The sequence below is a fragment of the Carettochelys insculpta genome, chromosome 7 (assembly GCF_033958435.1).
Source record: "Carettochelys insculpta isolate YL-2023 chromosome 7, ASM3395843v1, whole genome shotgun sequence".
Taxonomy (NCBI): Eukaryota; Metazoa; Chordata; order Testudines; family Carettochelyidae; genus Carettochelys; species Carettochelys insculpta.
In genome coordinates, this window is record NC_134143.1 from 72,646,000 (window position 1) to 72,775,007 (window position 129,008).

Consider the following 129,008-nt stretch of genomic DNA (forward strand, 5'->3'; position numbering starts at 1 on the left):
TCAGCTTTGGAGTCAGCAGCTGGAGCAATTAGCCAGAGCTGCAGCTAGTTAGGGTCCAGCTAGGGCTATCTAAATGGAGGGCTTCTTGACAGGAGGAGAGGTGAGAGGACTTGTACTTTAGCAGTGCAGCAGGAGGGACTTCGCTGCCGGGGACGCTACAGAGGCTTGTTAACACTGAGCAGGGCTTGGGGAAAGACAGGCAGAGCTTGGAGGAGCTCTAGCCAGGTAAGCCCCAGGAGGCAGGGATGAGCAGTCATTTCTGACCGCAGGTTGCCCCTGGGGTAAGGAGCTACATGATAACTGGCAGTGGGTCACTCTGGCAAGGTGGTTATTGGAGCTTGGGGTTCCCTAGGAGATGAGGCCCCCGCAGTGGGGCAGAGTGGCAGGACAGTACCCTGAGAGAAGGGCACTGTGGTCTGGGAGGGAGTGAGGTGTTGATTTAAGGTGGTGGAGAACAAACAGATCACAGTGGGCAAGATGCTGGCCAGAAGAAGGCATCCTGGAGGCTGGAAGATCTAGGTCCCTGAGAAACCAACAGGCAGTGCTGCGGAGGTGAGGCACACTGTGTTAATCATGTCATCGTCTGTGTTGTCAGAAAGGGCTCAGGGTGCAAGGGAGCTGGCAAACCCCTGCCATCTGCAAACACGGATATTGGTTTCTTTTTGAATCCATGTTAAAGGAGCCAGTGGTTTGGCAAGCAGAAGGCTGAGCTCACTCTGCTGTTGCTGGAAATTCCCAGAACCATGGTGAGCAGTGTAACAACAGCAAGAAAGTCCTGTTGGTTGCAAAATTGTTGTGTAACCCACACACCTACTGGATGTGGTTCAGTTTCCCATGTCGTGGCATTTGGACCACTTACAGAAAGAATGAGTCTCCTTGATATCCTCAACTCAGAGCCAGCTGCCTTTTAGCTCCAACTATAGAGGCTCCTGTACTGAGGTCCGAAGTTCTGTTCCCATTGGAGGTGGTTACAATTGCGCTACTTATCATTTAGATGGAGCGTTCCACGTCCTTTGGCTTGCAAGGACAAATGGATGTTTATACGACACGCTGAGGAGCGTATGAGTCAGGTGAGGAAGAGCCAAACTGCACCCATCAAGTTATCTCATGAACATGGGTAGCGTTGCATAACAGCAAGAACATGTTTTAAAACACCACCAAAGTGTTGCCACTCTGTGGAAGCTTACCCGGCTATTTTCTCACAGCCACTGCTGGTCCTCTCGCCTGGGTGGAGGTTGCTGGGACAAGTGACAGAGCCAGTGGTGAGTTACTAATGCCACGCCTGCACTGTAAAATGATGTCACCCCAATTGAAGTGGGCCTGCAGCCTCGGCCCTTATGAAATCGTTTGTGTGTGCACACTTGGCTTCTCGTGTCGGGTGTGTGTGCCCTCAGCCGGGATGCTTGTCTTGATAGGATTGTCAATGTGGGATGGTTCCTGAGGGCCAACAACGGTTGATGTAAGCAACACAATGTCTACCCTGGCTCTATCAGGGCTGCTGACAGAATAGCTGGGCCACATCGCAAGAAGGAGTGGAGCCTCAGCGAGAAGGGGTGAGGCTGGAGATTGGCCACTCCCAGCCCAGCCTGCGCTTTCCAGAGTTGCACAGGTGATTTAAAGGCCCAGGACTCTGGCTACTGCTGTGGTAGTGGTGGTAGCACCTAGAAGCCCCGGGCCCTTTTAAACCTCCGTGCCCTGCGGCAATGGTCTCTATTGCTTTCCTGCCCTCCTGCCACACAGGTAACCATGGACAACACATCAACCTAATTACACTGACTGTGATTCTACAGAGCCTGGGGAGGTGGTGTTACTAAAATCGACTTATGTTTGCCAGGACCAAATTTAAGTGAAGACATTTCTGCCGACTGATCAATGTAAAGTAGCTCATGTTGACCTTCCTGTGTGGTGCATACCTGGCCTGTGCAATTTCTGATTAATATGTACAGGGTGGAATTCTCTGGCTTGGTAATTTGGGAACGTGCAAGATTTTTTAAATGCAGCCTTAAGATGCAGGGGTTTGCCACGGAGGCCTGACGTTTCAGCCAGCTCTCTGATTCAAAAAGGGAAAGCTAAGCAGGCGTCATGGGAAGCACTTAACCGCTCTTTTAAAGCCACAGTCCTGCGTGCTGATTCCCACGGAGTCCGACCACTGCCTTTCCTGGAGAATGGAGCTTTGAGAATAAAGACACAGGCCCGCCTTTTTAAGGGGTGAATTTCTCTGACTGATTTCCCAAAATCAGTGAGGCACAGAAGTGTTGCTAGTCACCTGTTCTTACAGGGTCTTTCCTTCAGCAACACGTCAGGACTGAAGGAAAGGAGACTGCTTTATGACCTTCCAGTGCAGGAAACCATCTGCTAAAGGAGGATTTACCACAAACATGAGTGGTTTGCTTAACCACAACTATTTTTTTTTCCTGCATTGGGGACATGAGAAGCTTTTCTGATCTCCACTGGTGTTAAGTTTTCCGATGGATGAAATGCAGAGCAATTTTGCAGTCTGAATGGTTCTTTCAGCGCAAGGAAAAGAGAGACTCAATATAAAATCTGTCTGCGAGAGGCCACCTCTGTATGTACAAGATAGGGACACCTTTCTGGCATCCCAAATTTGGGACCAGCCCGCCCAATATGGGACGGAGGTCACCCTAAGCAGACCTGACAGTGCTCATGCCACTGAACCATATTTGCCACTGCGCTCCATGCAGCTGCCTTTCCCTTGGTCACTTGTCACCTTGGGTTTCTTTCTGGAGGTTGGATACCGGAGCTTGTATGTTCAGAGGTGGCCTCTTGCAGACAGATTGTATATTGTCTCTCTTTCTTGAGCTGAAAGAACCATTCAGACTGCAGAATTGCTCTGCATTTCATCCATAGGACAACATAATACCACACACACACACACACTCTCTCTCTCTCTCTCTCTTTCTCTCTGCAGGACAGAAGCCCCTAGCTCCACCACAAGGCAGAAGCTGTGGAATCTTTAGCTTCCCACCTCCAGTCTGATAGGCAGAGAATGGAAGGGGTAGGGTGGGGGACGGACTGGGCAGCTCAGTGAGCTGCACCGTAAGTGTAAAAGAGCCCCATGAGGCTCGTGAGATGCAGTTTGGCCACTCCAACATAAAACATCCCTAGCTAAAAAAGTGAATGAGGAAAAGTTATTCACTTGTTCCCATAACACAAGGGCTAGCGGTCACCAACTGAAATTAATGGGTAGCAGGTTTAAAACTAGCAAAAGGAAGTTCTTCTTCGTGCAGCACGTGGTAGGCCTGTAGAACTCCTGGCCAGAGGAGGTTATGAAGACCATGACTTTAACAGGGTTCAAAAAGGACAAAACAGTCATCATGTAGCACTTTAAAGACTAACAAAATGATTTATTAGTCTTTAAAGTGCTACATGACGGCTGTTTTGTTCTGTTAGAATACAGACTAACAAGGCTACCTCTCTGTTAGGGTTCAAAAAACTAGATAAATCCATGGAGGTTACGTCCATCAATGGCTATTACCCCAGATGGGTAGGAATGGTGTCCCAGTCTCTGTTTGTCACAGGCTGGAAATGGATGACAGGAGAGGGATCACTTTGATGGTTACCTCTTTTGTTCATTCCCTCTAGGGCATCTGGCATTAGTCTCTGTCATAAGACAGGATACTGGGCTGGATGGACCTGTGGTCTGACCCCGTCTGGCTATTCTTTTGTTCTAAAGGGCCTGGTCCGTGCAGACATGGGGTGATTGTCCATTTGTAAGCAAGCAGTTCAATAGCTCTCAGTTGCAATAGATTACAGAAAGGGAGGGGAGGAAAACCACAAGGCTGAATAATGCATCGCAAGCTACTTGCACTGGGCAAGTTTCAGATGAATCCCCTCCATGACCCAAGGCAAGTTACAGGAATGCCTTCACTTTGCCTCAATAGATCTTGCTGCGATAAAAGTGCTGTTGCCCTTGGCTCATTGTTCTGAAGCCTCGGGTAGGTTTAGTCATTACATAGCTATCCGAGTCACTGGTCTGTAGGATGTACATCAGATTTTCAATTCCAGAAGGTTTCCATTACAAGGCAGAAATTTGCTCAGCTACTGAAAGCTGCACTTTTTAGCAGAACTGAGAACGGGATGAGTGTAGTGCAAGAGTAATCAGGGGAACAGTCAGCAGATTAGTCCATTTACTGAATCCAGTTCATTTACAAGAAACGGCAAGGTGAGGCCACATGCTAACAGCTAACCTGTCCCCTGCCCGTAGACCTTACTTTGAACGTTACGTTCTACTGGGTTTCCTGGAACCTTTCATTTTAGGAAGGACACATTACTACAGAAAAACTGAAGAACTCCTCTGAAGAAGTGGGTCTTACCCACAAAAGCTCATGACCTAATACCTTTGTTAGTCTTTAAGATGGTACCAGGCTGCATTTTATTACAGAACAATGAAAACCCTAGGCCTTGTCCAACCAACCAATCTCATGGGTCACAGTGCTAAATCCTTCTCTTTCACTGGACACTTTGATGATACGGACAGGTTATACAGCATGCATCAGACCGTGACCTTGACCATTTAATTATCCTGGCAAAAGCTCAAGCTTTGAATGAGTTTGGTGGGCTCAAAAAAGCACACTTGAGTTGACAAGAGCACATTGACTTTTGTGTGTGTTTCAAAAGAACCACGACCTTCCCCTCTCCTCCACCCAGTGTCTGGTAGTGAAGATGTTCTGAGGCACAGCAGCAAATGTGATGGGAAGAATTTACTGGAGGGAAGGTTGGTGCATGGTTCACTGTGAACTAAAGTTCTATTTAAAGAAGGATTAAAGGTGGTTGGGTGCTTTACACACTTCTCCTCGCCTCTGCAATGCCCTAGGTGCAAAGGTGCACCAAGCTCTGGGGCCCTTCAAAATCATGCCCAAATAACCACTGAGGAAATTTCAGGTGACAGACCCTGATCACATGACACTTCCTTCTTCCACCAGCTGATAAGGAACAGTAATTACCACCACAGCAGGTATTCAGGGTTAATGTATGTGAAGCCAACAGCAGGGATTACACCGGAGACTACTAGAGCGGTGGCTCTCAGCTTTTGCAGACTTCTGTTTGCCTTCCAGGAATCGCATTAGTCTTGTATATCCCAGCTTTCGCCTTACTTAAGAATGACTTGCTTAAAAAACAACAAGAAGTCCTGTGGCAGCTCGTAGACTAACAGATATTTTAGAGCGTAAGCTTTTGTGGGCACAGACCCGCTGCATCAGATGCATCTGACGAAGCAGGTCTGTGCCCACGAAAGCTATGCTCCAAAATATCTGTTAGTCTACAGAGGTGCCACAGGACTTCTTGTTATTTTTGAAGACACAGACTAACACGACCACCTCTCTGTATGTCTCTTTTTTAAGCAAGTATCAAACACCAAAAGTCCCCTGACCCATGATTACTGAAAAATTGCTGAAGTTCTCATTTTAACCACATCATTTCAAAATAAACCTATTGGAATGTATATATCGTTCTTACGTTTCGGTGTATCGTATATAGAGCAGTATAAAAAGTCAATGTATGGAACTTTAGTTTGATTTGTACAGACTTCACTAGTGCTTTTTCCATAACCTGTTGGAAGTGGGTCTGTCCCACGAAAGCTCATCACCAATAAATCATTTTGTTAGTCTTTAAACTGCTACATGCCTGCTGATTTGTTCTGTTGTAAAAGTAGGCAACTATCTGGATAAGTTCATATATCTCCCAGGAAGACCTCTGAGTACCCTTGAGGTACATGTACCCCTGGTTAAGAACCACTGCTCTAGGGCTCATTATATGCATCCCTAGGCGCTGACAAGAGGCAGCTATAGCAGACCAGGCCCATATGGGAGTGGGGTGCAAACGGACTGCAAGTGTAAGAAGCAATGGGAGGCAATGCCTCCCCTGGGTCTTAGTGCTCAATCTCTCCCCTTTTTCTGTATTCTGACACTTCCTGAAGGCTCACACAACAGCAGCTTACGGACACATGACTCAGTGAAAACCATTGCAGCTTGTCAGACCTATTAGCGTAACACAGAACCTGTGAAAGCGCCATTAAGTGGTAATTAAAATCAAGAGAGGACAGTGGGGGTGACTAGGCCACACACTCAGAAAACCACCATTCAGCGTAGTCTGTCAAGCCCTCACATGGAACCCGCAAGGGAAAGGTAAAAGAGGAAGACCTCGGACGATATGAAGATCTACTGTGACTGAAGGACAGCAACCGTGGTACTCCTGGAATCAGTTTTGTCCCGAGAGAGAGTGAAGTGGAGGAGCCTTGTAGATGACCAGTCCTCTACTCGGATGACAAGGGTTTAAGTCAAGTGAGTCGTAAGCACATAACAGGCATGCGCCAAGTGTGAATTGACTGACAAAATCCGTTGTGTATTATGTCCACAGTACCTTGGTTTAAAATTTGCTTTAAATAGTTAGTTAGTTTGTGGTCGAAGCTTCTAAAATCATGTCTCTAAAAAACCCTTTCATGAATATTTAGGGGAACAATCTGACTGTTCAGTTTTAGGCTTAGATACCTGAGTCATCAGACAGTTTTTTTTTTTTTAATAAATTATTCCAATGACCACCCTGATCTAAAATTAGTGGCCAGGTAAGATAACCCAGCCCCGGGGTCACCCCCTGCTCCCTCCACACAACATACCCCAACCCCCGTTCCCAGCTCCCTATCGCCCACCCCAACACCCTGCCCTGAGCCTCTCATGAACCCAGCTGCCTTGCACTGGGCCCCTTGCGTGCCCCAACCCTCACTCCTAAAGCCCGGACATCCCCAGCACCCTACTCCAACTTCTGCACCCTCACACACTGCAGCCCTCTGCCCCAGGACCTTCACATACCCGAACGCTGATACTGGTACCTCCACCCCCCTAGCACCCTGCCCTAGCTTCTGTCCCCACTACACTCTCCAACCTCTTACCCTGAGCACCTCACATACCCCAGCACTGACTCCTACATCCCCACTTCACCCACCTACTGCCCTGAGCCGCCCACAATTCATCCTGTAGTTTTTTGGAGTATTTCTAATGGACTCCTAGGTTTGTTTAGCATCTTAAAGCTGAGCTGTGTGTGGATAAGACACATTTTGCTGTGGTCACTAGCTTGAGTCGTGAGCAAGGGTGATAAGAGTAGTGTTCGTTTTCTTGTTATTTGATTTCGTATTAAATAATCATAAGCATTGCTCCTTGTTAATCATCCCTTACTAGATGTTGTCTTCCACACCTATGAGCTGTTCACAATATCTGTCTCTGGGGTTTTTGTTCTTATTGGTGGTGCACATCAACACACTACCTCACTATGGGTATTGCATAGAAGAAATCTGAATCCACCCAGAAGAAAATTCAACCCGTCCAGTGATGGAAAATCTTAGCGGGAACACTGCTCTTCCGCCTGCATGCTGTCAGGAGAGCCTCAGTGCAGGCACAGGGCAGGATGCAGCTAGGAGAGCACCGGGTGCATGGTAGCCAGGACTCTGGCATGCAGGGCGGATAGGAGGGGGGCTAGTGGTAGGGCAGCTGAGGCCCCTGTGCATGGGCATGGCCACTGGCAGCCGGGATGCTGGGGCAGAGGGGCAGGGCCAGGCTGGCTGGAGGTGGGGGCAGGGCAAGCTGGACATGAGAGGCAGTGAATGAGGTGGTATTGAGGTCACAGACTGTGGAATGACCGATGCTATGGAAGTATTTGCATGCTGTCGGGAGAGAGGTCTCCTGGAACGTGGTATTTCTCTGCTTCTGAGCTTGGAGTGTTCCAGCTCTGTAGCTTGTAACTTTCTTCTCCCAAGCTCCTTGGTGAGGCCAAGGTTTATAGCAAGAATTCTCTCCTCACATTTCACTAACCACAGAGCCTCCTAGGGGCTGCCTTGAGCTTCAGTCCCAACAAAGAGCCAAGAAGCTGTCATCTGGCGTAGGTGTAGCCGTTTATCCCAGGAGATTAGCTAGACAAGGGGGGTGTAGTGAAATATCTTTGTGGGGGAAACTGGGTCCAAGATATTACATCACCCCTCTTGAGTAAAGGCAGTTGTAGCCTACCCCACTGCAGTTGCATCAGGCTCCCACTGCATGGAGCAGTTGCTTTTGTGCAATGACATGGTGGCAGACACTCAGGATCACCCTCTGGTTTGGACACCAGGATGCTGGAGCGCCGGCCATGGAACAGTCAGGAGCAGGCTGAAGCCGCCTGCGTGTTCTTGGAGCTGTGCTAGGCCCTGTTTAAATAAAGAGAGGTTTATGAAAAAGGACATTAACAGGAGGGTCGTGAGAAAGACGCGAGAAGTCATTCTGCTCTGCTCAGTGCTGGTTAGGCCTCAGCTGGAGTACTGTGTCCAGTTCTGGACACCACATTTCAAGGGGGATGTGGATAGGGTGACCACATTGCCCTATGACAAATATGGAACACTGGTCTCTGGGGATGTGGGGCTGCTGTCGTATCAGGGCTCCTCAGTGATGGGGGCTGCTGCCCCACAGTGAGGCACTGGGGATGGGGGCTCTGCAGCCTACCAATAATGGTGACTGGAGGATGGGGGGTCCGCAACCTTCTGGTGCGGGGGTTGAGGAGAAGAGGGGCTTCACAGCCTCCTGGGGCAGGGCAGGGAACGTGGCAGCATCCTCACAGCAGGGGTCCCTGGCAGCAGGAACTGCCTCCTCTAGGCATGGGGTACCAGGGAACGAGGCAGCTGTCCTGTGGAGAAGCTTGGCAGTAGTGCCAGGAAATGGTGAAGCTGCCCCACAGAGGAGCTCCTCTGCAGCAGGAGCTGCTGCCCTGAGGTGCAGGGCACCAGGAAACAGGGCAGCCACCCCATGGCAGCAGAGGCTGCTATCCCAAGACATCAGGGCAGGGATGGTCTAGAAGATGGTATTTGGTCCTGCTGAGAGGGCAGGGGCTGGACTCGATGACCTCTTGGGGTCCCTTCCCATTCTAGTGTTCTAAATTTCTGTGACGGCACTCTCTGGCGTGTGTGTTCAGAGAGCTAAGCGAAAAGGAAACCAGGCCATCAAAATACCGTATATTGTAGGCAGCACTGCCAACCCCGAAGTCTTACAAACAAATCAAGGGATTTAAAAACAAGCGATCAAAACAACAAAACTCGCAAGAACCCAGAGTTTGTCTTCTGGATCTTAAACCTTTACGACAGGGGTGTGTAAACTTTTTAGCCTGAGGGCCACATCAGCTTCAGAAATTGTACGGAGGACTGGGTAGGTAAGGTCAGGGGAGGCTGCACATCCCCAAATAGCCAGGTGGGGTCAAAACCCCACCCCTTAACTACCCAACCCCACCCTGCTCCCTCCCGACCATCCCTTGGGAATCCCCTAGACAAACTCCCCTGGGTCCCTGCCCCCTGACTCTCACCTAGGATCCTCTCACCTCCTAGCCAACTTCTTCTGCAACTTGCCCTCAACTGCACCCCTGAGACCCCACCACCACCCAGCCCAGCAGGACAGGTGGCGCTGCCCAGTCAGAGCTGGAGCTGGCTGTGCAGCAAACATGGAACCTAGGCACAAGGGGGAGCTGAGGCTGCATGGGACGGGGGACAAAATGGGTGGGTCTGGACAGAAGGGTCCAGTGGGCTGGTAGTGGCCTGCGATCTGTTTGTCCCCTCTGCTTTAGGGGGGTCAAATTTTCCAGCTCCTCTCAGCAAACAGGAGGAACAGACTCTTAAAGGGGCTATTGAAATCCTCATGTAATCGCTTGTCCTCAGGAACTGAGGTTTTGAGCAAACAATAAAAAAGAAAACACAAAACCGAATACCCATCACAAGAATTAGTGGTGCTGCTTAGGCAATGACACTTTGAACTCGGAGCCAGAACAGATGTTCAGACTTCACCTTTTCCACTTATCGCTGTTTATATTTCTTTGTACCATGCAGCCCGTACCACTAAACTATATATTATGTCCACACGTTAAGAAACACATTCAAACTCATTAATGCCTTCAGCAGACCTTTGCGCTGCTTTGGAATCTCTTGTCTCTTGTGAAGGGGTAGAGATAGATATGCGATCCAAGGCTTTGGTTCACATCCCCAGATACTGATGATGTTCAGTGCTGAGTTGTGGGGCCGGGGCATCTCTCAAGAATTAGGAATTCTGAGCCTTGCTAGGAGAACAGCTTTGAAAATATAGAGCAGCAATTCATGCCGCACTGAAGCAGCCACTGAGACCGGTGCCATGTTCTACACCACCCTCTTGTGGCTAAATCATGTTGCAGCAACTGGCATTTATTTTGTGGTAGAATAGGTACAAAAGTCTGCTTTCATCCATGATATATAGTAACAGACAGGTAGCCGTGCTAGTCTGTATCTTCAGAAAACAAAAAAGCAGTCATGTAGTACTTTAAAGACTAACAAAATAATTTCTTAGGTGATGAGCTTTTGTGGAGAAGACCCACTTCTTCAGATCTGGAAATAGTGCTGAAATGATATGTAACTGTTGAAATTCATGGAGCTAAACCACTGGTGAATTAGACCAACTATGTCTATGTGATAATTTATTCAGTGCCTTTCCTCCCCAAAAGGGAGCCAGTATGCTTCAGAGACACCACCACTGAAAGGCAGCAGCTTTTAGACTAGACAGTGGAAAGCAACTCCGAATCTGCTTGTTAGAAAACATATCCTTCTAAGGGTACATCTACACTTACCGGAAGATTGACCTCCATTGTGTCCATCTTCTAGGGCTCAATTTAGCATGCCTAGCGGGGTCAAGCTAAATCAAATCCTCAGGGGTCCACCATCAACCCTGGTACTCCTGGCTATCACGAGGAGGGGAGAGTTTCTCCTGTTCACCTCCTGCTGTAGTGATGCCAGGAAAAAAATCAGTTTAGGATATGTTGACTGTAGCTACACAATTCACATAGCTAGAGTTGTGTACCTGATATTGATTTTTTCCCTATAGTGTAGACCTGGCCTTAGATTATGAGCAATGTGTCTCAGTGGTTTACGACCAGGATTCATGACCAAATTTGGTCCACTGCTTGGATCATTACTTTCCCCAGTTTGGGCTGGGTACTGATGGGGAGTGTGATGTGTTCGCTGATTCATGCCCCCTGTAATATTTCAAGGGGTTCTGGGCCAAGCCAAGAGAACCTCTCCTGGGCAAATTGCTTAAAACTGGACCACTTACAGCCCAGGCTGGAGTCCCCTTCTCAATAAGGCAAACTAAGCCAGCTACAGAAGTACCTCTGCTGCCTGTCTGGCTAGCCAGAACTTATACAAACAAACCCACAGATTCTCCAGCTGCTCCTAAATCCCAAACCAGTAACCCTCCTTACTCAGGTGAGAGGTTATGAAAACATATTTCACCAATTGCACACAGCTTCCTCCAGGCCCCAAAGGGGCTAGCCACATTCCAGGTCAATATATACTTAGATCTTACCCCAAACAGCACACTGTGCCAATCCTTTAGCCTCTAAAATCCAAAAGCTTATTAATAAAGACAGACTAGGATGAGAGACAAACATTGTTACAGTGGTACATTACATACATCTATTAAAGCTGTTGATACAGGGTACAGCTGATGGTATAAGCTGCTATTCTTGAGAGCCTCCAAAAACACATCCTCTGAGGGATGGGCCTCACAGTCCCCACAGACTTAGTTCATGAGGACTGAAGAACAACATGGTCGTTGCCAGGAACATCATTATAGACTTGCCAGGTGGAGAAAAACCCTTTCTTCTTCAGGTAGGCAATGGAGGATCACTTGATCAGGTTGCCTGCTGTGGCATTCTGCCATTGGCCACATCCCAGATGACAAGTCTCAATCAATTTCCAGATGTGGATTTGAAGTCTGGGCCTCTGTTCCTTTGTTCAGCCCATGTCGCCTTACTGGGCAGGTGATCACACTTTCCATTGTGAATCCTTAGCTCTAAAACATTTCTAATGCAGGTATAGAGCCAACGTCTACAATTTTACATACAAACGTGACACAAATATGCAACTAGCATAAACAAATTCAGTGTATCACCAGAGATACCTCATTTGGCCCACCTGGCACAAGATTTGGAGCAAACAATACAGTGATTACAGAAAGGGTTTTCATATTTAATTTAAAAATCCAGTAATGTCAACCCTGACTCCCGAAAGCATGTGTTGAAAGGAGGGAAAAGAGGAGAAAAATGTGATAAAGATCTCAGCATTAAATCCATAGTTGTGAAAAGAAAAAAAAAAGCCACAGGTTTCATAGAATCACAGAACACTAGGACTGGAAGGGACCTCGAGAGGCCATCGAGTCCAGCCCCCTGCCCCAATGGCAGGACCAATTACTATCTAAACCATCCCTGACAGACATCTATCTAGCCTGTTCTTAATAATCTCCAGCGATGGAGATTCCACAACCTACCTTGGCAATTTATTCCACTGTTTGACCGCCCTGACAGTTAGGAACTTTTTCCTAATGTCCAACCTAAACCTCCCTTGCTGCAGTTTAAGCCCATTACCTCTTGTTCTATCCTCAGAGGCCAAGAAGAACAAGTTCTCTCCTCCCTCCTTATGACTCCCTTTTAGATACCTGAAAACTGCTATCATGTCTCCCCTCAATCTTCTCTCTTCCAAACTAAACAAGCCCAATTCTTTCAACCTTTTTTCATAGGTCACATTTTCTAGACCTTTAATCATTCTTGTCGCTCTTTTCTGGACCCTCTCTAGTTTCTCCGCATCTTTTTTGAACTGCGGTGCCCAGAACTGGACAAAATACTCCAGCTGAGGTCTACCCAGTGCAGAGTAGAGCGGAAGAATGGCTTCTCCTGTCTTGTTCACAACATACCTGTTAATGTCTCCCAGAATCATGTTTGCTTTTTTTGCAACAGCACCACACTGTTGACTCATATTTAGCTTGTGGTCCATTATAATCCCTAGATCCCTTTCTGCTGTAGTCGTTCCTAGACAGTCTCTCCCCGCTCTGTATGTGTGAAACTGATTGTTCCTTCCCAAGTGGAGCACTTTGCATTTGTCCTTATTAAACTTCATCCTGTTTATCTCAGACCATTTCTCCAATTTCTCCAGATCATTTTGAATTATGACCCTATCCTCCAAACCAGTTGCAACCCCTCCCAACTTGGTATCATCTGCAAACTTAATAAGCGTACTTTCTGTGCCAATATCTAAATCATTGATGAAGACATTGAACAGAACCGGTCCTAACACAGACCCCTGCGGAACCCCACTTGTTATACTTTTCCAGCAGGATTGAGAACCATTAAGAACTACTCTCTGGGTACAGTTATCCAGCCAGTTACGCACCCACCTTATAGTAGCCTCATCTAAATTGCATTTGCCTAGTTTTGTGATAATATCATGAGAGACCATATCAAATGCTTTACTAAAGTCTAGGTATACCACATCCACCGCTTCTCCCCTGTCCACAAGGCTCGTTATCCTATCAAAGAAAGCTATCAGATTAGTTTGACAAGATTTATTCTTTACAAACCCATGCTGGCTGTTTCCTATTACCTTACCACCTTCCAAGTGCTTGCAGATGATTTCTTTAACTACCTGCTCCATTATCTTTCCTGGCACTGAAGTTAAGCTGACTGGCCTGTAGTTTCCTGGGTTATTCTTATTCCCCTTTTTATAGATGGGCACTATATTTGCCCTTTTTCGGTCTTCTGGAATCTCTCCTGTCTCCCATGATTTTCCAAAGATGATAGATAAAGGCTCAGATACCTCCTCTATCAGCTCCTTGAGTATTCTAGGCTACGTCTACACGTGCACCCAACTTCGAAATAGCTTATTTCGATGTTGCGACATCGAAATAGGCTATTTCGATGAATAACGTCTACACGTCCTCCAGGGCTGGCAACGTCGATGTTCAACTTCGACGTTGCTCAGCCCAACATCGAAATAGGCACAGCGAGGGAACGTCTACACGCCAAAGTAGCACACATCGAAATAAGGGAGCCAGGCACAGCTGCAGACAGGGTCACGGGGCGGACTCAACAGCAAGTCGCTCCCTTAAAGGGCCCCTCCCAGACACACTTTCATTAAACAGTGCAAGATACACAGAGCCAACAACTAGTTGCAGACCCTGTATATGCAGCACGGACCCCCAGCTGCAGCAGCAGCAGCCAGAAGCCCTGGGCTAAGGGCTGCTGCCCACGGTGACCACAGAGCCCCGCAAGGGCTGGAGAGAGAGTATCTCTCAACCCCCCAGCTGATGGCCGCCATGGAGGACCCCGCTATTTTGATGTTGCGGGACGCGGATCGTCTACACGTCCCTACTTCGATGTTGAACGTCGAAGTAGGGCGCTATTCCCATCCGCTCATGGGGTTAGCGACTTCGACGTCTCGCCGCCTAACGTCGATTTCAACTTCGAAATAGCGCCCAACACGTGTAGACGTGACGGGCGCTATTTCGAAGTTACTGCCGCTACTTCGAAGTAGCGTGCACGTGTAGACGCAGCCCTAGGGTGCATTTCATCAGGCCCTGGTGACTTGCAGACATCTAATTTTCCTAAGTGATTTTTAACTTGTTCTTTTTTTATTTCAACTTCTAACGCTACCCCTTTCCCACTAGCATTCACTATGTTGGGCATTCCTTCAGACTTCTCAGTGAAGACTGAAACAAAGAAGTCATTAAGCATCTCTGCCATTTCCAAGTTCCCTGTTACTGTTTCTCCCTCCTCACTGAGCAATGGCCCTACCCTGTCCCTGGTCTTCCTCTTGTTTCTAATATTGTTATAAAAAGCCTTCTTGTTTCCCTTTATGCCTGTAGCTGGTTTGAGCTCATTTTGTGCCTTAGCCTTTCTAATCTTTCTCCTGCATTCTTGTGTTGTTTGCCTATATTCATCCTTTGTCATTTTTCCTTGTTTCCATTTTTTATACGATTCCTTTTTTATTTTGAGATCATGCAAGATCTCCTGGTTAAGCCAAGGTGGTTTTTTCCCATATTTTCTATCTTTCCTACACAGTGGGATAGCTTGCTTTTGGGCCCTTAATAATGTCCCTTTGAAAAACTGCCAACTCTCCTCAGCTGTTTTTCCCCTCAGTTTTGCTTCCCATGGGACCTTACCTACCAGCTCTCTGAGTTTACCAAAATCTGCCCTCCCAAAATCCATTATCTCTATTTTGCTGTTTTCTATTCTACCCTTCCTTAGGATTGTGAACTCTGTGATTTCATGATCACTTTCACCCAAGCTGCCTTCCACCTTCAAGTTCTCTACCAATTCCTCCCTATTTGTTAAAATCAAATCTAGAACAGCTTCCCCCCGTTAGCTTTTTCAACCTTTTGGAATAAAAAATTGTCTCCAATACAATCCAAGAACTTACTGGAGAGTCTGTGCCTCGCTGTATTAGTTTCCCAACATATACCTGTATAGTTGAAGTCCCCCATCACCACCAAATCTGGGGCCCTGCTTGACTTTGTTAGTTGTTTTAAAAAAGCCTCACCCACCTCTTCCACCTGGCTAGGCAGCCTGTAGTAGACGCCTAGCAGGCCATCACCCTTGTTTTTTACCCCTCTTAGTCTAACCCAGAGACTCTCAACACGTCCATCTCCTACGTCCATCTCCACCTCAGTCCAAGTGTGCAAATTTTTAACATATAAGGCAACACCTCCCCCCTTTCTTCCCTGTCTATCCTTCCTAAGCAGGCTGTACCCTTCAGTACCAACATTCCAATCATGTATTATCCCACCAAGTTTCTGTGATGCCAACGATGTCATGGTTATATTTATTTATTAGCACTTCCAGTTCTTCCTGCTTATTACCCATACTTCTTGCATTTCTATATAGGCATCTAAGATATCGATTTGATCTTGCCTCCCTGTTTTGCCCGGACCCTCTTTTTAGTTTGACATTGTTGCTCACGCTGCCTCCCATTTCTGACCCATCACCCAGGTTTCCATGTTCTCCACTTACCTGTGGGCTTTGCTCCCCTGCCCCTGTCGAACCTAGTTTTAAGCCCTCCTCACTAGGTTAGCCAGTCTGTGTCCAAATACGGTCTTTCCCCTCCTTGAAAGGTGAACACCATCTCTGCCTAGCAGTCCTTCCCGGAAAAGGATCCCGTGGTCAAGGAAGCCAAAGCCAGGCATTCACCTCTAGGATGCATCTGTTTCTGCCTGGGCCCCTACCACTGACAGACAGGATAGAGGAGTGTACCACCTGCGCCCCAAACTCCTTCACCCTTGCCCCCAGAGTCCTGAAGTCACTCTTGACCTGCTCAGCATCATACCTGACAGTATCATTAGTGCCCACATGGATGAGAAGCATGGGATAGTAGTCAGAGGGCCTGATAATCCTCGAGAACGCCTCCGTAATGTCTCGGATACGGGCCTCAGGCAGGCAGCATGCCTCCTGAGATGAAATGTCAGGGCGACAGATGGGCGCCTCCATCCCCCTCAGAAGAGAGTCCCCAACCACCACTACTCTATGTTTCCTTCTCGCAGTGGTGGCAGCTGACTTCCCAGCCTTGTGGGTACGAGGCTTCTCCTCTGCTGTATGGGGCAATTCTTTGTCTCCTGTATCAAGTACAGCATAACGGTTTCCTAGTACCACAGTGGGAGGGTTCTGAGCAGGGGTGGAACACTGCCTACTGCCAGAAGTAACAAGCTGCTGGTGTCTACCCTGATCTCTCTCCTCCTCCACCAGTGGTTTATCAGCTGTCCTGTGTACTGGGACAGTTACCTCAGCTGTCTCCACATGAATACTATCCAGGACCTGCTCATGGAGTTGGATACTCCTCAACCTGGCCACCTCCTCCTGCAGCTCCTCCACCTGTCGCCTGAGAGATTCCACCAGCAGGCACCTTTCACACTGGATGGTCCCCCCAGCTTGGATATCAGTGAGTGGGTATTGCAGGCTACAGTCCCTGCAAAGCCACACCAGGATCTGGGTAGAGACATCCATGGTCGGGCAGTCTGTCTGGCTACAGGCACAGGTGGAGGAGACAGCAGTAGTGGTGGCACAGGTGTTGCGGGTCTTCCTCACCATGGTAGGCCTCCCTCTGTCCAACTCCCTCTTAAACTCCCCTGTCTGCAGCTCCCCGTCTGCTTCGCTCCCCTGGTCGCCCTTGCCTCTGGCTTTTAAAGCCTCTTGGCCTGGGTCAGACCCTCCCCCTGTGAGTCACACAGGGGAAGGCCAATCAAGGGAACAAAGGTCAGGCAGGCAGTCCCAGCTGCCACTGAAAATGAAACTGAAATTGACCCACCTGAAATCAAAATGTCAGGTCAAATTCAAACAGAGTCAGGCCGTGTCTACACGTGCACGCTACTTCGAAGTAGCGGCGCCAACTTCGAAATAGCGCCCGTCACGGCTACACGTGTTGGGCGCTATTTCGAAGTTGAAATCAACGTTAGGCGGCGAGACGTCGAAGTCGCTAACCCCATCAGGGGATGGGAATAGCGCCCTACTTCAAAGTTGAACATCGAAGTAGGGACCGTGTAGCCGATCCGCATCCCGCAACATCGAAATAGCGGGGTCTGCCATGGCGGCCATCAGCTGAGGGGTTGAGAGATGCTCTCTCTCCAGCCCCTGTGGGGCTCTATGGTCACCGTGGGCAGCAGCCCTTAGCCCAGGGCTTCTGGCTGCTGATGTGGCAGCTGGGGATCCATGCTGCATGCACAGGGTCTGCAACCAGTTGTCGGCTCTGTGTATCTTGTGTTGTTTAGTGCAACTGTGTCTGGGAGGGGCCCTTTAAGGGAGCGGCTTGCTGTTGAGTCCGCCCTGTGACCCTGTCTGCAGCTGTTCCTGGCACCCTTATTTCGATGTGTGCTACTTTGGCGTGTAGATGTTCCCTCGCAGCGCCTATTTCGATGTGGTGCTGCCCAACGTCGAAGTTGAACGTCGACGTTGCCAGCCCTGGAGGACATGTGGACGTTATTCATCGAAATAGACTATTTCGATGTAGCGTGCACATGTAGATGTAGCCTCAAACAGTTAAGCACACTCACTCACCCCAAAAGCCTGCGCTCTCACCTGGTAGCTTCTGCAGCAGCAGGATCACTTGCTCTCCCTCTTAAACTCCCCTGTCTGCAGCTCCCTGTCCGTGATACAGGCCTCCTATGAAACACAAATGACATGATTGTAGCAGGATGAAGGACTGAATGAAAATTTGCCTAGATGTAAATGTGAAACTCCAGGGAGTCTTGTTATTTAAACTAGAGACTTAGCCCACAGTTCCTGCATGTCCTTCAGTTTCCTCCGCAAGGATTCTCCGTCGTGCTGTTTGAATGAGAGATTTCCTGCTGCTGTACAACTCCTGCATTGTATCAGAGAGAAAACTCAGGCTATGTTTACAGTAGCCTGGAAGACCAACCCACTCAGGGTCAGTCTTCTGGGGTTCGAGTTCACATGTCTAGTAGAGACGTGAAATTCACCTCTCGGGGTTTGCAGTTGACCCCCGTACTCCTCAGGAGACATGAGGAATAAGGGACGTTGATGGGAGAAACTCCTGTCGACCTTGTTCAGTAGGGACAGCCAAGTAAGCTGAGTGCAGGTATGTTGCTTCTAGCTACGCAACTGCCACAGCTAGAATTGCGTATGTGCAGTCAACTTACTTTGCCTAGTGTAGACTCAGCCTAAGTAACTAACAAGGGAGGAATTTAAGGTTTCCTGTGTACTAGTCCACTTGTGCAACTAGGTCTAAAAAGTGTCAGTGTAGAGTTATGCTGTTTATTAGACCAGAAGTGGTAATGATTGCAATAGTTAAAATATGCATAATGTAAACAAAAAACGAGCAGCCCTGCTTAAGTTTACCCATAAATAAAGTGAACAAAGTGGGGGAGCACAAGGCCACCTAGCTACATCCCCAGAAGATAGTGGAAAAGGAAAGAAGTATGAGCTATTTAGGAGAAGAGAATTTCAGTCACTATCACATAATGAATACATGGAAGGAAAACAAAAGGAAAGAGTTTTTGGTCATTTTTGCTCAATATTTAAAGCAGACCTGGATCAGATACATGATTTTCTTACTAGGAAAAAACAAAACAAAACAAAAACCCAACAACTTTAATCTACAGAAAACAAGATCTACAGCTCTAGTGGGTATCTTAGGCTTGCAATCAGTAAAACAAATATATTTACTATGGTCAATATGGTTCATGTAACTCCACAAATTAATAAAATAAGCCCTAAACTGGTTTCATTTCTTAAAGTCATGACAGAGTAGTATGAGGAGTAGACATGATCATCACAGCTCCTACTGGTTTCCAGCCAATAGGAGCTGAGAGATTTTGCTGGGGAGGTGGGCAACACATGAAGTTCTCCCACTTCTGCAAAGCAGAGAACCACAGGGGAGGGCTATGGGCTGGATTAAAGGCTTGGCAGGCTGGATCCAGCCCAGGGGCCATATCTTGCCCATTCCTGACCTAGCTACATTGCCCGGGGCTGTGAAAAAAATAGCGCACTTGGGAATCCTGTAGCCTGGGCTGATTTACTTGAAGAGGGGGAAAGAAAATAAAAGTGTCTTAAACCTATTCAGACAAATTTTGGTAGGTGGTCATCTCAGATTTAACTGCTTGGCATGGTATAGAACTCGGGTCTAAAGTAGAAGGAAAAAAAGCTTCCATTTTCTTACCCTTGGAGATTCCCCTTATTGAGGTATCTTAAAGGAAACAAACATATCAGGGGACATAAGGAACCTGCAAACAGTATAGCTGAGAAGGCTCTCTTGGCTATGCTCCTTTGCTGAATTGTCTCTGCACCAAAAAGAGCGCAAGACCCTCCCATTTAAAAATCCTTTGGTATAGATCAGCTGGAAGATACTATTCCTGTAGCACACTACTCTTGATGAGTTGGTTCCTTTAGGATACTGATGGAAAAGCACCATCTTGTCAATGACCAATACCACTTCCTGCAGCAGCTAGGTGTTCTTTTAAGGGCTCCTCCTCAGTAAACACACAGTCTGACTGTACTTGCTTAGGCTATGGAATCTTACTGGAATACAGCATAAGAAGCCAGGGCTGTAGGTTTCAAGAAAATGCTTTTCTAGAATGTGTTCTGACCTGCCATTCAGCTGACTAATCTTATGAAAATTAAAGGCAAAAGCGTAGCCTGGTATATTATGCATGAATCATGCTGCGGTATGAGATGAGGAATTTTACCTGTTTGTGGTGCACTGTCCCATCTGTCAAATAGGAGAGGGCCGCTAAGCAGGGATGCAATTCACCTTTTGAGGAATGGGAAGGATGTATTTGGATTGAGACTGGCTAAACTAGTGAGGAGGTCTTTAAACTAGGTTCAATGGGGACAGGTAACCAAAGCTCACAGGTGAATAAAAAACCTGGAGACCTGGGAGTTGGGTTGGAAATGGGAGGGATCATGGGTTGTTACAGCAGAGGAAAAAAGAGGGACGAGACAGAACTGAAGGGCAAAAGCAAATCGGTATCTTAGATGTCAATATTCAAATGCAAGAAGCATGGGTAATAAGCAGGAAGAACCTGAAATCATAATAAACAAACACAACTGTGATATAGTTGATATCACAGAAACTTGGGGGGATAATACACATGATTGGAATATTGGCATAAAAGGGTATGACTTACTCAGGAAGAATATGCATGGTAAACAGAGAGAAGGTGTTGCCTTATATATCAAAAATGTGCATCCCTGGACTGAGGTGGAGATGGATGCAGGAGACAGACACATTGAGAGTCTCTGGGTTAAGTTAAAAGGGACAAAAACACTAGGGTGATATTGTGATGGGGGTCTACTACAGACCACCTAGCCAGGTAGAAGAGGGGATGAGGCTTTCTCTGAGCAATTAACAAAAATATCCAAAACACAGGACTTGTTGGTGAAGGGGGACTTCAGCTATCCAGACATACGTTGGGAAACTAACACGGTGAGATGCAGAATATCCAGAAAGTTTATGGACTGTGTGGATGGCAATTTTTTATTTCAGAAGGTGGAAAAAGCTTCTGGGGAAAGCAGTTCTAGATCTGGATTTTAACAAATAGGGAGGAACTCACTGAGAATTTGAAAGTGGAAGGTAGCTTGGGAAAAAGTGACTTTGACATCCTAGAGTTCACGATTCCAAGCAATAGTGAAAGGAAGAGCAGCAAAATAGAGACAATGGATTTCAGAAAAGCAAATTTTGGTAAACTCAAAGAACTGGTAGGTAAGCTCACATGAGAAGCAAGATTAACAGAAAAAACAACTGAGAAGAGCTGGCAGTTTTTCAAAGGGACATTATTAAGGGCCCAAAAGCAAACCATACTGCTGCATAGGAAAGCTAGAAAGTGTGGTAAAAGACCGCCTTGGCATAGCCAGGAGATCTTGCATGATCTCAAAATCAAAAAGGAGTCATATAAAAAGTGGAAAGTAGGAGAAATTCCTAAAGATGTATATAAGCAAACAATGCGTGTCTGCAGGGGCAAGTTTTGAAATGTCAAGGCACAGAATGAGCTCAAATTAGCTAGAGACATGAAGGGTAACAAGAAGTCATTCTACAAATATATTAGAAGCAAGAGGAAGAACAAGGACAGGGTAGGCCCACTACTCAGTGAGGATGGAGAAACAATATCAGGAAACTTGGAAATGGCAGAGGTGCTTAATGACATCTTTGTTTTGATCTTCACCCAGAAGGCTGATGCAGAAATGCCAAACATAATGCATGCTAGTGGGAAGGGGGTAGGTTTAGAGGATAAAATACATAAAGAACAAGTTAAAAACTACTCAGAAAAATTAGATGTCTTCGGGTCACCAGGGCCTGATGAAATGCATCCTAGAAAACTTAAGGGGCTGATAGAGGAGGTTTCTGAGCTGTTAGCTATCATCTTTGAAAGGTCCTGGAAGTGGGGAGAGATTCCAGAAGACTGGAAAAGGGCAAACACTGTGCCTATCTATAAAAAGGGAAAAAAGAATAACCCAGAAAACTACAGACCAGTCATTTTAACTTCTGTGCTGGGAAAGATAATGGAGCAAATAATTAAGGAATTCATCTGCAAACACCTGGATGAAAATAAGGTGATAGGGAACAGCCAGCATGAATTTGTAAAGAACAAATCATGCCAGACCAAACTGATAGCATTTTTTGACAGGATAACAAGTCTTGTGGATAAGGAAGAGGCAGTGGATGTGGTATACCTAGACTTTAGTGAGGCATTTGACATGCTTTCACATGATCTTCTTATCAATTAACTAAACAAATACAACTTAGATGGGGCCACTATAAGGTGGGTGCATAACTGTCTGGATAACCATTCTCAGAGAGTAGTTACTAATGGTTCACAGTCACGCTGGAAGGCATAACAAATGGGGTTCTCCAGGGATCTGTTATGCGACCAGTTCTATTCAATATCTTCATCAACAATTTAGGTATTGGCATAGACAGTACACATATTAAGTTTGCAGATGATACCAAGCTGGGAGGGGTTGCAACTACTTTGAAGGATACACTCATAATTCAGAATGCTCTGGACAAATTGGAGACAAAGTGGAAAGTGATCTGAGGTAAACAGGAAGAAGTTTAATAAGCACAAATGCAAAGTACTCCACTTAGGAAGAAACAATGAACTTCATACATATAAAATGAGAAGCGATTGTCTAGGAAGGAGTACTGCGGAAAGGGACTTAGGGGTCACAGTGGACAAAAAGCTAAATATGAATCAACAGTGTGAGACTGTTGCCAAAAAAGTGTTAGGGTAAATTTGTTTAATATGAAATTTTAAAATGGCTGCCAGTAAGGACTCCATTTTGTTTAAGATGACTCAGCAATTTTCTTCAAAAGAAAAGGCTGGAAGAAAAGGTGGGAAATCCAGGGTCAGGTGACCTAGGGTCCCCCTGTTCATTGATTATATAAGAAGGTAGCGCCATCCATCTTGGTCTCTCACTCTCCCCTGACACATTGTGATTGGATTGTTGTGATGTCAGAGGACAGTGAGATTCGAGACTAAATATACACATGCGCTCTACTTGGCATTGAGGGGTGTACATTGGTCCATTCTTTGAATAAGTTCAGTTGTGTTATACAAGAAGTTATAGACTTACCTGCACACAGGAATCATTTCTTATAGGCATACACCACGCAGGACGACGTGTCAAATATTGAAGCACTGAAGAAAGAAGAGAAGAAGGCAGAAGAAAGAAGGAAGGAGCAGGAAGACATCATATACTCGTCCATAGATCAGCTTGGCATCCCACTTAAAAACCTACCTGATCTAAAGCATGGTGTGAGAGACTTTGGGTGGGGTCAGTCTGTGTAAATTCTTGTATATAGATATATGTTTATTTCATTATTTTTTTTGACAACCGGATTGATAGTTAAGTTTACAGTATTGTTATGTTAGGGAGGTTAACTGAATTAAATAAATAGTTAGATAGTTGTACCTTACCCAGTGTTCAGTAAGCGCTGATAGATGCCCCAGGGGGTTGAGTTTTAAAATCAATTAATTACCAATTAACTGTTTCCTGTGTTGCCTCCTTCTTAAGGTGGCACAGTGGCAGTTCGTGCCCGGTATGCAACGCTGGCCCAATAACACACCGAGAGTGGAAGAAGAATCTTTATATGGCATGCCAAGTAAGGTGCAGGGGGATCTCTCCTCAAAGCCTGCACACCTTGCAACAAGCAGTGAGCAATACTTATACCTCTCTCCTCCTTTGTTCACCCCCTCCCAACAAACCAGGGGAGAGTTTCTCATAATTCCCTTATCCACTCCCCCAGATCAAACTGAATTCTTACTGATCTTATGCCATTCCACTCTGGTAATTCCCTATTGAGCAGGAGGTCAAGTACCAATAGATTATTAACAAAAAGTAAATTACAGGAAGGTAGAGTTATTCGGTCGTATAGAACATGAACAGGATCTCATTAACAAAACAATACTGAAAATTAAGGAGGATTCACTAACAATGCTAAATTCAATATTGAACCTTATGAGAACATCAATAAGCATTCATTTACAAAACAATGTCTCTATAGCCGTGTCTACACGTGCACGCTACTTCGAAGTAGCGGCACTAACTTCGAAATAGCGCCTGTCACGGCTACACGCGCCGGGCGCTATTTCGAAGTTAACTTCGACGTTAGGCGGTGAGACGTCGAAGTCGCTAACCCCATGAGGGGATAGGAATAGCGCCCTACTTCGACGTTCAACGTCGAAGGGACCGTGTAGTCGTTGCGCGTCCCGCAACTTCGAAATAGCGGGGTCCGCCATGGCGACCATCAGCTGAGGGGTTGAGAGACGCTCTCTCTCCAGCCCCTGCGGGGCTCTATGGTCACCGTGGGCAGCAGCCCTTAGCCCAGGGCTTCTGGCTGCTGCTGCGGCAGCTGGGGATCCATGCTGCAGGCACAGGGTCTGCAACCAGTTGTCAGCTCTGTGTATTTTGTGTCGTTTAGTGCAAGTGTGTCTGGGAGGGGCCCTTTAAGGGAGCGGCTTGCTGTTGAGTCCGCCCTGTGACCCTGTCTGCAGCTGTGCCTGGCACCCTTATTTCGATGTGTGCTACTTTGGCATGTAGACGTTCCCTCGCAGCGCCTATTTCGATGTGGTGCCGCGCAACGTCGAAGTTGAACATCGACGTTGCCAGCCCTGGAGGACATGTAGACGTTACTCATTGAAATAGCCTATTTCGATGTAGGCTTCACGTGTAGACGTAGCCTATGAGATCAGAATATAATAACGTTTCCCGTGCCAACACCTGAGAACAAAAGCGAACATGATACTGGGATGTATTAACAGGAGTATTGTGAGCAAGACATGGGAAATCATTCTTCGGCTCTACTCAGCGCTCATTAGGCTTCAGTTGTAGTATAGTATCCAGTTCTGGGCACCGCATTTCAAGAAAGATATGGAGAAATTGGAGAAGGTCCAGAGGAGAGCAACAAGAATGATTAAAAGGTCTAGAGAACATGAGCTATGAAGGAAGACTGAAAGAACTGGGCTTGTTTAGTTCAGAAAAGAGAAGATTTAGAGGGGACATGATAATGGTTTTCAAGTACCTCAAAAAGGGTTATAAGGACGGGGGAGAAAAATTATTCTTCTTGGCCTTTGAGGATAGGACAAGGAGCAATGGGCTTAAACTGCAGCAAGGGAGGTTTAGATTAGATATTAGGAAAAACTTCCTAACTGTCAGGGTGGTTAAACAGTGGAATAAGTTACCTAGGGAAGTTGTGGAATCTCCATCCCTGGAGATATTTAAGAGTAGGTTAGACACCTATTGGGGATGATCTAGATGGTGTTTGGTTCTGTCAAGAGGGCAGGGAACTGGACTCGATGACCTCTTGAGGTCCCTTCCAGTTCTAGTGTTCTGTGATTCTATGAGAGGAAAACAGAACCACAAAAGTAAAGACCCTGCTGAAACAAAATGGATTATGAAGTCTGCAGAATAGACAAGGACTCAAATACTCATGAGTTTTCACCTTTGTTCAAAAGGAGGTGCTGAAATCAGAGCTTCAAACAGTTTTAAGTATGTTCGGGACTTAGAAAAGCAGAAGACACAGGAGTTGACAATAAAAATGGTTGTCACAAAGTCATAAAAATCCAACAGAATATTTTATGTGGTTGAGGGACTTCACTGTGGAACACTGACCATACATGATACACAGAATTTAACAAGAGATTAGAGTGAGAGATTTGTGAGTTAGAGTTCATATTCAAATTTGACACATTAACATGTTGTATGACCAGAGACATGAATTACTTCACTCATTACAAGGCCTGCTTCTCTTCCTTTGATGCTCAGATAGGACAATTAACATACCCTTGCCCCCTTCATTCAATCCTATTTGATTTGTCAGTTTTTATTGCAATTTTTTTTTTTTTGGTCTTCTGTACTTATAAACGTCAGTCTGTATTGGAAATGAAATTGATCTGATGAAGTGGGTCTGTCCCACAATAGCTCATCACCAAATAAATCATTTTGTTAGGCATAAATGATGCTGACAGTTTATCATCCATGGTGTGCAGGTAACAAAGTACCTCTTTAATTCTGTCGACTATTTGAGAGAGAATTAAGAGAAGAAGGGACCATTAGATCATTTAGTCTGAACTCCTCTGTAAAGCACACTGTAGGATTTAACTCAGTTATCCCCTACGTCAAAGCCAACAATTGTGTTTGGTGAAAGAATATCCGGTTTTGATCTGAAAACCCCCAGAGACGGAAAATTTACCACTTCCTTCTCAAAGTTTCCTTATTTCTAATTTGAACTTGTCTGGTTTCAGCTGCCAATTATTGGCCCTTGTTCTGCTTTTCTTGGCTCAGACAAAGAACCCTTTCATAGTATTTTTTTCCCTGCGTAGGTATTAGTGTCCCACAGTCAAGTAACTGCTTCTTCTTCTTTTTAAAGTGAATGCACTGAGCTCCCTAAGTCTCTCAAAACAAGGCTTTATTTCCACTCTTCTGATTAGTCTTATGTCAAGCTAGAGGAACATCCCAAAATGATCTACTGCTTTGTTTTTTACAGTGCCAAGCAAAATGAGGCCTTTCTTATTTGGTCCCCTTGCACTTTATAGTAAACATAATTCTTCAAAATAAAATAAAGGTGCTGAGGTTGCAGCTTGCTGAGGAAATTGATACGATGAGTTGAACAAACACCTTTCAGTGACTGGCAAGAAAACAGTTTACATTTTTGCCTTCTGAATGTTCATAGCTAGCTGTCTACCTGAAAATAAAACGTTTTATAAAGGAACAAAGACTGATGACTTAAAACATGTTCTATAAACTATGTAAGATGCAACAAGAAGTGGTTTCTTAAAACACAACATTTTAGAATCTGAGGTACACATACAGAGAAAAGTGTGTAATTGGACTTCAAAATGCTAAATAATTAGAGTTGAGATGTTCCTACATTGTCAGTGCACTATATTGAAAAAAATTGTTAAAAGTATTCTTCTTGTACATGAACACTCTGCTTTTAAAAGCTCTGTATGCATTTTAGTCAGTCCCTCAAATGTACAAGTGCAGTAAGGCAGAAAGTATAATGTGCATTTTGCCATTTAATAGCCAGGTTCAGGGCCTCCTGACTCAGACCACAGCAAAAGCAACATTCCCCTTGTGGTGGCAGCCTGCTGTGTGCTCCATAACAAATGTCCAAACAAGCGAGAAAATTTCATGCCAGGCTGGGAGACTGAGGCAGATCAACTGGCCAGTAATTATGAGCAGCCAAACACCAGGGGAGGGCACAGGGAGGGACACTGCTAACCAGGGAGGCTTTGAGAAACAGCTTTATTAATGGCCACACAGCAACATGATGGTTATGTCTGTGGCTCTTAAGCAGGTGCCCTCTGTATGATGTGTGCTGGTCTGGAAATCCTCTAAACCCCTGCTGCCTTCCACCCCCTGTTACAACACAAGCAATAAAGAGTCTGTGTTTGTAAGCTTAATCATTTTTATTCAGAAGGCAGTAAAGGAGTTCATGGCAGAGGCTTCACGGGTGGGTAAACAAGGGCAGCGGTGTTCTGCCATCACCGGTGAGGGAATGTCAGCCTTCTGCTTTGAGAGACATCCCTGGGAGTTGAATGCAAGGCTGCCCTTGACTCGCCCCCCTCCCCCTGCACGCTTGGGTACCGATGAGTGGAAGGGTACTGAACATGGTGAGGAGGGCATGTGGTTCAGCATGGGTTGCAGTGGGCCTCTGTGCTCCTGTACAAGTACCTCAGGAACTCCGCTGCACCATCAGCTTCATCATCTCCTCCTGGGTCTGGACTTCACGTTCTCTGAGTGCTCTCCTATCTTCCCGATCCACCCTTCTCTCCTCTAGCGTGGTTCTCCACCTTCCATTTAACTGCGGCCAGTACATGCAGGCAGCTCACATGTGCTCTAGGAAACATATCTTTCTGTGTTTGTTTTCTCCTTTGAATCTGTGCTAGTCTAGCAGCTGGTGGAAAGGGGGCAGGGTGGGTTAACGAGCCCACTGCTGAGCACACTGTAACAAAACATAAGCGTAGGCCAGACATTAGCAAGATAGGTATTACAACAGAGTTTCATGAAAGAGCCTCTGTGGAAAACAATAGGGACATGTTATGCACAGGGACAAATTTTGGCTGGTAAGCATCCTCTGTGCAGCAGGTACTACACAGAGATGTTGATGGACCTGCATGACTTGATTCACTTCCACTCTCGGTAAAACACAGATTGAGGCACGCTCTCAAGTGCATGACTGCAAAAGCAGTTTCTGCATCTGTGCACACTGCAAGTTAGGGGAGGGGAGAATTGTGCTTTCAAGGTTGTGCCAGTGGCAAGCACCACATGCTTCCCCTCCCAACTTTTCTGGGGCATTGAGTTTCCCTTCCCACACAAGTCCGGGGAAAGGAATGGAACGGGGGGCAAGCCTGGTTGGATGGCATGTGCTATCGAGGGCAGTGGGCCTCTTGTGGTCACCACAAGCTTCCCCAACTCAGCCTTGTCTGAGACAGTGAGTTTTCCTTCCCCCAGGAGCCCAGAGAAGGGAACAGATGTGGGTGGCCCAGGCATGGTGGAGCAACTTGTGCTATCATAGCTTAATTCAGCTTCCCTTGCTTCCTCTAGGTTGCAAAGAGAGTTACCAGACTGCTTAGAATAACAACTATTGATAAGGAAGGGATGCTGACAATGTGGGGAGAAAGCTGGTCAGTATGCTGCACTGCTCAGTGGTGTAATGACACCAGATTACTTCCTGCTGGTTTGGTGTGGAAAGGTATCATATTGTGGACATCAGAATAACGCAGTCCTTCCCAGAAACCTCGAGAGAAGGATTAAAGAGTATTTGTCTGAGAGCTTCGGAGATGTGCAGGGGGAGAATTGGTGCTTCATTCCCAGACATGATAACAAGTGTTCCTGAGGGGCCTGGGCTATGTAGGTACAGCGCCCATTACAGATCATGCCCAATTCCCTTAACCAACTTGTAACATAATTAAAAATGAGAACTCACTGAAGGTGCCATTCCCACCATCAGAGTCCGGCTGCAAAGTGTCCTGGGAGCAGCGGATGAGATCCAAAGTTACAAAAATTTCCTGGTTATCAGTGAGACCAGCTGCTCTGTTCACCTGCTGACCATTGTTGCCATCCTCCTCTTCCCTACTGTTGCTAGAGACTGCCAGAGGAATCTCTTGGGAGGTATCCATGGAGTCTTTGGGAAACTGCGGTTGGGTTCCTTCCTAGAATCCCATGCAGCTGCTCATAGAAACAGCATGTTTGTGGCAATGACCCAGATGGTCCATTTGATTCCTTGGTCTTCTGGTATGCCTGCCTGATCCTTTTTCCACCATACCCTGTGAAATTTTGGCATAGATGTCTGTGTTTCCTTTGCTGCTTCATAGTTCTTGCAGCACAGCTTCATTCTCCCCAGCCCCCCGGTAATGATTATTATATGAAGATACACATCTCATAGAGCTGGAAGGAACCGCAGGAGGTTATTGAGTCCAGTCCCCTGCCCTCTTGGCAGGATCAACACCATCCCCTTCCCCCCATTTGCCCCAAATCCCTAAATGGCCTCCTCAAGGACTGAGCTTACAACCCTGGGTTTATCAGGCCAATGCTCAAACCACTGAGTTATCCCTCCCCATATGAGGTCCTGGATCTCTTACACACTCCATGCTGTTCCTCATCTACAACACTGGAAATTAATGGCCAGATATGCTGTTGAGGTGTGCTGCTGAGGTATGTAGCTTGCTCTGCTTGCCTTACTGGCCAAACAGGAAATAAAATTCAAACTCTGCTGGGCCATTTCGTGCACACCTGGAGAGAAGAGGACCTGAAAGCGGTGGCCAGAGAAGTCATACTGGACCACTGCAGGACACTTCCAGTGAGCCAAGAATGTCAAATGTCACAGTCTTCCATCTGCACTACCCTAAAGTCAACCATGCAAAGTCAATTCTGGCATTACTTCTTGTGAAAAGTAGGAGCACAAAAGTCAGTCTTAGGAATTCCTAAAGTCAGTGGAACAGACCACGTAGTATACACTGATTGCTTAGAAAATTAGTGTAGACCAGGCCTCAGTAGTTGATCATTAGTTTTACATAAGCAACAAAGAAAGCATTGCAGAAATCCTCTAATAACCCCTTACTGCAACTTTATGTGTGTCTTAAAAGATCACTCCCGCAGAAACTGATGTGAGATTCTGACAAGAGTGGAAGCGTGGAAGACAAAGAGGCCCAGGCCACAAGTAACCAGTGCAAAATAACACATGTAAAAACAATTACAAAGATGAAATTCAGTATTGGGCACTACAGTTCTCTCCATTCTGCTCACTGGTAAAGGGTTGAATACAGTGAGAATATAGGGGAGACAGAAGGTAAATTCCAATTGGACTAGCTTGTGTATTATACTAACACACTATATACCAACTGTTTTCATATAGTAGTGGTTGTATTGTTGGCTGTAGTCAGTTATTTTGGATATATACATATTGCACAACTTGCTGGGTTTTATTACAGCTACTACAAGAGTAACTTGATCATGGTTTCTGAATCCACTCGGTAAAATCCATACAATGAAGTTCAGGTTTTATTTCACTTGTATGTTAAAGGAACTCTATAGTTATGTATTGGATGAATTAAAGATACAATACAGTCATTAAATGCCTCATAGGCTTTCAGAATTTTTTGCATCTTGTTTTAGCAATAAGCATTTATAGGCTACTATTCTACCTAAAGACACACTGGACTTTCTGTTTAGTTATTTCAAACTCAGTTCAGTGGCATCTGTCCATAGGCAAACTTTGCCATGTAAGTTCATTATATGATAGTTACATAATACTTTCATATATGCTTACTGTTATCCTTTTGCACTCAGTACCAGTATCCATTTTGAAGTTCATTTATTTCCAGTATTACAGCTTGATCTGTTGTACATCACATTTTTTTAAATATACAGACTCCAAGATATTTTTTGAGTATCAGAGATTTCTCCTTAACATGTTTAGCTACTGTATTTTGCTTTCATATTTCTTTGCAGTGTGTGAAAACTGATAGGCTTTTGCAAAACATGGCAATTAAAAGCAATCCTGAATCTACATCCTTAATGCTGGACACCTTTGTGTTGCAATTGCTTCAATATTCACTGCAAATAAATCTGGTCATTGCTGTTTAGGTGTTCTTATATCTTTGTTTTAATTGTCTTTTTTAATTAAATGTATTTCTGTTTTCATCATGTATTGCTAATATTTTCAGTAGGGAAATATGGTTTTCATAGCTCTGCAAATATCCTGTTAGTACAGTTAGTTTCTTGCAACGATGTTTTAACTTTACTTATGTATTTGTCACATAACCTAGTTTCTAGTCTACATGATCAAATAATGTCTTATTTTACTTCAGTTTATTACACAGATTTTGTCTGCATCAACAGTCCAAATCCTCTGAGCTGTGGAAGAGAAATGCCCAAAAATCTTTAATAATCTGGGCCAATGTGCCTTTTCCCAGTGAAATCCTTTCATGGTTGAGTGTTCTTAAATATTTTGAATGAATGTCTAGCTGTCCTCCTCCACGTTCCCAATGAACTGTATTGTAGATCTCATGTTTCTAGGCCTTCTGCATGTAAGAGTACGGATGCTTTCATGTCATACCTCTGCAACTTCTCTTCAATATCACTATTCTTCCAGGGAAAAATGGAATTATTGCAATCAGTTCCTCTAATACCCTGCCAGGTTCCCTTGTAGATTGCAGGAGCTGTGTGACTTTATTGGCTTCACTTTTGCCATAAGTCACTTTTTTTCAGATATCACATAAAAATGTCAAACACATACTAGGATGAGAGTGATCTTTCTTTCTTGGCTCAAGTTATGTTATATGGTTATATTCCTCACACAGCAAAGAATATCCACAAACTTCAGGGGTGACCATTTTACTTACTGAAGAGGCCTATGGAGTGTCAGTGATAGCTACCTTTGCCCCTGCATGCAATGTTTCAGGAATTCTCTGTGGAAGACCACTGATTTTCTGTTCCTTTGTCTTTTTTAATTAGCTGTTTCCATCTCAGACCTAAACATTTGGTGAGTTTCTTGGGCCTCTTCTAGTCACCAAAACTATCTACTCATATTTTCAGTATGGTTCCCTTGAAAAGGCAGGTGGTAATTTTTAGGTGCCTGATCTCTGTCTTGATTTATGATTGTTTTGGTGTTGTGGTGCACATCAAAACGAGCTGTGGGTGAATAGGCTTATTAATGATACAATCTTTGGAGTAAAAGAATATGATTTAAAAGCAAATATTCCCATTCACTTGGAAATTCAAAATAGCATTGGCTCGTATTCTTGCTTTTTTAAGTTCAAAATACATTTGGAGAAGAGCTTTGGGTTAATGGCTGAAGGGGGAGAAAGAGTGCCAGAGTGGGGAGGGTTGGTAAATAGCATGCAGGACTAACAAAGGTTACTCCTTGCCAATGGCAGATGTCTTAACTATCTCTGTGCTGCGGGTTCCATAAAGGCAGACGAAGGCAACATCTCACTTCTATAAATGGAGTTTCAGAATAAACAGGCTTCACTCTATTTTGAAATTGAAAACAAACAGAAACTGTCCAGGAAACTGAGGTTTTTCTTCTTTCTTTGTGATTTCTCAGACAGCTCTAATATGTCACACAGGAGTAGATGTGTTAGTTTGTAGTTTCACAAATAAGCAGTCATGTGGAACCTTATATACTCACAAATTTATTTATAGGAGTTCCCCATGAAAGCTCATTACCTAATAAATAATTTTTTTAGTATTTAAGGTGGTACAGAGCTGCTTGTTATTTGAGAAGCTCTAATACTGGGAATTTCAAATTCATAATCTTTTAATGTGGTATTATTTTAGGGTTATTTAATTTTTTTTTTAAATGATTTGGTGGAAAGAAGTGCATTAATTTAATTCAGTTTTTACTTCATGATTGCAATACAGCTATACTTTCTAGAGTCTGAAACACATTTCCTCCCAGATTGGCAATGGTGTTTTGATTTCTCTTTGTTTTGACTTTTTCCATGGGAGTATTTTTCCTTTCTCAAAATCAGGAATTTTAAATCAGTTTTATTTAAAAACCATACATTTTAAGAAATTAGATTTAAAAAACTTGTAGGATTGTAACCAATCCATTCTAGATGTTAAGGTCCTGGGGCAAAATCTAGATCTTCCCTATTATTTATGTGTATTTTGAGTAGTTCATTTGGGGCTTCCTTGTGGAATATTAAACAGAAAAATAGCAGCTTGGTTTTGCTGAGTAACAAAAGCATGAGTCATTCTGGAGACAGAAATGAAACTTATTACGAAGATAAGCTTATGTTACATAACATGTATAATATGGCAGGTGCCACTCTAAAATCTGTATAGTTTTCTGGGAATTTAACTTTCTCTGTTTTTGACCCTTTGGTTCTTTGGGAAGCAAAATGTAGAAATACATAGTTTAAGACTGAACCATCAGAAGATATAGAAAACATTAATGTAAAGAGAAAGCAAGAGGATTGGACGATAAGTTTTAAACCCACCTAGCATTTATAATGCAAAATCTTATAAGGTAAGCTTCTTTTAATTCTTTTGTTTAATCCAGGGGAAAAGAGTGAAAAAGTTCAGAAATATCTACAATAAGCTAACCAATACAGTGTTGTGGTTGGAAGAGAATGGTGGAAACATGAGACTTCTCGTTCTCTAATAAAAAGTAATATTCTGGATGATATTAATAGCTACTATAATTAAAATAGAAATTAATTCACTTAAAGAGGACTAGCAAATATTGTAGTAACTACTATTTATGTCTGTATCTGTGCCTCTAAATAGTGGTGCCTACATTCTTAGGGTCAAAAGTGCTGTTATGAAGCCATGTTAAAAGGCGTACATCTCTATTGTTTGTAGCTCTCCTACTGAAAATACTTGACTCATACCATCTTAGACAAATGTTTTCTCTCTTCATGACCCCCTCCCACACTTGCTGCCACGCCTATCTTCTCTTTTCATTACTATGATTCAAGTACTTGCCATAAGATACTACATATCTAGTCAGTTCAATAAACAATTGCTCCTTTTTGAATTTTTCTTCCAATGCCTATATGACTAACATGACAGCATAACCTTCTGAGGCCATTAACCTCTTCTTGAATCTATACAGCCTTTGCAAAACTGCATTTCTTTCTCTGCAGTTTTCTTCAAACAGATTGACGCACTTTACATCTGGCTTTGGCTATTTATTTGATAAATTATTTACATACTGTCTCCAAATCAGCTCCATTGTCAGCTCTATTGTCAGTTGTTCAAGGTTAAGAATCCTAAACTGAAAGGAAATGGCAATCTTCATATTATAAATTGGAGCACTCACAGCCCCTCAAGAGAATTGCACAAATAATTCCTAATACATCCGATCAAAACCTTGTGCAGGAAGCTTTTTATAAACATTTAATTAAAAATGAATGGCACACAAGATGATTTACATCAGCATGTGAGGCAGGAGCTGAGCCCTGACCTCCCTCCCAGTGCAGCCAGGAGCCTGTTCAAAGCCTGTGGATTAACAGCCGACAGTGCTATGTTACCACACACCACCACAAAGGTAAAGCTCTGCATCTTAATTTATTAATGAAGCTGTTCAAGTAGGGCCATTAGTGACTTTAAAAAGTATCCCCAGCACTTGGACAGTATATGGAGGTCAAAAGGTCAGATTTTGGCATTCCACCTCAGAAAGCTTGCTGACCTTTGGGCTAGACCATCTTTGTGAGGTGTTTCTCTGACCTGCTCTATAAAATATCCAAATGTGGAGATTCTTCAATCTATCACGGGAATTTATTCCAGTGCTTAACCACCATGACAGTTAGAAAGTTTTCCCTAATGTCAAATCTAAATCTCCCTTGATACAATTTAAGCATTGGCCCATCCTCAGAGGTTAAGGAGAATAATTTATCTCCTTCCTCCTCCTGTTCCTTACAACCCTTTAGGTACTTGAAAGCTGCCATCATGTCCCCTTTGAGTCCTCTCTTTTCCAGACTAAACTGATCCAGTTCTTTCAATCTCCACTCATAGGCCATGTCTTCTAGACCTTTATTCATTCTTGTTACTCTTCTCTGGACCTCCAGTTTGTTCACATCTTTCCTACAATGGGGTTCCTAGTATTCTAAGGGAAGCCGAATCAGCACAATGTGAGCAGAATTACTTCTTGTGTCTTGCTTACAACACTCTGCTAATTGTGATGGATCCCTCAACTGTCCCTAAAGGGTCCTTCACTTCCAGGCAACTCCTTGTGGGCCTCAGAGACTCAGGGAGGCCCCCTTCATTGCCCTGGGACTTCCCAAAGGCAAAGGTCTCCCTTTATCAAACCATTTTCATCATAGGCCAGTCTGAATTTGGGGTGGAGGAGGATCCCTTCACCTGCCTCAAACTGCTCCTGCTTTACCCCAGCTGACCAGCCCTACCAGGGGAAGTGGTGGTGGTGAGGAGTCCAGTCCTACCTGCTACCCTGGATTCCAGCCCAGGGACCCTAGGCAAAGGGGGAGCTAGTGGAACTTTTTGCCCCTGCCCCACAAGAGCTCTCTTTTCCTGGACCTCTTTGCCCACCACTACCTTCTGGGATCTTCCCAGCTATGCTGTGCTCAGGTCGGGTTGGGTCTAGACCACACCCCTCTCCCTTCTGCTGGCCTTTTACAGAAAGCCTGAAGGCCTTTCTTGGTCCCAGGTGCTTCATTACAGCCTGATGCTGACTGACCCTTGATGAGCCCCAGATGCCTAAGCCGCTTGCAGGACTGCGCTCTCTGGGGTCTTACAAGAGGAACAAAACATGGTTCCTCCAGGGCTCAAAATGTCCCCCTCCCCCAAGCACCTGTCAGCTGCAGGCTGTGATCTGCCACATAATACAGCCTAGATTGATGTTTGCTTTTTTTTTTTGCAACAGATTCACACATTTGACTCATATTTGACTTGCGCTTCACAATGCTCCCTAAATCTCTTACTATAATAACAAGTAGTCTTGTAGCACCTTAAAAACTAAAACATGCATCAGGTCATCATGAGCTTTTGTGGGTAAGACCCACTTCCTCAGTTGAAGAGTACACACTTAGGCTGGGTCTACCCTTGCATTCCTCTTTTGAAAGAGGTATGCAAATGAGGTAAATTGAAAATGCAAATAAGATACAAATCTGCATGACACCTCATTTGCATATTCTTATTTCAAAATAGCTTCTTTCAAAAGAAGAAAACCAGCGTATACGGTGCTCTTTCAAAAGTAAATCCCATCTTTGAAAAAATCCTTCTTCTGTTTTTTTTATGGGAAGGATTCTTTTGAAGATGGGGTTTACTTTCAAAAGAGCAGTGTCTACACTACTTTTCTTCCTTTGAAAGAAGCTATTTTGAAATAATATGCAAATGAGGTTTCAGCTATGCAAATCTGTACCTCATTTGCATACCTCTTTCAAAAGAGGAATGGAAGTGTAGACTTAGGATCCAGGATTCCTACAAGAGAAGCTGGGGGCTGGGAGGGGGAGGGGGGAGAAGGAAAAAAAGGGAAGAGGGCCAAACAGTGACTCAGCTCGCTCTCGCTGTGTGTGTGGGTGGGTGTGTTAAAACTTCCTAAACAGTCATCTCCCATTTTGTATGTGTGAAACTGACTGTTCCTTCCTAAGTGGAGTACTCGGTATTTCTCCTTGTTGAATTTAATCCTTATGTACCGCAGACCATTTCTCCAGAAAAGGATTATGACCTTGAAGTTGATTGAAAATTTTGTGGGAAGCCAGTATAGAAGGCGTAGAACAGATACGATGAGCTTGCTGCAGGCTGTTACTGAAGAGATGAGTTGCAAATTCTGAACTAGCTGGAGTTTATTAAGAGCTAAAGGCTTCATGCCCAGCTACACAGCATCGCTGTACTCCCACAAAAAAATGACGAAAAGCATGAAAGATAGGCCAAGTCTCTATCCTTGGATTGGGAAGTAGTCTCTCTTAGCCAACCAGCAATGATGGAAAGCATTATTTGCAGAAGTTGCTGCGTGTGAGCTAAGTGTTGGAAAGTATCTAAGAGTGCTTCCAAACTACATTCTCAATTGACCGCTTGTAGGTATATATTCTCAAGCAAAGGCGAGTGCACACTGCACCTGCAAATTCTTCAAGACAGAAAAGCTTCCAGTGGTAGAACCTGAGCTGGAGCTAGCTGAGAACCACCTGAACAGAGCTTGGACCACGTGACAACCTCTGGATTAGGATACACCCCTTGCACAGAAAGCCACTGTTTGCTTCAGGCGAGGGTAACCTAGGAGGAAAGCCTGGTTCAGCAGCTGGCTGTTCCCCTGGGAGGAAGGAGAGCTGGTTTGCATCCAGCTTTGTTCTAGGCTTGCAGTGCAACCTGGGCCAAGTCACTTACCCCATTTTCCATCCCTGAAAGAGGGCGGAGAGCACTTTGCTGCTTCCGAGGGTGTTATGGCATTGTGAGGCTAAACGCTCTCAGGACTCAGGGAATGGGACACCCACAACTACCATGAACAGGCACGTGGGGGGAGGGTGGCTTTGCTGCCTCTATTTACAGCAGGGGGGAGTCGGTCCACCCTGGGGTTAAACACCGTTTACCACAGGACCCTTGTGTGCAGCAAGGCCCCACCCTGCTACAGCACTGGTCTAACCCTGCTTCAGGACCTACATCCCGGTTGGAGGCCCATGGGCGGGGGTGAGGGAGGAAGCTGGGCATAGGACAGAGCCGGCTAGGGGCGTTGACTGCCCCCCCCCCGCTGGAAAGGACAGGAGTCTGGGCAGCCATTATAGGGCCCCAGCAGCCACCGAGCAGGCGGAGAGCTCAAAATCTCCTCAGGCGAGAAGCCGCACGCGCCCAGGCTGCGTCGCGCGCGCGTAATAAAGGGAAGCAAGGGCGCGAGGCTTTCCCGCCTTCCCTGCACGCGCCGCGCACGGACCAATGGGAGAGGGCCCCTGCTTCTCTCCGTGCTTGCGGAGGCGCAGCGTCTCTTGCGCCGGAGCGCGCCTCTCCCCCGCCCTTGAAGCCTGCCAGCCAATCAGAGGCACGCTGGTTGCGCGGCCGGCCGGGAGGCTGCGCAGCCAATGGGAGAGTTGGCGCTGCGCCGACGCAGCCAATCGGCGGGCCGCGCGCGGGAGAGGCCGGCGTTCGGAGGGCGGGACGAGGCGCGGCTGTGGGGGAGGGCGCAGGCGCCTCCCTGCTTGCCTCTCGGTGACGGGACCGAGCCCTCCGCGCAGCCGGAGCCATGACCCGGCACCTCGGCCCCGGTTCCCCCGCCGGGCCCGGCCGCCAGGGCGCCCGAGACTGCAGGTACCGGCGGGCAGGGGCTTGGCTCGGGGACGGGAGGCAGGTGTCAGGGCGTGTCCGGGCCTGAGCCCGCCCGGCGGGGGGTGGCAACCCGGGGAGACCGCAGCGCCCCCGTCGGGTCCCGCCTCGCTCCCCAGGGAGCCCCCAGCGCCCCTCGCCTCAGGACAGACTGCACCGCCCCTGGGGGGGGGGTCCTGCACGCCCGCCTTCGGGGAGCCCCCAGTGCCCCGCGGAGGTGGGGGGCCCCGTCCCGCCCCGCCCCCCATCGGGGGAGACTGCGGAACCCCAATGCTGCTGCTGCTGCTGCTTCTCACCATGGGCAGGTGCCCAGCTCGGGACAGTAACGGTCTGCCGCTCTCCCAGGTGCTCCCCAGCTGAGAGACCGCCAAAGCAGCCAGCTGCCTTCTGGGCTTGGTTTGGCCTTCTGGAGGTGCGGGGCACTTCTGGCTGGGGTGTGTGTGTTGTGGTTGGACTGGCCTCTCTGAAGCTCTGGGTTGTGGCTCATGCAGTTCCCGTGTTCAGGTGGGGGCTGGTGCTGCTTTTGTTTTTCTCACGGGCAGCCGAAGAGTTGATAATATCCTGTTGCTTGGTAGCAAGTGCTGACGGCAAGTTGATCTGTCCGCTCTTCTGAGGGTTGTAGGTGATGGGCTAGCCCTTTCTTTACTTTTATGTGGTGCCAGTGGGTCTGATGACACTAGGGCTACCTCTACACTGCAGCGATAATTTGAAAGATCTTCCCGGAGCAGCTCTTCCGAAAATACTTCTTTCGAAAAAAGCGTGTCCACACACAAGTAGATCTAAAGATCAATGTGCTCTTTCGATGAAGAGCATCCACAAAGCCCCTGCTCTTTCAAGACAATGGGCCTGGGTTCAAAAACATCTGGTGCCATGAGGACCCTTTTGGAAGAAGGGCCCACAGAGCATCTACAAATGCTTCCTCCCCCCCCCCCCCCCAAATTAATCTTTTGGAAAAAGGTGCTCTTCCTCTCATCTGGGATAGGAAGAGGGCTGCTGGAAAAAATGCTGCATTCTTTCAATTTCAGAATGAAAGAGCGCGTTTTATGTGCAGACATTTTGCGGATTCTTTCGGAAAAGGCCCCTTTTTTTCGTAGAACGTGCTAGTATAGACACAGCCTAGGTGCCTGAATCGTAGCCTGGCAACTCAGGCAGACTGGAGAGCAGTTTGAAAACAGTGGCTGACCCAAAAAGCACTACTTCAGGAAGTCCTGCTCAGTTCTGCATGTTCTGAGATGTAGCCTCTGCATGCCTGGAATCCTGCCAAAGTGTGCAGAGGATGCATATATCAACATGTTTTGAATCTAGCAAGAAATGTGGCCAATCCAGAGGACTGGTCTTAACAGCTCAGCTCAAAAGCTGTTTATTTTTAACTCTAGTTGGCCTGCTGCAGGTATGACTAATACAAGCTTGTGTTATTGAAATCAAACCAACGTCTGAGGGAGGCACTAAATGAAAACAGTTTATACTAGCTGGGTGCATTTGCCGAGCTGCCTGTGCGACTTACAGCAGTTTGGTGTGGTACTCTATTCCCCTCTGGTTACCAATCCTTGCTAGAGATTAATGCTTTAGTTAAGAGTCCTGTGGCTTTGGGCTCATGCAGGAGAGGCTCATGAATTAAGCTGCAGAGGTCCCAGGTTCAATATCCTGCTTTCCTTGCTGCAGTTGATAACCGGGTTCTTAAGTCAGCGGAATTCTCCTGTATGACTTGGTCAGCTCCATCCCAAATTTTCTGTATGTGACAGGTATTTTTCTCCTACATGATGGAGCAAGCTCCAGTCTGTGTGTTCATCAGCACCTTAATTTGCTCTTCTCTTTCCTTCATTTTAATATTACCTATTCTGGAGGGGAAATAGATGTGGCACCATTTTCCTCTTTGTATGACTTCCTGTTTGGGGAAAGTGAAACTGATCTTTGCAACTTTTTCTCTTAGACATTTTCAGATGAAAGTGATTATTTTGTAAACGTACTGTGGCCAATTTGCATCTTGTTACTTTGTAGACTTTGAAAAGACTGTGAGGAGATGTTAAATGTTAAAAAGTTCCCAGAATACAAAGAAAGTCATCTCTTTTATAGATGTATTAAATTGAAAATGTTCCCTTGTGACAAAGACAGATATGTTGTGTACCCTGCTCCGATTTTGTGGGGTTGTGCTTTGTCCGATGGACTAGAAATGTTGGTGCTAATTTCTTTAATGGTTAAACATGGGTCTGACTGGTTCTGAATAAAATGGGTAAAGACTTGTTCTTAGGGTGTAAAACAGATTCGTTTCAGTGGTTAAAAAGGCCTTGATAGAAGGTTTTATTAAAAATGGGCTTGTACCTTTATTTCCTGTTTTATGAGAGAGGAAGATTTGAAAGTGTTACAGTATTTTACTTTTTTAAGTGAAGGATTTTGTTTATGCTGCTTGTCTTAATATCAGGAATGTCAAGTAAGATTATCCCAGTTGTGTGAGAGTTCTCCACAAGAGACCTTTTTGGTGGTCTCAGATGTATTTAGTAAAGGCTTACTTTCCCCTGGAAAATACAGTGAAGTAGGTATTGACAAACATTTTAAAGTCTTGACTGAAAATCTTTCCTCTCTCAATTATTTACTTACATTCTTTTAATTGTTATGACACTGCCACTTCATTAGTTCTTCAGTTCTCCATCTTCCAGAGCTAATGATTTTCACATTTTTTGTTAAGAGAAGGCAAAAAAGCACGTCTTTCCCCAAATAGATAAAAATCCTATTCCACCTTCTTGATTTTTACCACCCCCCCCGCCAATGGAAATATTTGTCTTTGTCGTCTTTGCATTTATCTGAAGTATTTAATATGCTCCATTCTCTGAGAGAGGATATTAGTTTTGAGTGGTTGTTGACTTTATTAATAGGACAATTACTATAATATGTGTGTGCTGTAGTTGCATTAATGTGAGCTGGGGTAGCTTGGTGGTTAGAGCATTGGCCTTGTAAACTCAAGGTTGTGAGCTCAGTCCTTGAGGGGAGCAAGTTAGGTTTAAAAAAAAAATCTGTCTGGGATGGTGTTAGGTCCTGCCCTGAGGGCAGGGGATTGGACTCTCACTGTCCCTTCCAGTTCTGTGGTATATCCTTATTTCCTGTAGGCGTGTGCTTAAGTCCCTGATTTTAAGGCTTTTGGTGGACTTTCAGAAGTAGTGCTAACTGTCCTTTCTGGGTCAGAGCTAGAGTGCTTTGTCAGGTGTCCAGTGCTAATTTCAAAAAAACAAAAATTCAGACATGGCCTGTCCACCCCATACTCCCAAGCCATCAGTTTAATTTGCAAAGGTATAACAAAGGCCCTACCAGATTCACAGCCGTGCCAAGTCACGTCGCAGACTGTGAATCTGACCTTTGTGTGCTTTTATCCTTTTCTGTACAGATTTCATGGTGGAGGGAGGAGAGACCAGCATTTCTTAAATTGGGGTTCTTGACCAAAAAGAGAGTTGCAGGGAGTTCACAGGGGTATTTTAAGAGAGTTACGGTACCCTTATTTCTGCTCTGCTTTCAGATCAGGGCAACAGCAGAGCATGGTGGTTGTTACGCTGGCCAAGTGTTATGCTCTGAAGGCAGCACCTTCCCAGCAATAGTGCAGAAGTAAGGGTGGCAATACCATATCTATGTCACCCTTAGTTGTGTTCTGCTGCTTTCCATGCTGGGTATTTGGAGAGTGACAGCTGGTAATTAAGGTTCCAACTCTGCAGAGGACAGTGTAGAAATAAGAGTGGCAATTCCATACCATGATGGCTATCGCTCGTTGTGGATCCTCAAGTGACTGGTAAGGCCTAGCCTTGAACTACGAGATCTGTTACAGTGAGAACAGATGTTTCCAAGTATGGCAGGAGGCTGTTGACCATGATTGAAAGCCAGTTCCTCCTTCCTTCTGCTCCTTTTGGCCTCCCCAGCTTGTTGGTGGGTAAGTTCAAAATGCAGTGGACTGTCATGTACTACTTCTCTCCATTTTTAGTAATCGTGAGCAAACTTACTGTGGTACTCATGAGTCCTTGAAAGTTCACTATGATGTGCCCAGGCACTTTGAGTCCTAAACTATTTTTGGAAATAAGAACTAATTTAATGCTCTTAACTCCAGTCACCTGCTGGTATATACAGAACATATATGTAGGACTTTCAGTGAAGAAATGGCTTTCTCACTTGAGTAGTTTTTCATTCAAATCCCTTACCAGAAGGCGTATTGTTTGGTACACATGGGCTATTATAGATGGCGCATTTTAGTAACTGTTGCTGACTTCTGCCTCTAGGGATTTTCCCCACATGTACCCTGGTGGCACCAAAGGCCATGGAAGAGCCAGACCAGTCTACAAAAGGTGATTTGAGGTTGAAATAATTGTACTAGTTTTAACTTTGTAGCTTGCATTTGGAAATGTGTCCTGAATACTTGAGTGCAACTTAATCCAGTACTGTAAGTGCTGCAGGTAGTGAGTCCTGTAATTAAGGTTGCTCTATACTTCCCATTATAACACCATTTTCACTTGCTTATATTTCTTAGATTTCAGTTGTTTGGGCTGAAATTTTACATCCTGGGATTCCCAGCAGGTGAACTTCTATTGTTTGAAAGTTTCCACGTAAACAGCTGAGCCATTTCTGGGGATGAGATGGAGTACAACAGCTCAATCCCATTCTAACAAATTCTTTATGTGAATTTTTTAGCGTTTAACACCTCTGTGTTTTGCAGCAGGACTTGAGATTTCTTAGGTGATTGGTGTTGGTATCAAGAACGTAACTTCTGCTATGCCTATGGAAAAACTGCTCTAAGTTAGGAGCCTTTAATTATAAAAAAGATAAACTGTGCAGTGTCATAATGACTGGGTAGTTTGCCAAGTGCGCGGGTTGCAGAACTTCAAGACATCTAGGTAAACTTATGTGCAGTGCAGGAAGAGAGGCCAGTGTTTGGGGGGGGGGGTTACGAATTAGATAGCAGTGATGTAGGGAAAGGTGTAAGAGAGAGCCTTAGAGTGAAATTTAGACTGTCATGTAAGAGATTAAAGGGAGGATCTCTCCATGGTTGCATTCTCCAAAATGCTTCCAGTTTCACACATGGGGCAAAGTAGGTAGGTAGAACTGCATGGTCTCAATATGTGGATGAGGCTACTATTGTGTTGGAAGAAAGCATTTAGATTTATTAGGAATTGGAGAATCTTTTGAGAAAGGAGATGTCTATAGAGGAAGGAGGAGCTTCACCTCAATCAAAATGGGAACTGGACTGCTGCCATGTTATAGAGGAGGTTTTTAAGCTGAAGTTTTTGGGAAAGCTGGTAGGTGTAGAAGGGCATGTGGCTCAGACAGACACCCCCCTAGTCCAGGTGTTCTTACACTTCAGTGCATTACAACCCCCTTCTGTGGGGAAAAACAGATGCAACCTGGAAGGTGTGGGGTGGAGCCTGGCGTGCTGGGACTCAGGCTTTGACTTCAGTCCCATGCAATGCGGCCTGGCTTTGGGTTTGTCCTGGGCTCATACAAGTCTGGTGCCCGCCCTGGCAACCACATTAAAATATGGTCCTGAGCTCCAGTTTGAGAACCACTGCCTCAGTGTAAAGGGCCCGCTGAAGGAGCAATTAGAGAGAGAGGAGGAGAACCAGAATAGGGAAGAGTTACAAAAGCCAAGGGAGGACAAGATTTCAGGAAGAACACAGTTGCTGGTCAGTGGGATTGGAGTACTGGTTCTGAGGTTTGGCGAAGAATAGATCATTAGAGACTTTGCATTAGTTTCGTTGGGGTGCAAAGGGTGGGAATACACTCCATGATCTCCACACAAACACCCAGTCCTGGGTGCACAGCAGCAGGCCCTAACCTCTGACTTCAGCTGTGCATTTCTCAGCTCTGACAATGTAGCAGTGTGTACTGACCCATGGCTTTGTCCATTCAGGGTCTATGTCACTCTTCATCACCTGGCGCACCACTGCCTTCCCCAGCCCCTCTTTCACTGCCGTTGGTCACCACTATGCCACCCACTCCCCGACTTCTCCTGTTAGGGCTTAATTTGTCCTGGAACTTGCTAAGGAAAAAGTGACGTTAGCAAGCAGGCATATATCTCTGTTCACAGTAGACTTGCTAGCTAGCTGGGAGGAGGCTGTGGCAAGTGGTCTGTTTGTTATTTTCAGTTATCGCAGCTACCCAGCTAGCTACTAAGTGTGCTGTGAAAAGTGATATTAATGAACATACAACTATCGCTTTTCAAGACATTAGGTTTATTATTGAGTCTGGAAAAGCAATCTTAAGCCCTGTATAAATTAATTGCTATGGTTTAAATGTGGATCTTTATTTGTGTATTTTTTTTCGAAAGTTAATTATATGTTTTAGGATAAAATGTCTGGCACCAGCAAGAACTGTGGCCACACTCTGAGGCCGCCCATCAAAATTTGTTGCAAGAACCGCCATGTTAAGGGCAGGTCTATGCTTAAAATGCTGCAATGGCAGCGCTTAAATGAAGATGCTTCCACACCAACAGGAGAGCTTCTCTGGTCAGCTTGATTAATTCATCTTCACGAGAGGTGGTGGCTATATTTATAGGAAAAGCTCTCCTGCTGTCTGCTCTGGCAGAGACTAGTAGTAGTAGTAGTAGTAGTAGGCATCCTTCAGTCTGCTTGGTAAAACTACATTGCTCAAGGGTGAGGGGTTTTTCATAGCCTTGCATGACATAGCTATGCTGATATAAGTGGAGGGTAGACTTTCCCTAAGAGTGATATTGTTGTGTGCGGTATGTAACAACCAGTGTTTCACCGATAAACCATACTTTACAAGCACTCTTTGGCTTCCTGTTCTGATGGGTATTTTGGGTGAGTCCTATGCTAGTTCCAAATTGAGGCCTTGTTGGGCTGGGTGATCTGTAAAGACAGGTTGAGAGAGAGTCCCTGTTCCAGCAGATTACAACTATTCAAGTAGATAAGTGAAAGGGGTAGGATGTGAAATAAAGACAAAGGTGGTGTTGACTTGCTGAAGATCTCACAGGTCACTATCAGGTTTAGGATAGGAACACAAATCTCCTAAATTTAGTCCATTGATTTATTCATTAGCCCACACTGCATCTTGTTTTACTATCATATTTTTTCCTAGTTAGTTGCTGAAATTGCTGATTGATTAAAGGATTTAATCCTTGATTAGGATAGATAATCTTGCTCGCAAGCCCTCTTTGCCCCTTTGAGAGGATCCAGAAGATAGAGCCAACTTACTTGTGTAGGTTTTCACAAGTTCTCAATTGTCACCATTTAAATGGATGGGTGTTTGGGGAGCCAGAGTATCTCACTTCTGTCACTGCATTGCCTTTGAGTTTTACATCATCTCAGTAGTATTAATATATGGAGATACACATCTCATAGAACTGGAAGAGACCTTGTGAGGTCATTGAGTCCAGTCCCCTCCCCTCTTGGCAGGACCAAGCACCATCTCTTTTTTTTAATCTACTTGCCCCAAATGGCCCCCTCAAGAGTTGAGCTCACAACCCTGGGTTTAGCAGGTCAATACTCAAACCACTGAGCTATCCTTCCCCCTGGGGGAGGTGTTTCTGCTTCCATACTTTGAGCTGGGGGCTTGGAAAAGGACTTCCCAGCTGCAGACGGAGGCTGGTCTGGCAGCTGCATGCAGATGGAGCAAACGGGCAGGGGACTGCTCCAACCCCTGTCGTTTAACTGGTTAATCATTAACATCCGTAGTAGTTACACCAGCATACATCTGTAGTGTAAACTTGTCAAATCTACACACCAGGTGGAGCATATTGTGAGTAGATGATACATATCAAGGGACCATTCAAGGTGAAGCAGCCTGTTAACACTCCTCCAGTCATAGGGAGGAAAGGAAGGGGAAGGGATGTTAGCAGTGTTTCTTGTAAGGCGAGTGCTTGGGCAGCTACTCAGGAGTGACCAAATCTCCTCAGTTAGCTTTGAAAGCATCACCCTTTAAAAGTCACCACTAAGTACTTTATTTATAGTTTTTTATGCCATTTGTAGTGGGAAAAGGAGTTGTCATTGTGGGAGCACGAGCACCTGGTGGCCGGGCCTCACTCGCAAGGCAGAATGACCATACACTCCATCCTGGAACGCTACCATATAACGGCAGGGTGGTCTGAAACCAGGCCAGGAAAAAGAAATCAGAAAGTTAAAAGTAGTTGGAGAGTCCCAAAGAAAAACATCCTGACAAGTAGATAGGAAGTTCCCAAAGAGAACCTCTGGGACAAGTAGCTGGAAGCCCCCCAAAGGAACATCCTGGTTGTGCAATATCAGAAGGTCCCAGATGGGAGGTTCGGAAATTTACCAAGGACAGAGGAAATCTCATAACATGTTCTGACAGGCCGGGAGAATAGAAAGTCCAAATTGGATGACAAACGCTTTAATTGGCCAGGTATTGAACCCCCAAGTAAGAAACTGTATAAAAGGTGATCTAGCAGGGACAAGGGTGTGGGCTCCTGGACACCAGTCCAGACAGCAGACCCTGGCCTGATCACCCGGACGTCATCACCACGAAAGGTCCCAACCAAGCGTGTGTCTGACTTCAAGGTCCGTTGTAACATAGTTGTTGGTAAGATGTGGGAGCATTGGATGTTTTGGTAAGTCACATGTAATTGTATATAGCTATATGTGACCTAGGCTGCGTCTACACGTGCACGCTACTTCGAAGTAGCGGCAGTAACTTCGAAATAGCGCCCGTCACGTCTACACGTGTTGGGCGCTATTTCGAAGTTGAAATCGACGTTAGGCGGCGAGACGTCGAAGTCGCTAACCCCATGAGGGGATGGGAATAGCGCCCTACTTCGACGTTCAACATCGAAGTAGGGACGTGTAGACGATCCGCGTCCCGCAACATCGAAATAGCGGGGTCCTCCATGGCGGCCATCAGCTCGGGGGTTGAGAGATACTCTCTCTCCAGCCCTTGCGGGGCTCTGTGGTCACCGTGGGCAGCAGCCCTTAGCCCAGGGCTTCTGGCTGCTGCTGCTGCAGCTGGGGGTCCGTGCTGCATATACAGGGTCTGCAACTAGTTGTTGGCTCTGTGTATCTTGCACTGTTTAATGAAAGTGTGTCTGGGAGGGGCCCTTTAAGGGAGCGACTTGCTGTTGAGTCCGCCCCGTGACCCTGTCTGCAGCTGTGCCTGGCTCCCTTATTTCGATGTGTGCTACTTTGCCGTGTAGACGTTCCCTCGCTGTGCCTATTTCGATGTTGGGCTGAGCAACGTCGAAGTTGAACATCGACGTTGCCAGCCCTGGAGGACGTGTAGACGTTATTCATCAACATCGAAATAAGCTATTTCGAAGTTGGGTGCACGTGTAGACGTAGCCCTAGTGTTTAGCCTATGCTAAATAAATAAATATATCTAAGACAAGTGTTAAGTAGTTGTAGTTACGAACAGATGAATCAGTCATTATCGGTAAATACCACTAGCTGGACTAGCTGGGGCTGTATAGAGAATTATTGGGACTTAGGACAGCCATAGGGCATTGTGGTGTTCACAATCAGAGTGTTATTGTTCCTGCTACTCATAATACTGTGGAAACCCAGGTTATAAAGTGGGTACACTGTATCGCGTATTGCTGCTATACTATATAAGGCTGCCATAGAGGTGGGGTGGTTGGTCCCGGGCCATCCACCCCCGCCCCCCCCCCCCCCGCATTGTATCAACCCCCATGTGCACCCACAGGACCCGAAATAGGTTGGCACATCGTCAGTCATCTATTTCTTGTTGCAGGGCTCTATACGCGGCTGAACACTATTGAAACTTTAACTTTTGACTCTTAAAATTTTTCTGTAGCAAGTGGGTAAAATTTTACAGAATTTGTTTTATCTGTATTCCTTACAGTAGTATTGCTATGAAGAAAATGATATATTTAGGCTTTAATACTTCTGTTTCCTTTACAAAAATCAGGCAAGACACTTAAGACCCCTCACCCCTCCTCCTTCAGTTCATGTATTTGATTGGTCGGTTTTTATTGCAATTTTTTTTTTCGACTTCTGTACTATATATCTGAGTCTGGACTGGAAGTCTATAGATCTGAAGAAATGTCTGTCCCAGGAGAGCTCATCACCTAATAAATCATTTTGTTAGTCTTTAAAGTGCTACATGATTGCTGTTTTTGTTTTTTTACAGAAATCAGTCTATTACAGATTTCTTCAAACCAGCTCCGAAACAAGGTAAGATTATTTTTATCAAAGATCTTTCATACGTGAATTTTCCTAAATTATACAAGTGCAGAAATCCAGCTAAACTTATTTTCGGTTGTGAAATTTATTTACAGAAGATGTAAGCTGTACAACCTGATATATAATAAATGTTCCTGATCAAAAAGGTCTGCTGTAATCCTGAATGAATTGTACCAGGGTGGTAATGGAAAGTTCCAAATTTATTTTCCGTTGACCTTGATTAAGATAAATTGTGGATAGTAACCCAAGCTGTAGCACAACTTATCATTTTTATATTTTCCCCATGAAAATGCTGTTGCATTATTTCAAGTGAATGTTGTGTTACTTAATAGAAGTTTGTGCGGTAAGAGTAAGATGGAATCTGTGGATATGTCTAATGCTATGCAAAAAAGTGTGTTCTTCGGGTATTCATGTGCATTCCAATCAGGTGTTTGTGCTAGAGATGTAAATACCAATTAAAACTGTTAACCAGTTAAACAATTAAAATGCATGGAATCATAAAATACTGGAATGGACTTCGGAAGGTCATTAAGTCCATCCCCCTGCCCTCACTGTATTGGTCAGCTGTCATGGACTGGTACAGAGCTGGTTCTGCCAGGGCTATGATCCTGCCACCTTTGTGTGACAGGTCCTGCCTGTCAGGTACCTCCGGGGTCCTGATCCAGGCCGGCCAGCTGCGGCTGGCTGTCCGTTGGGGTTTGGAAAGGTCCAGTTATCTGGGTACCTATAAGTTGACCTTTTACATCCCTGGTTTGTGCATTCACATGCAAGTTATTCAAAAGATTTTTCCTCTGTTAGCCATAGGTGTTGGCCTTGGCATACACTGAAGTTCCACCTTCATGGTGCCCCTGCTCCTTCTTAGTGCCAGTGACCATTAGCTGGAATTCCCTATACTCTTGTTTGGAAATGCAGCGGTTTCATATATATTTCTGCTTTTCCTGGATCTGGTCACACAATACGTGGGTTGTGTACATCACCTGTCCCTTGAGTCTTTGTCTCACAGTGTGGAAGCTCCCTGGCTGAACCCCTTGAAGTTCGCTTGTTCATATCAGGTTAGACAGGTCCTCGTGGGCAGTAGGAAACCCTCTATGGGAGGCATTTACCTTGCGAAGTGCAGTGATTTTCATTTTGGTCCACTCAGCATAATTTGCCCATCGATACCTGTGATTTTTAGACCATCTCTTCCACTGTAAACAACGGTTTTCAATCTCTTCTATTAGAGTTCAGTTAGCTGCCATCTCAGCTTTCAATCTGTGGGCACAAAGCCATTCTTTGTTCAGGACCCTCTGGCCAGCAATTTTCTACAGGGCCCAGGTGGACTTTAGTTTCAGGTCCAAAAGCTGGTCCCTCCCCAGGATTTCAGCCTAGTCCTGTCTAAACTCATGGAGCCACCATTTGAGCCACTTGTCACATGTTCAATGCTTTGCCTGTCCTTCCTGGTAGCTATAACTTACCCCAGTAAGATATCCGAGTTCCGGGCTGTCACTATGGAGCCCTCTGTATTGTTTTCTATAAGGACAAAGTGCAGTTCCAGCCTCATCCAGCATTCCTACAGAAAAGTCTTCCAATGCCACAAGAAGCAGGATGTCATTTTCCTGTGTTTTTTTTCCTGAACCGCCTTCTAACTGTGAGCAGAGCACTGGCCTTTGTGTTGACAGAACAAAACCATTTGGAAGGTTGTCCCTCCTGTTCAGTGAAGTTGCTGATAAAGTGAAGGGACAGCCTATATCATTTCAGCACATTTCATCTTGTGTAGTATCCTGCATCAAAGGGCGTTGCAGCTTAGCTAGGATACCTCCACCACTACTCTTGGTGCATTCTACCAGGGTGCAAGTTTTATCAGCAGCTTCCTTGGCTTAGATTCCCACTTAAGAAATTGGCAGAGTAGCAACGTGGTCCACTGTCTACACGTTTGCAATCCACTCTGCAATCACCCATTGAGCTAGGGATGATGTAGCCTTCAGGAGAGCAGTGCTCCATTCAGTGCAAAGCTCTGACCCTACTCTCTGAGCTCTGGCTTGGGAATCACCTGATTGGAACGCACACAAACACTAGAAGAAATGAACAGTTACTCAGGTTTTCCTAACTGTTTTTCCAGGTGTGGTGTTCCTGTCTATTCCAAGACCCATCCTCCTGCCCTTTTGACAGAGTAGCCACCAAGAAGGAACTGGCTGGTGGGTGAGGGTCAGTGGGGTGCTGTATTGGGCACCATGGAAGTGTGACTCTAGGGGTTCACCCACGCTGACTCTAGGGGAAAAATCTTCTGATTAAAATGCATGCAGGTGCACAAAGACCTGATTGGAATGGACATGACCAACATGTCTCGAAGAACAGCAGTTGTGAGAGCATGAGTAACTGTTCTTTCTTAATTGGGGTTAGTTAACTAACTTAGAAGTAAAGAGGCACCAACTGAGTTTTTCACTTGTTAGCAGGTTAGAGGCTCTAAGGTTGAGTCTAGATTTCCGAGAACTGTTGGCAAGAGATACGCAAATTGTGTACTACGTTTGCATATTTCTTGCCAACAGCTATGTCCGGAGAGACTCTCCCAACATTTGGCCCATCCACATGGAGCCAAATGTCTGTCATGGAACGAGGAAGAGAGGGATGTCGGCAGAACGCTCTTGCTGTGGCAGACTTCTGCTGAAAGGCCTGCAGTTTCCAGATAGAAGCCTGCAGTTCAGACGTAGCCTAAGGGAGTGTGGCATTGAACTTGAGCTGCTAATTCAAATTAGTTTTAACTCGGGTTAGTGGCTTGATTTCAACCCCATGTTCCCCACAAAGGCTTTTAACTTAAACAGAGTTAAAAGCTGAGTTGCTGTGCCTTCGTTACTGTATTAACTAGGGCTGCCTAACTCATGTTAGCTAACCTGCACTAAGGATGCTCCCTTTCTGAAGTGTGTAGACGTGCTTTTGTTCTTTGACTGTAGGTTTGCATTGTTACTTCATATTTCATTTCTCTTGATAAGAGGGGTGACTAAATTAAATTTTTTTTATTTTTGTATCTCTTTAAATTTGGCTGTAAAGACCGAATTGTATTGTGTTCTCCAGACAAAAGAAATGTAAAAAATGGGGATGTTGGACTCTCAGTCATATGCACAGAACGATATGAAAAGAAAATATCTTCTCAGAAGAAAACAAAAAGGGAAACAATTCCAGTCCAACCAGCAAACAGGAGCCCTGTAATCGACAGCTTTTTGAGAGGAGCTAACAGAGAGAAGGACAGTCCAAATGTTTTGGAGAACAATAGAACATGCCTGGCACCAAGTACAAAGTATCCAAAAGTTGTGGTTCGAAAACTCCTTATGTCTGCATGCCCTCCAAACTATCCTGTGAGAGAGGACAAGACTAGTAGTACAAGAGAACCTGGGAGGAACGAGAAGTGTCAAACTAAGCCAAGAACACCGTTGTTTTATGAAAATGGTAGGGAACAGCGTGTTGAACATATGGATTTAGAGGAGGCCAGTTCACATCCCAGTAAATGGGTTTCGGCATCAGAAGCGGACGTTCTAAACTATGCCAGAAGTCATGGTAATGTGAGCAATAAACCTTTGTGCCAAAAAACAGGACATTCCACAAAGCTCCAGCACAGCCCCATTCAGTCACAATTTCGGTTACCGCCGGAAACTTACTTAAGAGGTGGAGAGCAGAAGCAACAAAGAACAGAACAACCTAAACTGCAGCCCTTCAGCCCAATAAAGGTCTTCTCAAGAACAGAAACATCAAACCAGGTATGTCAGCAAGGGCCAAACCTCTGACCAATATTTCAGGTCAATGTGATTACATAAAGAAGAACTGCGCAATACTGGCTTTTGCCCTTTTGTAATTTTTATGCAGAACGTTATTTCTGACCTAAGCTAAGAATAGATACAAATCAGTTTATCAAACTTTAAAAGCCGCCATTTCAAAACAGAGGACCTCCTGAGTCTGGTATAAAGCCAGTCTCATAATTTGTCATCTTAAGTCATAATCATTGAGCAATAGGTAGGGACGTGGGTTCTCCACCCAGCAGCAGGGGTCTGTTTTCATTGTCATGTTTCAATGTAAACTTGATGCTTCAATGGAAATCGTAGTCCTCTTCTCATTGGTAACCTTAAAGGTGAAGGCAGATGTGTTGTTTTCCTACATCATTACAAGTATGCAAAAAAAGTAGTATAAAGTGGAGTGTATTTATGGAACTGGATTTCTTTTTTACAGCTTGTGTTTTAATAAGGTAGTTTGAGATAAAGCAGTGATCCTTGATTCCTGCATGCCACTTTTTAAGCATTTACAGCTTTACACTCAAGGCATCAGTTCTAAAACTCTGAGCTAGGAATCTAAGTTGGTCATGGCCCTGTTTTTAATAGGGTTAACAGAGCTGGTGTTAGACTTGCTCCCACCTTTGGCTTCAACTTCCATCCTGGGAAGCAGGACTCAGGTTACAGTCCTCCTGCCCAGACCTGAAGCTCTCAGGCTTTGCAACCCTCCCATCTCCTCCTCCAGGATAGCAGGGCTTATACAAGCTCATGCTTTGCTCCTCCCCCACCTTGTGGGATTGTATAGTATTTTTTGTTGTCAGAAGGGGTTCAGAGTGCAATGAAGTTTGAGAACCCCTAAGCTAAGGCATGAGACTTGTTGATGTGAACCTTAAAGCCAAGAGAAACAAAAATCAGTTTTTAAATGAATGGAAATGGCATTGGTATTTTTTTTTCTGAAATGGAATATGGTATTTATTTTACCAATTTGGCAAGTCCTGTGTAATGTGGAGCTCAAACAAGTAACCTTTTTTACCTTTGTCATCTTATTAACAGGGCAATGGATGTGTCGTAAGAAAAAGATCAAGCTCTGCTTCATGGGAGACTGCTTCAGGTAGAACCAGTGCTGATGATGTTGCATTAGTTGGAGTAATCAGGTTACCTCATTTTAATGATAGGCATTTATTAATGGCTAGATTCCTTTTGGAGTTTGAATGCTACTTGTTTGTGCATGAAGATGAATCAAGACTCACAATTTCATAGAAGCTTATCAGTAACAAAAGGTACATCTATACTAGGAAATTAGGTCAAATTTAAGGTTGCTATTTTTGTAGCGCCCGATTTTGTAAAATTGAGGGTGCCTGTCCACACTTGCATGTGAAGTCGATGGAGTGTGCTTCGACTTTGCCAGCAATGCACTGTGAATATCAGTCGCACAGTTCCTGCTGCCCCCTTGCATTGTGGGTTAAGCTCACAGCACCTGATGGGACAAAGTGGGTGGTTCTGGGGGCACGTTGTCAGTCTCCCACGGTGCACTTCTCTTTCCTTTGAAAAGCAGTGGCAAAATGTTTTTGTGCTCTTGCTTTACTGGGTATCTATCTGTGCAAACACCATAGCAAGGCTAGCCTGGAACCTGTCCAGCTTCAAACTGTTGCAGAAGGTATTGTGAGCACTTCACACATCGTGCTGTGGTATGTGTAGAGCTAAGCAGCCTTCAGAGCAATGAAGATTCTGAGGAGGGCACGGACTTAAAAGAATGTGAAACACTGGTGAGGAGGAACAGGGAGATGCTTCCTGTACTTGATGCTTTGTACACTGAGTGTACAAACTGAGTGATTGGGCAGCAAAATGGCAAATGAAATTTAATGTGGGTAAGTGTAAGGTAATGCATGTTGGAAAAAATAACCCAAATTACACGTACTACATGATGGGGTCAAATTTAGCTACGACAGATCAGGAAAGGGATCTTGGAGTTATAGTGGATAGTTCTCTGAAGACATCCATGCAGTGTGCAGCGGCAGTTAGTAAGGCAAATAGGATGTTAGGAATTATTAAAAAAGGGATCGATAATAAGACAAAAGAGATCATACTTCCCCTATATAAAACTATGGTACGCCCACATCTCGAGTACTGTGTGCAGATGTGGTCTCCTCACCTCAAAAAAGATATATTGGCATTAGAAAAGGTTCAGAAAAGGGCGACTAAGATGATTAGGGGCTTGGAAAGGGTCCCATATGGGGAGAGGCTAGAGAGACTGGGACTTTTCAGTTTGGAAAAAAGGCGATTGAGGGGCGATATGATAGAGGTATATAAAATCATGAATGGTGTGGAGAAAGTGAATATAGAAAAATTATTTACCTTTTCCCATAATACAAGAACTAGGGGACACCAAATGAAATTGATGGGTAGTAGGTTCAAAACTAATAAAAGGAAATTTTTCTTCACACAGCGGACAGTCAACCTGTGGAACTCCTTGCCCGAGGAGGCTGTGAAGGCCAGGACTCTATTAGGGTTTAAAAAAGAGCTTGATAAATTTTTGCAGGTTAGGTCCATAAATGGCTATTAGCCAGGGATAAAGTATGGTGCCCTAGCCTTCATAACAAGGGCAGGAGATGGATGGCAGGAGATAAATCACTTGATCATTGTCTTCTGTTCTCCTTCTCTGGGGCACCTGGCATTGGCCACCGTCGGCAGATGGGATGCTGGGCTCGATGGACCTTTGGTCTGACCCAGTATGGCCATTCTTATGTTCTTATGTACACAGTGGACCACCAGTTCTGGTGCCTTGAAACAAGCTCAGACTGGTGGGACTGCATTGTTCTGCAAGTGTAGGATGATTAGCAGTGGCTACAAAACTTAGGTATGCATGAGGCCACTTCTGTAGAGCTTTGCAAATTGCTTTCCCCTGCCCTGAAGCACTCCAGTACCAAAATGAGACCTGCTCTGCCAGTTTAGAAGCAAGTAGCAATAGCTCTGTGGAAGCTTGCAGCGTCAGCCTGCAATGGGTCAGTGGGAAATCAATTCAGAGTGGGCAGATCTATAGTGGGGGGATGGTGTGATCCAGATAGGCAAGGCAGTCGGTACCCTTTTGCTATGAAAAACAGTGACTCTGGGAAATATGCAGGACCTAGTTGGTGGTTTTGCCATGATGAGGTTTCCTAACTGCAGTAGGGCGACTGATGGAATGCGAGTCTCTATATTGGCACCAGATCGCCTTGCCGCAGAATACGCAAACAGCAACGGGAACTTCTTCATGGTGTTGTAGGCATTGTTGGATTAGAAGAGTCGTTTTGCCAACAACAGTGTGGGATGGTTGGGAAAGGTGCATGCATGTTTAGGAACTCTGGTGTGTTGAGAGAGCTGCAGAATTGAACTTTCTTCGCAAGCCATAAAATCACTGCTGGAGACAAGTAACAGAGAGAAAGCCGTGCTTGTCTATACACTATCAAAACAAAAGAGCAGTCAAGTAGCACTTTAAAGACTAACAAAATAATTTATTAGGTGAGCTTTCGTGGGACAGATCCACTTCTTCAGACCATAGCCAGACCAGAGCAGACTCAATATTTAAGGCACAGAGAACCAAAAATCGTAATCAAGGTGGACAAATCAGAAACAAAAGTATCAAGGTGAGCAAATCAGAGAGCAGAGGGGCAGAAATGGAAGAGTGAGTCAAGAATTAAATGAATCTAAGTATGCAAACAAGCCCCTGTAATGACCCAGAAAATTCCCATCCTGGTTCAAACCACATGTTAATGTGTTGAATTTGAATATACAAGAGAGTTCAGCAGCCTCTTTTTCAAGAGTTGTGAAAATTCGTCTTCAGTAAGACGCAAACTTTTAAGTTATTAACAGAATGGCCCACTCCATTAAAATGCTGGCTGACTGGTTTGTGGATCAGGAGTGTTTTTATGTCTGTTTTGTGCCCATTAACTCTGTCTAAGAGGGTTTGAAGTCTGTCAGTATACAAAGGATCTGGGTATTGTTGGCACATGATGGCAGAGATGATGTTAGTTGAGGAACATGAGAATGTGCCCATGATTCTGTGAATAACCTGGTTAGGTCCAGTGATAGTATCTCCAGAACAGATACGTGGACAAAACTGGCAGCAGGCTTTGTTGCAAGGAAGAGTTCCAGGACTGGTGTTCCTGCGGTATAGACTGTGGTTGTGGGTGAGAATCCTCATAAGGTTGGGAGGTTGTCCATAGGAGAGAATGGGCCTGTCACCCAGGCCTTCTGGAGCATGGCATCGTGATTAAGGGTAGGTTGTAGGTCTTTAATAATTTGTTTCAGTGGTTTGAGTTGGGGGCTGTAGGTGATGACCAGTGGCGTTCTGTTCTTAGCTGGAGACAAGAAGGTGCCAGTAGTGATCCTAGGAGATCTAGGTTTCCTCTTGCTCCGTTTGCTCATGAAGCCATGCACAGGCAACCTGGACTGCGGTAAGGAGCAGTTCAGCAACCAACTGAGTAGTGCTGAATGGTGGTAGAATGTGCGTTTGGCCATTTAAAAGCCAGGTTCAGGATCCACTTGACTCAGCCCTCAGTGAAAGCAATGTTCCCCTCATGGTGGCAGTCTGCTGTGTGCTTCATAACTTACATGCAAAGGAGGGGGAAAATTTTCATGCCGGGCTGGCAGGCTGAGGCAGATCACCTGGCCATTAATTGTGAGCAGCCAGACACCAGGGCACTAAGGAGAGCACAGCGAGTGGCACTGCTAATCAGGGAGGCTTTGAGAAACATCTTTATGAATGACCAGATGTAACATGACAGTCATGTCTGTTGCTCTTCAGGAGGTGCCTCCTGTATGATATGCACTGGCCTGGAAATCCTGGAAATCTCTCCCCGTACACCAGTGCAACAGAAACAGTAAAGACACTGTTTTTGTGAGCTTAATCATTTTTATTGAGGGGGCAGTAAAGGACTTCGTGGCAGGAGCCTTCGGTGTGGGTACGCAAGGGCAAGAGGCTTTCCCCGTCAGAGGTGGGGGAACGTTAGCCTTCTGCTCTGAGAATCATCCCTGGGAGTGGAATGCAAGACTGCTCTTGACTTCTCTCCTGCCCCGCTTCCGCATTTTGGGGTGCTCGTAAGGGGAGGGTGGGGAATAGAGCAAACCCCCAGTGTGCACCAATTTTCAGTTTGCGCTTAACTTACATTAATGCGAGTTAAGTGCAAATCAAAAGTGCTCCAGCCCCCCAGCTGGGGGAACCCAGTGGGCAGACAGCTGCTGCACTGGGGCGTCTTGCCTGCTTCCCCTAGCTAGGGGGAGCCGTGGAGAAACCACACGTGGTTCCTGCCAGTGGTGGGCAGCCGGGAGCCAGGCTGCCGCTTGGTTCCCAGTTTCCCCTGGCTTGCGGGACCTGGGAAACTGACCAGCATAATGCTGGTTAGTTTCCTGGGTCCTGCTTATGGTGGGAAGATGGGAACCAGGTGGCAGCCTGGTTCCTGGCTCCCCTGTGCTGATGGGCCTCAGGAAACTGACCAGCCATGTGCTGGTCAGTTTCCTGGGTCCCACAAGCAGCTGAGGGAGGGGAACCAGGCTGCTTCCTGGTTCGCACTCCCCACCACTTTGGGAGCCAGGAACTAGGCTCCCCAGCTTATGCAAAATGTAAGTTATGTGGGGGTTGCGAGAAAAGCAAACCCTGCGTAACTCCGTGGTCTACTGTATGGTGAAGAGAGTACGTGGTTCATCATGGGCTTACAGTGGGTCTCTGGGCTGTTGTACCAGGCACATCAGGAGTTCTGTTTGCTGCCTTGTCATCTGTCTCATCTCCTCCTGGATCCAGACTTCATCCTCTCTGCACACCCACCTGTCTTCCCTATCCGCCTCCTCTCCTGCATCATGGTTCTCCTCCATGCATTTAACTGTGCCCTCTCTGTGCAGGCATTTTTCATACGTTCTGGGAACATATCTTCCTGTGATTGTTTTCATAGAAGAATCTCTATGGTGCAAAATAGGGATGTGCAAGGACAGATTTTGGCTTTTGAGAGTCCTCTGTGTAGCAGGTAATACACAGAGATGTTAAGGGACCTGACTGACTCAGTTGGCTTCCAGTCACTTTAAGGTACAGATTTAGAACCACAGGCTTCAAAGCATTCCCGAGAGTCTGTGGCAGTGGTGATCACCACATATTTCTCCTCCCTGCTTTGCTTGGACCTTGAGCCTTTCCCTTCCCCCAGGGAAAGGCTGGTGGGGGAGAAAACAGGCATGGCCATGTGGCTTGCACTATCAGGGTTGTGTGGCTCTCATGGTTGTGACGTGCTCACCTCCTCCACAATTGGCTGAGACAGTGAAAATTTCCCTTCCCCGAGGAGCCCAGGGAGTGGGTGCTCTAGGCATGGCATAGCAGCTTGTGCTATCGTAATAGCTTAATGCTACTGCACCTTGCAAAGAGAATAACAAACATTGATAAGGAACAGATACTGACCGAATGTGGACAGAAAGCTGGTCTGAATGCTGCATCGCTCTGTGGTGCAGTGGCGTCAGATTACTTACTGGTGGCTTGATGAAGAAATGTGCCCTATCAGGGAGGTTGGAAAAAAGCAGGACTCCATAAAAACCTCCAAAGAATTAGAGCACCTGTCTGAGAGCTTTATGGAGGGAGGATCAGAGCTCCATCCCCAGACATGTTAACAAGTTGTTCTAGGGGCTCCAGGCTGTGTATATACAGGGCCTGCCACAGGTCACCTAATTGGCTTAACATGCTTGTAGCATAATTAAAAGTGAGAAATCACCAGAGGTTCTTCCTCGAGTGTCCCTGTGGGTGCTCCACGATAGGTGTCGGGCTCGCCCCGGTGCCGCAGGTCGGATCTTTCCAGCAGTTTCTGCCGGACCGCACATGCGCCGGCGCGCGCCGCTCCCTTGCGCACTCCCAGCCACGTGCGCGATCCAGTCCCCGCCAGTTCCTCTTTAACCGCCATCGGCTGCAGACAGAATCTGCTCAGGCTACAGCCAGAGTTAGCGTATTTAATGTTTTTAAAGTGTTTAGAGTTTCTTTTTCAGTCTTTTAGCTTAAGTTAGCTTGTTGTTGTTTTCAAAAAAAAGAAAAAAAAGAAGAGAGAGTAAAAAGTAAAGTTTTACAGCCTTAGTAGCAAGCGGAGCAGCGGAGGCCCGGGGATGTAAGGCCATTAGGCCTCCTGCTGCGGCAGGCTGAGTCCGAGAGGGGAACAGGCACAGAGAAGGTGCTAAGTACCCTATTAACAACTCAAAGACTCACCACAAGGTCCTCTTCAGGATTCAAAAAGTGTGAGTCATGTTGCAAAGAGATGCCGGCCTCCGATGGGCACAGTCAGTGCATTAGGTGCCTCGGGGAATCTCATGTCACCCAGAAATGCTCCTTCTGCGCAAAGCTCACAGCCAGAGCAAGGAAGGACAGAGAGGTGCGGCTGAAAATGCTGCTCTTTGACAAGGCCCTCCAGCCAGATGCGCCGGAGCGGCCTCAGCAGGAGGGACCCGTAGGGGCCCATAAAAGGAAAGCTGCTTCCCTAACCCCATCAGCGCAAAAATGGAGGAAGCTTTCACCAGCCCGATCCCTGCTGGCAGCCACAGCAAGCGGGATGGGTGGAGTGCATAGCCCCCAGCCGCAGTCACAGCTGAGTGGTGGCGGCGCGGAGACGCACGTGGCAGAGGCTGATCCTCCGATAATCAAACAGCCGCCCCGCACCGCGGGCAGGACGGCAGCCAGGCAAGCGCCGGAACCGGCGGCACCACAGCTAGCAACACCGACCCCCAGGTAACCGGCGGTGCAGAGCTCGCAGGCACGCGGCCTGCAGGTACCGGGGGAGGCCACCCGCGTGGCACCGCAGCGGAGCGTGCCGAGCGCGGCTCAGACAGCGGGGCCGAGATCCCCGACGCGGAAAGGGGCGGAGCCAGCCCCACAGGGGAGGGGAAAGGCAGCACAGAAAACCCGGCACCGCAGCCCTTCTCCAGACAGGGCTGCAGGGCTACTCGCTCTAAGCCCTCCACTTATGCTGCGGACTCCAACGAGGTGGCAGGGGTCACCTCCAGTATACCATGGCTCGGACCACCATCACCCTTCCTGGGCTTCACCATGGCTCGGACCACCATCACCCTTCCTGGGCTTTGAACCCCTGGAGTACTGCCACAAATCAGTCTCTCCATTATCTCAATCACCCAGACGATCTCGCTCCCCCAGACGCAGGGTTATGCGCCTCCAGAGTGGTCCAGGTCTCCATCTCCGGAACAGTGCCCGTGTTGCCATGGTCGCCCCTATCACGCGGGGCATAGACACCATAGGCATACTCCCAGGGACAGATCCCCCCAGACGGTTCAATATCCCCGAGGGCAATCGCGGACGGGGACGGAAACGCAGATATCTCAGGGGGAGTTGATTCTGGAACCACGAGATTTTCCCTCGCAAGTATCTAGCGAGAGGATGTACCACCGTCAACAGGACCCAGAGGGGTCCAGAGAGGATTACCCTAGCGGTTCCTCGCTATCTTCCCCTGATGAGGCCACGGCCCCAGGGGATGTCCATCCTCCGGACGATCTCAAACAGTTCCAAGAGCTGTTTAAAAGGGTGGCCCTCACGCAAGGCATCCAAACAGCAGAGGTGCAGGAGAAACACCATAAGCTCCTTAAAAACCTGAGACCTCCGGCCTCTTCCAAAATAGCTATTCCGCTTGATAAAGCAATCATGGAGTCCGCCACCACAATATGGCAGACCCCTGCGTCCACTCCACCTATAAACAAGAGAGCGGATAAGAAGTACTTCGTCCCGGCAAAGGGCATGGGGTTCCTGTTCAGCCACCCGCAACCAAATTCTCTGGTGGTGGAATTGTCTCAACAGAGGTCGAAAACTTCTCAGTACAAGACGGGGAACAGACAAAGATGCCAAGAAATTAGAGTTGTTCAGCAGAAAGGTCTACTCCTCCTCTACCCTACTGTTGAGAATGGCGAATTACGCAGCGCATCTAGCGAACCATAATTTCGACAACTACTCCAGGCTGACTTCCCTCATGGACTCGCTTCCAGAAGACAAGAAGCCAGTGCTCAAGGCCATTGTGCAGGAAGGCTACGCAGCCTCGAGGACAGGAGTTCAGATCGCCCTAGACGTAGCGGATACGGCAGCATGCTCAACAGCTACAGCAGTGGTCATGTGCAGGGAGTCCTGGCTCCAGACATCGGGTATCCCGAGGGATCTGCAGGCGAAGATCGTTGATCTCCCGTTTGACACGCAGAAGCTGTTTGCTGAATCAACCGACTCGGTCCTTCATTCCAGTAAAGACTCAAGAGCTACTCTCAGGACCTTGGGGATTTACACCCCTCCACACAGAAAGAAAAAGTATTACCCCCAACAAAGACGATACCAGTAACAACCACAGCGTCCCCAGTACCACAGGGGCTACGAGCAAGGGTGACATCGACATCAACAGAACCAGCAATACAGAACTCCCAGGCGACGTTCCCAACAGAGCCGTGCGTCCTCGGGGCAGGGCCAAAGGCCACAAGTTTGACACACAGATCGAGGGCTGCACTATCACTACCATCGCGCAATGTCATCCGAAGCTACTATTCCACCATCGCTTCCGACCATTCTACGACCAGTGGCAAAAGATCACCACAGACAAATGGGTACTGGAGATCATAGCCACGGGTTACGTGATTCCCTTCCAGTCGCTCCCACCGCCACGACCTCCACCCAGACCCCACCTAAAGGACGCCTCCCACGAAGTGAGACTCAAGCAGGAGGTAGACCATCTTATGCTTATAGGGGCAGTGGAAAGAGTGCCAGAGCAACTCCGAGGGAAAGGGTTCTACTCAAGATACTTCCTCACAGAGAAAAAGACAGGAGGCTGGAGGCCCATCCTAGATCTTCAAGGCCTCAACCGGTACTTGCGCAAGCAACGCTTTCGGATGATCACAGTCGCCTCTATACTTACGGCACTGGACGATGGAGATTGGTTTGCAGCCCTCGACTTACAAGACGCGTATTTCCACATAACTACTCACCCGGCTCAGAGGCGTTTTCTCCGGTTTATGGTAGGCAAAGAACATTTTCAGTACAAGGTTCTGCTGTTCGGCCTCTCCTCGGCCCCCAGAGTCTTCACCAAGACCTTGGCAGTGGTGTCAGCCTGCCTGCACAGACAGGGGGTGTTTATATTCCCATATCTGGATGACTGCCTACTGAAAGGGGCCTCAAAGGAGGAGGTACTTCGTGTGATACATGTCACAGCAGACACGTTCTCTTCGCTGGGCCTGGTCACCAATCTGGCAAAATCAAAGACAGACCCCGCACAGGACATAGAGTTCATAGGGGCACGTATAAATTCCATCACAGCAAGGGTTTATCTACCAGATGCCCGCTTTCGCGCCATTGGTTCCCTCGCGCAAGTCATCACCTTCAGCCCTACGGTGCCGGTTCTGACGTGCTTACAGCTGCTGGGCCACATGGCAGCAGCAACGTTTGTGGTGCAGAATGCCCGATTGCATATGTGCAGCATGCAGCGCTGGCTGGCGAGCGTCTACAAACCGGCAGCACACACTGTCCACAGGGTGGTATCGCCCATGACAGAGGTGCGCAGATCCCTGCAATGGTGGGTGAACCCCAAGAACATGCTAACAGGGGTGCCCTTTCACCAACCACAAATATCTGTTTTTCTCACTACCAACGCCTCCCACATAGGGTGGGGAGCACACATGGGCGAAAAGGTGACGCAAGGACTGTGGTCTTCCACGGAACAGTCACTGCACATAAATATACTGGAGCTCAGAGCAGTGTTCAACGCCTGCAAACACTTTTGAGACCATATACAAGGCAAAGTAGTTGGGATCAGTACAGACAATCCCTCCACCATGTTTTATATAAATCGGCACGGAGGAGCTCGGTCCTGTGCCTTATGTGCGAAAGCAGTCCGATTGTGGAACTGGTGCATCGCCAACAATATAACCTGGAAAGCCTCGTATTTATCAGGCGCTCACAATGTGAAGGCAGACCAGCTGAGCAGGCGCTTCACACTCACACACGAGTGGCAGATCCGTTCTGATCTGCTACGACCGATTTTTCACACATGGGGATTTCCCCAGATAGACCTGTTTGCCACTCAACACAACAAGAAGTGCCCACAATACTGCTCCAGGGCAGGACTGGGACGGGGGTCCCTGGGGGACGCATTCGCGATCTCGTGGAGGGGCCCCCTGCTCTACGCATTTCCTCCCACAGTGCTTATCCACAAAGTCTTGCAGAAAGCCAGGAGAGAGAGAGCCTGAATGATCCTAGTAGTCCCAACGTGGGATCGACAGCAATGTTTCCCCTTACACCTGCGCATGTCAGACCGTCCACCGATGCCCCTCCCCGTGGCGCCGGATCTGCTCACGCAAGCCCAGGGGTCCATAGTGCATCCACACCCCCGAGGCCTGCGACTGTAAGCATGGTTAATCCATGGCTCAGCTCCCTAGAGAGCACGTGTACAGAGGGAGTGCAACAAGTCCTAGAAAGTAGCAGGAGGACTTCCACCAGGAAGACCTATAAGCAAAAATGGACTTGATTCACTGCATGGTGTTCTACCAAACAGCTAGCCCCCCTTGCTGTGCCTATACCTGTAATACTAGAGTATTTACTGGACCTCAGGAAAGGTGGACTCTCCCTATCCTCGTTGAAGGTCCACCTTGCCGCTATATCGGCTTTCAGACATGAAGAAGAAGGGCACACGGTGTTTACCCATCCTATGGTTACCAGGTTCCTCAAAGGGCTGGTAAACCTATACCCCCCTCGGAAACCGCTTCCACCTTCGTGGAGCTTGGGCCTGGTGCTTAATGCGCTAACGGGACCAGTGTTTGAACCGTTAGCCACGGTTTCCCTCCGTCTCCTTACGATAAAGACGACCTTCCTTCTTGCAATCACGTTAGCTCGCAGGGCGAGCGAGCTTGCGCCAGTTATGGCAACGCCACCCTGCACAGTATTTTCCAAGGAGGCGGTAACCTTACGGCTGCATCCAGCCTTTGTTCCCAAAGTTTCTTCAGAGTTTCATATTAACGAACCTATGGTTTTACCCTCGTTTTATCCAAAGCCTCATAACTCCAACAAAGAGGCGCCCCTACACCTCCTGGACGTAAGGAGGGCGCTGGCTTTCTATATAGACAGGACTAAGTCCTTCCGGAAAACGGATAGACTCCTAGTCTCTCTCGCTCCCAAATCAAAAGGAGAAGGTCTCTCTTCGCAGAGAATCTTGAAGCACATCGTATCCTGCATAAAAATGTGCTACGAACTTAGACTCCTTTACTGGCCCCGCCTAGGGCTCACTCCACTAGGGCGGTGGCGGCATCAACAGCTTTTTTCAAGGGCATTGCGCTAAAAGATATTTGCAGAGCGGCGACCTGGTCATCCTATGACACCTTCGCCAAGCATTATGCCCTTCACAGGGTATTCCAAGAGGATACCCGTCTCTCGACAGCGGTCCTCTTGGGGACAAGCTGCACATAAACCAATTACCCACCTCCTATCTTGGATTACTGCTGTGTAGTCACCTATTGTGGAGCACCCACGGGGACACTCGAGGAAGAAAGAGAAGTTACTCACCGTAGTAACGATGGTTCTTCGAGATGTGTCCCTGTGGGTGCTCCACCACCCGCCCATCCTCCCCACTTCGGATCTCTGTTTAGTATTTTTCAGGAGCATCCGAGGCAGTTGGTCAAGGAACTGGCAGGGACCGGATCGCGCACGTGGCCGGGAGCGCGCAAGGGAGCGGCGCGCACCGGCGCATGCGCGGTCCAGCAGAAACTTCTGGAAAGATCCGACCTGCAGCGCCAGGGCGAGCCCGACACCTATCGTGGAGCACCCACGGGGACACATCTTGAAGAACCATCGTTACTACGGTGAGTAACTTCTCTTACCCTGCCTACCATCAGCTTTCAGCTGCGAAACGTCCTGGGAAGTGGGGGTGAGATCCAAAGTTTAAAAAAAAGTCCTGGCTGTCGGTAAGATCAGCTCCTCTGATCGCCTGCTGACTGTTGTTATTGTCCTCTTCTTCAGCCTCTCTGTGTCTTCCTTGATATTTCCAGAAGCTGCATGAGGGCTTTCTTGGGAGGTATTCATGGACCGTTCGGGGACAGTGGTTTGGTCCCCCCCCTAGAATCCCAGGCAGTTGCTCATAGAAGCATCATGTTTGTGGTGATGACCCAGAGCATCTATTGCTTCTTTTGTCTTCTGGTAAAACTGCTTAAGCACCTTCATTTTCATGCGGCACTGCTGTGTGTCCCTGCTGTGTCCTTTTTCCACCAGGCCCTGTGAGATCTTGGCATAGATTACTGTTTGTTTCTGCTTTGTAATTCTGCCAGCACAGCTTCATTCCCCCATACAGCAATGAGGTCCTGGATCTTCTGCACACTCCATGCTGGAGCTCAGCTGACCCTGTGGATTCATGGCCAGATGTTCTGTTGAGGTGTGCTGCCTGCTCTGCTCGCCCTGCTGACCAAACAGGAAAGGGAATTCAGATTTTCCTGGGCCATTTTCTGCACAGCTGGAGAGCAGTGGAGCTGAAAGTGGTGGCTAGAGTGGTCACATGGGGACACTTGGACACCTTTTAAGACCTAAGAACATCCTATTTCACAACACTCCATCTGCACTATAAAGTTGACCATGCAAGGTGGATTTTGGCAATATTCATTGTGGAAAAGCAGGAATACAAAAGTCAATCTTAGGGTCTTTGATATTCAGTGAAATGGACTCTGTAATGTGGACTGATTTCTTAAAAAATCAGCTCAAGTTAACAAAATTCTACTTAATCTTTTAGTGTAGACCAGGTCTAAGAAACTGAACTTGAAACTGTACCACAAATATTATGTGTTTGGTTTTTTTTTAAAGTAATTTCAGTTCATCAAACCTAACTGTTTCAGCCTGATAGCCATGGTTTGGTGTGTTGTGGCAAAGTTGAACAATGACTTGGAGCTTCTGAAAATATTAAAATACAGTAAATAATTGGTGCTGTGGCAATGTCAGTCTCAGGACCTTAGAGAGTCAAGGGCTGCTCGTAAACTCAAAAGTTTGTTTCTCTCTGACAGAAGTTGGTCCAATTAAAAATATTCTCTAACCCGCCTTGTGTTTCTCTGGTATATAATTAAATCAGGCTATAATGTTGTAGAAACACCTGTTATGAGTTTGCTATAAAAGATTTAAGTGTGAATAAGTATGGGAGACACAATTCAAGACTAATTTGGAAATTCTGCCTTTTTGTTTTGCAAGTTTTGTTTTTTGTGTGTATTGGGGTATGTGGGGTTAAATAAAGATTGGGGCAAAAGCTGTATGTCAATAGGGGGACAGCAGGAACAGGCATGTCTGTTGATTTTTAGGTGTGTTTGGTTAACCGTTCCCTGTAAGCCTAGACAGATAAGCCACAGCTTTACCAAGAATGGAACTTTCAGTGAATGCTCCTGTGTTCAAAATATGTTGTTTTCTTTCCCCTTTCGCCTTCCAATCTGCTTAATGAATGTATTCAAGGTCATAGCTCCTGTTAGCTGCGGACAGAGAGTTTGCACTTTAAAAACCACATACTGCAGCCAAAAGGCTGTCTCTCTGTTACTATTCATCTCTAAAAATGGTTTTACTTGAATATATTGCTTTCCTTTTAAACCAAAAAATTATGCTATTCAGTATATAGATGTTGCATAAACTGATTTTAAAAAGATGATTAAACCAAATCAGGAAAACTAAAGTAGCTCCATTCAAATCAGTGGAATTATTTTGAGTTTTCATTAGTGTTAATAAGAGCAGACTTTGGTTTACTTTGCGCATAGGTCACTACAAGTAATGTTCTTTTGTTTTTGCTTTCTTAAAGTCATACTTGCTGTAGCCTACAAGAATGTCAGCCTATATTATTTATCTTATTCTTGTTTCATGACCTTGTATATATCTTTTACTGTTTCCATCTACCTTTCACTTTTTCCTTTTTAGCAATGATAGTGATAACACTAATAGCAATAATAATCCCCTAGAGAGATCATGCTCTGTAAGACATTAGCTTTAGCTAGGTAGGTGTGGGCAACTGGAAATTTCCAGACAGAGACAGATGGGGGAAGCGCATCTGCGTTCCCAGACTTTAGCAAGTAGATGACATTCTTACCTTGTGTGGTGTTGAAAGGTACCAAGATGTTATCGGCCCATCAGGTCAACCAGCCTGGTAATTGCACAGGGAAGAAAGGTCACCAAGGGCTGTTAAATAGTATCTTTTGGTTTCTTTCCCCACAAATGCCCGTTTCTTCTGAGATCTCAATAAGTTATCTTCTTTCTACCAGTACTAGTCTTTCTCTAAAATTTTAAAAACATCAAGAAGTCCTGTGGCACCTTGTAGACTTAACAGATATTTTGGAGCATAAGCTTTCGCGGGCAAAGACCCGCTTTGTCAGACGCATGAGTGGGGGCGGGGGGCGGGTTACAGAGGAGAATTTAAAGAGGGAATCTCAGTAAAGGGGAGGGCCAGAGCTGACAAGGCCTGTTCAGTCAAGGTGGATGTGGCCCATTATTGGCAGTTAATGTGGAGTTGTGAACATCAAGAGAGGAGGAATCAAGTCAGTTCAGTGGGGGAAGGGGGGATGTGGCCCATTGTCAATTGCTAATGTGGAGGAGTGAACATCAAAAGTGGAGAAACTGCTTTTGTAATGGGCTAACCACTCCCACCCAGTCTCTGTTCAGTCCTTGGTTGATGTAGTCAAATTTGCAAGTGAATTGCAGCTTTGAAATTTCTCTTTGCGGTTTATTTTTGAATTTTTTTTTCTTTTAGGCCTGCTACTTTTTAATCTGTTACTGAGTGTTCGGGGAGATTGAAGTGTTCTCCTACAGGTTTTTGTATGTTGTTGTTCCTGATGTCTGATTTATGTCCATTTATTCTTTTACGTAGAGACTGTCCAGTTTGGCCAATGTAAATTGCAGTGGGACATTGCTGGCATGTCCCCCCGACTGAACTGACTCAATTCCTCCTCCACATTAACTGCCGATAATGGGCCACATTCACCCTGATTGAATAGACCTTGTCAGCTCTGGCCCTTCCCTTTACTGAGACTCCCTCTTTAAATCCTCCTCTGAAACCCCCACCACCCCACTCATGCATCTGACAAAGCAGGTCTCTGCCCATGAAAGCTTACACTCCAAAATATGTTAGTCTATAATGTGCCACAGGACTTCTTGTTGTTTTTGAAGATACAGACTCCCTTGGCTACCTCTCTGATCTAAATTTTTAAAGTTTCCTCTGTTCTCTCTCTCAGCTCTCTTCACCAAAGGAGTGAGGCTGGTTCTTCGGCTCCTTGAGTCCATCAGGAGTGTGAATATGGTGTTATTCTGGATACAGTTGTAATCCTATTCTGTTTTTATGTTACTAATCAAGGTGAATTAATCTGTATGTAACCACTATCTCAGATAGTTATTTGTAAACCCCATGAAGTGTAATAAATCCTGTGTTGCTAATACATCGTTTGTAGTGTTCACGTGATTGCTGCAGGTCCTGCAATCTACCTCCATATAAGAGCTCTTTTAGCTCCTCCTAGGGGTGGTTTGTGGTATAGGGCAAACCTAGAGGTTTTTAGATCAGATTTTTTGAGCCATTACCAAAAATCAGTCCTACCCAAATTCCTGACTCCTGGTCAACAATTACCTACAAAGTGAACACTACAAAATTAATGTACAGTTAACAGTGTGAAGTATTATGTCTGTTTGCTAAATATCAAAATATAGAAAAATTCACAGTGTGTGTTAGACCATTAGTATGCAGAGGAACAGTGCATGTGTCCAGCTCCCTGTGTCTCAGGTGATTTCAAACTCGGCTTTGGAAGAAGACACCCTTGGGCCTTTTTTCTAAGTTGTAGGATAGCGTCTTCTAACACCTCCCCTCGCACCAGGTCTGAGGTAAAAATGAGTAAATTAGAAATTTGGAAATAAACCCGGACCAAGATCCTTTAACCAAAAGGGGCTGGGATCTGTTGTGTGTGTTTGCTGTCATGCTTTTAATTGATTTTGTTTTGTTTGTTTTTTTCAGAAGCCAGGATGTAAATAAATAAGTTTTTGAAATAAACTACTTCAGACTTAGGCATTTTCCTCTATTCTCAGTCTGGACTACTGTACAGGGAGGTCTAGGTTGGATAGAAGGGAAAATATTGTATTAGGAGGGTGGTGAAGCACCAGAGTGGGATACCTAGAGTGGTGGTGGAATCTCCATCTCTAAAGGTTTTTAAGTCCTCTCTTGACAAAGTCCTGACTGGGATGTAGGGGCTGGACTTGATCATCTCCTGAGGTCTCTTCCAGGCCTAGGATTCTATGGTTCTAACCTATTTAATTCTAGCAAATGGGACAGATGCCCCAGTATGATATCGAGCTCCTTCTTTAAAATAAACTTCCTAATTCCATGGCCAAATTAGCTATACGTAGTAATGCACCTCTATAATTTCAATTGAAGATAATTGACATTAGAGCAAATACTGTGGACTAAATGAGAGAATTGCCATTTGTGTTGACTGTTCTCACATGGTTGTAAGTTTTATGCATATTTTGTTAAAAAAAAAAAAAAAAAAAGTTAGTGTTCAACTTTTTTCAAACTTTTTTCACAGATGATTCATCTCAGTCAAAGCAGGTTTCAAAATCTGAAGTTTCTTCTCGAGTTCTATCAAAGTGGTCATCTGAAAAGGCTATTAATGTATGGGAAAAACCATCATTCCACTCAATTTCTTCAGGACTGTCCAAACAAAAAGAACTACCTGGAAAAAGAAAAAGAATATCTGGGAATATGGATTTGAAAAGTTTAGGAAAATCTGTGGCAGAAAGTTTGAATGATTCTCATTTCAGCAGCTCATCTGAAAAATGCAAAAATAGAAAGTCTGAAATCATTGAAGACGTTGTATTAGAGACTCCAGGTGGTGGAACTCTGCAGCCAGAGAATGCTGCTGTGTCAAATAGAGAAGACGTGTCTCTTTCAGAGGACTATTTTGACATAAGCCACAAAAGGGAAAAAGAGAAGCCCTCACATTCTGGACACACTGCTAATAAAAATGACCACATCTGTGGTACAGATGCCAAAGAAAATAATTTCCAAAAAGTCCGCTCACCTGTCCTCTTAGAAGAGTCACCATCTTTTTCTCAGGAAAAAGCTGCTCTAAAGACTTACGTCCATGAATTAATTAAAACTCAGTCAAACTCCACATGCACAGAAGAAATGAAATGCCTACATTCTTCTTCCCGTAATCCAAGTGCTAGTTCATCTGCAGCGTTGGAAACTAAGAAAGAGCAAAACCGAGTGAGACAGACTGAACCCATCCTTTGTAAAGCTGATAATGTGCAACTTCCTTCAGATTCTCCCAAGAACTTTACTAAATCAAAAGAGAATACTGTAAAGACTCCAGAAGGTAGTTCTAACTTGCTTTCAACGGAAATTCTTGAGAAGCCTTTATTTGGCAAAATTGTGGCACGTTCGCTGTCTCTTAAAGATGGATGTTCAGCTAACAACCCTAGCTCTTCAGAGCTCTCAAACGAGTTGAACATTGAAAGCTCCAGCATAACTTCTGTGATGAACAGAAAATTAAGCAACAGTTCTGATAGTGAAAATGAGAGTTTTGATTACAATCTGGACAGTGAGGAAGAAGAAGGGCTCTTACCACTGCAGGATATTCTGTTCTCCAGTTCAAAACCAAGTTGTGGAACTCCAGAGGGATCTTGTCTTGAAGATGCATCACAGGACACCTTAACTCCATCACCCAAGCTTCCTGTAAGTGGCTAATATTTTTTTCATCTGAGTCAGATTTGTCAGTGTTTGATTCATCTGCTAGTTCAGTGTTTCCTATAAAAGAAGAACCTTTTCTAAGTGAAAAATCTTTGGCTGTAAAACTGGATAGTCAGTGTACCAACCTGATTCTATAATGCCATATCATAATACATTATGCCACACTGGTCCTTTTGTTATCTGAGCATAAGATAAATAAGTTTCATTGGCTTTTTCCCTTCAACTTGAGCATATTTGGCAGTTTCAGGGGCTCTGTTTTCCTTTTACCCTTCCCATTAGAAAAGAAACTGTACATTTTCATGTTCTCCTCAATGTGGCAAGATCCTTCCTTGGTCCACTTCAGGTCTTTTGGGAGTTTTTGTTGGGCTGGCTGCTGAACAAGCTGTTTTCCAGTCTCAAGAAGTTCATTCCACTCCTGATGAATTTCGTAGGAGTTAGTGAGCTCTGAGAGCTCAGAAGATAGACCTGTGAGTATGAAGTGTTCTTTGAAGTGTATCGGACAATCTTACTGAGGGAGCCTGAATTTCAAGGGCCCTGAGAATATGTAGCACCTTACGAGAGGCACCACAACTCATCCTGCAGTCAGTTCTCCTTTTTTCTTCAGTCTGTCCAAAAGAGTAAACCTATTTTGTGATTTACGTGGGTACTTTGTGATTAATTAATATTAGGACTTCACAGATTATTTTTTCAGTAACAGCCTGGCAAAAAAGACCCTGCTTTTTTAATTTTAAAATTTTGTAATAAAATATTAAGGAAGGTTGACAATTGAAAGCACTTTTAACAGAATGCTAATTACCTGGAAAACAGCTAAATTTTTAAAGCCTTGTTTATAAGACAGTAACTATCACAACTACAGAAAATAATTCTGTTTAATTCTTGAAGTGTGTGTGTGTGTGTGTGTGTGTGTGTGTGAGAAAATTACAAATATAACACATGCATAATGACCATTAATTTGAAGCACCTACTAGATCAGATGTTTGGTCACATGCATTTACCAAAAACATCTTGCGTAGTATGTGTCTATAAAATTAAATGTACACAACAGATGCCACTCAAGAGTTGCCATGACCATATCTTTAGTGAGATATTTTCCTGTTGTGTTTTTTTTTTTTTTTAAAGAGGGCATGCACACAACAATCTAGAACAAAAATCAGGGTGGGAGAGCGTCAGTCCAATTCAGGAGCCTGTCTCAAGCTGAGTTTCTAAATGTTAATCTAATGCAGCATCTAGTAAAAAGGTGCCTTTTCATTCTACACCAAAATTTTCCTTTTAGTTTCTGTGATTTGAACCCATCTGATTCTGAACCCTGGGGCCCAGTATGTTAGACTTTTTTCTATTGGCAAGCCTTAATTCTCCTCAGCACTTCTTTGGTAAAACCTGGCCAGATTTAAGAAGTGAAGGAGTATATTTGCTTAACTTGTACCTGATGCCTTTCACCGCAGTGTGCCACTCATTTTACATATCAGTTAATGAGGTGTGAAGAGGCTGTAATTTTTTGCCCAGTGTCATACAGAAAGCTTGTAGTTGAACTGCAAACAGAAATAAGATCTGAGGTGGTAAGATCCATGCTTCATTTGCTGGTAACGGCTGTCTGTCAGAGCAAACAGTTTTCTGCCCTTTGCAGTTGGTTGTGCATCTGTGAAATGGGGCTCTTTGGCTTAGATTTGAAGGCTATTTAAAGATTGCCGTGCTCTTTAAACCCTCTTGCTTTGTCAGGACCACTTTTGTTTCTAAGGTCAAGTTCTTATATTCTCTCTCCTTCAGCTGGTGAATTAAATTGAGTGCTACCTTTTGTCTAGCAGTGAATCATCTAAAGACTTTTTCCTGGTTTAAAAAAATCATACCACTTCATTTCAGCTTTCTAAGCTTCCTGTGGTGAGTCACGTGTCTTATGTGAACAGCCTAGAGCATCTCTTGAAGGAGAAGGAAGAATCCGAAAGGTTAGCATGTTTGTTATGTTAAGGTAAATCAATACTTGTGGAATCATGGTTCTTTATTCCTCCCAGAACAGGTACGGCATGAGCAGTGCCAAGATTTGGGCATCAATGCCTGTGTGCCTTAGCCAGTACCTAGAGCAGTGTCTCTTAACCCTTAAGCTGCGTGTGGCCCAGTTAGCGCGTGATGGTGGTCCAGCTATCTACTAAAGGCTGCTGGACTAGTGCTGCAGGGTCCAGGTTCCTGGTGGGGTCGGGGGCTGCTGGATTGGAGCAACCACAGCTTGTAATCAATTAGGGCTGCATCCAATCAATTAGGATCTTTCCAAGATGTCCTGAAGGCAAGAGGTATAGGCTGGAATGGGTACTGATACCAGTCTGTGATGATGGGTGGTGAGTGCTATTGATAATGTAGCTGGTACTGAACTTGAATGTAGAAGTAAAGTCCAAAAGGTAATGAAGTAATATGCAGTTTTCTTCCCATTGCTCTTACCTTTTTAAATAATAATGTCCTGATATTCTTATCAGATCATATAGCCTGTGTTCCCTGTAAGTTGGGCGCTTATGCGGCTGCCCAGGAGAGGTTCATTTGCTGCCCAGATGACTACCACAGCTAGGTTTTTTGTTTCTACTGGTGGTGTACATTTTCATATGCCTCTGCACATAAAATTATTCCACACATGGATGGAAAAAGTTAGCGGGACCATTGCATCCAGCTATAGTAATCTTCATCCCATTTTTGTTTTAAACTGATAAACTTGCTAAATATACTCTTTGACATATATCACATTATAATGTGTGTCACATGATGCTTTAGTCCAAGATCTGAACTGTAATCTGTGACAGTACTTACTTCCACTAGGGATGTAAAAACGGTAGTTTTAACTGGCTAACCAGTTAGAGAGGGGCTGCTCCAGCCTGGCTAGATCGCCTCTTCTCCCCTCCCTTGGTATGGGGCTGGAGCAACCCCCTGCCAGGGACGCGTGGAGGGCTGCTCCCGTCCCTACACCAACCATAGCTGATAAGGGTGAGGCTTATTAGTTAACCATTAACTTTCCTCACTTCCACTTGTGAAAAATTGATGAGCAGTAATATGATGTTCTCCTCTTGCCTCCGTTGCAGGGTAGGTGAACTAGAAAAGCAGCTACAAGAAGACATACAGCAAATTGGACTAAATTCTTCCACAGGAGAGGAAGAGCAAGAAAACTCTGATGAAGATCAGGATCTGTTAGAAGAACACAGGTTTTTCCTCTTTAAAATCACCTAATCTGTTCCTCAGATTCTCTGATCTCCCACACAGACAGGCATACTCAGTGAAATGTGACTTCTGTAGCCTACGCCTGTTCCTTCTTTTGTGGTTTTTTTTAAAATGCAAGCTCCACCTTTACCTTCGGGGCCCTAAGTAATTACTTTGCAATAATTGTATTCTAGACTAAAGAAAATTTTCAGCTTAAGGCTGAAATGTTCATCAGCCAAGCATAAAACTGTCTCAGATAGGGTGAGTCCTTAAATTATCTAAACTCACAAGAACACTTTTGTGTGTATTTTTATAAAGGGCATTTATAAAGCGGTTTTCGGTAGTCAGTGATGCCATTCCTGATTATCATCCTGGAGAAGAAATATTTCACTTATCGAACTCTGGGAAAATCTTCAATCAGCAGAACCTTGATTTGAGGAATTCTGGTTTCATCCCTCAAAATCCTGTAGAAAAGCTTCTTCTAAGGTAAGGATATCTCTTTCTACCCTTATTATTGCCCTTTATTTGGAAGGCTGCCATAATGGCTAACTTTTTTTCTAAGATGATTTTTAAAAAAAAACCAACACTTTGAATGGAATTGAGTTCTGTTTTAACTTGGAAAATGGAAAGCCATGCTAACTGCTGTGTTTGGAGCTGAAGTATTCCTAGAGGTGCTGTGATCTGCGATTACCTGGAGAAGCAGCAGTTTTGATTGATGTACTCTATTACGGGATGGCCAGGGAGCCAAAATTGGAATAAGTATTCCATTGCCCCCAAACCACCAATGATGCCTCTGACATTACCAGGAGTCACAGCTCTTCATAGCCAGAGGCAATTAATGGCCTTACATACTTGCGTCACAGCATCACCTGTGATGGAGTTTTCAACTCTAAGCTGATTCATGACTGGACGGTGACAGTCTAGAGTTTATGCTGTAATCGCCACCTGGTTTTCCACAGAGAAGGCAGCTCTCCTTCTGAAATCTTTATGCCATTGTGCTGGGTCGAGCTCCAAATACATCTTCAAGAAGGAGGCTTTGTGTATCTGAAAGTTCTGCAGCCATTACTCGCTATCCCCTACAGGCACCGTGTGGCTACCTGACCAGTCTGGGCTCGTTTCCTGAGCTCAGGACCGATATTCCAGTATGGCAAGCTGTTCGTGATTCCATCAGGAATGCCTGCAGCAATCTTGAATTGTTTGTATCCATGGCAGACTGCAGGCTGGGTACCCACAATTCACTTTGTTCTGGAGCTCAGGAGAATATTGCGGAATGAGTCGAGTTGAATTCCTAATGCTTGTCAGCACTGATGATCCAGGCTGTGTGCAGAGATGCGGGGCCAAAATTTACAAGAGCTGTTGAAAAGTGGCATGAAACCAAGTAGGAAGCCTGTGTCATGATGGGATGGAAAGAACCAAACCACAGCAAGGCAAGCACGTCCCTATGATGCACTGCGATCCGTTCCCAGCAGCAGAGAATGACAGTGAGTGGCACAGTGGAATAGCTACCCACAGTGCAATATCTGTCCATGCAAGGATAATGACTGTGGACCTGCTCATCTGACTCAAGTAGCACATGGACGTGCCCCACCAATGATGTTGAAGTAACTTATGATCATTGACAAAACTTAAGTGAATTAAATGTATAGCGTAAATATGGCCTGAACTTGTATCCAGCAGAAATACAGTGACAAGAATATCTGTAATGGATGTTTCATAAGCTCAAATTCTTGCTTAATGAGGTCTTGGAAAAACATTGTTTTTATGGTTTTGGAGATGCCAATTTTATTATCAAATTGATTCCTGTTTTCTTGCTCCTTTCACAGGTCAGAAGTAACACAGCAGCTTTTCTTGGCAACTCAGGGTTTCCTCACTTGTGCTTACAGTTGTACACAGTGCCCAATACCAGTTTTAAAGTGGCTGTTCCAAGTAAGATCATTGCTCTTTTCCACTGTTAGATTATACAGTTATATTCATGATTATAGTTTCTGTGGGGTTCAAATGTGATGCACCCAAGGTTGTGAGCCTACTAGGTCAGTTTCTGACTTAAACCTAAATCACCTTCTATCTTGCTTCTGATCTGGAATATTTGGGATGTACCTCTCTTCATGCAAACACCAATGACAATGTTGCTCTCCCTCCTTGCCAGTTTATCTTTACTATTTGCTACATCTCAAATGCTTCTGAAGGAAAAGATCAGGACCCAGAAAGCAGATTTTGCTACTTACTGGATTTCTTTTCTTCTCCCAATCTGCCTAATTCAAAATAAATTCTTCCTGTACAATAGCTTTTTCTCAGGGATGATGAATGTAGCCAATATATTTGCATAAGATCTCAAGAATTCAGTGTTTCCGTACAGTATAATGGATGTTTATTTGGCCAAGAGCTGAAGTCAAGTTGGAGAAGTCAGTTCCAGAAAGAAAATCTGAATGGGACATATTTCACATTGAGATTGGCACTACTAGAATGTATCCTGTCCTGAAAAGTTCAGAGACTGAAATGTAGATTTCTGACCTTACATTCTTTCAAACAGTAACTTGTTTTTTGAAACATTCAAGATGAAATCTCTGTTTGAATGACGCAGATAATCCAAATCTCCTGTATTATATACCTCACACTGTTCCTTGCTTAGGAGGCTTTGGTATTTATTTTCTGTTGTGTGTTTCTTCTCTTAACAAGGATTCAGATTTTTAATTATTAAACTTCAGTGTACTTAATATGTAACCTAACTTGCAATGCTTCTTTCAACAGATGGTGTCAATTCATTCAGACTACTACGTTTCAATGCAGATTTTGGACACACTGATGGAGATTACACTTAAAAATGGTGAGCCTTTAAACAGGAGACAGTTGTCATTAGGTGAGGCTGTTAGGGCTAAATCTAGGACAAGGAAAAACAGAAAATACTGTAGTTCTTTGTTATCGCTGTAGATTCCCATTTAGGCCTCTTCACTGGGTGATATGGCACTATTTCAGAGCCACTAGTCTTTCAGTGAGTGCATGCAAGTCATGGAGCTGGTGGTGACCTCGGTGTACAGCTGCAGAGGCAATACACCCAGTAGAAAGATTACTATGGCAAATTACCTTCTAACCTTGCCAAATAGCATTAAAAATTGGAGGGCACCTGCCCAGTAGATCAAATCTTGCCTTGTTCCTCAGTAGTCTTTACCTTTCTCTGTGCCTTTGTTTTGTGAACTATAGACAAACAACCCATAGACTGGAAGCTCAAAACCAGGTTATTTTCATGTGGTTATAATCTGTACCCTAAACATAAAACTCCTGTAAAACATAAAGTGCAATCAACCGGACATTTGCAGACCATCTGTCAGTGTCAAGCACCATGGTGCTACAAAATTAACTGTGTGGCTTTCAGGATAACAGGCCTCCGCTCATGTTAGTAGTGCTTAGTACCGGCACCACAGAATACATAAGCAATTTCTTTAAAAGCAACACACGCTAAAATTAAGTAATTTCATGTTTTGTACTTGCAGCTTACCTCAGTGATACCCAGTCTAGACTGTGGATTCCCTCACTGTCTGATATATCAGCTGCGTTTATCAACATGGGAGTTCCTTTTACATCCTTATTTCCTCTGCAGCATCTACAGCCTACCTTTACTGAAGATGATATTGTGTAAGTATTTTTCCCCTGCATTCCTTGTTCTAAACAGTACACACACTATCTAGTGCTGGAATGTAGGTTAGGTACTACTTCCCTTCTGTCATTCCTCCTTCCTCACCATTATTTTCTAACTGTATACATCATCTTGTTAACCATATACTACACAGAACACACCCTTACAGTGATTTCTTCCAGTTAAATATTTTACAAACCAGAGGGTTTACTGTTCACTGGCTTTTCTTCTCTAACTTTTCACTGAGTTATGCAAAAAGCACGACTTAAGTAATAAGGCTAAACTTTTAAGAGTACTTTTAGCAAGACCCAGAGGTTGTTCCCTGTGGCACTTTCTAAGAAACCATGCAATATTTTTTTCTCAAATTCAGAGTGGCTTTGAAGTGTCTTAAAATGTATAGATTGCTTAACATTTTCTGTTAGGTCTGAAATGCAAGTAACCGTTGGAAGACAAGTTTGTGGAGACATCTCTGCAGGTCCAGCTTTTTCTTGTCTGCCAGAAACCAACCTAATTAACGTGATCAAGGTGAGATTTCTTTGGTGTCTCTTCTTAAAGCGAGCCCTATGTTTGAGTGCAGTACTGTGTATGTCTTGTGAAGGTAATACCCCATTAGAGCAAGCTAAGCTCGCTTTTTGAAATAGAAATTCTGACTGGAAAGATCTAAAATTTCAATACAACATTTTTAACTGACTTCTTCAAATATATCTCAGGGAAATACTTGAATTACCATAACATCATTTATACAGGGGAAAGCAGTAGCTCAATGAGAGTATTACTGCTTACAGAAAATACTTAGAGCAACATTCAGGATGTCAGTAAAGGAATACATATTTTCAGAGATGAACCCATAGACTAATACCTTAAAAATCTTTGGTTTTTTTGACTAGCTGCTCTTGAGTGTAGTTTAAGTGGGAAGTTGTCAGCATGTCGTCGCCTGTTATAAATCCTATCCTGTTTCCATGGGGGATGATCACCACTGCTACAGCACTTTTTCCAAGCCTCTCCAGGGAATATTGTATTGGAATCAGATGCAGGGCACCCTGTCTGAATGACAGGAAAGGGAGTGAATAGCTTAAGAAAAATTGAGCTATTGCAAATGAAAAAATACTCCCTTTCAGTCCTTTTGTACGATAGGAGATGCTGCAAAGGATATTCACCAGTTGCTGCATTTTGATGTACCTGCTGACAAATTTAAGCTCCAAGGATGTATTTTAAAATGCAGCAGAATCCTGTTTTTCTGTTCTTGTTGGGACCTGGTGCCAGATCAGATAAAAATGGGGAAAATGTGATTCTACAGCGCTAGCTAGTGGCCGCAGGTGGGATCTGCTTTTGGCCTGAAAGCCCTGGCTCTGTGAATGCAGAGAGCTGGTTCAGGGATGCAAGGTCGGTTAAGTATGGTTCTGCTGTAGTAATTTAACTAAACCTCATAATTTAATGTTTCTTCCCTCAGTTTCTTTGTTTTTGTACCACTTTGTATCCGGATGGTTATACGGACCACGAAATATTGCTGCTGCTGTTACTGCTCTTTAAAATTAGCCTGGAGAAACTACTGAAGCAAATTCCATTGGTAGACCTTCAGTGCCTACTGACAAAACTGCTTAAAAATATCAGAGACTGGGATGCCAAGGTAACTTCTTAACTCATCTTATAATGCTAACTGTACGAAATTACAGTTTGAGTCCATGGAAATCCTCCAATTTAGACCTTCTTCTGTATTTAAATACATTCACGCAGTCATCCTGATTTGTGCTTTTTAACTTGAGGGGGGAAAAAAATTGAACCTGCATCACAAAATTATTGTGGGAAAAGTCCGTATAAGCAAGCAGAGTTTCAGACCTCTCCATGATTCCAGTGGGGGATGACTGAGTGTGTGAGGGGAGGGGTAAATGTAAATCTTTCTCTGTCGTTGTACTTGTCTATTGAAGTGTACAAGAATCTGACCCAAAAGGGACTTCTTATAGTTTAGGATATCTGCTTGAAAGAATGAAGCAGAGCATTCTCATAAATGTGGCTGGCCAAGTGAGTTTTTTTGACATACAAACTTTGACACTCCTACCATAAGTTATTAAACCTACAATATTCAGGGCTGACTACTACAAATGCAATTCAGAAAATATCCTTACTCTCCTTTCTGCACTGTTCCAGACAGGAGATTATCATTTGATTGCAGATAACATGGATTTTCTAATAATTTCATACCTGTACCAGCTGACCGTTTGTAATGTAAAGCTTTTCTTTCCTTGTTCAGATGCCTCAGCTCTGTCTGACAATGAGTGAACTTTCTGGTCATCACCATGATCTCCTTTGGTTAGTCCAGTTGGTCCCTAGCTGGGTGAAGCGTGGGAGGTAATATCCATGTTGCATTTATTTGATGTTAGAAAGTTAACAATTACTTACAAAACATCACAATTGTGCTAAGTACATTAGACATGCCTTGGAATACAGGTTTAAGGAAAGAATCCTATAAAAAGTGGAAACATTGGAAAAAAAATTGCTAAAGAGAAGTATAAAACAATTGCATAAATAGGTAGTACTAAATCAGAAAGGATAAGACACAAAATGTGTTGCTGCTAGTAAGGCATGTGAGGCAATACAGATTCTTTAAATGTTTTAGGAGCAAGAGGGAGTCTATGCAAAAGTGTAGATCCATTGCTTAGTGGGCAGGCGGAGATAACTGATGACTTCAAGAAGATTAATACCCATTTTGCTTCAACCTTTTCTGAAAGGTACTCAATGTAATATTAAGAACAAGGAGGAAGGAATGCAAACTGAAATAGGGGAGAACAGTTAAAGAATATTTGGTTAAGTTAGCTGTATTCAGATCAGCTGGGCCAGATGAAATTCATCCTTGGTTACTTAAAGAACTAGCAGAAGCAATCTCAGAACTGTTAGCAATTGTCTTCAAGAGCTCATGAAGGACTAGTGAGATCCCAGAAGACTGAAGAAGGGCAAACATAATGCCTTTCTGTTAAAAACTGGAACAAAGACAACCTGGGGAGTTAGACTGTCAGCCTAACTGATATCTGGGAAGATACTGGAACAAATTTTTGAACAATTTGCAAGCACCTAGAGGATACTAAGATTTTAAGGGATCGCCAGCATGGATTTGTCAAGAAGAAGTCATTAAGCATCTTTGCAATTTCCAAGTTTCCCTTTACTGTTTCTCTAGGTGATGATGCACAAAGTAACTACAGGTGGTTCTCTGTCAAACAGAATGTTTCTAGTGGGGTCCTACAAGGGTCAGTTGTGGTAGTGGAAGGCCGTGGCTACACTAACCACCCCCCTTTCGAAAAGGGGATGCTAATGAGACACAACAGCAGATGCTAATGAGTTGCTACCATGCATATGCAGTGCCTCATTAGCATACTGGCAGCTGTGCGTGTTTCGAAAGTGCTGCTTTCGAAATGCATGCCACCAGTGTAGATGGGGGCCTTTTGAAAGGCCCCCCAGATTTCGAAAGCCCCTTCTTCCTGTTTGGTTTTCCCCTTTTTTATGGGAAGAAGGATTCTTTCGAAGATGGGTTTACTTTCGAAAGAGCAGTGTCTACCCTGGTTTTCGTCTTTCGAAAGAAGCTATTTCGAAATAAGAATGTGCAAATGAGGTGTCAGATATGCAAATTTATATCTCACTTGTATGTTTGGTATACCTCATCTGCATACCTCTGTCGAAAGAGGAATGCAAGTGTAAACACAGGCTATGGGTATAGAGGCAAGCCTGTGAGTTAGCATCTGCGTGAGCATCAGAAGGAGGAAACTCATGCCACCGGTTCACCAGCTTGTTTATTTTAGGGCCTTTTACCCTTTCTTAATGTAGCTGGAAGATAAGCATGAGATATGCAAAAGAGCATATATTAAAATACTTCAGGGAAACCATATTTTGACCCATATACAGTGGGAAAGGAGTTTAAATGAGATGTTCCTTTTGGTAAGAAAAACTTCTTCTCTTACAGACAAATTAGACAACAGCTGAGCCTAACGATAATTTCAAAGCTTCTTAACAAAAAGTGTATAAATCTACCTGACACCACTGATCTGCAGGTACTGTATGCAAACATTTTGTTAAAATTGTTTGTATGCGTATCTATATATTTAATATACAGAGAGCTATAGATATGTAGTGTTTGCGAGGTGTTTGAAAGTGAAGGATAACAGTGTATTTGATAGAACGACAAGAAGTCCTATGGCACCTTATAGACTAACAGATATTTTGGAGCATCAGCTTTCGTGGGCAAAGACCCGCTTCGTCAGATATATCTGTTAGTCTATAAGGTGCCAATGTATTTAATGTACATCCTGGTCTTGACACTCTGAGGCTGATATTTGCTATGGTTTACCAACCATCTTGCAGCAGTGCATTAGATTTCTAAAATTCTGGCAGACTCTTAAATATAGCTCTTCAGTTCCCTGTCTGATGCCACAGCTGTCATTATTTTATTCAACAACAGATTATTTTTAATGTTACCTCCTTAAGATTGATTTTCATGACAAAAATGGTACCATGCCCTTTGCAAGTTTCTGCTGCTTATTGCTTCTTATGCAAAATCAGCCCTTGGTTACCAACATTTTAATGGTGGCAATACACAAGAATTTTTATTTTAGTTTGTGAATGGACTACAATATGAAATTCTCCTTAATTTCAAAGTCCCTGTGTTTTAGATGTTTTCGTTTCAGTGCACAAAATATCTTACTGGTGATAGGCTCTTATCTATACTGTATTCTGATTCCTAGAACGTTAATTTGTTGGCTTTTATGTAGATGTCTCTTCTGTGTCAGTATCTGGTGCAAATGAAGCCTTCCGTCATACTAAAGAAGAAGATAGAAGACAGAAAGGAGCAGCAGGATGACCTCAGTGAAGAGTGTGTTCATTCAGAGCTAGAACAGCAGGTACGTGTTTGGGGCTACTGATTTGCACTCCTCCTGCACATTACGTTGGTAATAGTACTGGATGGGTTTTGAGTTTGGAATGCCCTGCAGCATCTTGCCCTCAGTATTTTATACCCATTCATTTTGAGCTGAGATATTTGGTTTTATTCAAGTTCTGGTAGTGCTCAGAGGTCACAGCTGATAGGTATTTGTATTGTGCATGACAAATGCCTAGCCCATAATATAGCACTTCTGTACCCTGAAGAACTTAGTTTATCTCGAAGTTGACAGCTCTGCATTTGTTGTTCTTTGCCTGTATTGGAAGATTGGAGATGGTTGTATGGTAGCTTTGTCTGGAAGCCACTCCTTTGGAATCCTAGTACACATGTCAGGAGTAGATGAGAGAAAAATATAGCTACCCATTTTGTGAATACAGTTTAATTATAATTAGAAATACAGAAGACCGTTAGATAATGTAGAAATCCATGCAAAACTGTTCTTAATCATCTTTTCTGGTGTTCTTGCAAAGTACTGTAAAATCAATTTACTGCTTGTGGTTCAGAGGAGGTTGCCAGCACTCTGAACTTAACATTCAGGTTCATACTTGTAATATTAAAAGCATTAATTATGTTGACTTCTTTTTAGGCTTACTACCTGATCTACATTCTTCTTCACTTAGTCAGCGAAGTTAGTTGTTTTGATGTTGTGAATTCTAATCAAAGGGTAAGTAACTGGCTCAAGTGGTTGATTGGATGCTTAGGTTGGTGCATTTTTCTATTGGTACAAAGTTTAAATTCTATTAATTATTAGGGGAAAACATTCCTTTCTTACATAAGATCAGTGGAGCTGTTCTGGAGGACAATCATATTTTGCAACAACTTTTGAGGCATCAGAATTTTTCATTCCAAAATTGGAACAGAACTATAAAGCCTTTCAAAAACTTTCCTGACATAGAATTGTGTGTTCAGATGGAAAAAGGTTAGATTTTTGATTTGGGTCTCTGTAAATGACACCTCATACTTTTGCACCAAGGTCCATGCTGCAAGGTGCAAGCTTCCCTCTTCCAATACACAATTCCAGTTTCCACAGAGAAAAGTCGAACTCTTGGGGTTTCTTTAAGACTTGTTAAGCTAGAAGACTGAATTCTGCAATGACACTTATGTTTGATACAGGAATCCACTAAACTCCTGTAGTAGGATTCTAGTTTTATATATAAGCAAAAGGATGTTGCCAGAAGGTTAGTAGAGTTGGCACAAACATACAAAGACCGGTGATTACCTGATTTATCTGCTGAAAAATTATAGTTTGATTATTGTAGTTTTGATAATTTCCATGAAAACTTGATCTGAGTGGCACTTTCGATCTTATTATTTCTGGGGCATTGATGGATGACTCAAACTAGCCAGTCAGAATTCGTTTTTCATTGCATGATTCTGCTTTGTGGCTAGAACTCGGAAACTATTTTAAAGAATGGTTAGTCATGACTGAAGTGGTGGTGTTAGTTCTGAACAGCAGTGGCCAGATGGTTCTATTGGTAGTAGCCTAGCCCTGTGTCCTCTGAATGTGTGTATTGGAGAAGATGTTTCAATTTTTTTAAAAGCTGCGAGAAAATTTTGTTTTCTTAAAAAAAAAAAAAAAAAAAAAAAAAAAAAAAGGCAGAATCTGCTCTCACCTAGCCCTGTGTTTGCAATATTGTCTGTTTTTTAGGGTTTGGACAAAGTTTAATTTTGAAGTGGTGAACTTAAACCGTTTTGAATTTGTGTTCATTTAGAAGCACTTACTGAGGCTGTGCGGAGCCTTAGAAAAACATGTGAAGTGTGACATCAGGGAAGATGCAAGGCTGTTTTATAGAACTAAGGTAAGTGCATAGGTGTCTTTGAAATATTTTCCATTGCCTGGTTCCTACTTGAACGTAAGAAGATGTAGTATCGAGGACTCCCTTACAAGAGTCATATGTGTTGCACGGAGGTCTATGGCTTTTGTTTGAATTAACAAGTAATTTAAATACCTAAAGTATTAATTAAGCTACCAAAAAAAAAAAAGGATGGTGCAGAATTAGGCCTAGCTTACCTATTTTAATATAAGCTGGGGTTCTAAGGAGAATCTCAAGTTTGAGTATTGCCATGTACGTTAGTAGCACACATGTCAGAGCAGATGGATGCTGTGGTGGTTTTTTTGAAACCACGATGGCTTATGCTGTGTTACAGCAGCTTAGAGAATTCACTCAGTTCTTACCCTTCAAAAAGCTCTTCACTGACATTTGATTTTATAGAGGTGCCATCTGGTGCAGTTAATACTGCAGACCCGCTTTAAACTCTATTTCATGTTTAACATGAAATTTAATGTGGGTAAGTGTAAGGTAATGCATGTTGGAAAAAATAACCCAAATTACACGTACTACATGATGGGGTCAAATTTAGCTACGACAGATCAGGAAAGGGATCTTGGAGTTATAGTGGATAGTTCTCTGAAGACATCCACGCAGTGTGCAGCGGCAGTTAGTAAGGCAAATAGGATGTTAGGAATTATTAAAAAAGGGATCGATGATAAGACAAAAGATATCATACTTCCCCTATATAAAACTATGGTACGCCCACATCTCGAGTACTGCGTGCAGATGTGGTCTCCTCACCTCAAAAAAGATATATTGGCATTAGAAAAGGTTCAGAAAAGGGCGACTAAGATGATTAGGGGCTTGGAAAGGGTCCCATATGGGGAGAGGCTAGAGAGACTGGGACTTTTCAGTTTGGAAAAGAGGCGATTGAGGGGCGATATGATAGAGGTATATAAAATCATGAATGGTGTGGAGAAAGTGAATATAGAAAAATTATTTACCTTTTCCCATAATACAAGAACTAGGGGACACCAAATGAAATTGATGGGTAGTGGGTTCAAAACTAATAAAAGGAAATTTTTCTTCACACAGCGCACAGTCAACCTGTGGAACTCCTTGCCCGAGGCGGCTGTGAAGGCCAGGACTCTATTAGGGTTTAAAAAAGAGCTTGATAAATTTTTGCAGGTCAGGTCCATAAATGGCTATTAGCCAGGGATAAAGTATGGTGCCCTAGCCTTCATAACAAGGGCAGGAGATGGATGGCAGGAGATAAATCACTTGTCTTCTGTTCTCCTTCTCTGGGGCGCCTGGCATTGGCCACCGTCGGCAGATGGGATGCTGGGCTTGATGGACCTTTGGTCTGACCCAGTATGGCCATTCTTATGTTCTTATGTTCTTATGTTCTAACATTCTTCTTCACCCTACATATTCTTTGTATGCTGCTTCTGCTTGCCCTTGCGGTGTGAAGGGGTTTTGGTGGTCCTGTTTGACTGCTTCTCCCCAGAAATACCCTTGTGTCGAGTACTTGTTAAGCAGAGTAAGCAACGTAAGTTCTTCAGAGCAGAAATTGAATCACAGACTGTACGATCTCTGTTCCCTGTAAGCTGAACGTTTGGGTGGCCCCCAGAGGAGAAATTCAAAAGCTGCCCAGCTGATTAGCGGAGCACCCACAACTGGCAGCGTGTGTTCCTACTGGTGGGGCACATCCCCACATGCCTTGGTGTACCTAACAAAGTTTATTCTGTCTGTGGATGGAAAAAGAATTAGAACATTCTTCAAGATTGGTACCCACAAAGTATGGCCTTGTATATAAGGAACTCCTTTTAGGACCGTCATTCCAGTGGCAAGCTGGAAGGCTTGGATTTTACACCCTGCTAACCCAAAAAGAGTGAGACTGGTGCTCTGACAAATGCTTTCTCATTGAGTTCTAGCACTGATATTACCCATACTATCAACACGTGGAGAAGGCTGAGCATTAGATTACAAACTCAAATGCCACCGCCCCAAAGCTATGCTGTATCTTAGCTTTAAAAGCAATTTTTCAGATGCTCTTGCAATAAATTGTGTTTATTCTGTTAAATAGTTAAATGAATTAACTTCTGTTTTTAGGTAAAAGACTTGGTAGCTAGGCTATATGGCAAATGGCAAGAAATGATACAAAATTCACGGCCTACTCAGGTACTGTTAAACCAGTCTTTCTTGCTGCTGAGTGTATGACTAATTTCTGTGTGTTCCTTGAAAGTATAACATAGTACTTTTTAAAAGTAATTTTTGTTTAGTAAATGAGGCAGTAGAAAAGTACATTATTAAGTAGCTGTGCTTCTATGGTCCTAGGTTGAAGTCCTACCTGTGATAATTGGCGTGAGTGACCAAGTAAATAAGTGTGTACTTTGATTGTGCTTTGTAAATTATATGCCTTTGGGGTGTGTAAGTGATCTTGTGCAGGATGTAAAAATATCCATAGTGGATATCCAAGACTTCAGGCTGTTTTTCAGCCTTTAGTTTTTGTATCTCAGAAGGATGACATGGTGGTGGAGTATCTATTTACTAATTAAATGCTAACCAGGGATAGTTTTTAATGTCTTAAATGAGTTTGTTTTGCTTAACCTGATAGTACAAGAAACCTCTTTCAGACTGAGTTTTAAGCGCCCATAAACACTTGTATCTATTTGAAATAATTCTTGAATAATTAAACATTGGCACCTTTAGATATTCATAGTTCTTGCCATCTAGCTGAAAAGTTGACAGAATTTGTAACATTGGTAAAATGGATATGAGATCCCTCTGGGTGAGAGAAAATACCATAGAAGGAAAGGAACTAAAGAGCGATACACTGCTGAAAAAGCTTCCTATAAATAAGTTTTTTGTGAAAATTTCTGATGATGTAAGTCTCATTGTTTATTATAGTAGATATGTTTGGCTGTTGCCTAGGAAACTTGCTTTTCATTGCTAGGGCTTATTGTTTTTAGAAGATTGTATATGGATTTAGTTTCTGTACAGTAGCTCGAGCTTAGACCACTTATCTACTCAATTATTACACACTCAAATAATTTTTGTGTTGCTGAAGTTTTCCCCTGTATTTTTTGCTTTAAAGGGAAAGCTGCATGATTTCTGGGAGCCAGATTTGTGAATCATAAACCAGGCCAAGACGGTGACAAGAAAAATTGAAATGGAATCTCTTTTGCCAGCCAAGGAAGACTTTCCAAGGGGATTGAAACACTAGCCTGGTCAAAGAACAGACAGTGTTAACCACTTGACTCAAAACTTCAGTTTGGGAAGGCAACTGTGGGGGAAAAAAATCATTTCTGACTTCTTTGATGGATAATAGATGCAATAACATTCCTGAAACATTGTGTGTATGTATGTGTAAGATTAAAAAGCTCCAGTATGGGTATCAGGATTTGCCACTAGTTTTGTATTCTATTGACAGATGACGATTTTCTCATTTCCCTTTCCTTGGTAATCACCACAGTATAAAACTATGATAATATACTTTGTCTCATGTTCTGTTGTCCAGATGCATCCATGTGTATTGCTATTGCACAGCTATGTAACTGAACATCTCTGTGCACCTGAGACTTGAATATGTGTGAAGTAGGGAATGGTGATCCCTCGGTGCCAGGGATGAGGACTGTAGTGTAAATGGCTGTCCAGGTAGATTGATGGGTGAACTTCTCTTTGCTCCATGGCTGTGCTGCACCATTAAACAAAGGGGAATTTAAGTGGCAGTCGTCATAGTCCTATATTAGGTTTCAATTTAAACTTAATTTTCCTCCTTCGTGCTTTAGCTAGTCTAATTTACATAAAATGACAGTGCAGAAAATTAAGTTGTAGGTAACTCATTATTACAAGGAGAAATCTTGGTGCAGCATTAAGTATCCAAAAGACAAATGTTACCTGTTTATGTACCTGGTCTGACTGTAAGTGAGCAGCATATCAACTTAAAAATAGCCATTTAAAGATGTCAGTTGAGATTTGGGGAAATGAGAACTTGTTTGACTTCTGCAACTGCTTAGATGTTGGCAAAGTTAAATCAAACTTTGTCCAAAATCGTCGGTGCTAAATTTTACCCTTGGAGGTGTGCTCAGAACTCTTATTGACGTGTGAGCTGTGTGTAACATTCTGAGGACAAATTAGCTCTTTGTAGTGTGAGCAAATGCTGGTGCTCATTACTGCTAGTGTGCTTAGCATACGACTTTATCTTTGAAATGGATGAGCTTAAATAGAGAAGTTGAAGTATGTGGCAGAAATGACAACATTTTTTTTTGCTGGTTAAGTCTGAGGCTATGTCTGCTTGGCCCCGCAGTGCAGACTGTGGGAGCATAAACTGCTGCCCACGCAAGCTGTACCTGCCCCATTTGGATGGTGCTGGCTCCAAACGAAATGTGTGAATGCAGTCCTTTTCAAACAGGACTTCGTTAATACTAACTAAATAACTCTTAGTTCATGAGCTAGGGAAGTTCCAGCATAGCATGCGAACGTGCTGTAATTCATGAGCTGCATGATTGAGTAGACAAGACTAGAGATTCCAGTGATATCTGCATTTATATTTTTCTTTTTTTTTTTTCTTTGGTTTACAACATTTAACTGTAAGTACAGTTTTTTTGCATTGTAAAATTCACATTCCAAACTCTTTCCCGGACAAAATAGGCAAAAAAAAAAAAAAGACTCAATTTAAGGGACGCTCTCATGTGTAAATCTATTCTGCAGAAGAAACCAAACCAGAACTGTGGCGTGACCTAAGGTGAGGAGAAAGGTACCTTGCCTGATTTTTATTGGCTTTTGATACTAGCAGTTTAGTGTTTTTTAAATGGCTTTTTCTCGTCCTACATTTCAAGTGTTAGTGTGCAAATTTATTAACAAAGTCAACAGTCACAGCTTCTGGGTGCCTTTCACAAGGCAAAACGGGTCTTCATGTGCCAGAACAAAAATTGTGCTGATGGCACGAATAAAATTGAAAACTAAAAAAACTTATCACCAGGATATAGAGAAATCTACCTCAAGGGTGTTTTTGATTTGGTGATAGAACAATTTAAGGTAAAACATGCCAGTGCTCATGTGTTGTAGGGGGCTGCCCTCTCTACACTCTTAATATAAATGCTTCCTTTAGTGTCAAATTGTTGTTCTGTGAATATATTATTGTACATAAATTTTATTCATGTTTATATTCTCACATTATGTAAAGCTTAAAAAATGCATGGAATATATTGGTTTTTATTTACTGTAATTAATGTGTGTATATTTTCTTACTATGTGATGCTGAGGCTACTGTCTCTTGTACATTTTTCGAGAAATGGTAGGTGGCGGTTTGGCCAACCAACCTTTTTCGTATTGCAATTGAAAGCCTTCTTAAACTGCCAATTTTTTTCAAATTAAATAGCCACTTTGATACTTTTATTTAATAGCACCGAAACAAAATAAAGCTTGAATTGTTTTTAATTAAATTTCTCTGCACGCAGAAAAGGCAGGCATGCCTCTAGCCACTTAACTTTATGGAAAAATTGTTGCACATCATATTTATGTCTAACTGCAATGCCTTACAATAAGTCTTACATGTACTCCTGCGCTCTTTCCACTTTATTCCGGTTGTCTCTTTTTGGAAACCCTGGGATCTTTCCCTTTCGCTTTTATTTTGCACACAATCCCTTTCAGCCCTTCTCTTTTTGAGGGGACAGCTCTCTAGCCAATGAGGGCTACACAGGGCTTCTGCGGGAACCCAGCAGTGATTACTGCGACAGGGCTGAAGCTTTCCTTCAGCGTCATGCAAGGGATTCCTTCCTTTCACCCCTGTCATCTTCCCTGAGTTGAATACTACCTCCAGTACTTCGGGCTGTTGCCAGCCTTGTGCTTTGCTAACCTCCTGTGCTGCAGCCACTCTCCCTGTAATTCTGATGCTCGTACGGGAAAGGCTAATTGCACAGTTCATATCATGCAGCTTTGGTGATGGTCACGTGAGCACTTTGCCCTGCGGCTGATCTTTCAAAATGAAGCTAGCCACACCAAGAGCCACTTTTACTTGTTCAGTGGGTAATCAGCTACACTTTTTGCTGCAGTATCATAGACCGGCTGTTCAAGGATAACTGCACGACACACATTCATGCTTCGACACACAGGAATTTTACTGATGTGTTTGGTTTACAAAACTAGATCAGTAACAATTAATTAAATTAAATTAAGAAAATCTGATAGCACAATGACAACAAACATTTGAGTTACTATCTTGTCCCTTCCGTTGTGCATTTGGTCTTCCGTGTGTGAGATGGGCTTTGATAGAACCCCAATGATTTGTGTTCATGTCCCATTGAGAAGTCAGTGGGGACTTGCAATCCATAGGTGTGCTTAGAAACCTCATTCATGGTGACAGCTGAGAGCTGATCTCAGGTGGCTAGAAGAGCAGGGACACATGCCATGTGTGTAACTTGTTGGTTGCCTATGTGGAGAGAGGAGTACGTTTGGTGGGTTGTGGAAGTAGGAATGTTTTTAACAGATAATGCTTCTTGATAGAATTGTTTATGGGCATTGCAATTTTAGCCGTTCAAACTCTATACACTTGAAGTGTGGACTTCATGTATCTAGATAATTAGGGTTCGTGTAGGTTCTTGTACTGTGCTTGGCACTGTGGTATCTGAATGCTGTGATTCTTGTATCAAGCAGCATGACTACAAATCTGAAACATGGGGCTTGTTCTCCTCCTCGTCTTGCAAGGAGTTGCGTGTACAGCATAGTGCTTTTGTTTGACAGGGTTTTTGAAATGTACCTGCTGCTCTGTCAGTAGGCAGCCCTGAGTGTGTCTTGTCTGTAGGTAGGCAGGCAGGCAGGTGGGGAAGTTTTTGTGATGGTTCTTACTTCTGTGGGAGTTTATCGCAGTCTTAGGCCAGCCCTCCTGCCCAGATGAGGTTCATCTTTCTGGTAGAAAACTCTGTTGTACCCGAGGACGCGAGCCCTTCATCATCTCTTAGAGGTCTCAGCTCATCTGCTAGGTACAGTGGGCACCTTGGAAACGGATAGAGACTTTGACTTAGCGTTCCACAGCAAGTGAGTGGGAAGGTTGGTGTGATTGCACTCGCCCATGCTGCTGCCCTGCCATGCTGCAGAGTTCGGGCTTAGTTGGGGTTCCCTAAGGATGGAGGGTAATGTGCTGGGGCACATTGAACTGCCGCAGTGCAGATAGAAGGGAACACCAGAGTGCATAACCAAAGGCCCTGCTGCTGTCTGCTGGGATGAGAGAGACTCCCAAGCAATTTATATGATTTCTCCCATCTGCCAGATAGCTAAAAATAGAACAGTAATAGTCTCCCATCTTGGCCAGCCTGTAAGAGCTTGATTAGTTTGAGTTAGTTGTTTCTCTTCTTCGTGAGGTGAATTTTGGTGCAGGGGAAAGGAAATCGTAGACTCCTAGTGTTGGAAGAGACCTCAGGAGGTCAAGTCCAACCCCCTGCTCAAAGCAGGACCAAGCAGGGAAGTGTGTGTGCAGGACTTGAATGCAAGACTGACTGCAAGTAGCTGATCTCTTTTGTCACTCCGAGTTCTCAGGGAAGTTCCATGGCCTTAAGTCTGGCTCCTGAGAATTGTCTGCACACACTGCTTTATGTATGCAGCAGTTGTGGGAGATGCTGTTTGCGGAAGGGAAGCCAGGGCTGAGCTGTAGGATTTCAAGTACTGCTTGGGCTATAAAAATCCCTGTAGGTTGGAATGAGTGCAGAGAGGTGAGCTTTGTTCCGCGGTCTGTTGCTGGGCAGAGGGGTTCCCGTGTTTTGTATCAGGGGAGCCTGCTTAGCCAGACGCTTCAGTCAAGCCTGAAGGGTTTTGTTGCCAGATGTGGGCCCAGTGTAATACGGTCTAAATCCTCTGGTTGGCCACAAATGGAAGTAATCATGGTCTGCCACCGTGACCTTTGGAGCACCCAGTAGCATCCCAGGAGCTCTGGAAGCAGTGAAAGTCAGGTGCCCCTGACAAGGGAAGATGTTAACATTCTTCCAAGTGCTTCCTTTCTTCAGCTAGCGTTCCTTTAGTCTTGCCTAGGTTCTGGTTGGACGTCTCCTCTTTGTTCTCTAGTTGAGAAAGCTGAGAGGTGATGCTGTTTGTCTCTGTCCCTCAGGAGATGCAGAGCTGGCTGTCTGCTGCTCTGCACTTTGTTCCCATTCAACCCACCCATTCTTTTATCAGAGGCATTGAATGAAGTGAGGGAAGGATTGAATCTCTGGCACTCAGCAGTTACCTGCTGTGGGGGTGAAAGATTGCCCATAAAGATCCCTGGGTTCAGCCTGGGAGAACAGACTTGAGGCATTTCAAGGTGGTTACAGAGGTCCCCATCGCATCTAAGGAGCTAATCTAATTGCGCAGCCATGCTGCAGAGACATCCAGCGGGGTGATGATGGCTGTGCTTTCTGCGCCTATGAGCAGGAGGAGATCGGTCAGCGGAGCTAGGTCCTAGCCTGCAGCTTCACTGACAGATCCTGGATAGGGTTTTTTCCTTGGTTGATTAGTTCTCTGCTTAGCTTGCTTATAAATGAGACTGTTGTGGGCTTGGATGGATGGCAGACATTCCAGCTACTCATTTCTATATGTAGATAGAATGGCAAAAAAAGCACTTGGTAGCAGGCAGGAAGAACAGGTCAGCAAGTATTGATTTGATTTTTTGATTAAACCCTTCATTATTCAAACTGCAGTATTTTATAAACGCTCCGTCCTTTGTGTTCCAGCGGTGAGCTCCTCACAGAGAGGGCACAGTTCATGATGGGCTTTCTGCAGCTACCTTGGTCTATGCACTGAAAGAACAATGTTATTCGTATGCTTTGTCTTATCCAAGCTGTGGGGAAGAAAATATCAAGGATTTATTTTACATGACTTTATACAGTATTCTGTTGCTTTGTAACATTGTTTTGAATGTCCACTTCTGTATATTAAACTTGTTTATGTATTTCGGGCTCTGGTGTTTTGGTTTTTTTGTGAACGGTTACATAGTCTGACATGTTTCGTTCCAGCTGACAGCTATATGCCATGCTCTTTGGCTCTTTTATTTCCCACCTTATGTTAGCTGTCTGTTTGCTGAGAACTACTTGGATCTAATTCACACAATAGTTATTTGGTAGAAGCAGGGAGGGCAGGTCCTCAACCTCCTTGAAACATAGAAGTGACAATCATGATAGTCTTGTCCAAGCTGCGCTTTGTAATCCACCAAGCGTCACGCTTCCGCTTGTGTAAAAGAGCCCCAAACCTCTGGCTGAGTTACGGAAATGCTAAAATGTTTTAAGGACTTCCAGTTACACAGATTCCACCACATAACTCTAGCTAAATTTGCAAGTGACGCATGCCCCATTCTGCGGAAGGAGGCAAGAAAACATTTCCAGACTCTGCCAATCTGACCTGGGGGGAAAAATTCCCTCCATACCCCAAATATGGTAATTAGTTAGACACTGAGCATGAGGCCAAGACTTTCCAGCCAGACATCTGGAAATAATGCTGTATGGTAACTCTGCCCCCCATCTAGTGTCCCGTTGCTGGCCATTGGTGATACTTGTTGCTTTCCTTTTCAAAAGAGGTGTATGTGTACCTACCAATCTGTATCTTTTCCCCTTTATTGGCTATGATAACTTCACTCATCGTTCAGCAACATGTTTTGTGTGAGAAGACCAAAGCAAAGTAGGGATTTGAGCAGCGCTGACATTTGAAAATCTCCTTCCCGTTGCATCTAACATTTCTTGTCAGAAAATAAAGAAGCACACTTGAAACACCTTAAAAACTAACAATATCATTTATTCCATGTTGAGCTTTGATGGGACAGATCCACTTGAGATCTGGAGAATCCTAATAACTGAGACAATGAGAATTTAAAAGAGGAAAAAGATGAAATAAAAATGGCGAATCAGCTAGATAGGACAGAAAGAAGCAGGGGAAGAAGAGGGAATTAAAAAAAGTTGTTTAAGTGGTCTGCCTGGGGTTACTGTGAATATCTAAGGTGGAGAAATTGTTCTTGTAATGCTTAAGGTAATTAATATCTTTGAGTCCAAGGTGGTAAGTATCAAACTTGAGAATAAATTCCAATTCAGATGTCTCCTTTTGTAATCTGGTGTTGGTCTCTTTGTTTTCGAATGCACACAGTTAAGTCTTGGATACTGTGACCTGCTAAACTGAAATGCTCATTTACAGGTTTGTGTGTATTCAGATTAGCAATATCTAATTTGTGTCCATTGTTCTTTGGCGAAATGATTGCCTGGTTTGTCCAATACACATGGCAGAGGGCATGGGTGGCACATGATGGCATATATTGCATTTGTGGAAGTGCAGGAATACGAGCCCCTGTTCGTATAACTATGTGATTAGGTCCAACGATGGTATCTCCAGTGTAATTATGTGGACAGAGTAGGCAGCAGGGTTTGTTGCAAGGAAAAGTTCCAGGGTTAGTATTTCTGCAGGGTGGTTTGTGGCTGCTAGTGAGAATTTGCCTGAGGTTGAGTGGCTTTCTCCCCCACCCCCATCTGTAGCTAAGTCTATGACCAGACAAACTCCTGAAGAGAAGTTTTCATAGAACTATCTACGATGAATCAAGATCTGTAGTGGTAACAGTCAATTTAGAAACCATTGTGCTTGTTTGTATAGTTGAAGAGATTAAAAATAATCCCGTTAGTTTGCATTTACCAAGATTGAATTTCGTTTGCCGTTTTCTTGCCCTGTCATCTAGTTTAGTGAGATTCCTTTGTAATCTTGTGCTCTCTTGGACTTAACTATCCTGAGTGATTTTTATGTTGTCTGCAAATTTTGCCACCTTGGTGGTCTCCCCTTTTCTGAGTCATAAATGAGTATGTTGACAACTGATCCAATACAGCATCCCAGCAGAAACTGGACCTCTGTCTATTCTGAAAACAGACCGTTTATTTATTCCTATCCTTTGTCTTTCAGACAGTTTACTATTAATCCGCTTGAGGACTTTCCCTCTTACCCATGATTTCTTAGGTACTGAAGCTAGACTTTCCAACCTGTAATTGCCAGGATCACCTCTGGAGCTTATTTTAAAAATCAGCATTCTATTAATGCCAGTCACCTTGTGCAGGAGCTGATTCAAGTGATAGGTTACATATGCCACTTAATAGCTACAATTTCATAGCTGCATTCTTTCAGAGTTCTGCTGAGTATCTGGTCCTAGTGATATATTAACGTTTATCATCAATTTGTTCCACATCTACTGACACCTCAGTTTGGGACTGGTTTTTTTTTTTCAGATTTGTCACTTTAAACATCACCCTCCCACCGCCCCATATCCTCTTCATTGAAGACTGATGCAAAGAATTAATTTAGCTTCTCTGCCATGTCCGTGTCTTCCTCAAATGCACCTTCAGCAAGTCAATCATCTAGTTAACTGTTTGGCAGGTTTCCTACATCTGATGCACTTGTTTTGCTTTGAGAGCTTTGGCAGGGGACTTTCTCTCCCCCCTCCTTTCATCGTAACACCACGTAGGAGAGATGCTGGGTTTAGAGTTAAGTCTGAAGGCTTTATCAGATAATCACGGGCAGTATTACACAATGGACAGCTTGTATTTCTACTGGTGGTGCGCACCTGTGCATACCTCAATGCACATAACATTTATTCTGCCCTTCAATGGGAAAAATTAGGGGGAACAATGGTTCTAGGGCAAACTTCTACTGCCCAGGCCTAGTAAGGCAATGCAGCATAGAAACGAGTAGGGAAGGACAGGTCTACCCTTCAAGCGCTGCGCTGGAGCAGTGTTAGCACTTTAATGAAGATGTTGTAAACCCATGGGAAAGCTGCTTTTGTCAGTGTCATTCGCCCACCTCCCTGTGGGTTTAACTACGTCCTGTAGGGGGTGTGGATTTTTCACACCCCCTCCCCCCGGACAGCGTAGTTCTGCTCATTGTAGCTTGGTAGAGGAGACCAGACCTAAGTCTGTGGTTCATTCAGTCCTTCGCCCCTTTGCTGAACGTGGGAGGGATGGTCCTGGCAGCAGTCAGTGGTGGGGACATGGGCACGTGGCCAGTAGGGACATAAAAGGTTAAGCCTCTTCACCCCATTGCCAGAGAGAGCTGGTAAACCTTCTCCCATGAGTCTGTCTCCACTGTGCACTCTCTCATGGTGACTAGCACTGGAGGGAGTTGGCCAGAGTGTCCCAGCGTGTCCCTGGCAGAGCAGGGATTGCAACACTGGTTTAGCGGGTGTGCAAACCCTACTTTCCTTCCCTTAGCCTGGCATGTTTTAAGCCAGCAGTGTCCAATAGCAAGTCGGGGATCTCCACGCTTGTGGTGTGGACCTTCATGTTCAACACAGCGCCCCTCCCCTGCTCTAACTGAATGCCCTCCTCCAGAGTCAGATGCTGGCAACTCGACGGGGCCCAAGGAGCCACCCTGCCGCCCCCATGTGTTGTGCCACCAAGCAGTGGGTCGCATGCATGGGATGCGCAGAGGGTACTCCACAGGTGTGACTCCAAGAGCCTGGAATCACCGCGCACCACGCAGGGTCCTGTGTGCCGCCAGTGGCGAATGTGTTGCACACAGTGGTTTTAAGCCATCGTGCTCCAGGCTTTCCTAATTAGGGTGACCTCCCGGTCCCGTTTTTCCTGGGGGGGGTCCCTTATTTAAGCTCGCAGGCGACCTGACTTTAAGAAAATAGGCAAATTGTCCTGTGTTTTGTGGGGCTCCTGTTCCCTGGCACCCAGTGTCTGGGGGTGGCAGCCTCTCCTGCCTGGGAGCTCCCGCCCTGGGTGGCGGCCCTCTTCCCTGGAGCTCTGCACCTTGTGGCAGCAGCTCCTGCTGTAGGGGAGCTCCTCTGTGGGGCACCTGCCCCATTCCCCAGCACCCCACGGTGGCACCCACCACTGCCAGCAAACTCCACAACAGGGCAGCTGCCTTGTTCCCTGGTGCCCTTGCATTTAGGAGAGGCAGCTCCCGCTGCCAGGGAGCCCCTTCACAGTGGGTGTCTCATTCCCTGGCCTCTCATGCCTCAAGGGGCAGCTCCTGCTTCATTCCCTGCTAACCCCCTGCCAGGAGGCTTTGAAACACCCCTGCCCCCCACAGGAGCCTCCATTCACCTTCATCCCTGGTGCTTCCCCGTTGAGGCTACAGAACCTTCATCCCTAGTGCAGCACCCTGGAGCAGCAGTTCCTATCGCTGATGAGCTCTGCCATGGGACAGCAGACCCCCCATTCCCCAGAGGCTGATGTCCCTCATTTGCCCTTAGTAATGTAGCCACACTATTCCGAACATACTGCCAAATTGCAAGGATTTGAGGTGGTGGCGGTTGGTATTTCCAAAACTGAGATATTTGATCTTTTTAGAAAGGCTGAGAAAACCCTTCACTCTGCCAAGATAATGAAAACTAAATCCAAAACGAGGGACTCTCCTTCCACCGAAACGAAATTTGGACAGGTGTCAGAGGGGTGCCCATGTTAGTCAATGAAAAGGCCTGTGGCACCTTGTAGACTAACCCATCATTTGGAGCATAAGCTTTCATGGGCAAAGGCTGAGAATTTGGACTATTTGAACAGATTAAAATTGCTCCATCATTTTTTATCTCAAGTCTTCTAAAAGTTTCCTTTGAAGGCATGCATGCAAATTCATTGCTGATGAAGGATGTTAACTTGGTAGCCCTAGAAACCAATGCGTTCTCTCTCTCCAGAAGTAGTTACAGAGAGGGTTAGTCTGTATCCTCGCAAAACAAACCAGCAATCACATAACCCTGTAGACTAACAAAACAAGTTCTTAGATGATGAGCTTTCGTGGGGCAGACCCACTTCTTCAGCTCTGGAAATGCTCCAGAAGGCACACAGCATAAGGAATGATTCCATCTTTTGCCCAGATAACAATGATCCTCGTGCCTCAGGCATTGAGTTGTCAAATTAGCAATCGGCATTACCCAAAAAAGCCACAGTTGTGTGAATTTGTTGTTAGTTATTAAATATTCTAGTCTTGCTGCAAAATGTCTGAGCGAGTATTTTATCAACCATAGCTGGTTAATAACATAGTGAAAACATCCTGATCGGTTAATAATTAAATCATGCAGTGGGCTGCAAAGAACCACAGGGGACACATTAAGGAGCCATTTTCGGCACAGGAATCTCAGACTGCGTGTCACTGTTGTCTACCAAGGTGGGGTTTGTGATGTCATTTGGTCTTTGACCACTCTTCTGAGTCAAGGTGGGCTTTGTGATGTCAAAACCCCTCCCAGTTGGAATTGGGCTAAAATATATCAACCTAATAACTGGTAACACTTGTTCTCTACCAACATGGACTTTGTTTCTCTGATAACAGGGGAGTTATTGTGTGTGTCCTGATGTTGACGATAACATTTTGATGAGTTTTGCGGGTTACCTGGAGCAGCTGCTAGTACCCAACATAAAATACGTTGGGGCACACAGTGGCTACATTACGTGCTCGTCTAAGCAAGTGGTGCAGCCCCATGAAAGTCTAGGTTTAGTTACAGTAGTCAGTGAATAGTCTCAGTGGGGTAGATGTTAGTTTGTAGCTTTGCAAAAACCAAGCAGTCCTGTAGCACCTTAGAGACCAACACATTTATTTATTAGGTAATGAACCTTAGTGGGTAAGACCAACTTCTCTTTAGTCAGTGGGGGCCCCAACCACTCCCCCATCGGGCTGCTTGCTTAGTAGCCAGACTCAGGCCCCAGCCCATGTTGCTGGCCCCTGCTGGGGGATGCTGGCTACAGCCCCAACTGCCAGGAAGGGGTGGGGGGACACCAGCTCCCACCCCCAGCTGCTGGAAGGAGGCTGGCTCAAGCCCTGAGCAGCTGCCCCACGTGCTGGCTCCAGCTTTCCCTCCTGCCTGGGCTCTCTGGTCCAGGAGCATCCCAGGTCCTGCCAAACCAGGGCTGTCGCCAGACCAGAGAGTGCTGGTTTTAGGAGGTGCAACCTGTAACATCAAACTGCTCTTTCATAAGGCGCTTGTCAGGTGGGGGAAAGAATTCAATCAGTCACGACAATTTACACACACCTCGAAGGGTCCATCTTTGCCTCCCCTTCCCCAGATGCAAGAATACTCCAGCACCCCACAGCCCTGGAAGACCAACGATAAACAATGTTACCTCAATAGGATACTTCCCTTATGAACACGTCGAAGCTTTAATTCAGGGCTTTCTGCAGTCATACATTGCAGCGCACTTTTAAAAGGCGAGTGTTACCCCGAAACAGCGAGGAGAGGTGAAGAGCAGGTAGGTGGAGTGACTCAACAGGCCTGGGAGGCAGAAAGTGAAGTGGGAAATAATTCTTAATCTCCCCCAACCTATGTGCCGTACGTTTGGGCCCAGGGGTAACAGCCTTTCTTTTGCAGCACCCCGCTCCTTGCGGAGGGAGAGCCGAGCTGCAGGACCGATGTAGGAACTTGGAGGCGACATTGAGAACCCATCCTGTTGTTAAAAGGTATGTAGTGTTACAGCCCAGTCAGTCTTGCAAGTCCCTTTTTCAGCCTTTCTGCTATTGCCAAAAATGCGCTTGTCCATTTGGTTGCACCAGCAGCTGACTCCTCGAGTAAAACAAAGTGCTGGCGTCATGTGTCCTTATTTTTGTATCTTCAGGAGGCAGAGAAGGGGAAAGAGTTAACGGTTTGTTGGGGGTTTTAAAACTGCTTTTCCTCTGCTGGTGTCTGGGAATGGTAGATTATAATTTAGGTAACATTTTGCACTTAACATACAATGAGAAATATGAAGCATGGCATGAAGTCGTCTTCGATGCTGCTGAATTGGTGATCCCCACCCCTGGGACATCAGCTGAAGTAGAGACCAGCTACTTGGGCCAGGACCTGCTTGGGAAACTGCTCCGAGACAACCTCCTACCTCATATAGTGAAGATCCTTTTAAAAAGCATTTTACAGGGCCAGGCTGAAGACACTGTCATTCCCCTCCCTCCACCTGGAGCAATCAGCGGGAAGGAAGGCTGAAAGTGGAGTCTGAAGGGTGTAGGAGACTGCAGAGTGGCAAAGAGATTTTTTTTCAATATGACGCTTCAGTGCTGTAGTCTTGCCCCTTCTGGAGACCCTTGAATAAGGCTGTCTGTGAGCTCCGGAGCAGTTCCTAATGCCTGCTAATCCCTTTCACCCAGGGTTCTCAGTGTGCTTTGTATACCATTAATCCCCACTCACAGGGTGCGTCTACACTAGCCGGCTACTTCAAAGTAGCCGGTACAACTTCGAAATAGCACGTGTCGCGTCTACACGTGCTGTGTGCTATTTCGACGTTGAAATCAACGTTAGGCGGCGAGACATCTAAATCACTATTCCCATCTGAAGATGGGAATAGCGCCCAACTTCAACGTTCAACATCAAAGTAGGGCGTGTGTAGACAATCCGCGTCTTGCTACTTCGAAATAGCAGGGTCCTCCATGGCGGCCATCAGCTGAGAGGTTGAGAGACGCTCTGTCCAGCCCCTGCGGGGCTCTATGGTCACCATGTACAGCAGCCCTTAGCCTAGGGCTTCTGGCTGCTGCTGCTGCAGCTGGGGGTCCATGCTGCATGCACAGGGTCTGCAACCAGTTGTCGGCTCTGTGGATCTTGTGCTGTGCAGGGCAAGTGTGTCTGGGAGGGGCCCTTTTAGGGAGCGGCTTGGGGCTTTGCTGGCCCCTTATTTCGACGGGGAGCACTTGTGTGTGTGGACGCTCTGCATTTCCTTCCGGGGCGGCTCCTTTCCATGTTCCCTGTTGCTGCTTCAACGTTGAATGTCGACGGCACCAGCCCTGGAGGACGTGTAGACGATACGCGTCAAAGTAGCCTATTTCGATGTCCTAACTTCGAAATAGGCTACTCCGACGTAGTGTGCGAGTGTAGACGTAGCCACTGAGAAGTAGCTGTGTTACTCTGTATTCTGTCAAAACAAAAGACCAGTCGTGTTGCACATTAAAGACTAACAAAATAATTTATTAGGTGATGAGCTTTCATGGGACAGACCCACTTCTTCAGATCAGAAGTGGGTTTGTCCCACGGTAGCTCATCACCTAATACATTATTTGGTTAGTCTTTAAAGTGCTCCATGCCTGCTCTTTTGTTTTGATTAATCCCCAGGGAAGCAATAAGTAGGACCGCTGTCTCATGAGGCAGAGAGAGGTTTAAGGACATGCTCGTGGTTGCAGAGCAAATCAGTGGCATAGAGGCCATCTTGCGTTCTGAGCCCTGTAACAACAACCCTGCCCCCCGACACACACTTGTTACAGAAAAACACCTGTGTCCTGCTCACAAGGGTGGTTCTCCGTGTAAAATGCAGTGTCTGTTGGTATTCACTGGTGGCAGGGAGGCTGTTTCGGTATTGCCATGTGATCACAGTATCAGCTGCAGGCCCGGCATCTCAGGGCTCCATGGTGCCAGATGCTAGCCTAGCAACAGGCAGGCTCTGATGTGAAGGAAGAGGTGTTCTTGGCAGGTGAAAGATGGTGCCTTCCTCTTAACGTGTAGCAGCAACTGCTGCTTTTCCTCCCAGGGCGCCTGAAGGAGGCGGGAGATTTTCACCACTTACATTACAACATTGCTGTGCAGAAAGCCACAGTCCGACGCAGTAGCCCAGGATAACGGCAGGAGCAGAGTCCCCAGCCCTATAGGTCTGTCTATCAATGCTTTTGCAACTCCCCTGTCCTACAGCAATGACAGATCCTGAGTAAGGACGTTAGGCTGCGTTGTAACACTGCTACATATTTAAAAAGGTTTCAGACAAACAAGCTACTGTCATCTCCTGATCCAAACTCTTGTCCTCCGTGAGCCACAAGCTTAATTCACATCTTGACACGTGGGAACAAATCAGACCCTGCTATGACTCACCCACCCATCTGAGAAAATCCAGGCTGGCCTGGTATCACACTGCACTGCAGAGTCTCAACTGGGAGCCTGGGCTAATGATCAGCCTACGGCAGCAAATCCCAATTCTCACCACCCGATGGGCAGAGTGGAGCGCTTCAGCGTTTGCTCGAGATGCTGGGTGGAAGTACTGCTGCTTATGTAACTCGGAGATGTGACTGCCGCGTTCCTGAGAGCAAGGAGCTAGGAATCCAGCCCTGCACAAGAGGAAACGAACACCGGGTGCTTATGACAGCAGATGCAAACTGGCTGTGCTTTAAGGTTGAGACCCATCGGCTAATTTGACCTCCCTTTCTCAGTGGGTGTTAACTTTCTCCTCCACATGCCTTTGGAACTGAGATTTTCCCTGCTGGTTCTCAGCCAAGAGACAAATCACCAGCAGTCTGTGGTGCCTTGGAGACTAACAGATTTATTAGGTCATGAGCGTTTGTGGGTGAAACTCACTTCCTCAGATGAAAAGAGAGAGGGGAAAGACTCCAGGGTTTAGGGATAGCTCAGTGGTTTGAGGATAGGTTCCCTGAACGTGGGGTTGTGAGGTCAACCCTAAAGGGGGCCATTTGGGGATCTGCAGCAAATAGTTGTTTTTTTTTAAAAACAAAAAAACACCTGTCAGAGATGGTGATAGGTCCTGGCATGAGGGCAGAGGCCTGGATTCAATGACCTCTGAAGGTCCCTCCCAGTCCTGTGAGACAGGAATAATATAGCGGGGGGTGGGGGGGGGGGGGGAAAGGGGCTACAGTTCCTGTCACTAATAGGACCAGATAATGAAGCAAATTAAGTAAGATGTGTCCCCTTCCTGTGACTGTCAAAGGAAGGGAAATTTCCCTTGGTGAGCATTAGATGGTTGAGATCTCTGTGAAGGCCTAATTCAAATGTGCAAATGAATTCCCATTCAGATGTCGCCCTCCGTAATCTTGTGGTAAAGTTCTTTTAAGAATGCCTCCTTTTAAAGCCCTTGTTGAATGTCCAGGGAGACAGTTGTTCTGAAAGTTGGCTTCAGTTTTTCAGGTAAAACCAAACCAAACTCTTCCAGCAGACGCTGTGCTTGGTTTGTATGGTAGCTCTCCCTTACGTCTACACGTGCCCCAAACTTCGAAATGGCCATGCAAATGGCCATTTTGAAGTTTACTAATGAAGCGCTGAAATGCATATTCAGCGCTTCATTAGCATGCAGGCGGCAGCGACGCTTCGAAATTGACACGTGTTGCCGCCGCGCGGCGTGTCCAGACGGGGCTCCTTTTCGAAAGGGCCCCGCCTACTTCGAAGTCCCCTTATTCCCATGAGCTCACGGGAATAAGGGGACTTCGAAGTAGGCGGCGTGCTTTCGAAAAGGAGCCCCGTCTGGACGCGCTGCGCGGCGGCAAGGAGCATCAATTTCGAAGTGCTGCTGCCGCCCACATGCTGATGAAGCGCTGAATATGCATTTCAGCGCTTCATTAGTAAACTTCGAAATGGCCATTTGCATGGCCATTTTGAAGTTTGGGGCATGTGTAGACACAGCCCCTGAGAGCTAAGCACGTAAGCCGGGGCTGCAGACAATTGGTGTTCAGCAGCTTGAAAGTTCGGAGCATTTCTCCTGGGACGCTTTACACGTGTGCTTTATTATGGGCTAGTGAGCATTTTATGCAGTGGTTGCTGACAAGCCTGGATAAATGGGCCACTGGCAATGAAAGGTCTGACCCAGTGGCTGAGCAGTAGGAGTGAGCAGTGATTCATTACAGTAGATAACACTGAAATCCCTGGATGGTCTGTTGCCATAAGACCCTGGCAAAAAGATTTCCGAAAAGATCTAGGCCAGTTAGATGCCTTCATTTGTGTGTTGGCCAACCTAGCACACGCGAGAGGAAGCCTGAGGGTCAGGAAATGCTGCGCCCCCACTCTGTGAAAACCAGCTCCCTTTGAAACTGGGAACTCACCATCACAAACTTGGTGTGGTGTGGTAAAATCCCCCTGCTGTGCCAAAGAGCTTCAGAGGAGCCGGATTGCTCAATAAATGCACCCAGTTGCACCTGGGTGAGGTAAAAAACACAGCCCCGGGCTGGGCCGTAAGGATGGGAGCAGTATTGGAAATGGTCTCTGGCTCCTTGGCTCCAAGGTGATGCTGTCCCTACCAACACAGCTAGAATAGGAGCCGGGACTGTCCTGATCAGGCATACGGAAGCCAGATTCACATCTGCTTCTTTCTTTGCATTCCCCCTACTGGTGTGTGTTTCTTCATCAGCTACCAAGCTCTGGTTGTCGGCAGGTCCGAAAAGCTGCCGGGGGAATGGCCCCATTTGCTCAGACCAGTGGCTCATTTAGGCCAGCGTCCTGTCTCTGACGGGGGCCAAAACCTGGTGCTTCATAGGGCGTGAATAGAACGAGCACAATTATTGAGTGAACCATGTCATCATCCACTCGCAGTGTCTGGCAGTCAGCGATGCAGGGACACCACGAGCTTGGGGCTGCATCCCCGACCATCTAGGCCGGAGTGGGGTCTTCACCCAGTGTGCCGTGGCACACCGGTGTGCCCTGAGAACTGTCCAAGCATGCTGTGAAATTTCATTCATTTCCCCCTCACACTGGCTCTTCGCAGAGACACTCAGGGGGATTGCGGGGTGAGGGCGGGGGGGATTGACAACCCTGCGCAGCTGGGGCTCCAGCAGCAAGGCTGCCTGAGTCCCAGCTGGGGTGGGGTTTCTCCATTCCCCTTGCAGAGCCACCATGAGGCTGAACCCGCAGGACCCTGTTTGCACCAGGAGGCAGCTGAAATGCTGCTTCCTGGCCCAAACGAACTGGTGGGGAGCTCTCCCATGCTCCCTACTTGGCAAGGCCAGGGGAGGGCGGGAGCCTGGTGGAGCTGGGACGGGGGTTTAAAAGCTGCATCCCGCTCCAACGGGCTGGTGGGGAGGGGAGCTGCTTTCAGGGGTTCCCCCTTTGCTCAGCATCCCTCGCGTGGCTGGGCTCGCTGTCTCGGTGGTGGATTTGAAACATTAATGCCTCCGGCCCTTTGTGTAGCTGGTTGGATGCACGACCCTGCTGCAAACCTCCCTGGCAAGACTGTAACCACAGTAAATGTAAGTAAAGATGTCCCTTATGAGCAATGGGTTCAGCTGGAAAATGGGGGCGTGCCGGGGGATTGTCTGTCCCATTGAAGTGTGCCGGGGGGATGGTTCCCAACCTTGTCCGCTGCTCTTGGCTTAGTGGCTGTTGATGGACCTGTCCTGCAGGAACTTATCTATTTATTTTCTGAAGCCATTCCCTGGCCATGAGTTCCACAGGCTGACTGTGGTGGCTGGTGAAGTCCTTCCTTATGCTTGTTTTAAACCTGGTGCTTATTAATTTCATCCAGGGACCTCCTTGTTTCTGTGTGAGTGGAGAGGAAAAGTAATATCTCTTCACCAATGCGCCCTCTATTTTTCCCATCTATGTGCAAAATAAATTTTGTTATGCACACTGAGGCGCACCACCCATAGACACACACACACACACACAGCTGGTTCTGGGCGTTCTGCCAATCAGCTGGGTGGCCGCAGAATCTCTCTAGGGCGGCCTCCCACGCGCTTGGCTTGCAGGGAACACTGTGCTTCACTAACCTTTGGTTTCGCACCTCTTCCTCTTTTGGGTCTTGCCAGTTTTCTAAACAAATGCAGCCCCTGACTTGATCTGGGCCGGTCGTGTCAGACTCCAAAGGCTGAGGTAGGGGAAAAGGGAAGGGAATCTCACAGCTCTGAATCAGTAAATCAAGCAAACGCACCCCTGCCTGGCCAGTGGCTCTGGGCTGGAGAGCTAAGCCCCTCTCTCTTGCCAGTGCAGCTCACGGAGGGTGGGTCCATTAATGGTTGTTAGCCAGGGTGGGTCGTAATGGTGGCCCTGGCCTCTGTTTGTCAGAAGCCGAGAATGGGCAACCGAGGAGGGATGGCTTGATGATGACGTGCTCTGTTCATTCCCTCCGGGGAACCTGGCGTTGGCCTCTGTCGGCAGACAGGACACTGAGCTAGAGGGACCTTTGGTCTGACCTCACCTGGCCGCTCTTATGGGTGATACACTTCATGCCATTTAGAACAATAGCACATGGGGTGTCTCACCTGGATGCAATGCCATTGTCTAGGTTAATTTTGCCCCACGGGCAGATTTCGGTCAGCCAGTTTAATGCCTCTCAGGAGATGTGGGCCCTCATCTGCCATAAGTGGTGAGTCCGATGGCCGGTCGCGTCCTTGGGGGCTGATGCACGCCCCAGAGCTACCACTGACACTTGGGGGTCCTCAGCGTGGCAGGCTGGGCTGCGGGGCACCCAGCGTTAGTCTAGGCTAGCTGTTGTGTGTCTGCCCCAGGGGGTCTTGGCAGAGAGAAGTTCCTAGAGCTGGAAGAAGGGGGCACTGGGGGGACGCAGGTCAAGAGTGAGGTGTGCTGTATGGGCATAGAACAGGCAGTACTGTGGGTTCCTGGAACAGAGGACATCATTAGAGGTGCATGTGGGAGGGATCCCCAAAGCCAGAGCAGACGCGGGCCTCCTCTTGAGCAAGAAAGTCGGGTGGCTTGCAAAGGAGGAGGAGACCCCTCCTCGCCCCACACCCCTCTGGCTCCCAAACACTAAAGGCTTTGCTTTTGCCCAGGACTGTGCCCCTCCTTTGGAGATCTCTGGTGAGCTTGGGCAGCAAGAGCCGTTGCCATCTGGCCAATCTCCAGAGCTTTTGTTGAGCCTTTTTATAGGATTTTCTTTCCTTAAACCCGTATTCCAAGGCCAAGGCATGTCTAATGTACTCAGCACAACTGTGGTGTTCCATAAATAATCATTAACTTTCTAACCTCAAATACATGCAACATGGATATCACCTCCCACGCTTCACCCAGCTAGGGACCAGCTGGACTAGCCAAAGGAGATCATGGTGATGACCAGAAAGTTCACTCATCGTCAGGCAGAGCTGAGGCGTCTGAACAAGGGAAGAAAAGCTTTGCATTACAAACGGTCAGCTGGTACAGGCACGAAATTATTAGAAAATCCGCGTTATCTGCAATCAAATGGTAATCTGCTGCCTGGAACAGCGCAGAAAGGAGAGTACGGATGTTTTCTGTGGTGCACTCCCCTCCCACCCTGCGTCCTCCTTTCTGAAGCTGAGCGGGTGGAGCTCTAGGAGTCTGTCACTCCAACCCTTCGCCCTTCTCCCAGCAGTCTGCAATTTCCTAACGCCCTCCCGGAATGGTGAGCCTCAGACCTGTTGTTCGTCTTTTCCCAGGCGCTGCTCCACCCATGTTCTGTCCCAAGGCCCCGCCCCTTCCCGCGAGGTCCCACGCCCCCTCCCACAAGGCCCCGCCTCCACTCTGCCTCTTGCCCTCTCTGCCACATGCCTTCTCCAGCCGACCAATCAGCTAACTGGGGACACCACCCAGCAGCGGTGCTGGAGGGTGCTGAGCGCCACCTCTTTTTTCCTGCGGGTGCTCCCAGGCGCACCGGCAGAGTTGGTGCCTGTGCCAGGGGCTGTTTGGAGACTGGGGGGGCCTGGCCCAGAGCTGGTGCCCGTGGCTGCTGGTGCTGGATCTAGGATCAACTCCACCAGCTGAGGCTCTGGCTGGTGATGGTTCACCTTTTGGGAAGTGCTGCCCAGACCAAGCCTCACATCTGCACAGTCCTGCAGCCGGCTCACGTGGCAATGACCTTTGGCGCGGCGTTAGCTGAGCGAGCCACTCAGCGGCATAGGAGCCAGGCGCTGGGTAACTGACAGCAGAGGGGGTGTGGGTTTACTCACTCATCTTCCCTGGGCATGAACAGCCCTGGCAAACGCAGGTGGGCAAATGACGTGACACAGGCCGGATGCACTGTGCAGATAAGCCATGGAATCGTTTGCGCTGCCTTGAGACAGACTCCTGCTTCTGTGCTCTCGTGCCGGCTGTCGCCCCACTTCTCCCGGGCTCCGGGAGAGCTTTGCAATTAACGTGGCCGTGGCAGAAGCGGAAGCCTTGTCTGATGTTTTTCCTTTGCATGTATCGCTGTCCCGCGGCACTTCCACTGCCCCGAACGCTCCCAAAGGGTCACGCTGCCAGTGGGTGGGGACCGGCACAAGCACTTTGCATGGGAGGGTTGCAGAAACCTTTCCACGCCTCTAATTCCCAGACGTTTGCCCCTGTGGCTGCCAGGCTGCTGCTTTGGGGAGGTGTAGGGGTGATTCATTTCTCTCTGCGCCAATCTGGCACTGCTTTGCGCACCCCAAAAATCTATGGCAGTCAGTGGGCGTTTTGGGGGAGCCAGGAATGAGGCCCCCACACCTGACTGCCACTCTGTGAAAACTCCAGGCTTCAAGCCCTTTGGCTGCTGGGCTCCAAGCGCTGAGGCTGATGTTAGCTCCGCAGGGCACCGTGAGTCATTGCCGAGGGGCCGTCGGCTAGCAAGTAGTAGGGGCAGGAATGCACAAATGGGTCAGACCTGCGCCTGGTGACTCACAGTCCTTCCGGCATTGCCACGTCATTTGCCCACCAGCCTTTGCCAGGGCTGTTCGTGCCCAGGTGAGACAAGTGAGTAAACACACTCCCCCTCGGCTATCAGTTAGCCACGCTGACTCAGAGCGGCTGCAGTTACGCACATCTTGGGAAACGCCCAGTGTTCCCCGGAAGCTGAGCACACGGGCAGCTGCCCAAGAGAGATTCAGTTGCCACCCACCTGCTTGGCAGACAGCCCCCAGCCAGCAGCCTGTGTTTCTATGGGTGGTGCACACTTCACATGCCTTTGTGCACACCAACAAAATTTATTCTGCCCTTGGTTGGAAAACATTAGCGGCAATGCTGGCAGCCCCCATCAGTCACCAGTTCAGAGCGAGGTTTTGCAGCCTCTGCAGCAGCAGGAGATCGGGTCCCAGGGCATGATGCTTCCAACAGCGTCTGGCAGAAGCCCCCTGGAGCAGGGCCTTGGGGTGCGCTCCTGAACACTCCCATCAGCCTGGAAACCTGTTCAGAGCCCGCAAAGTCAACAGGAAAAGCTGATTTCTCCAGGCTCAAATTCAGTGAAAGGTCCCCTTCGATGCTGGCAGCGTGAAACGGCCCTTCCTCTGCCACCAGCCCCTGCATGCTTGGGTGCAGGGCATGGAGGTGGGGGGGGGGCTCAGGGTTTAATGTTGCAACCCCCAGCGCTGGTTCTGATGGAGCCCCACTGCTGGGGAGGGCAGCAGGCCCTGGCATCAGTATAATTGTCAGGAGCGCTGTGGGGCCAGACCGCCTCCCTCTTCTGTGGGACGGGGCAGGCAGCTGGGGAATCGGCCCGGGCCCCCTGCTGCCTTCCGTCATCCCTCGAGCCGCCGCCGAGCGGGTGAGTGGCGTGCTGGTGTCTCTGGTGGTACGGAACAGAGCCAAGTCCTTGTCCTTCCAAGTGGGGAGAGACAAAGTGACCATAAACACCGTCCCTGCTAAAAACTGTCACCAGCTCGTCCAGCCAGCCAGACCTCCAGCCTCCCCCTGACCCAGCAGCCACCGCCCTGGGCTAACCCCAGCAGGGAGACCTTGCGAGCAGCGTACGGCCCTTTGGAGCCTGCCCAGGTTCCCTGGCACCGCCTGGGGCTCACCCGAGGAGCCGCAGCCCCTGGGAGAAGCAGGGAAGGGGATGTGCCCAGCCGAGCCCAGCCTGTCCCCTGAGGATGAAGGGCTGGGTGTTGCTCCTGGCGGTAGGCCTGGGAGGTCTGGCCCTAAACGGTGAGAGAGGAGCTTGGGCTGAGGGCCTGGCTCAGGTTTGGTGCTGAGCCCCTGGTGCTGTCGAGGGGTCAGAGGCTGCAGCGTCAGGGGACCAGCCTGCGCCAGGGCCAGTCCCTTGGCCAAGCAGTGTGTGCGGCTGGTGCCAGGCCTGCTGCTGGCTTTGCTGTGCCTCCGCCCAGTCCTCTGCAGCCCCGCTGGGTGCCTGACTCCTGCTCTGCCCCTCGGCTGTGCCATCTGGTTCCGGAATCCAGCCCTGCCCTTTCATGCTGTTCTGACCATTGGGCATGACTGCCCATGCCCTGGCTTGGGACGGGGCTCGGGGAAAAGCATTTGACGGCTGGCCGTGCTGGGGCCTGGACAGCCGCAGGCCCCATGCTTGCGCCATCAGTGAGTGAGTCGGGCGCGGCGTTCCCAGTGTGCTGGTTTGTGACCCTCTCGCCCAGGGCTCCCAGTCGGCTGACCATTTGAGCGGCTGCCCCGGCGAGGGTCAGGTGGCGGCCAGCTGGTTAGCAGCACGCCCCCGGAGGGCAGCGTTGCATTTCTGTTGGTGGTGCACCTCTGCACATGTCTGGGTTCGCACAACAAAACTTATTACTCCCGCCAGTGGAAAGTTAGAGGGCGCCCTGCTCCCCCCCCTAGCATGGCAAGTCTGACTCTGAGTGCTTAGCGGAGAAACTCAGAAAGTATCGGGCACTGTGGGGGGAGCCAGAGCCTGCCTGAAGGAACAGGATGGAGCCTGCCTGCTGCCATGGGAAAGGCAGCAAAGACTGGGGGAAGATGATGCAAAACAGGGGCTGGGTGAGGAGGCCAGCAGCTTCCGAGGGGCTTTCCGCTAGGACAGAGCCCTCTGCTAAGGAGGGCAGGTCTGGAGAAGGACAGCTCGGCCCTGGCAAACGGGCTGCCCCTGGACAGGATGGACTGGCACTTGGCCTTGCCGCTAGCGGGTCTGTGGCTGGGGCTCGGCTGGGCAGTAGCTCATGCGGATTTGCTTTCTGGGGACAACGGCCTCCGCGGGACCTCAGCTGGTGTTGGCCCAGAGAGGGTTTGGCTTCTCTGCGAGCAGCCACGTCGTGGGGCCCCAAATCCACAGCTATATCGCGCACAAAGGCCTCCACATGCTCCCCGCTGCCAGCCAGACTCCTGCTTTGCCTCCCAGCCCCTTCCTGAGCCTTGATTCCTTCCAGCCCCGTGCTGGACACTGCAGCTGTCGGCGGCCTCCCAGATGAGAACGGCCATGCAGGCTCAGAGCCATCTCCCCTGGGATCCTGCCTCCCGAAAGCACCAATGCCAGGTGTGCCAGAGGGGACGATCCGACCTGGGAACCATCAAGCGTTCCACCCTGTCCTCCGTGAACTTACCTAGTTCTTTTTCCCCCTTTGCACGGCCGACCTTCACAGCATCCCTCAGCCAGGGATAACTTCTCTTTTCTAACTGGAACAGTCCCAGTTGTTACACAGGGAAGCGGTGTGATCTTAGCTATTTAATTGCAATTGGGCTCGCTTTGGCTCTTTTTTCCCCAATCATGAAGCAAGGCACGCTTGATTGTCCCGTATCTATCACCGGGGGATTTTCCAAACAACAGACTGACACAAGTTTTGGGGCTGAACCATACATTGTAAAAACTGGGAATGTTAACAACACACACAGAGAGAATATTATAAACCGAATGCAATACACCCTCACCCAGAAGAAAAGGAGATAGAACAGCCCTTTTACAACAAGAAATAATAACACTTACGATTAGGCGATGGGTGCTTCCGACCTCAAACCCTTTGGTCACACGCGGCCTCTGGGGAGAAACTGTGAGTGGGTCCCGCAAAGTGGTCCTCCGGTCATCACCAAAGTGCTCAGACGGTTTCAATCGCCAGCAGCGGCTATATCTTAGAGAACTTCTGATCCACTGGCCTTCCCCCGGGTTCTGTCCTGCCGACGCTCTCTGCCGCTTGATGGTGCCCGCCTTGCCGGGTCCATCAGGGGCTTTTACCACGCCGCTGGCGCAGCTTGGCTGCTGACAGCAGGAAGCAGAAGACCCTGTTCTTGGAACACTGAGGTGGAACTCCAGCTCGTGACACGTTGAACCTCTCCCTTCGGGGCGGAGTTTTTATTCAAGGTGGGGAAAGTCCCCTCCAGTGCCACGCGCCCCAGGTCGTTTACCACTCCCAGGCACCTTACGCACCGAGCGCAAACCTGTGTCGTGCGCACGGCAGATTTCCTCCCCACCCACCTTTGGCAGGAAGCTAAGAGTCCACTCACTTGCTGTAGGCATCCTTCAGTCTGCATAGACTATGGATCGCGCCCTTCATAGTTTCAATTGAGGACTTCATTTACAGTGTCTACTGTGACTATGAAGACCCACACGAGAGTGACAGTCCTTGCTGCATCTCTTGCAGATGTGGTGGGTGTCTGGCAAGTCCTTAGTGTGCTTTCTGTGCGCTCGCTTCACCTCTGCTAGCTGTCTGATCCTCATCTCGCCCTTCTGAAGGCCTTTGTGTAACCCCTGCCTCCATCTGCTGCGGTCGTCCACTAGTTCTTCCCAGTTGTCCAGCTCAGTGTACAAAATGGAACCCATTCAGACCCCATCTTGAATTTCACTGCCCGTGCTAACACAGTCTTTTAATTTCCTCTTGCGTGGAAACAATTCCAAAACCCTCGACGTTTTTGTTGTCCAGCGCTGGACTTTTCCTCACCCTGCGACATCATTTTGGAGACGGGAGCGACCAGAACGACGTCCGGTGTGGATGTACTGTCAATTCATATAGCGGTAGTAGGACTTGCCTAGCGGCTTCTAACCTTCTGTTAGCGGATGTTTTCGGAGCACGCTGCGCACTGATGCCAAGAACTCTGCTGGGAGGGGGAGCAGGTAATTTAGACCCCATCTCTTTCTATGCATCGTTGGGATTTTCAAACCGGCATTGCTTTGCCTGTGTCAGTCTGATCTTCCTCAGCCGTCTTGCAGCCCAGCCGGGTGAGAACCCTTGGAACTCTTCCCCGTCAGCACTGGACTTAACTAGCTTGAGTAACCTTCTATCATCTGCAAACTTTGCCCTCTGATGGACCCTTTTCCCAGACCATTCATAAATGCGTTGCACAAATTCTTGGAGGACCTGCTCAGTGCCTCCCTCCATTATAAACTGATCATTTATTCCCTCCTGTTATTGTCTCTCTTTTAATTAGTAACAGAGAGGGGGCCGTGTTAGTCTGTACTCCAGCAAAACAAAGCAGCAGAAATGTAGCACTTTAAAGGCGAACAAAGTGATTTATTCGGTGTTGAGCTTCCGTGGGACAGACCCACTTCTGCACCTGTGGGTGCAGAAGTGGGTCTGTCCCACGGAAGCTCATCACCGAATAAATCACTTTGTTAGTCTTTAAATTTGCTACATTTCTGCTGCTCTGTTTTCTCTTTTAACTAGTTAGTCGTTCATGAGCGGACCTTCCCGCTGCTTACGTTGCCGAGAAGCCTTTGGCGAGGGACTTTGTCGCAGACGTGGGGGTTGTGTTCCCACACCCCCTTGCCTAACTCGAATCTCCCATAAGTCGGGGAGTGGCTATTTTCCCCGGCAGGATGCACATTCTGCAGCCAGGGAAGCAGCAGAAGCACCTGGAGCTCCTTTGGAAAGGTAAGCCCTGGGGTTGAGGGGGTGCAGCTGGGGAGGGTTAAGCCTGGTGGTGGGTTGGAGCTGTGGGAGGGGGGCAGGGGGTTAAGTCTGGGGTCGGTTAGGGCTGCTCAAAAGTGGTGATTCAGAGCCAAGTGGGGTGGGGGGTAAAGTGGAGCTGGGTGGGGGGTTGAACCAGGTCCGCGGGGGGAGGGTGTGAGCCAGAGCTGTGAGTGGGGGTGGGTGTTGAACCGGGGCCATGTGGGCCCCAGGGGAGTGGGATTTTGAGTTGTGCTTAACTAGCATTAATGCAAATTAAGCGTGACTCAGAATCGCACATTCTGAGGCCTTACTGTACCCTCTGTCCCCTGGGTCCCCTGCTCCGTGAGCCTGCTGAGCACTTCCAAGAGCTGTAAGAGCTCAGCGAGGCTCAAGCTCACGTTACCAAAGCCGTGTCGAGCTTCCCCCACGGAGCACCTGTGTCCGAGAATTCAGTGCGTTGGTACAGTTTCGGCCCACTTGCTTGGCTCGGGAGGTTAAGCTCACCGGCCTGTAATTGCCAGGATCGCCTCTGGGGCCTTTTTTAAAAATCCCTGTGCTGTTAGGTGGCCTCCAGAGGTGGATTTAAGCAGTAAATGACACGCCGCCATTAGTAGATACGTCATTTCATATCTGCGTTCCTTTGGAACTCTGGGGTCCTGCTGGCTGTTCCTGCTGCCCTCTTACCGTCGGATTAATCGATTTGTACTGGAGCCTTCTCGATTGACACCTCCGCCCGGGGCAGTCCTTCAGATCTGCCGCCTCCGAGAACAGCTCAGGCCTGGGAATCTCCCTCCCGTCCTCTGCAGCGAAGGTGGACAGAGTTACTTTCGCTTCTCCCTTGTGCCCTGGTCTCCTTCGAGTTCTCCTTAGCACCTTGATTGTCCAATGGCCCCGTTGTCTGGCAGGCTTCCTGCTTCTGACATACTTAATTTGTTTTGTTGTTAGTGCGTCTTAGGCTAGCTGCTTTTCCAGGTCTGCTGTGGGCAGCCTAATGACACTTTTTTTCATTTGACTTACTAGAGCTTGGGGCCCTTTCTCTTTTCCCCAGTCGGCTTTAATGGCTCATTTTTAAAGGATGTCTTTTTCTCTCTGACTCTTTCCCTCTGTTCAGCCTGGGAGCATTTTTTGGGTGCTCTTGGTGCTTTTCCTTGGGGTTTACATTTAATCCAAGCCTCTACTGTGGTGTTTTTAAAAAGCTTCCAGGCAGCTTGCCGGCCTTTCACTCAGGTGATGGCTCCTTTTTCCCCACCCTGTTGTGTCGTTCCCCGTTTTGAAGTGAAATGCTCCTGCAATGGGTTTCTTGGGTGTTGTCCCTCGTTTGCATTTATAGTGGCCCTGAATTCCCTAGGTAACCCCGCAGCAGGGGTGGCTTCCCCCACCCCTGACTGAGACAGGCCAGCCATAAGGTCACTCTTCAAGGCCCAGGCTGTGCTGAGACAGGTGCTGAAGGGACCCGTTAGAGCCAGCTGCGATGATGGATTTTGTGATCTCTCCAGGAAATAGCTTCCCAGCTGTCCACTTTTTAAGGCTGCTTCACAGCCTTAAATGGGGCTGGTCCCTGGGGCAGGTGCAACATTACCCTCTTCCAGCTCCTAGGACTCTCATGTGCTGGGCTGGCTGGTGGCAGGCTAGGTCCTCGGCAGGGACCTTACTCCAGCCTCACTTCCTCTGGCTCCCATTCAGGTCCTGATCAGACTCCTACCTCCTTTCTGCAGCCCAGCGGTCCCTGCCCTGCTGTCTTCTCCAGAAGCTGTGATCCCAAGAGCCGACACTGTCCCCACACCCCCTGTGGGGGTGGAAGGAAGCGCTCACCAGGCTGCTTCTGGCATAACTATGCCCGAGACTCCAATTACCCAGCCAGCTATTTTCAATTTAGCACAGCTGCTTATTTGATCCCACTAAGCCTCCGATTGTTTGTGTTTATGCTGCGGCACCCTGCAATCACCACTTCCTCCCAGCTACGTCCCTGTCCCAGCTCCCGGCTCTGGCAGTAGCTGAGCCGCGCTCTGCCAGCGAGGGGCTGGCACACAGGACTAGTGAAACAAGCATTTGACCTACTTCACTGGCTCCCGCCGCAGAAGCACCAAGCTCAGCACAATCATTCACGCACTTACCCTCCCGCCACGCTGGGCGCTCGGGCTGGGCTGTGCCCCCCATTGTACAGACGGGGAACTGAGGCAGAGAGGCGGACGCAGAGCCGCTGGTATTCAGACTCGTAACATCCTCAGCAATCAAGGGGAGTTATGGGCCTGCTCTGGGGCCCAGGTCACCTGGGGAGGCTGGGGCAGAGCCAAGCAGTAAAGACAACTGTTGGGAGCGTGGTCTCAAACCAAGGCCAGTGGGTCCTTGGGAAGCAACTTGGGCCAATGCAGCCCAGAGTCGGCAGATTCACAGGTGTGAGTGGGCCAGGTTCCACCACCTGCGTCCTGATTGGCCAGGCGGTCTCAAGCCTGATTGGCCAATGACCATATATAAATGTCCTGCTTCCTATTGTTATGCGTATAAGAAGCACACGGGATCTTATTAAATAGCAACAGAGAGGGAGCTGTGCTAGTCTATTTACTATATACTTTGTACATTGGACAAACTTCTAACTCCCTAAGATAGAGAGTTAATGGGCACAAAACAGACATAAAAACACTCCTAATCCACAAACCGGTTAGTCAACATTTTAGTGGAGTGGGCTGTTCTGTTAATCACTTAAGAGTTTGCATCTTACAGAAGAAAAATTTTCGCACCACTATTGAAAGGGAGGCAGCCAAGCTGGCTTTTATATTCAAATTTGGCACATTAACACCTGGTTTGAACCATGATGGGAATTTTCTGAGTCACTGAAGGGGCTCGTTTGCATACTTGGCTTAATCTAATTCTTGACCTTCCTGCCCAACCTTCTACCCCTCTACTCTCTGATTTGTATATGGCTGGCTAAATACAAAAGCAGCTTCCCCTCCCTTGGTGTTCACACCTCCAGATCAACTGCTGGTAGTAAGCCTCACCCTTGCTGACTGAGCTAACCTTGTTATCCCCACCCTTGCTCTGGCTTATTTATACCTGGCCCTGCAGATTTCCAAGACCAGCATCTGATGAAGTGAGTCTGTGCTCACGAAAGCTCATGCTCAAAACTTTTCTGTTAGTCTATAAGGTGCCACAGGACCCTTCATTGCTGTTACATCTGGGGTGAGTGACGTCTCTGCTCTACAGCCTCAGCTGAGAGCCAGCTGGCCGTCTTGTAGTAGAGTGTAGGGCTTTAGACCCTATGCTTGCAGGTTCTACCCCTGGGGCTGGCAACCCAGGTCTATCAGTGTTCCATATAGTTTACTCAGAGACACACACACCCATCTTGGGGTTGCTTATAGTTGCCCAAGGTGGCTCATTCTAATCTACTGGCCAAACAGATGAGAGGTGAGCATGGAGCCAGGTTCTGTTGATCTGGATCAATGCTCCAATGTTAACAAGAGCAGAAGAAGGAACCCTGCTCTGTTGTGGGGCGAAAATCTTTTAGTCCATAGTCCTGGTTCTGTCCCACCGCCCCAGGCACGATGACTCGCCAGCCAGTGGCCGATGGGTTTGATCCTTTCCCACAGTCCAGGTTTCCATGTGACTCATCACCCACAGATGGGACTTAATCTTCCTTTCTGGGTGGGTCACTGCTACAGAGTCCAGTTCTTACTGTTCTTCAGCCACCAAGCCTTTGTTGTCCAGATAGGCTGGCTGCAGAGGGGAACTAAGACTATAAGGTGCCACAGGACTTCTTGTTCTTAAGCATCCACATTTATACTTCCAGGTGGCTCTCACGCACCCCCATTCTCACCGACAGCACAAGGTTTGCAGGCTCGTATGTGAGTAAAATGGAGTTTCAGGTACAATATGGAATCCGGTACAAAGTGTCTTATGAATCTAAAATAACTGACATAAAGGATAACCGGACGGTAGAAAGTAGGATATAAAATAACAAATCTAAAGAGCAATAGCAGAGTCTGTGGGTGACACCAGGACACATAGGAACACAAAGTTCCACCAAAATACACCCTGCCTTCCCCGGCTGCTACACCACTGTGTCTCATCCGATCGGCAAACTGGTCACTGCATGAACGCTGGGCATTGAGCCAGGTCACTGAAGTCACAGGCTTGGGCTGTAACCGCTGAGCCAGCCTTCCTCCTCAACTTCCAGGCTGGACGGAGGGTTAGCTCCAGCACTGAGCCATTTCTGCCTTGCGTACCTGAGCTAGCAGCTCCTGCCCTGGGAGCAGAACCACGCGGCCGGAGAGAAGGATTCTCTGTCCATCGTGGGCTCTTGGGAAGCAGCAGCTGTATCTGTTCGAGGGGCACTTTACGGTGTACGCTGACCTCCCTCCCCTGCCTGGCTGCACCCCAGGAAAGGGGCCAACGCCAAGCTCCTGAGGTGGGGGCCTGCTCCTGCAGGATTATGACATGGAGGTGGTGCTTGTTAAGGGGAGCACCGATGTTCTAACCGATGCCCTGTCACGCAGGAAGGGCCCCAAACTTCCCCAGCTCACTGCCTAAGTGACCTTGCTCAGTTGGGTCTCGAAGTGGGGCGAGGAAGAAAGATCAGGGAATACGGAGCACAGGTGGTTTTCTCGTCTATCCTCCCTGTGGAAGGAAGAGGTCCGCGGAGGGATCGTCGAATCACAGAGGTAAATGCGTGGGTGCGTAGGTGGTGTAGCAGGGAAGGATTTGGTTTCTTTGACCATGGGATTCTGTTTCGTGAACAGGGATTGCTGAGAAGAGACGGGATCCACCTCACGAAAAGAGGAAAGAGCATCTTTGCGGGCAGGCTTGCAAACCTAGCGAGGAGGGCTTTAAACGAGGTTTGTTGGGGGAAGGTGTTACAAGCCCGGAGGTAAGTGGGGAGGGAGGAGGGAACAATCAAGTGGGTTTCCTGGGTGAAGAGGAGAAAGTGGAGCAATTGGCCCCTTCTCTAAGATGCTTGTACACTAATACCAGAAGCCTGGGGAACAAACAGGAAGAATTAGAGGCCCTGGCACAGTCACACAAGTATGAAGTGGTTGGAATAATGGAGACTTGGTGGGACGATTTGCATAACTGGAGCCCGGTCATGGAGGGTTATAAATTGTTCAGGAAGGACAGACGGGGAGAGAAGGAGGAGGAGCTGCGCTCTATGTGAGGGAGCAGTATGATTGCTCAGAGCTCCAGTATGAGGAAGGAGAAAATCCAGTTGAGTGTCTTTGGGTTAAGCTTAGAGGTGGAAGTAACAGAGGTGATGTTGTAGTTGGTGTCTGTTATAGACCTCCAGATCAGGGAGAGGAGATAGATGAGGTTTTCTTCAGGCAGCTAAGTGAAGCTTCAAAATCACAGGCCCTGGTTCTCATGGGAAACTTTAATCATCCTGTCATTTGTTGGGAGACAATACAGCAGCACACAGACAATCCAGGAAGTTTCTGGAGAATGTTGGGGATAACTTCTTGGTACAACTGCCGAAGGAACCGACCAGGGGCCTGGCACAACTTGACCTGCTGCTCACAAACAGGGAAGAACTAGTAGAAGAAATAGAAGTGGGAGGGAACCTGGGTTGCAGCGACCATGAGATCGTGGATTTCAGGATCTGGACGAAAGGAAGAAGGGTGAGCAGTAACATACAGACCCTTGATTTCAGAAGAGCAGACTTTGACTCCCTAAGAGACCGGATGAGCAGGATCCCTTGGGAAACAAAGAGGAAGGGGAAAAGAGTTGAAGAGAACCGGCAGTATTTTAAAGAAATCTTACTGAAGTCACAGGAACAAACAATCCCTCTGCGTAGTAAGAAATGCAAACATGGTAAGCAACCAGCTTGGCTTAACAGGGAAATCCTTCGTCAGCTTAAATTCAAAAAGGATGCACATAAGAAATGGAAATGTGGGCAGTTGACTAAGGAGGAGTATGAACATACGGCTGGGGAATACTGGGCAGTAATCAGGAAAGCGAAAGCACAATTGAAACTGCAGCTGGCAAGGGATGTGAAGAGTAACAAGAAGGGTTTCTACAGGAGTGTGAACAATAAACAGGTTATCAGAGAAGGTGTGGGGCCATTACTGGATGAGGGAGGTAACCTGGTGACAGATGATGAAGGAAAAGCTGAAGTCCTCAATGGTTTTTTTGCCTCAGTCTTCACGGACAAAGTCAACTTCCCCAGGACGGTCCTAGATGATGCAGTATGGGAAGGTGGAGGGCAGCCATCTGTGGGGACGGAACAAGCTCTGAGCTACCTAGAAAAACTAGATGTCCACAAGTCCATGGGTCTGGATTTAATGCACCCCAGGGTACTAAGGGAATTGGCAGAGGTCATTGCTGAACCTTTGGCCATTATCCTTGAAGACTCTTGGAGATCGGGGGAGATACCGGATGACTGGAAGAAGGCAAACATAGTGCCCACATTTGAAAAAGGAAAGGAGGACAATCCAGGGAACTATAGACCGGTCAGACTTACCTCAATCCCTGGGAAAATGAAGGAGGGAATCCTCAAGGAATCCATTTTGAAGCGCTTGGAAGAGGGGAAAGTGATCAAAAGTAGCCAACATGGATTCACCAGGGGCAAGTCCTGCCTGACCAATCTGATTAGCTTCTATGACGAGGTAACAAGCTCTGTGGACATGGGAAAGTCAGTGGATGTGATATACCTTGACTTCAGCAAGGCTTTTGATACGGTCTCCCACAACATTCTTGTCCATAAGTTAAGGAAATATGGATTGGATCCTTGGACTATAAGATGGATAGAAAGCTGGCTTGATGGTCGGGCCCAACGGGTAATGGTCAATGGCTGAATATCTGGATGGCAGTCGGTTTCAAGCAGAGTGCCGCAAGGCTCGGTTCTGGGGCTGGTGTTATTCAACATCTTTATTAATGACCTGGATGAGGGACTGGATTGCACCCTCAGCAAGTTTGCAGATGACACAAAACTAGGGGGAGAGGTAGATACGTTGGAGGGTAGAGACAGGAGCCATCAGTGCAATCTAGCTGGGGGAGAGGGGCCCAGAGGGGGTCCCTGAGCCAGGCCCTGGCCCCTCTTTCCTCCCTCTACAGCCAGACCAGACCGCCCCACTCAACAGCCCAGTCCCAATTCCACCCAGCCAGGCCCTTCCTCTGCCTTTGTCCTGTTCCCTGAGGAAGAAGAGTGTCACCTGGTTGCCTGGGTTATAAATAGCCTGGTGCCCCATAGCCTGCACGTGAGACATGAAACTCCCGTCACCAGCTGAGCACTGATGCTGTGCCTGGGGAAACTGAGGCACCCGCCTCACGTTACTACAGGACAGCAGGAAAGGCATGTAACCCAACCAGGCGAATAAAACCCCCACCCCCTGCACTTATCACACCTCACAGAATCCCACGGCTGGAAGGGACCTCAGGAGGTCATCTAGTCCAGCCCCCTGCTTCAAGCAGGATCAACCCCTGCTAAGTCATCCCAGCCAGGACCTTGTCCAGCCGGGACTTAAAAACCTCGAGGGATGGAGAATCCACCACCTCTCTAGGCCACACAGTCCAGTGCTTCACCACCCTCCTGGTGAAGTAGTTTTTCCTAATATCTAACCTACACCTCTCTCTCTTCAACTTCTGACCATTACTCCTTGTTCTGCCATCTGACACCACTGAGAGCACTTTCTCACCCTCCTCTTTAGAGCTCCCCTTCAGGAAGTTGAAGGCTGCTATTAAATCACCTCTAAGTCTTCTCTTCTGTAAACTAAAGAAGCCCAAATCCCTCAGCTTCTCCTCGTAGGTCTTGTGCTCCAGCCCCTTAATCATTTTTGTTGCCCTTCGCTGAACCTGCTCCAGCAAATCCACATCCTTTTTATACTGGGGGGGCCCAAAGCTGGACACACTATTCCAGATATGGCCTCACCAGTGCCGAATAAAGAGGAATAACCACTTCTCTAGATCTGCTCGAAATGCTCCTCCTAATGCATCCTCGTATGCTGTTGGCCTTCTTGGCTACAAGGGTGCACTGTTTACTCATATCCAGCCTTTCATATCTTCTGAGCATAATTTTTTAGAGCTAATTCCTTAATGATTATAAAGACGAGTGGGCTTCTGGCTCACGCGGAAACCTCAGGTGTCATATTCTGGGAATCACCCCGTCGAGTGGGTAAAATTTCTTCTTCTTCTTGGTGGTCAGTCGATCACAAGTAGGACGTCTTCATGCCAGCCCCCTCTTTGTGAGTCTATTGATGGCTGACCAGCCCAGTTCTGGAGCCACACAGCTTATCAGAGAAGAGGCAAGTGTTGGATCCCACCAGAGTCACTTGACTTCGAGGGGTAGGGATAGCTTAGTGGTTTGAGCATTGGCCTGCTAGACCCAACATTGTGAGCGCAATCCTTGAGGGTCCATTTAGGGATCTGGGGCCAATAGATTTGGAGGAGGGACAGCTCAGTGGTTTGAGCGTTGGCCTGCTAACCTGAGGGCTGTGAGCCCACTTCCTGGGGAGACCACGTAGGCATCTGAGTCTTTTAGATTTAAAAAAAAAGAAGGGAAGGGGCTTGGTCCTGCCAAGAGGGCAGGGGACTGGACTTGATGACCTCCTGACGTCCCTTCCAGTTCTAGGAGGGGTGTAGGGCAGTTTTCTTCTTCTCCACCTCTCCTCGTCCACACTGCAACAGGACCTCTCAGACTGGGCCACCCCCTCACAGATTAGCACTCACCACCGGGGATGGTCTTGGGCCAGGTTCTCCCAAGCGTCAACACCGATGCTGCACTTTTTCATGTGTGCCTTCAGCCGGTCCTTACATCACTTCCTCTGGCCCCCCAGTGCTCCTCTGGCCTTCCTCCAGTTCGGAAAACAGACTCTGTTTCGGGAGGCGCTGAGCGGACGCCCGAACCAGGCGACCAGTCCAACGAAGTTGTCGGTGAACAATAATGGCTTCAATGCTGGTCATGTTCGACTCTTCCGGGACTCTAGTGTTCGTTTGTCTGTCCTCCCAAGAGACATGTAGGATTCTCCTGGGGCAGTGTTGAGGATATTGTTCAAGTGCCTGCAAATGACACTTGTGTGTTGTCCAGGTTTCATATGCATATAATAGCGCTGGGACAACCACTGCACAGTGTACAAGGAGTTTTGTCTTGGCACAGATGTCCCGGTTTCTGAAGACTCTTATGTGACCTGGAGATCCCTCTTAAACCCTGTGTATGCCCTGTGCCCACTGCCAGCTGGGATCAGTGTGTCCCATGGTCACCCAGGGGTTATAAGTTATTATCCTGGCATCTGCTTCCCATCCACTATGTATATCATATCAATATACCATGTGCTGCTGCCCTGTACTGGGAGACAGCTGTATACTCAGTGCTGCTGGGGGATAGGCCGGGAGTCTTTCCATGCTGCTGGGGGATAAGCTGGGGGCCTTTCTGCACGGCCGGGTTTTAGACTGAGGGTCTATCTCTGTGACATAATCCAAAGTCACAAATGATGACTGTTTCTTCTCAGAAGCTGTGTGAATGTCAACCCCCACCCCGCCCAGGTCCTGTGCCGATCCCAGAGGCTGCCTGCATCAGGGACACCTGCTAATTCTAATGAAACGACCTCTGCTGCCTGAGCGTTTCACTCCCGAACACCTCCCTGCTTTCCACGCTCAGGCAGCTCTGGGAAGGATAAAGAAAACTCCACCCTTGGCCGCTCTGCTTCTGCCAAGAGGTAGCTTTGCCAGCTGGGTTTTACTTTCCATGAGTGTCTTTCTTTAACCAACCAATGCACCGATTCTAGCTCGGGGCAGGCTCTGCCGCTACTTTTGAAACAATACAGAGGCTCCTCCGTCCATAAGGCCAAGGCTGGAGCACTCAGTAAGTATTCTCATTTATAGAAGAGCTGATACCATTTTAATCCCATTAATATTTCTCTGGCTGGCATCACTAATTGCCGTGCTAGCGCTTAGCTGCCTCTGCCGTGAAGAATCACAAGTTTACCGTGCCACTGAAGCGTGATAATTACACACGGCTGGAACGCCAGCCGGGGAGCCAAAGAACACCGTGTTGATTGCAGTGTTTAACTGGAGCTGGATTTAACCTAGATTTCTGGGTGCCTGAAAGGCAAACCAGGCTCATTCCTGGGCGAGTTCGTACTTGCATCAGCCTTCCCTGCCTATATACAGAGCACTCTCCTGCTTGGCACTTGCTGTCTGTTGCAGATTTCACCCCAGGACCTCAGAGCTTCCCACAGACAATCCCAGGCCTGATCCTGTACAACTCTGAGCACCCTCAGCCAGCGTGGGGCCTCATCTTTTCTAGCCCTGTGTGGACTTTTCCAGCCATGTGTGGAATAATTTTTTCTGTGTACACGGAGGCATGCGTGTATGTGGACCACCAAAGCCGTGTCTACACGTGCACGCTACTTCGAAGTAGTGGCACTAGCTTTGAAATAGCGCCCGTCATGGCTACATGCGTCGGGCGCTATTTTGAAGTTAACTTTGACGTTAGGCGGCGAGACGTCGAAGTCGCTAACCCCATGAGGGGATAGGAATAGCACCCTACTTTGACGTTCAACGTCGAAGTAGGGACCGTGTAGACGATCCGCATCCCGCAACGTCGAAATAGCGGGGTCCACCATGGCGGCCATCAGCTGAGGGGTTGAGAGACGCTCTCTCTCCAGCCCCTGCGGGGCTCTATGGTCACCGTGGGCAGCAGCCCTTAGCCCAGGGCTTCTGGCTGCTGCTGCGGCAGCTGGGGATCCATGCTGCATGCACAGGGTCTGCAACCAGTTGTCGGCTCTGTGTATCTTGTGTTGTTTAGTGCAACTGTGTCTGGGAGGGGCCCTTTAAGGGAGCGGCTTGCTGTTGAGTCCGCCCTGTGACCCTGTCTGCAGCTGTGCCTGGCACCCTTATTTCGATGTGTGCTACTTTGGCTTGTAGACGTTCCCTCGCAGCGCCTATTTCGATGTGGTGCCGCGCAACGTCGAAGTTGAACATCGACGTTGCCAGCCCTGGAGGACGTGTAGACGTTATTCATCGAAATAGCCTATTTCGATGTTGCTACATCGAAATAAGCTACTTCGATGTAGGCTTCACGTGTAGACGTAGCCCAATAGACACCAAACCCAGCTGGGGGATGCGCTGCTAGCCTGCAGGGTGGCATTTGAATTCCTGCTGAGCAGCTGCACAGGCTCCCAGCTTTCAGGAAGCAGTGCCTTCCTGGGCAGTGGCGAGTGCATGAGGGCTACCCTTTAGGCTGACACGCCAGGGATCGAACCAGGCACCTCCACAGATAGCAGCAGCAGCTGCTCCTAAAGTGCTGTCAGTGGGGGCCTAGAACAGACTCCTATCCTGGCAGATCAAGCATTGGGAGGGAGGGGACGGACATATTAACCATGCCAGGGGGGTTACAAGAGAGCCCAGTGAGGCAGCCAGGGCAAGGACTCTGGGGATTTTCTGTCCAGCGCGTACTGCCTGGGTCCCAGCCTCCAGCCTCTTCTTCTCTGCATGGGTTTTGCTGGAGAACTGGAGCTGTTAAGTTCCGAACCGCTTCTCCCCTCCATCTGGCCACTGCACAAGGACTCACGACGGCCTTCCTTGAAGGATTTGCTTGCTAAGCCAGGGCCGTGCACAGGATGGGTTTTGCTACGAGTCCTCGTGGTGGCCAAGGCCGTGCGTCTCTTGGTGCAAGGGGGGGCTTCCAAAGGGGATGGGATTTATGAAGGCACATAGGTTGCTGTGAAGGAAGTACTGGGCACATGAGCCTCTTTGCAGCCTCCAACCTCCTACTGTCAACCAGGGCTTCCATTTCTTTGGTAGTTTTTCCCACCCCTTGGGAAACAAGATGATCTTTTTGACCTTCTGTGGCTGCAGCCTGGCCCCCAGCAGGGCTCTGCCGTCTGCCTCATGTCGCTGCTTCTCTCGGGCTTGTCTGGCTCAGCTCCTCAGCTCAGCTCGGGCCCCGATCTATCCTTAACTCTGCCCTACTCTGTCCGAGCCAGGTAGTTCCACAGACACCGCTCCACCCGCCTGGCCTGCCGGCTCCCTCATTGGCCTGTCTGCCCTGTCAGTCAGGCTGATCTGGAACGTTGGCCTTTTCCCATTGCTCCAGGGCGCTGTCAGTCTCAGGGTCCTGATTTCCCAAAGACCCGCCCCCTTCCTTTTGGGGCTGGGACTCACCAGGCAACTTACCCGCTGAGTTTTAGTAAGGGGCCAGCAGTTCCCTTACGTGAGCAAGGACTGACCCTGAACTCGAGAGCACCCGCTTGCATGCAGGGTCCTTCTCTGCGTGGTTCAGATAATTGCCATGGTAGCTGGAACGTGCCCTTGACCCTGACCGGAGAGAAGATTGAATTTGCCAGGGGAGGAAGGTTATCCAGCTTGGAATGCGATGAACAGCTGTGATTCCCTGCATGGATCTCCCGCAGGCCGCACTCACTATCTCTGTCCACAGCAAACTGGTATTCTGCCACAGCCACAGCCAGGTATGTCTGGCACCCCCTGTCACCCTGACTCCCCTTTGGGGCAGCTGCAAGCGAGAGTGGGGGGGCTGCGGCTCAGTATGCCGGCTGGTTCGGGGGCAGGGAGGGGGAAGGACCCCTCTGCTGAATCTGCAAGAGGGGGCCCAGTTGTGCCATGAGGGCTGGATTTGGTGGCATGAGCATCTGCCCTGGAGAACAGGACAGAGACTCCTCAAACTCGTCACACACGATGCCAGCGGTTGCATTTCCAGCTGAACTGTGTGAGCCATTTCCATCCCTTCCCTCCCACCCCCTCTCCTCTGGGGTCTCTCTGTGGACAGGGACAAGCAGAACACCGTTCCCACGCCAGAGCCCTCGGCCTCCTCCAGGAACAGTGGGATGGCAAAGCAAGCGGGTGAACACAAACGTTCCAGGAATGCGAACTAAGTAGAGCAGCAGGTGGTGTGAGAGAGAGGAAGAGAGGGGCAGCCAATGGCACGTCCCAAAGCAAACAGCTGTGTAAAGGGGGCGATTTGAAATTGATTTGTTCTAGGCACCATTATGTCACAAGAGGCAGTGTGAGCTAGTGGGCAGAGCACTCGTCTGAGGTGCAGGAGCCCATGACTTGGTTCCTGGCAGACTGTGGTAAAATCTCATCATCGTCCCATGCCTCAGTTTCCCCGGTAAAACAGGGCTAATGACCCTCCCCAACCTCTGTTCGACACTTTGAACCGCCCTGCCGGTTTAGCCCAGTGGTCTGTCTGGCCTTGTTGCTGGTCTCCTGTAGTCACCAATACCAGAGGTTTGGTGGGACTGCACAGAACTGAGTCACCGGAGTCATCTGCCCTGGCTTCCCCTCCTGGCTTCTGCCAGTCAAGAGGTTTGTGTGGTGTAGCTTCCCTCTGCCTCTTGGCTACCAGCCCGGAAGGCCCTCGTTGAGCTCACCGTACGCTGGTTTGGAGCCTGGCCATGCTTGTTGGCAACCTCCCATGGCACTGGGCTCCACAGCGTAACGGAGGGGCGTGTGAAGAGAGAACCTCCTTTGGTTTGCATCAAACCTGCCCCGGGCGGTTGATCAAGGCCCCTTGGGTTTTGTGTTGCAACAAGGGGTAAATAACACATTGCTAGTCCCTTTCTCCATGCCTTGCGGGATCTAGCCTGGCACCCTCCGACGGCTCTGTTCCAAGCCGGAAAGCCCTAACCTTCTGAGCCCAGTGCTGGGCAACCTGCGGCCTGTCGGGTTCCACGCATGGGCCATGAGACTCCCTGTTTACTGCTGCCCACGTGCAGGGTCGCCCGGTTCCATCCGGGCAGTTTTGTTCCTACGGATGTTACTAATGACCCACGCGGAACGCCAGGGGCTGGGGAGGGAGGTGCCTGCTGACCGCACGCAGCACTGAGTGGGAGAGCCGCGTACGTCCTCTGCAGCCAGCAGCTGCTCTGCTACAGCTCAGCCCCAGCACCCGAATTCTAGATAGGGAAACCACCCGGTCCCAGGAGGCGTCTTGGTTACAGCGACCGTATGGGCTGTTGAGATCATGGCTTCCCAAACTGGGGGGTGTGTGAAGAAATTCCGGGGGGGGGGAAGGGGTGCGAGGCAACCCCTGCCTGTCTTTCCGCCCACCCCGAGAAAGAGCCGGCCTTTGCTTCCGGCTCTCAGCCCCGGCCATTTCACATGGGCGACCCGGCGCAGCTGCTATAAAAACCAGGCAGCTGGCGAAACCGACGCGGAGCTGGCTGCCTCCTGCAGAGGGGAGCGAGTGTGGGTTGTGGGGGAGGAGGATGGGGTTAGATGGGGGGCTGGGGGTGCCTGGCTTTGGAGGAGGGGAGGGGCACCGGTGGGCTCTAGGATGGGGCTTGTGCCGTTAGCCTGGATGGTCCTTAGCTGGTCTCCTAGGATTTCCCAGCTTGCAAAGAAAATGCAGCAGCATCTTCCGCATTAAATTCATTTGTTTTGGCTCTTCCGGATGTTAAATTACATTTTTATTAAATTTTGGGGCCAAGAAAATCTCTTTGTGCCTCTTTTTCATTTTGAATAACATTTTTATCTCAAGATTTTGTTTATTTGAAATGACGAACAGAATTTTCTGTTAAAAGGAGGTTGGAAGATGGTGAAGAAGAGGTGCGGGGGGCATGAGGCGGGTCTCAACAATCAAAAGGGGGGGTGTGATGCCAAAAAGTTTGGGAACCCCTGATTCAGATAGATGAAGGGCGGCCACTCAGGTGGGCCACTCACCAGCCTAGGTTGCCCATCACTGTTCTGGCCACTCCTCAAGTGGAAGCTTTTCCAGACCCTCGATCGTCTCCGTTGCCCTCGCTGTCCTTCTTGAGATAGAGCTACCAGAACTGAACGGGGTCTCTGAAGGGCAGGTGCCGTCTGGATTTATATACTGACGTTGGGGCAGCGAATGTCATCTGTTCCAGCCCTTTCCTAACAGCACCCAGCAGTTCGTCAGCCCCTTCGGCTGCTGCTGGGCATTGAGCGTGCGTCCAGGCTATACCACAATAATACCAGTCCTGGAACTTTTCCTTGCAACAAGCCCTGTTGCCAACTTTGTCCACGTATCTATTCTGGAGATACCCTCACTGGACCTAACCAGGTTAATTACAGAATCATGGGCACATTCTCCTGTTCCTCAACTCACGTCATATATGCCATCATGTGCCAACGATGCCCACATACTTTGGACGTAGGACAAAGGGTAAACACACTTCAACAAAGAATGAATGGACACAAAACACATCAAAAAGCTCTTAACTCACAAGCCTGCGAGCCAGCACTTTAATGGAGCCGGCCATTCTGTTACTGACCCGAAAGTCTGTGTTTTACTGAAGAGGAACGTTAAGAATCTCCTGCAGAGACAGAGGGCCGAGCTCTCTCTTATATTAAAATTCGACACATTAACACATGGTTTGAACCGGGACGCCAATTACCTGGCCCATTATAAGGACTCTTTTACATACTTTGTTTTAGCTGAGTATTGACTCCCCCCCCCACTACCCCGCTGCTCTTGTGATTTGTCCACCTTGATTACAATTTTTCTGATTTGTCAACCTTGATAACTATTTTTGGTTCTCTGTGCCTTAAATATTGAGTCTGGCCTGGTACGGCGATGGGCTGAAGAAGTGGGTCTGTCCCACGAAAGCTCAGCGCCTACTAAATTATTTTGTTAGTCTTTAAGTGCTACTGGACTGCTCTTTTGTTTTGATAGTGACTCCAGGATCTCTGTCTGGAGAGGTAAGAGCTCGATCCGAACTTGGATTTTTCCCAGTATCTCCCATTACTTTGCACTTACCATCTGGCTGTTTTGCTGCCCAGTCACCCACTTGTGTCAGATCCTTTGGTCATGTTTCAGCCTCAGCTTTGGCCTTAACGAGCTCATATAATTAGGCATCTTTGGCAAGCCTGACCACTGTGCTGTTTGTTCCCTTTTCCAGGT

At 46.8% G+C, this 129,008-nt stretch overlaps 1 protein-coding gene across 4 annotated transcripts; it reads left to right on the forward strand.

The window, feature by feature from the left end:
* Positions 1 to 37,898: 37,898 nt before the first annotated feature.
* Positions 37,899 to 93,035, forward strand: SLF2 (SMC5/6 complex localization factor 2). 4 transcript variants are annotated; one of them, XM_074999260.1, is made up of 20 exons: positions 37,899 to 38,025; positions 48,124 to 48,167; positions 51,201 to 51,904; positions 52,964 to 53,021; positions 69,452 to 70,602; positions 72,475 to 72,557; positions 73,674 to 73,793; positions 74,107 to 74,274; positions 75,612 to 75,714; positions 76,537 to 76,612; positions 77,277 to 77,418; positions 77,842 to 77,944; positions 78,870 to 79,046; positions 79,668 to 79,765; positions 81,369 to 81,456; positions 82,174 to 82,302; positions 82,927 to 83,004; positions 84,053 to 84,139; positions 86,225 to 86,293; positions 87,210 to 93,035. In XM_074999260.1, exons 1-20 carry the CDS (start codon positions 37,961 to 37,963, stop codon positions 87,243 to 87,245), a joined length of 3,579 nt encoding a protein of 1,192 aa, XP_074855361.1. In that variant the 5' UTR covers positions 37,899 to 37,960; the 3' UTR covers positions 87,246 to 93,035. The 4 variants fall into 4 exon arrangements, 3 of the variants coding, with proteins under 3 accessions (XP_074855361.1, XP_074855362.1, XP_074855364.1); XM_074999261.1 differs by having other exon boundaries at positions 82,192 to 82,302; XM_074999263.1 differs by having other exon boundaries at positions 51,225 to 51,904.
* Positions 93,036 to 129,008: the final 35,973 nt, after the last annotated feature.

Coding starts and splice junctions, on each gene's coding strand:
- SLF2 (XM_074999260.1), top strand. CDS start 37,961: ATGACCCGGCACCTCGGCCCCGGTTCCCCCGCCGGGCCCGGCCGCCAG. Junction 77,419..77,841: donor TTTACTGAAGATGATATTGT/GTAAGTATTTTT, acceptor ATTTTCTGTTAG/GTCTGAAATGCAAGTAACCG. Junction 77,945..78,869: donor ACCTAATTAACGTGATCAAG/GTGAGATTTCTT, acceptor TTCTTCCCTCAG/TTTCTTTGTTTTTGTACCAC.